The sequence below is a fragment of the Magnolia sinica genome, chromosome 9 (assembly GCF_029962835.1).
Source record: "Magnolia sinica isolate HGM2019 chromosome 9, MsV1, whole genome shotgun sequence".
Lineage (NCBI taxonomy): Eukaryota > Viridiplantae > Streptophyta > Magnoliopsida > Magnoliales > Magnoliaceae > Magnolia > Magnolia sinica.
The window spans coordinates 17570135-17714313 of record NC_080581.1 but is presented as its reverse complement, the minus strand read 5'-3'; the positions used below and the strand labels follow the sequence as shown (position 1 = coordinate 17714313).

Genomic DNA, 144179 nt, shown 5'->3' with positions numbered 1-144179 from the left:
AATATTATATGTATATTTATTTAAATAAAAATCTTAGAAATTATAATAATTGAACAAAAAAAATCCTTTTTTTTCCAAAAAAAAGAAAAAAGAAAATTCAGAAACACATGAAATTCTAGTGTACTGAGTCGACTCAGTTTGTGAGAGTTTAGCTCACCTCAATAAAAACGAGCAATGCCCGGAACTTGGGAGCGATGTCGAACAAGAAACCGGTGTTGTCGGCGAACCATTCAATGTTGCCTTCGTTGCCGGTGTAGATGAAGATGGGTCCTTTGTGGTGGGGCCCACTGTCCCAGTAATCCGAGTTGATGAGGTACTTTTGGTAGAAGATGTTGGAGCTCTGAGGGAGGAATGTGAAGTGGTCTAGGATCTGAGGGAAGAAGAGCGCCTTGTATGGGGTCTTGGATTTTGGACCCTTGGATTGGATGAGAGATTGATGAGCTGATGCTGGAAAGAAGATTGGATTCGATACTGTTGTTGTTGCAAAGACAGTGAAGAAGAAGAAGAGAAAGAGAAAAGAGACGGCCATTTCTTTCATTTTTCTTTTTTTTCTTTCTTTTGTTTCACTCACTCTCTCTCATTTTTAGAGATTGACAAATTGTGATTTGGGTGTGTTTCTGTTACAACGTTTGTTCTATCCAGTGGGCCAGTGCATGGTGATAGTCTGCTGTACAAGGAAAATACATGCACATGAATCTGGACGGTCCAAATCGTGGGTCACATGGTGGTTAGATCATAGCCTGAAAATCGCATTTATCTGATGATCTTAACAGTCTGATTTATTCCGTTGAGGAAACGTTGGAAATCGTGCAGTCGAGGAGTGATTTCTTTCAATTAGATGGTTGCGATTGTTCAATGGTTCTGAACTTTAGCTCATGATCCACTTCCACTCACATGTGATAATGGGTTGCGTCCACCCATGGTCAATTGGCCCGGCCTGACCCGCTTCTAAGACATGTTCGGGTCAGGTTGTGTTGGGCTGCGGTTCAGGTTCAGGTCAGCAAAAAATTAAAAATGCCCATTTAGATTAATGGGTGAGCTCCATACACAAGAAAACTTCAAGAATACAAAGAAATCTAAAAGGGAGATCAAAGTTAGTACATGGGTCTGGTTGGGCGGGTTCGTTGATCCGGATCTGTCCCAATTGCAATTAAATAGGTAAGGTTGGGTCAAGGTCAATGCTTTAGAAAGTTTAAGTACGTCAGGTTGATGTTGGGGACCGCGGAAGCACACAGAGATGAATCAAGTGAAATAATTTAATCACACTAAACTAGTACAATGCAAACACTCCAAATTTTAATGTGGAAAAACCCTTTCGGAAAAAAAAAACCACGGCACAAAGCGACAAATATCATTATGAAAGCAAAAAATTACAAGAGTAGAGAGATTACCTGATCTGAACAACCTCAAATCAACTCAAGCTACACCCTTAAAACCCTAAAATGAATTAGAAAGCTCTGAATTACTTTCCAATCTTGAATACATCCGAATACAGTCTTTAGGAGAATCACAATCGAAACAGGAAACAAATCCCATAAAATCGCAACTCCGCAAAAAATCTGCACGGATTGGATCAATGTCATCGAACACACTTCGATGTCATCGAAACTTATCCTTTAATGACATCGAAGCCATGTCGATGGCATCAAACTAATACCTAAACAGTCCATAGACAAGACACGAAAATTGGATCTTCTTCGATTGCGTCATCTTCAATGGCATCGAACTGATCTTCAATGTCATCGAACTATCTTCGATGTCATCGAAAAAGTACCCAATTAGTCCAACGATTAACTAGAGAAAATCTGAAAATTCTCGATGGCATTGAGCACCGTTTTATGGCGTTGAATGGTACTCGATGCCATTGAATGGTTTGTTGATGCAATCGACAGACCCTGATTATGAATGATTTAAGACTTCAAAAACAATAATCTCCACTAAGTCTTCAATCATTAAATGTAGCTTCTTGTCCTCTTCTTCTCTTCTCTCATCTCTGCCTTATATCATAACTCCATCATCACTTCTCGTGCACACTCCATTCTCATTTTACGTTTTCACCAAGCTTAGAGAAGTAGCACAGAACTTGAACTTCTCTACAGGAACCACTTTGATGAGCATGTCCACCGGATTTACGCTGGTGTGAATCTTCTCTAGAGTCACACCTCCTTCGTTAAGAACTCATTAGATAAAATGGTGATGAATATTAATGTATTTAGTACGTGAATGATAAACTGAATTTTTAGCTAAATTGATAGCACTCTCGTTATCACAATCAACCGACATGAGCTCCTGTTAAGCTCCAACTGATTTATCATGACTCTCAACCAAACACCTTCTTTGAATGCTTCCATCACTGTTACATATTCTACTTCGGTCATGTAAAGAGCCATTATGGACTGAAGCTTCAACATCCAACCGATCGCTCTACCCGCTAGCACAAACAAGTAACTTGAAGTTGACTTTCTAGAATCCACATCGCTTATGTAATCTGAATCCACATACCCAACTAACTTGGCCCCTGTCTTTTCAAAAGTTAAGACGTAGTCTTTTGTACCTTGAATATATCGAAGTAACCATTTCACCGCTTCCCAATGTTGCTTGCTAGGGTTTGACATGTATCTGCTCACAACATAATTTGACTGTGAAATATTTAGCCTCGTACAGACTATGACATATATTAAATTGGCAACGACATTTGAATAAGGCATACGAGGCATATCCTACTTTTCCTTATTTAATTTAGGACATTGTTCTGAGGAAAGCTTGAGGCGAGCTGCGTGAGGACTGTTGACTAGATTTGCCTTATTCATCCCATACTCGATCAACATATTTTTTAGGTATTCTGTCTGAGATAATCAAAGCTTGCTTATCTTTTCGTCTCTATGAATATCTGTTCCGAGAACTCTCTTTGTAGCCCTCAAATCTTTCATCTCGAATATCCCTGATAATTGAGTTTTCAGTACATCGATTTCAGATAGTTTATAACTGACGATCAACATGTCATCAACATACAATACTAGGATGATGAATGTGTCATCACTCAGTGTCTTATAATAGATACAAGGATCGTATTTACTTCTAGTAAATTTCTGACTCAACATGAAGAATGAAACTTTTTATACCACTGCCTAAGCGACTGTTTCAAGTCGTACAATGACCTCTTTAACCTACAAAACTTGTTGTTTGCCTCTTTAATTTCGTAGCCCTCTAGTTACTTCATGTATATCTACTCTTCTAATTTCCCGTGTAGGAATGCAATCTTCACGTCCATATTTTCTAGCTCGAGATCGTATTCAGTAACCAACGCTAACACGAATCTGATAGACACTTACTTTACAACTGGTGCGAATATGTCTGTGAAGTCAATGCCTTCTCTTTGAGTATAATCCTTCGATACCAACTTTGTTTTGTATCTATTCTGTTGTTTCTTAAAGATCCACTTGCACCCGATCGCTTCGGCACACTGGAAGCTACATCATCTCCCATGTGTTGTTCTTGTACAAAGAGTCTATCTCATCGTCCATTACCGCCTTCTACTTTTTTGTATCAGACTCATTAAGAGCCTCCTGAAGAGTAGATGGATCTCCCTCATCTGTAATAAGGGCATATGTGATATTAAAATCGTCCTTATATCTCGCCAATAATCTGCGATCTCGCTACGGATTCCTTACAAGTGGTTGCTCGACCTCTTCCTGTACCTCTGTCTGTGTATCTTTTTCAGCCTGAGTATCATCTATGTCAGTCTGAACATCCACGACCAACCTCTCCAGTTCTTGTTGCTCCTTATCATTCTTGTGGAATAGGAGTCTTCGTTGAATTTGACATCACGGCTAGTGATGATTTTACCTGTGACCTTATCATATAATTTTTAACCTTTCACAGTAACACTATAGCCAACAAAGATGTACACTTTTTAGCGTTTGGCTCTAACTTATATCTTTCAACTGATGGTATATGAGAGAAAGCTTCATAATCAAATATACGCAAATTTAAATAGTCCACTTTATGGTCACTCCATACTTCCTTTGAAATTTTACATTCAATAGTCGTAGAAGAAGACCGGTTCACTAAATAACATGTTGTGTTAACGGTATCAGTTCATAATACTTGCCTAACCTAGCATTACTAATTAAACATCGAGCTCTTTCCAAGAGAGTCTGATTCATTCGTTTAGTCACACCGTTTTGCTCGAGCGTGTAGCACATTATGTTGTGCCTAGTGATTCCTTCATCCTTATAAAATTGATTAAATTCACTAAAAGTAAATTCACCACCATTATCAATCCTTAAAACTTTCACATCTCGCCCTGCTTGTTTTTCCATCACGACCTTCCATTATTTAAAATTGGTGAAAACCTTGGATTTATGTTTCATGAAATAAACTCAAACTTTTTAGGAGTAATTGTCAATAAATGTAAAAAACTATGATGACCGTCCAACGAAAACCACAGGCTATGGCCCCCATACATTAGAATGCATATAATCAAGCACTCCTTTACATATATGTTTACTAGACTTAAAAGATAACCTTAAATATTTACCATATATGCAATGCTCGCATATATTAAAATCAACGTTTTTAAAGACTGAAATTAAATATCAATCAGAGAGTATGTTCATGCCTCGCTCGCTCGTGTGGCTCAGACGTGCATGCCACATACGTGTAGACGTGGAATCTGCTACAGCTACTGTAGCTCCACCTGTTGAAGTGCTCCCGATCAACCTGTAAAGGTTCCCGCTCCTCTTTTCTTTCATGATTATGGGTGCCCCTTTTGATACCTTAAAGACCCCATTAAAACTGGTGAAATTGCACCCAATCACCTTGAGTGTACCAAGAAATATCAAATTTTTCTTCATGTCAGTAACGTGCCTCACCACAGTCAAGGTATGCTCTATCCCATCAAACATCTTGATGCAGACAGTACCAATAGCCACAACCTTATAGACATTATCATTTTTCATAAATACCTGTCCACCATTGCACTCTCTATAACTGGCGAACCAACTCCGATAAGGAGTCATGTGATATGAAACCCCTGTGTCAAGAATCCACTCATCTCTACGATCATCGTATAAGTGTTCGATCATTGACACTGACAACACATCACCTCCGTTTGTCTCTTCTTCAAATGTGGCAGTATTGGCCTTCATAGAAGAAGACTCTATTTTCTCTTTTTTTGCTTTAGGATTTGTATAATCCTTCTTCATATGCCCTTACATCCCATAATTTCAGCACTTTAACTTTCCCTTACCCTTGCCCTTGGATTTGGATATTGATTTAGAGGATTATATGTCCCGCTCAGAATTTCTACCTCTCATAAACAAAGCATTAGTGGTGGCCCCCGTGCTACCATTCTTCTTTCTCATTGCCTTTCCCTGAAAGGATGAGATGACGGTATCGACACTAAGGGTCGTGTTACTGGTGCATAAGGCGTCTTTAAAAGACTTATATGAAGCACGAAGAGAATTCAACAAGATACATGCCTAATCTTCTTCATCGACCGTTACCTCCGCATCCAGGAATTTGCTGATCATCTTGTTAAAATTGCTAATATGGGCTTCAACATCTCCTCCCTCTGCCATCTTGAGGTTGAACAATTGTAGCTTCAAGTGTAGGCAAATTTTAAGGGAATTCTTCATATAGATTTCCTCTAACTTTGCCTATAAACTTGCTATCATATTTTCTCTCAAGACATTATAGAGAACCTCATCCGTTAAGTATAATTGGATCAAAGATTTTACCTTCTTATCCAGTTTCTTCCATTCATTATCATTCACAGATTCCGGTTGCTTCTCAAGGACCTCATTTAATCCTTACTGAATTAATAAATCGATCATCTTGATCTTTCATAATTCAAAATTATTTTTTTCAGAGTATTTCTCAACATCGAACTTAGGATTGATAGTCATTGTTACTTACTCTTAGATTCAAGCATGTGCCCCAACATCAACTCTGATACCACTTGTTGGGGGACCGCGGAAGCGCACAGAGATGAATCAAGTGAAATAATCTAATCACACCAAACTAGCGTAGCGCAAACACTCTGAATTTTAACCTGGAAATTGGATCTTCTTTAATAGCATCAAACTAATACCTAAACAGTTTAGAGACGTGACATGAAAATTGGATCTTCTTCAATAGCATCAAGCCATCTTCGATGACATCGAAAAAGTACCTAGTTAGTCTAGTGACCAACTGGAGAAAATTCAAAAATTCTCGATGGGATCGAGTACTGTTTGATGACATCGAATGGTTTGTCGATGCCATTGACATGCGCTGATTCTGAATGATTTAAGACTTCAAAAACAACAGTTGAGTCACTGATAAAGGGTAGCGAGCCAAGTTAGGGTAAGATATTTTTACTTGTTTATGCGTCAGGGTTGGGCTGACCTTGACTGAACCCAACCCATTGCCAAGCCTACTTGCACCAGGGCTTGTCATTTGGATGGTCAAGACCCATGATCATGTATGTCATGTGTGCGATAGAAGAGTCATTTTCAAAATGGTAAGAAATTGTGGTCACTATAGTTTTCTTTGTGAGTTGATGCAGGGAAGGATGTCAAGGGATAAAGAGGAGATCATCATCTTCCTTAAGTGAATAAGACCTTGAATCCATAAGGTATAATGGATCTCAAATTCACAAGAGTTAAGAAAATTTAAAAATACTTTATTAAAATCGCTCTCAAATAATATTACAAAACTTTAAATGATAAAATGAAACCCTAATTAAGAGTTCTAACGCAAATAAACTAAAAATTTCATAAAAAAGTAACATTTACAAAAAATAGAAAGTTCTAATCTAACTATGCATGATGATTCCTAGCATAATAAGAAGCAAGCCCTAAGAAGATACCAAATACTAAAACTCTAATAATAGAAAGTTATGTTCGACTTAAAACTTACTAAAAATAATAAGTTTTCTAAAAAATAGAAGACTTGAGTAGGAAAGAGTTGTTTTCTCACGAAATGGAGTGACGAGACATGCTTATGGGTGTTGGTTGGGCCCATAATGAAATTTCAGCCAAAATTCATAAGTATACGTCTTGTAACTCATTCTGAATAAAAAGTTAGGGTTAATTTACAGTTTGTATTTTGAATGACAATTTTTCTCAATCCGAAATGAATTTCTTTGATCGGGACATACTTGGGGCCCAATAACATCATGCCCCATGTAAGACTGGGCCCAGATCTGATGGATTACGTTCGTTTCCGTTTGTGCTTTTTTTTTTTTTGGTTCATCAAGTCTATGGCCCGCTCTAAATAATGATTACATAATTCACCTAAGCAGCTGGAACTATTCTCATGGTGGGCCCCACTGTAGATCAGCCATGATGCTAATATTCCACTGATCAAGTGATCTAAACCATCTAGCTAGTTAATGGATTGTAGGCCAACTCCAGCTCGATCAAGGCCAGTCTGTTGCCACCATTATTAATACACGTATGCAAGCCTAGCCCAAAGCAGGACAAGCCCAATGGTCCACAACAGATAGCGTACAGCTCTAGATGCAAGGGCTGCAACTGGGGTGGGACGGCCCATAACAGATCATAGACACCCCAAAAATCAAGTTGATTCAACCATCACCTGAGATCCACCATGTGAATTTGGAGGCTTTGAATGATTGTCCATTATTTTCTATGGTCCATTTTACCTAACAATTCAATTAGCTTTACTTTTTTTAGGTGTCCAATTTCTACGGAGTGTTCCACTAGATGTGATGGATGCCATTAATACCTAATGATGTAAAACGAACTTCTCAAACAAGGGTTGACTTGTTGCATCTCATGCACTAAGTTCCGAAGGAGAGGTTTGGGATGCAATTAGTTTTTTCCGTTGCCTAAAATACTCTTCACCATTTGAGGACATGGTGAGGTTTTTCAATCAAATAAAAGGGTATTTATATAATTTTCAATAACTCGGAATATTTTGTGGAGCCCACCATGTTGTTTGCTTGACATCCAATTCCTTATATGGTCCGAAGCTCAAGCTGGTCTAAAAGTCTGGTGGCCACAATAGGAAAAATAATGTTACAACTAATAACATGTATTGTGGGCCACTTGGGTTTTGGATGAATTTAACTTTTTTGGTGAATCTCTTCATCTGGGTTATTAGCATGAGATGAACGGGTTAGTAGACACAGCGGTACCCCACACACAAATTTATGGTTGGCCTCCCATTACAATTATGTTCTAGCCTACGTGGGTTGTGTATGGGATTCATAGCAAGGTGGCCCCACATAGCTTGGCTGGCTGTTGTACTTGTGTACAACAGGTACTTGAGAGATACATTTTAAGACTGTAGCTTGGAGTGTTTGGTTTTCCAAATTACAAAGGTAAATGGTGGAAATGGGTGATGATTATTTACTCCAGTAATTATGTGGTGACATCATGTATATTTAATTGCAATGATGAGTTTGTTACTTGTTTTTGTTTTACTCAAAAATTACTATAAAAATAGAAATTTTAAAATGTAAAATTATAATGCTTATGATTTCCTTGCCTGTTTTCAAGTGTATTCAAATCTTGAATTATATGCCAAAATTATTATTTAAATAAACAAACTCTTTAGAATGATAATGATGGGTTATTTATTTCGCATTACACAGTAAATTTAGAAACCAAACATGCCCATCCAATAATTGAGAAGTACTCGCAACTACCGGTAGAGAGCTGTTTTTGGCTTTCATAAGATAGAGGAGATGCATTTACAATTATTCCATTACTATCGCATTTTGAACAAACATTGATAAAATTACTTATATTTAATTTCTCGTTAGCATGATTAAACCAAGTGATTGACCTTTTTTAAGAATTTACACTATAATGTTAGATGCTCCCGTTTAAAAATCAAGAAAATGAAAGTAGAGGAAGTTAAACGATAGCTGGAAAGAAAATAACTCATTTGGGGGTTTGTAATATTTTCCTAGAAACTTTTTTCTTTTCCCTTTTACACTCTCTGAGAGTAATTTTCTAGTAGAATTTACATTGTAAAATAAATCTTGAATTAATTATATTGTTCTTGTGCTTTGGAAAGCTAAGATGATACCATTTTACCACACCCAATTGCCATATCGGCTCCAATTCAAGCATTCACCCAATGGGCCAATCGGTAACCATCGAATATTGATGATACAAGAAAAGGCTCTCAATCATTGATTTGTACAACCCACCATGTGCAGTCCACTTACGATGGCCGAACGCTATCAAAAATTACTTTGATGGGGGTGACCTTAGTTTCAATTTTGAAAGGTAAAAGTATAGAAGTTTAAAAAAATCATATTTAATCATGTAAGATCAATCATCATCTAAATATTAACGAATTTCTAAAATATAATATTGATGGCTCATATTATACCCTAATGTCACAAGATTGAGGTCTCTTCTAGATCTATCCCTAACAAAGAACAGAACTAAATTAGCTAATTCTCTATACTACAGGGCTGTAAAAATTAGATGGCTCTGACCAACAAAAGATGAAGCCAATGGATGAGAGATATATAGAGTCCTCTCTCTCTCTCTCTCTCTCTCTCTCACACACACACACACACAGTGTGGACGTCACAAGAGGAGAAGGGTTAGCATTTAGGCTATAGGATTTAAGTGTAGTATTTGTTTGGTGTTGTACCACCTTATAAACTTTGATATACTCTACAAATAAAAAGTTTGTGATTCTACTCAATCAATATCCAAAAAAACCTGTCGTTGCACTTTATCATTACAATTAATTTATGCCTCTAAAACCCAATGTAATGCTTAAAATTGGACATTAAAAGATCTAACCATCCAATTTCTATCAATATTAAACAATTTTGTAAAACTTTTTAAAAATATGCAACGATTCTAGCTAGCTATTTTGAGCTTGATAGAGCATTTAAAGTGTTAGATCTAACCTAAACTTTGCTTTGGATAATAAATAAATTCTTTCTTAAAGTACATTAGACTTCAACTAAATCTTAATATGAGAACCTAATAACACCTATGCGTAAGCCACTGATGTAACATCAAAAGGTGTATCAAGGCCCCTGCATAAAAAGAAATAAAGTCGAGGACGAGTACATAAGACCTCAACTAAATCTTAATACAAGAACCTAACAACAGTTGTCTGCTGGTAATATAGCATCAAAAGGTGTATCAAAGCTCCACATAAAAAGCCATAAAGTTCGTTTGTAATCTCAAGTCCAAGGACGAGTCTAAGCTTTCAAGTCTATCCAATCCAAGCATGATATGAAGTTTTTATTAAGAGACGATGAGATTCTTTTGATATAAATATTCATTAGGTCTTAGAACTAGGTATATTGATAAAAAACACTAAATATCCACACTCATGTGTGAACGACATCGACAAGTAAAGGCCTCATGATGGACACTAGTCGATCCCAACACGTTATCATGCAAATCACACATAATGACCATAAACAAATCACAAATTGCCTAGATTTGCTATAGAAAATTTCAAGTACTCAAGAATGTGAAATATCAACCCTCCAATAGCCAATCAAGGTTGATATCTGCATTGTGCTCTTTTTCCAAGTCACAAAAGTGATTCCATAGGAAATCATCCAAGTTTCAAATAATTGATAATGAAGCATATAGAAAAATGGATCACTTATAACCATATTCCGGTCACTAATAAAGGTCATCAATGACCAAGTTCCAATCAAAAAAATAATTAATTAAATCAAATTGACTTTGAAGGCACATATAAATCCAGAAAATCACTCCAATTTTAAATAATTGATAACAAAGCATATAGAAAAATGGATCACTTATGACCATATTCCCGTCACTAATAAAGGTCATCAATGACTAAGTTCTAATTAATAAAATAATCAATTAAATCAAATTGACTTTGAAGGAACATATAAATCTAGAAAATCACTCAAGTTTTAAATAATTGATAACGAAGCATATAGAAAAGTGGATCACTTATGCCCATATTCTAGTCAACAATAAAGGTCATCAATGACCATGCTCCAATCAACAAAATAATCAATTAAGTCAAATTGACTTTGAGGGCACATATAAATCCAATGTCCAAATTAGGTCAACGGTTAGTTAATATTAAAAAATGTTCGATTATTAATTTGAACCATCCATCATGTGTGGTCGACTTTTCATAGCCCATCTCTTACAAAAATCATTTTGATTAGATAATCCTAATCATATAAGTAAATGTTGCAAGAATTAATGATTCATATTAATTATACTAGAAAAGGTTCGTTATTGATCAGGCCCATCCTCATCATCATCATCATCAATTTATCATAGTGAGAAAGTTTGTGTTATGGATGAAATTCATGGAAAAACTTTAAGATGAAAAGAAAATTAATAGGAGAATTCATTGGAAATTTTTTGTAGGTGCTTTCAAATAAAATCAAAATTTCAAGAAAAATCTTTCCTAGCTAAAATGATATTTTCTAATTTATTTTTCCACAAATGGCTTTCTAATTCCTTAATAGGCTCTTAGTTGAAGGGTGCAGCTTTGCCTGGATCTACTGAACTATAGGGGCCACAGTGATGTATGTGACTTATATCTACGCCGTCCATTTGTATTAAAAACTCATTTTAGAACATAATCCAGAAAATGAAGCAGATCCAAATCTTAGGTGAACTATAGTATAGGAAACAATAGTAAGTGATCATTAAAAACTTCTCGTGGGCCATAAAAGTTTTTGGTCAAGATTACATTTGTGTGGTCCCTTCATCCAGGCCTTCCTGACCTTATCAACAGATCGGATGGCAAATACACATTCTGGTGGACCCTATGAAGTCTTTAACGGTGGATATTCAATCACTACTGTTCCTGTACTATGGTCCATTTAAGATTTGGAGCTCCTTATTTTTTGGATCATGTGTATCGATGGAAGATGTGGATGTAAAGCACATACAGTGGGCCACACAGTCAGGTTGACTCAACCGAATTTCAAGCTGTGCCACTGAGTTTTAGAGCTATGATGCTGTCTGCCAGTGAAACATACGACTATAAGCTAAAATTTTAATATTTTTTTAATTATAAATATATCAAATTTAATTCTTAAGTACTGAATCAACTCAATAAAACTCAATCGAGGCTTCCAATCAACTCAGACTCAGTAGATCTTATCTAGCTCGGGTTTTGGGTTTTCGAACCATGCAATCATAAAATAAAATTCTGGTAGAAATGCTCCAGTTCTTTGAGAGCACCATGAGTTATAGTGCTCCTAGTTGTATCTGTCACTTGACAGTTCCATCAATCGATCTGAACTGTCTATTAAGTCCAGAAAACATTTTTATAGTGACTTGGAAAAAATCACACTGATCGGATGATCCGAAACATTCCTGATTTGTTCTTATTTTTATAGCCATCCTTTTTCCGTGCCATGAATGGGGTGGTTAGGATTGCCTGACAAAAATAGCTCTTTGGAACCATAACAAATCTATGATCGGATCCAGTAAATGGATTGATAAAATTCTTGATTGGACCTATTTTTGTATGAAATGATCTGGACCGTTGAAATTAAAGGCTAATTATCAGATAGGTCAGATTGTCAGATGAGAGTGATATTTGTATGGTAGTCCATACAATCTATGTTGATCCAGGACGGGTGGCTAGGATCTTTGAAGATAGGAATTTTAAGGAACTGTCCATCTACACCGGTGTCCGACACTGGGGCCCACTTTTACAAATTGTAAAATCGATTGTAATGTTCCTTCTTTCTAATGTAAGTTCTATTCGGACAGGCGCGGAACGGGTACTACCCTCACCAGGACGGACGCGGATTGGGCACTACCCCCACCAGGACCTAGCAAGAGACGGGCAGACGGTTCTGTGGGCCCATCTTAAGGTTTTTATTTTATCCACGCCGTCCATCCAGTTTTAAAAGTCATTTTAGGTGATTATACAAAAATTGAGGCATATTGAATACTCAAGTAGACCATACTACAGGAAACAGAGGGTATTGAACATCTGAAAATCTCTTGAGGGTCTCAGAAGTTCTGTGTCAAGCTGATATTTATTTTTTCCCTTCATCCAGGTCTATGTAACTTTATGAACGGTTTGGATGGAAAATAAACATCACTGTGGGTCCTAGTAAGGTTTCAACGGTGGTAGTCATTGTCACAACTTCTTCCTGTGGTGTGGTACACTCAAGCCTTCGATGCACTTATTTCTTGATTCACAAACTAAAATGATTATTCAAAATGGATGGACGGCTTGGATAAAAATAATATATCACGGTGGGTCCCACAGCCCCTGACAGAACCGTCCGCTATAGTTACCCAGTTCCCGCCTGTTCTGGACATCCCGTGAATTTTATTTAATTCTTCGAGAGACCCGTGAATTTTACATTATTATTATAAAATATATATTTTTTGGTTTTATTTGAATTTATTTTATTTGAAGTCATGGATTCATGATGGAAATATGATGAAGGACGACTCCAATCTTCAAAATGCCTGACGGGGGTGGGTCACGTCCTTATCCTCAAAGGAGTAGGTGCAGTGTCTACACATGCGCAGGATAGTCGATTCGAGCTGCCGTCCAAACGCTGACCGGGAAGAATGGAAAAGCTGCCATATTCAGACAAGATGACAAAAACGAGTAACAGATGAGATTCCCATGAAGATAGGTCCAGTAAATATGCAATGATGTTCAATAATCCAAACCGTTGATAGACTAGGGCTGCCACTAGCCTTGCCGTCGGGCTTTCAGGCCGGGCTTATTTTGAATACTTGGGGGCGAGTGCATGACCTTGGTCTAAAATTTAAAGTCGTTTACTAACCCGATGGAGGCCTCCATGTAATGGCGTGTTTGGTTTTTCAATTTAAATGAGCCATCGTGATCATTTGAGTTTATTTATTTCACTCTTTTCAAATAAAAAACTGACATAATTATTATGCTTTTATCATAAAATCATGGGTATTTATATTGAAATAAATAGACTCTACCTTATTTTACTTTCGAGCCATAATTCATGTTTAAACAAACATCTAGATATTATAATGATGGCTCATTTACTTCTTATTTCTTAGAAGATTGGAAAACCAAACAAACTCTTAGAAATAAATTTTCATTTTTATATAGGGTACATTTTGAATTTTGTAAAGAAAATATGTAAAAAAAAATTTGTTCTACATTGATGCTTTTTTATAAAGCTTTGCTAAGCTCTAGCTGTATTTCACTTTTGATTTATGAGTCATAATTCCTATTTAAACAAGCACCTAGATATTATAATGATGGCTCATTAATTTACATCCTATTTCATAGAAAACTAGAAAACCAAACAAGCTCTTAGAGATAAATTTTCCTTTTTATCTAGGGTACATCTTGAATTGTAAAAGAATATATATATATATATATATATATATATATATATATATATATAATTGTTGTGCATGGGTGCCTTATTATAAAGTTTTGCTAAGCTCGTGTGAATGTGTAATAAAGTCAGCGTACGCCCCGTGTACATGTCTAATACATGTGCGTTCATATCATGATAGGTCTTAAAATCTTCTTTTTCTACACATACACCCACACCCACACTACCTGGGCACTAAATCCCAAGATTTCAGAGTTCACATAGAGTTTGTCTACCCCTGAGTCATGAAGCCAAACCCTAATAGGTCTTAAAACCTGAAAGCTACTAAAAACAACAAAACTGTAACCTGCTAAAAATAATAAAATTTGATTCAATACTCACATTTGACCCCTTAAATAATTGAATTTCATGGAGCTAATTGGAAAAGCTCATCAATAGCTTTTCAAAGACATTATATGCATGAAATGGATAAGCGGTCATAAAATTATGGCCATTAGATGTTATAATACAAGTTTAAACATTGACTGAACTTTTTTGCCTGAATTTTTTTTTTTTTTTTTCGGTTCTAGCGATCTATGTGTTTTTTTCTTGACTTTCTCCTACATCAAAACCTTTCACTTGAAAAATTAAACCCATCATCTAGTTTAGAAGATAGTAGTACATTGTGATGATCCACCTTTATAGTGCATCTTATTTGACTCCAGTATCAACTGATGGTTAAGCGTACTTGTCAAATCAGCATTTCATTTGTAATATAGAAGTTTAGGAAATGACTTCTCACCTTCTTTGTCCTTTTAATCCCCGGTGTCTAATGCATCGATTTCCACCTCTTTTAAAATAATGGATTTTCAAGCATGAATTACTTGAGCATTGATTGTAGCTTCCTTTGGCATCCATTAAGCACATTGTTGTCTTATTCACTATTGACATTTCTACGCCCCTTGTTTATTGTTGAAAAGGTATTATAAGAGTGTTAATCTTCATAAAGCTTGACATGATGTCATGAAAGTGTCCATCTCTTTAATCATTGAGTCATTTATATTCTTCATTTGTCAATTGATTTTCTGATCTAATTGGACCCTTTAATAGATTAACTATAAATCTGATGCGGGGAAGGGTGTGAAATAATGAGAAGAAGATTATTTGCCTTTCTCAAATAGGCAAAACCTTGAATCCACAAAGTAATTCTTGAATTCAACAGATAAAAAAGAAAATTTTAAAATTTTATTATTGAATAATCAATTTAGAATGCGCCATTACACCACTTATATGAAAGACTTAAACCCTAATAGAAGTCATAATTCAGCTAGAATAGAAATTAACTGAAATGGTAAATTTAGTCAAAAATAAAAACTTCCAAACTTACCTTATCAGAGGAATCCTAGAAAAAAAAGGAAATTCTAAAACTCTAAAAGTAAAGAAACACGACAAAATTAGAAATTGCTAAAAATAGTAAATTTTTCCCAAAGACACGACCCTCTATGGGGGTCGGTTGACCCTAGATGGCTTACTACATAAAGATGACAAGTTGTGCATTCCGTGACAATACCCAAATTAAAAGTTACATATGATTTATGGCCTAGACTTGGAATGACAATTTCTCCCTTCCTAGGGTGAATTTCTTAAATCCGAACATGCATAGGGCCCAGTTTTGCCATGCCCTATATAGGATTAGGCCCAAATCTAATAGACTACGTCTACTTCAGTTTGGGATTCTTTCGGTCCATTGATGCTGAGAATACGTCTGCGGCCAACTCTACATCAAAATCTACCAGTTGATCCAACCATGGAATCATTAAGCAATCTGACAGTAGATTCTTCAAGAGGTACTCTTTCATTTGCATAGGTCTACTGTTCTTGATGATTAGTGGATTTCTCAAGAGATTCTTGATCTGTATAACCCCACTCTTCTTTTTCAACATCTGATTAACCAAAAGTATCTCCTAAATAATATATTTTCTTGATAAAAAGCTTGGAAAATCATGTTAGTCACTATATAATTTTTTTTAGAGCATCATCCAAAGGATTGTTACCATCCTACCCATTACTAAAAGCCATTGACTCAATGAGGGATCTTGCTCTAATACCAAATAACATAGCATGTATGTGAAATAAAGAGAAAAAATCACCATCCTTTTCTTAAGAATAGTCATTAAATTCACACGGAGACAGAAGATAAATCTTTAAAACAAGAAATAAAAGTGAATTATTGATAAAAGTGTTGATTACAATGTATTTGATGGCCATGTATGAGTAAAAAAGACCTTAGATTCCGAATTTGACTGGGAATATGAAGTTTTTCTCAAAAAATAATTATTTTCTAAAATATTTAACTGCTATAAATAGTAAATGACTTCTAAAATTACTCAAATTCTTTCACATGACCTAAACAAGGACTTTAAGCTACTTTAGGACTCTTGAAACCATTAAAATTATAACTTACTAAAAATAATAAATTTTAATTTAAAATTCATATTTGACTCTTCAAATATTTGAATTCTCATAAACTATTTGTGGGTTGATTGCCATTGGCATAAGTAGAATGTAAAGCTCATTGATGGCTCTCCACGAACATATTATATGAACCAAATAGATAACCAATTATGAAGTTATAGTCATCAAAAGCTATAGTACATGTTGATTTTTCTTTTCAATGTTGGCCATCCATGAGCTTATCCTTAACCTACAGAGAAAGAAAGAAAAAATAAAAATAAAAATGCATAACTATGAAAAACTTGGCTAAAATTTTCTAATCCACTTATTTCTAATATTAGGGCCACATGCTAATCGGAACATAGTTTATTTTTGGAAAACATGTACAAGGCAAACCAACCTAACGGATGGACTGTGCCCATGCTAGCACATGTGTGGTGTGGTGTGTACACGAGCCTTAGCACAAACAAGTGTGTGATTAACAAAGCTCCTCATATATATATATATATATATGTTCTTTAATAATTAAAAAAAATCCTTAAATAAGGTTATATTTTGTTTGTGGATTGTGTAAATAATTTTTTTATTTTTTATTTTTTTTTTAGTAATTTTTCTTTGATACAAGATAAAGTATCCATTTATCATATTAGAGATGATAGAACGACTCTGCTGGTATTAAAACCATGAGCTGAAAACTCAAACAATTATCTACAAATTTTGGCCTTTTCATTGTATACTACCTCTTATACCCGGAGGGCCCATTGTTCACTGATCCTTCACCGTTGATTTCCCACAGCAAAAAAGAACCATATTGAAAGATTTTAATCATCAATATTTTGCATTTTCTCTGCTGAATGTAGACCATTACTGGATTTATCTTTCATAACCTTTTATTACAAGTTCACTAATTAAAGGTAAAATCTTCACATCCGAGAGATTTTGTGGCATGGATCATCATTAAATAAATTTTTTGCATGGTTCATCATTAAATATGGGTCATAACATCAGCACATAGATTTAATAGTGACCCCTCTAGTACGAGTGTCGGTGTTGCAAAAGCTTTGTGGGCCCTACCATGATGTATGTGTTTTATTCATGCCGTCCATCCATTTTGGCATATCATTTTAGGGCATGGGCCTAAAAATGAGACAAATCCAGAGCCCACGTCAACCACACAACATGAAGTAGTGGGGATAATAATGCCCACCATTGTAACCTTCCTAAGACCCATGTGATGTTTATTTTCCATCCAACCTATTTAATGTCACATAAACTATTGCAGGAAAGAGCATGAAACAAAAAGAGAAATATCACCACCTTTATCAAGTGATTAAAACTTTGAATCTACAAGGATAATTCTTGACTCCCCGAGAAAATAAGAGAGAATTCAAGTAGTTTATTGAATAATGTGTGTATGATTTCTCAATTACACCACTAATAAAGAACACATAAACCCTAATTCAAAATTACCAAAAGATAGCCAAAATTCTTAGTTACCTGAAAAAGCAAAACTCTTCTAGAGCTTAATTTTTCAGAAATAGAAAGTGAATAAACTCTACCAATGGATTCCTAACATGATTAGAAGAAATTTCTAAAAAAATGAAAATCTTAATACTCTAAAAATAAGGAGGTATGGTAAAAATAAAAATTACTAAAAATAATAAAAATTTCTAAAATCATAATTTTGAACCAAAAGTGTGTGTTTTCCAACAAAATGGAGATATGCGACCTATCATACAAATCAGTTGACCCCCAAAACTATTGAGGTTGTGCGTTTTGTGACAATGCTCGGATTAAATGTTAAAATTGATTTACTGTTGATACTTCGAATAACAATTTCTCCCTATCCACAATGAATCTCTTTGAACCAAGCATCCCTGGTCCAATATGCCATGCCCTACGTAGGACTAGGTTTAGTTCTTAAGGGTTACTTCCGCTTTCATTTGAACTGCCTTTGGTCCATCCAAGCTAATGCATCTATGGCATGTCCTACATCATAAACCTAAATCTAGATGAAGGGAAAATGCAAATATTAACTTGGTCCAAAACTTTTGTGGCTCTCAAAAAGGTTTTTAATGGTGAGTGTTCACTCCACTTGAGCCTTGGATTTGCTTTATTTTTGGGCTTATGCTCTAAAATGATATGGAAAAATGAATGGATGATATGGATAAAACACATAGATTATGGTGGGGCCAAGGAGCTTAATTTCCAGCACTGACAAATAGTGGAGGGGTCACTACCCAATGCAAGTCCATTGCCACATTCATTGGGGGGGACCTCATCCAAGTACACGTGGCATATTTGGATATCAGTCATAGTGGATTGAGCATATGCTAAAAGTAACAAAATCAGCTTTACTGAGTTCCCCTTCCATTTGGTGGGTATTAAAATGAAAGGTTTAAGTATACATTACACGTGGACAAAACGCGTAGTTTTCCACTGATATAGACAGTTGAGCTGGACTTTTCTCCTAAATTCCCTTTTATTTAGGAATGTGTAGAGATTATGATGGGAACCTTATCTTGGCCTTTCATTATTGCTAAAGGATTGTCTCAAACACTGGCAGATATGAAAGTTATCTCCACGCTGGGCCTGTTTGATTGGAAGTAATTACATGCAGGCAACTATAAATAAGTAATAATTATTCATGTCTTCCATTCATTTTGTTTGATCATTTTTGTGCATGAGCTCAAAAATAAGGCAGATTCAAAGCTCAAGTGGCCCACAATTGAGAAATTATGTCCAACATTGAACCCACTATTTTCTATGGTGTGGTCCACTTGATCTTTGGATCTACCTCATTTTTAGGCTCATGCCCTACAATGATTTGAAAAGATGAATAAACAGTCTGGATATAACACATACATCATGGCAAGACCCACAAAGCCATTCTTTGAAAAGAGGTTGAAATTAGCACAATTTTGGAGGTGAAATTTGTTGGACACGATGGTGGATGTGTGCAAATCCAAAACTGTGTAAGGATCTTTTAAGCTAGCTGTGAGTTTAGATTTTTTTCTAAGTTTAGAGTATTACTTGGGTGAAGATAAACTGTAGATATTTTCTGGATTTTTTCTTTCTTTAGCTGCCCCTAAGATGAATCTAGACAGGGATAAATTAGTCATTTCACATAATAAGAAAAGTCTATAAAAGACACATTGTATACGTTTCTATTCATTCAATAAATATACAGCAGCAGTTCTCTCTTCTTCTTCAAAAGTTTCAGTTTTTTTTTTTATGGTGGCTGCAGCCACCCGTCAGCAAGAAACTGGGTTTTAGACCCAACAAATTGGTATCAGAGCCATCAGGTGTGGTGGGCCCATAACTCATAGGTCCCAAGTTTTTTTTTATTTTCAAAAAAAGTTTCCAGCAAATTTTCAGCCAAAATAGATTTTATTTTTTTTTTTTGAGAAAAATTTGTCAAAAAAAATCAGATTGCAGAAAAAAAAACTGTTTTCAAAAAATCAGATTGCAGCAAAAAAAATAAAAATCTGTTTTCAAAAAAATCAGATTACAGCAAAAAAAATAATTAAAAATCAGATTGCAAAAGCCAAGAATCTGTGCAAGATTCCACCATTTCAACCAAAAAAAAAAAAAAAAAAACAAGAAGAAGATTTTAGCAGTTTAAATCAGATTTCAGTAGTTTGTTTTTCTAGCTAAAAAATCTGTTTTAAAAAATAATCAGATTTCTATCTCCATTCATTTTCAAAAAAATAAAATAAAATCAGTCATTTAAAAAAAATAGAAAAAGATGGTCGGCACTATCCAGCTGCAGGTTCCTAAGTTGTTAAAGGACAACTATGAAAAATAGTACATCCAAATGAAGGCGTTGTTCGGGTCACAAAAACTATGGGAGATCGGCACCGATGGGTATGAAGAACCTACTATGGAAGAAGAAGTCGCCTTCACCAACGAAGAAAAGACCGTTCTCAAAAATCAAAGGAAGAGAGACAACAAGGCTTTGTTTCTCCTTTATCAAGGGTTAGATGAATCCACCTTCGAAAAGATTGCCGAAGCAATATCAAGCAAGCAAGCATGAGATACCCTTGGCACCATCTTCAAGGGTGTAGATCGAGTGAAGCGGGTTCGCCTTCAAACATTAAGAGCCGAGTTCGAAGCGACTCACATGAAGGAACGTGAGAATATTACTGATTATTTTTCGCATTTGCTTGTAACTGTCAATAATTTAAAAATAAATGGTGAGAAGATTGAAGATGTCCGAGTTATTGAAAAGATACTTCGATCCCTCACAACCAAGTTTGAGCATGTGGTTGTGGGGATCGAAGAATTAAAAAATATTGAAAAACTCTCCATTGAGGAGCTGATGGGGTCATTGCAAGTTCATGAGCAACAAATGTAGAAGAATGTCAGTTCCATGTCAATGGAACAAGCTTTGGAGTTAAGATTGACTCTGAATGATAACAATGGTGGACGTGGAAGTTCACAATGTGGTGGACGTTTTGCTAATAATCGCGCAAGAGACATAGGGCGTGGATACCAACAAAGCCATGGCCAAATCCAGCAGAAAAATACTAATTTCTATGGAAGAGAAAATGGTAGAGGCAAATTGATGCGTGGATGAGGAAGTACAAAGAACATCCAGTGTTATAATTGTAACAAGCTTGGCCATTATGAATCTGATTGTTGGAGCAAGCCGGTGAATCAAGACGAGCTATCTAACTGTGCCGAAGCATCAGGCCATGAACAAGAAAGCCCCACAAAGGTAGTGATCAGCAGGATGTATGGTATCTCGACATGGGTGCAAGCAATCACATGTGCGGCGACAGAAACTCTTTGTGGAACTCACAGAAGGAGTTCATGGTGATGTAACGTTTGAAGACTCATCAAAAACGCTGGTGAAAGGTAAATGCAAAATTAAAATCTTTAAGAAGAATGGTGTTCTAAACTATATCTCCAATGTGTACTACATGCCCAACATGAAAAGCAATATACTGAGTCTCGGACAACTCGAAAAAGGGTATGTCATACACATGGAGAACTCTTCTCTTTCCATAAGAGATATGCATGGACGTTTAATTGTAAAAGTCCAGATGGTGAAGAATTGTATGTTTCCTCTTCATATAAACACAATGCTTGAGAAGTGTTTTTATGGAAAAGCAAAGAATGATTCTTGGATGTGGCATCTTCACTTTGGCCATCTAAATTTCGGTGGCCCGAAACTTCTGTTCTTATCAAGCATGGTGCATGACTTGCCTTTTATTGAAGCTCCAGAACATGTGTGTGAGGCGTGCACACTTGAGAAACAATAAAGGAACTCCTTTCCAAGTGGAGTATCCTGAAGAGCAAGAGAACCGTTACAGTTGGTTCACACTGACATCTGTGGACCATTAGAGTCAATATCTCTTGGAGGTAATAAATACTTTATTACCTCATTAACGATTTCAGTAGAAAATTATGGGTATATGTAATCAAAGAGAAGTCTGCTGCTTTTACTATTTTAAAAAATTTTAAGGCCCTTGTTGAAAAAGAAAGTGGTCTTAAAATAAAAACCCTTAGATCTGACAGAGGTGGGGAGTACACCTCAAATGTTTTTTGAGAATATTGCAGGGAACATGTCATTAAGCAATAACACACTGCAGCGTACATGCCTCAACAAAATGGAATTGCGGAACGGAAAAACTGCACCATCCTCGACATGACGAGGACCATGCTGAAGGAGAAAAGTCTGCCAAAAAATTTCTGGGCAGAGGCAGTTACATGTACTGCCTATCTGCTTAAAAGGTGTCCGACCAAAAGTGTCAGATTCAAGACACCGCAAGAAGCATAGAGTGGATACAAGCCGAGCATAGCGCACCTTAAGATCTTTAGGTGTGTCGCCTACGCTCAAGTTCTAGAAGTGAGAAGAAAAAAACTTGATGATTGTGACGAGAAGTACATTTTCATCGGCTACAGCGAAGAGTCAAAGGAATATAAGCTCTACAACCCACTAACTAATAAGCTGGTGGTGAGTGGAGATGTGATATTTTGTGAGGAAGAAGCGTGGAAATGTAACGAGGGAAACTCGACCAAAGAAAACAGGTTGAGGTCGATGAATACGAAGAAGAGAAACATGAGAAGTAAGAGAAGACACCCACATCAACCCCTTCGGATCGCAGAAGTTCAGGAGTACGTTCCATCTCTCCTAGAAGTACTTCATTAAATCAGAATTCATCTAGCACATCTTCATCCAATTCTCCTTTACCCTTGGCTCCTATTAAAATGAGAAGCCTCAATGACATCTATGCAGAAACTGAGGAAGTGAATTTGCTCTGCCTGTATGCAGACCATGAGCCTCTCACATTCGAAGAGGCTATAAATGAAGAATGTTGGAGAAAGACTATGGAAGAAGAGATTCAAGCCATCGAGAAGAATTAAACATGGGAGATGACCTCACTCCCTAAAGGCTAGAAGACCACTGGTCTCAAATGGGTGTACAAAATCAAGCGGAATGCTGATGGTAAGATCGAACGATATAAGGCAAGGCTCGAAGCAAAAGGTTACAAACAGAAATATGGGGTAGACTATGAAGAAGTTTTCGCCCCAGCTGCTCGCCTTGACACTGTAAGACTGATTATCTCCCTTGCAGCTCATCACATATGAATGATCTACCAACTGGATATGAAATCTGCATTCCTAAATGGAAGACTCGAAGAAGAAGTCTACATTGGCCAGCTTGAAGGTTTTGTCATATAAGAGGAGGAACACAAGGTGTATCGGCTGAAGAAAGCCTTGTATGGGTTGAAACAAGCTCCTCGTGCTTGGAATGCACGAATTGACGGCTATCTTCAAGAGAATGGTTTCGTCAAATGTCCGTATGAGCATGCCATCTATACAAAGAAGAATGTCTATAGTGATATGCTTATAGCTTGTTTATATGTTGATGATCTACTGTTCACTGGGAACAGCCAGGCGATATTTGAAGAATTCAAGCAAGTTATGTTCAAAGAGTTCGAGATGACTGATGGTGGATTGATGTCTTTCTTCTTGGGTATTGAGGTGAAGCAACAAGTCGGTGGCATTTACATATCTTAGAAGAAGTACACAAAGGAACTTCTTGAGAAGTTTCAGATGGTCGACTGTAAAGCCATAAATACAACTGTTACAACAGGCCTGAAGCTCACAAAAGATGGAGAAGGAAGAAACGTCGACTCAACTCTATTCAAGAGCTTAATTGGAAGCTTAAGGTACCTCACAATCACTAGGCTAGATATAGTCTACAGTTTTGGGCTTCTAAGCCGGTATATGGAAGCCCCAAAAGAGTCACACTGGCTAGCTGCAAAACGAGTACTGAGGTATATCAAATGGATTATTGAATTCGGTCTCTTTTATCCATACGATGATGAAGCAATGCTGTATGGATACTTAGATAGTGATTGGGGAGGTGACCAAGATGAAAGAAAGAGCACCACTGGCTATGTATTATATCTCGGAACGATTACTTTCACATGGAATTTGAAGAAGCAGAGTGTAGTCGCCTTGTCCACATGTGAAGCAGAGTACGTGGCAGCATCGTCCACCATCTATGAGGAAATTTGGTTGAGAAACCTGCTAAAGAAGCTGAAGCATCCGCAGGAAGAATCCACTCATATATGTAGACAACAAGTCAGCAATCGAGCTAGCTAAAAATCCGGTGCAGCATGAAAGAAACAAACACATTGATGCCCGATACCATTTTCTGAGAGATGATGTGAAGCAGAAAATGATGAAATTAGAGTATTGTCATACTACGGAACAGGTGACAGATATTTTCACAAAGGCATTGTCGACAGATGCATTCAAACGACTAGGAACGATGTTCGAAATGAAGCCAGTTTTGGTTTGAAGGGGAGTGTTGGACACGATGGTGGATGTGTGCAAGTCCAAAACCGTGTAAGGAACTTTTGAGCTAGCTGTGCACACTGTATGAGCTAGCTGTGAGTTTAGATTTTTTTTTTCTAAGTTTAGAGTATTAGCTGGGTAAAGATAAACGGTAGATATTTTTTGGATTTTTTTATTTCTTTAGCTGCCCCTAGGATGAATCTAGACAGGGATAAATTAGTCATTTCATATAATAAGAAAAGCCTATAAAAGGCACCTTGTATTCGTTCCTATTCATTCAATAAAAATACCGCAACAGTTCTCTCTTCCTCTTCAAAAGTTTCAGTTTATTATTATTATTTTTTATTTTTATTTTTATGGTGGCTGCAGCCACACGTCAGCATGAAGCTAGGTTTTAGACCCAACAAAATTTCATCTCTTCCAAATAGACGCTAAAAATTATTATTATGCTTTTACAGTACATTAACACTATTTACCTCCAATCAAACAAAGCCTATGTCCATTGTGAATTAGGGTCATAATGTATTCTAAAAGTATAATAATTACAAATTACAATATGTATCTCTTAGAGAACAAATAATTTAACTAACAATTTCTATGTTTGGATAGGCATGACAAAATTGTAATAATGATACTTTTATATTACTTAACAGGAAAAATACATTTATGTAAGTGCTTGGATAGGAGATTATAAATTTCTTTACTTGTTTCATATTATATTTACATTTGACCAACAAATTCTGCATTTAAGAAAACATTGTAAAATTGTAATCATTACATGTTTATAATACATTACTGTTCACTCCCCAAGTATAGGGTTGTGATGTAATAATAAACTCGATGAGACCGAGTTCGAATCCCAAGGGATTGATACCTGTATATAATCTGAAACTAACAAGAACTAAAACTAGAATGAGATGAAATCTAAATCGAGTGTAATTTGAGGAATAATGATGGAATAATTATCTAAAACTTTAACAATTCAGGGAAAGGAAACTAGGGATTCAGAGGATCCACTTGTAGAGATCAGGGAAATCTTATGTCCGCATCAAAAACTCAACTGGAGTTAGAGTGCATCTTCATCCAGTTGAAGGGTGTAACCATGAAGAACAAAACTAAACTTCATTTGATCTAATTTTCAAGGGATGAAAGATATATGAATTAGAATGGATTCCATCACCAAACCATGCCCAGGAGACAAAGTAAACAACAAAATTAAACTAATTACCAACCTATCAATAATGTATGAAGGTTAGGAAGGGTACCGTCATCCGCCCATGCCCAGGAGACGATGGTGAACAAAAGGGCTTCCTGACGTCATACACATAAAAGAAAAGGAACATGCTCAAAGTCATCGCAGACCCATTGTAATTTTAGTCACAACAGACCATTAAGAACTATTAAAAACTAAAAAAATATTTCTTTAATTAAAACCAAAATCAACATCAATTCGGTCTAAACAAAACGCATAGCAAAAAGTCTCCCATCATGCTACAAGCTTCACCTCTTAGCCCTAGCTAAGAGGTTTTAGCCAGACATGATGAGGCTATAATCTCTAAAAAAATTCATAAAAGAAAAGACTAAAGAAGAAGAAGGGAAATTAGAACCCGTCTCTGCCCTGTCTCTCTTCTTGCTTCACATCCTAGCCAAGCTCCTTCCCCCCGGCTCCCGTTCTTTCTCTCTCTTATAGTTGTGAAGGGCCCTGGAGAAGTCAGTTGTGTCCTATTTAGAAACTGCCTGTGAAGGCTTTTATGCAGTAAACATAGCTCCTTGTTTTGCGCCGTGATTTCTGGAAGTTTCTTGCGTCAAGATAGGAATCGATGCAGTTAATGGTACGATCCTCCATCTCGACTTCTTGGTTGGATTCGGAATCGCTTAGGAGGTAGTTTGGACAGACTTGATTGTGCCAATGAATGTTATGGTAATCACTAAACAACTTATATTGATGGTTTCCTCAAGAAACAGTCTTCCTTACACCCATTATCGCACGTGCCACATCTTGCATGGACTTCTCCAAAGCGTGTCTTCTTTGCTTGAACGATGCCCTGAGCAAGATAGACGGCCCGGATCAACCACCAGAGATCCGGACGGTGGTCCACCAGACTCGTCCGCAAGCCCTGTTGCGAATAGAGCTTTCCATTTTCTCGCTGTGATGGTCGCTGGGCCCCACATTGATGGTTATGAAGAAATCCATGCCATCCAATAGGTTCCCCACAGAAAACTGTTCAGGAAGACCAAGTCCAGTTTGATTTCGGTGTGACCCACAAAACTTCGCGTTACACCATTTATCCTGCGTTTTGGATGAGCACTCCACACATTTGCTTGCATGGTGGAGAAGGGATACCTAAGCGTGGGTTGTGGTTGCTCCACGGGACAAATGAACGGTCCAGATCATGGATTCGAATGAGTAGTGGGCCCCATAGAGAGAGATCGGCGGACGCTGGTGCGTCCGCTGTTGCTGGTGCGGAAAGAGTCGGGTAAGCCGACTTTGAGTAGGATTCCTGGTCTGGTGCGGCTCATGTGCGGACGTGCTGTGTACACGCACGTCGCACGTGGGGTCCACTGTAATGCGTGTGATCGATCCACTCCGCTTATTCCTTCCCTCTTGTAGATTAAGTGGTTGAGACCAAACTTGAAGAATATCCAGATATCAAGTGGGCCTGAAATTGGAGATTAATGGGCTAATCTATCCGTTGGCCCACTTATCGAGATATTCAATGGCTGAAATTTTATATGTACGGTTCATTTATAGTCTTCAGGCCATGTATGAAGTTTGGAGATGATCAGATGGTGGGAACCTTGTGATTTTGCATTATGGACGTCTTTCAGGCCTGTTTAAAGTGAGTGGCTGGAATTTCTCTGATCTCCAGCATGTAAATCCTCTATCTTGGTCCCATAGAGTCCCGTCCAATACCTTGGTGATGCTTGAGCATTAAATCCATGCCTTTAGCATCATTTTCAATCCATGCTCGTCAATTCTCCTTGCATCACAAACATGGTTAAAATAACCCGTTAAAACATTATCATGTTCCTAATTCAAGTAACAACTGGGGTCTAATATGCAATATTTGACCCTCAACAATTACACCCTAATTCACGACCCAAAAAGGCCTAAGCTATGAAGATTGATAGGTCCGTAGAATATCCTTAAGAGTTAGATTTGCAGATTGTCGTAGACAGCCTTAAGAGGATTAGATCAAATTCACGTGGAAAACTCTGGTATTTGTTGGGTGAATTATTAGAGCAAGAGCTAGCTTCAATTAATTGTTCTATCTCTCAGATATTCATGGAAACAATTTAGTAGTTGACAGTTTGGCGAAAATAGGTAACAGGAATGGGCGACAATAGGATATATAGAACGGAGGAACTCCTAAGAAGTGTGCGGAGAGCGTTAACTATGGACAAAGCGGGTGTTGCCTATGTGGTTTGATGTTTGTTTGGTTGAGTGTGGCTGGATGTTATTGGTCATTGGTCAGATGTGTTGTTGATGTCTTAAATATGTAAAACAACAGGTCTGTCGATTGCATTGATAGACAATTCGATGTCATCGAGCAGACGTCGATGCCATTAGAAAAATTCGTGTTTTATTACTGGACAGTTTTGAAACTTTCTCGATGCCATCGAAGGTATTTGATGCCATCGAAGGTGTCATTGAGCATACGCGCAGAACTGCATAAGTGCAGAATTTGTTTCTTATTTCGATTGTGATTCCCATAGATGCTATATATATGGGTTTAATTAGAAATATGGTATATCTCATGGCTTTTTAATTTGTTCTATGATTTTAAGGGCATAGCTTGGCTGATTTGAGACTTGTTTTAATCGGGTAACCTCTATCTTTTATAATTTCTACTTTCATAGTGTATTAGTGTTGCTTTGTGTCGTAGTTTTTTGTCCGCTAGAGTTTTTCCATGTTAAATTTGGTTTGTTTATGCTTGAACTTGGCTGTACGATTTGAATACTTTGCATGATTTAACTCCGTGTGCTTCCACAGTTCCCCAACAAGATATAGCCTTTTTAATGGTTTTGACTATGGTTGTGAATAGTGTGGGCGCCTAATTTTGGTTCTCCCCCTTCAGCACTCATTGTCAATTTGTAAAGCCCAGTGTCTTATGGGGTGATAATTTTTTGTTGCCTGCCCCTTTCCTTGAAGGTTTAGGTCCTTTTTGGAATCAATAAAATTACAGTGGTGTGCTCCAACCTCAAAAGTTAAAAAAGAAAAAAAAAAAAAAATCCTTCTATTTTGGCAGTCCATTTCCAAGAGTGGGGTCCAGGGTTCAGTGATCCTGGCCATTTAAAATGGCCTTACACTGGATGCCTGATGCACAAAATCTTATCCAATGGAGGACTTCACTGGACCTTACCTATATTTGCCGTCTTTCTAGCTGAATTTGCAGCATTGTTATATATATATATATATATATATATATATATATATATATATATATATATATATGTGGGAAAAGGTGCTATGCCCTCGACCTCACGATTAGCTCCCGTGAGGTCGAGCTGTGTGGGCCCCATCGTGATGCGTGTCGACCATCAACACCGTGCATTTGATGGGTACCCTCTAAATTATGGGATATCCCAAAAATCATCCGTATACGGAACTCAGGTGGGTCATACCATCTAAAATCATGTGAAACACCGTTAAAACTTATAAAAGCACTTGGTGGGGCCCACCTAAGCTTTGAATGCTGCTGAAACTTGGTCTGAACCCTCATACAAGTGGGACACACATAATGGATGGTCTGGATTTGCAAACCACATCTCGGTGAGCCCAAAAAACTGATTATGAATGTTTTAATGGTGCACGGCCCCTCCCCACTTCTGTATGTGGTGTGGCCCAGAAAAGTCACATATTGACTTGATTTTTGAGACCTAGGCCCACGATGGAATGATGCATCTGACTGATGGGTTAGATTTTCGAAACGCATCACGGTGGGGCCCACACATCTCGACCTCATAGGACGGACTCGTGAGGTCGAGCGCATAGTACTCTATATATATATATATATATATATATATATATATATATATATATATATTACGTGTACTATTTTACTAGTTTTCGGACAACTTTGTAATATTTTCTCTGAAAGAATGAAAATAACTTTGTTTTCCCTCCGCTTTTGTGTGGCACTCCTTGGTTGAGGAGCAGCATACTAGAAAAAGGAGGACTTTAAGTCGATGAGATCCACCTCAACCATTAAGTGCATCACCTTGCGATTGGATCAAAGGCCAAAAGTTCATGGCAATTCAAAACTCAGGTGGGCAACACCACAGGGAGTAGTTGAGATGAAAAGTCCCACCGTTAAAATAGTCCAAAATGTGTGTGGGGTCCACCTTGGTGTGTATATGCCATCCAATCCACTCATATGACACAACGCACAAGGACAAATATATTCTCCTAAAATCAGGACATTCCAATACTCATCAAAGCCACATCACGTGATTTTAGAGTTGTTAGGCTTCAGAAATAACTACAGAACGGTGCTAATGGGAACATTTTAACACGGCTAAAACTTCTAACTTCACACAGTGTGGCACACCTGATATTTGAACTAGGACGATTTTTATTTTTTCACTTCATCCTGGTGTGTTACCCATGATTAATGGGTTTGATGAAAGATACACGCCAGGTGGCCCAAGGCACAGCTTATGGTTAGCATCTCATCCCCATTGTCTTCGGTGGCTCATCTGAGTTGTAGGTCTCTTTATTTTCTGCCTCAGGTCCTAGAATTGAGAATAGAACCTGATAAATGGAGAGGATTTTACATATACAACATGATAGGACTACAATCTTTAGGTTTTTTTTTTTTTAATGCTTAGTTTAAAAGATTTAATCCGAATACATCATGAAGTATTACAATAAGATACATCAAGATTAGTAATTAAATTTGGGCCTTTTTCAATCACACAAACTCTTTATTTCATAGAGCTCACCTTGGATGGGGAATGAACACTATCTCTCACTCAGATAGAATACCTTATCCTACTAATTATGCAAAAGTCAGATGTGATTGTTGGTATTCAAAGCAAAGGAGATAAATTATAAAAGGGTTGAAATAATTCAATTGAAAGCTTTTATTTATTTCCTTCTACCATAAAATGTGATATACTTGTCATAAAACAGTTTGGACAATTGTAAGATAGCCAAAATTCAAAGGCTAAAGTCCCAACGTATAGAGCCACGTGGTTGATATTTTCACTAGATCCACACCGTCTACCAAGTATGCTACCTCATTTTAACAATTGAACCAAAAAATCATGATCATCTAAAACCTGGGAGGTCACAAAATATGAAGCAATTAAAAAATGAATGCCCACCATTAGTTTTGTGTAGGTCCCACCTTGATGTTTATATTCCATCCAATCCGGTCATCTAGTTTTCCTCATCAGGGTGAAGGAATCACCCAAAAAAAAATAAAAAAATACGGAATTCCAAAACTCAGGTGGGCCATGACTCGTGAATTTAAAGGTTTTAGGTATAATTGTCTTTGGGTGGCCCAAATGAGTGTTGAATCATCTTGATTTTGGGATGAAGGATAAACAAGGGATGTACCTGATGAACAGGGTGGATTTCATGCACGTTAAGTTGTTTAGACATGATATGCACTCCGCCTCACATAACCCACTACCCAACTCAATTCAAACTAACTCGTGCAACCCATTGTCACTAAGTCATGGTCCAAAAGTAGGTTGATGGTGTTTGTGTAATTCAATTAAACACTTTGCCACACGTGTTAATGAGGGTCTATATTTTATTTACATGTGTGATTAGGAAGTACGGGCGCACCAAACTTGTACTTGACTTAATGTTTGATTGAACGCTAGTGCTCGGCCCTGTGCTAAGATGGGCTAATTAAGACAAGGTTTTAAGATCCAGATGCCCTCTCACCCACCAGTTGTAACAACGATCATGCGATTTCACCAATAATTGCAGTCAATATATTTCTTTAAAGAACAAAGATGAACAAATAAAACAGAAGAAGGTTAAAACAATGTTGATTTTATTAATTTGTAAATGATGCTCATTATAATTGATATATTAAAAATAACTAGGGAAAAGAAAAGAGATAAATACCTAAATCTGTTGGAATGAATAGACGATCCAGGTAGGATGTGATGAAGGTTTGATCTCCTAAGCAAGAACTCGATTACTTAGAATCCAACAACGGAAGGTTGTGGATGATCATTCTAAGCTTGTGATTCCGTAGCAGTAGCGTTGAACAGTAGCAATTTATGCTAAGACTAAAGCTAGACTAAGCTATACTAAGATAAATGTAAATATAGATGTAAAGAAGATAATTAATTGTGTTTGGCGAGGGGCATCTAACTCTTCATTGCATTCTCCTTTTATAGTTTCTGTAGACAGCAAAACTCTCGCAGAGTTTCCTTATTGGTCAATGATTCTTCGCAGCTATGAGTTTTTTATATGGTCTTCCCATAGGAGATTTTTGTAAATCTGAAACCATTGATTTTCACTTTTGCTTAAATGCTCCATCTTAGCACGGGATCTTCTTCGTGGACTAGATTCAGTAGTTGCAACTAAATTTGGCTCAATTAAATCCATCTCCACCATTCCACCTATCATGCCTTTGAATATTTGTGAATTTGATGGGACTGGATCCACCATATTCTAATTGGGCCCCAATCCATTGGTTCTAATCCGCTCAGATATTAGTCTGATATTCGAATCTTCAAAATCTTTGTAATTGTCGTGAGAGCTTTGAACATTTTTGGAAAAATGTCCCATTTCAGAAGGACTTTAAGAGACAAGCCTTACTGAGCATATCCAAATCCATGATAGGATCCTTGCCTTGATGGGTTACTTATACACGTGTTGAGTACGCTACCTCAACCGCACGCCTTTGGGCTATGTACCATTCTACATTCGTTCCTCTGAAAGCATGCATATGGTTCTTTGACACCCCATTAATAACAAGAGACGTATCGAATGAAAGATAATAAAAAATACTTTCGGGCACAAGAACAATTCTGTCCGTATCAACCCGTGGTGTCAACACATAGTGACATCTTATTGATACGAGGATGTGCCAAAAATGGATGTAAACATATGGAACAATTCTAACCTCTAATTCAAGGGTATTTGTTTCTTGAAATCTGACCATTGGATTATTTTTTTAATGGTACACTATTGGGTCAAAAGTCAAATGGGAAGCCAATTTTTCCAGATCTGAACCGTTAATCAAGTGGCTTACCCTCCAAAATAGTAAAATCCTTCATCTCCATTCTCATGTCCATTGTTAAGGTGAGCCATAAGTTGTTGGGAAGAATTGAAAGATTACTATCATACAATGGATAATTTCATTATTTGCAAAATATAACCAATGAAAGTTAGTAAATTTTTATTTTTTATTTTTAAAGGGAAAATGGTAAATTAAAGCCAAACCCAAAATAACTAAATAGTAACTTCTAAAGTTTATTGCTTTAGGTGATCTTTTATGATTAAGCCAAAAGTGGGTAGCTTTTCATAACATTTTTTTCCCATCGGGGAGACTTTTGGTCACATGAGATCCACGATTGATCACTTAACCATGGCCCCACTTTTACAAACTGATAGCCCAAGCAACATTGCAAAAACATGCAGCCCAAGCACGAGTCATTCCACATGGTTAGGACTGTCAATGGGTTGGGTTTGGGCTGCAGCCAGCTCCACATGAACCTGGTCCAAAAGTAAAATCTAGCCGCAAGCCTGGCCTAGGCCCGTGATGAACCTAAACAAACAAGCCCGGGCGCAGCTTGTAGAGATTATGCATGGCCTTGAGCCTAGGTCGGACCCTGGCCACTCTCTTTGTGCAAGATCTTGGCTATTCATTAGATGTGCTGACGTAGGGATGAATGTGATGAGGTCGATCACCGTCTTCCTTAAGGATAACTACTATAAATCCACGGAGCTTCTCTAAACTCCTCACAGAGACTTTTCGAATCTATGAAAAAAGAAAGTAAGAAAAATATAAATATATTCTATAAAATTCGCAATTTGGTTGATTTATCGACAAATGTGTCTCCTTACACATTTAATAAAGAAAAAATAAATCAAAATTCATAATTACCAAAATTAGTAAAATTCTAACTCTAATAAAAATTATAATTCTAATAAAACTCTTATAAAGCCCAATTTTTAAAAATAAAAATTTCAAATAAACTTTTGCTAGAAGAGTCCTAGCATAATTATAAGTTATTTCTAAAAGGAAAGAAAATCTAAAACTTTAAAAATAGAAAAAAATATTAAAAAATATGGAATTACTAAAAATAGTAAATTTTTCTTAAAAATTCATTTTTGAGCTTAAAGCGCGTGTTTTTTTATGAAACAGACAGATGCGACCCACTATGTGGGTTGGTTCACCTCGGATGACCGGTTTCAGTAAAGACTGATAGGTTGTGCGCTCATAACGATATCCAAATCAAAAGTTACGATCAATTTATGATCCACCTTTTGGCCCAACCATGCTAGGACCGTATCCGTGACACATTCTATATCATGCGTGCTTAAAACAATCATGATATTGGCAAAATGCCCTTGAAGACTTAAAAAAGTTCAGGCCTTTTGGACTACCTATGTCGGCCTATTTATAAATGGGCTAAAATTAGGCTCAGGTCTAGACCTTGGGCTTAGTAATTCAGACCTAAGTCCAGATCGAAGTGGGCCACCCAACAGGCCAGCCATTTCCATTGGTCAAAAGGCACATCCACACGTGACATTGATACTTTCACCTCTACGTAGGTAATCTGGTAACTTACAGACAGCCAACCTGACCAACCTAAATTCCAACCAGAGGTGCTAAACCTCAAGTCTTTTTTATATTCAAGCCAAACTGACCCAACCCTTGTATTTGGGTTACTACCCAACCGACCTAACTCGACCTGAATTTGGTCAACCCAAACCCAACACATACTCAATTTAGGTGTGTTTTTCAACTCGAAGACCTTATCCAACCTAACCCAACCAAGTTGCAGCCCTACTAACAGGCACCGGCACTGCGATTGGTGCCGTACCACCTTTCGCAAATCATGCTAACGTGCAGGGCAGGAAGACCATGAAAGCGGTGGGACCCACAATAAAGATAATCCTTTTGAAAAAAATAAGACAGATCCACTCACTAGGTGGGCCACACATGTATGTGGACTCAACTGTTCTCCACTAATTTCAAAGGCCCGACCCATCTGATGAGTAACTAGCCTGGTTTTTGTGTCCCGGGATCTTCTTCATGACTTGGATTCGGTGGTGACCCCTACAGTACCAAGCTCTGTACTTGAAAAGCTATGTGGGCCCCACCATAATGTATGTGTTTTATCCACGCTATCTATTCATGTTGCGAGCTCATTTTAGGGTATGCACCCAAAAATGAGGCAGATCCAAAGCTCAAGTGTACCACGCCACGAGAAGCAGTGGGGATTGAACGCCCACCATTGAAACCTTCCTAGGACCTAATGCGATGTTTTTTTTTTTTTTTTTTCATCCAACCTGTTGATAAGGTTAAATGGACATAGATGAATGAAAATTATAAAAATGAGATTGATCCAAAACTTCTATGACCCATAAGAAGCTTTCAATGGTAGGTATTCAATCTCCACTTTTTCCTTAGTGTGGTGCACTTGAGATTTGGATCTGACTCATTTTTGGAAAGATACTCTAAAATGAATTGGCAAAATGGATGGACGGCATGGATAAAACATATACATTATAATAGGCCCACAAAGCTTTGACCAGTATTGAGCCCGGTAGTGGATGTGTCACTACCGAACACGTGTCTGATCTTCACTTATAAGGCCTGCCATTTTCATGGGACGGATGTTAAAGACAACTGACATTTTGAAATGGTACAGCACCACAAGTGGTGGTGTCGTTGTCTACAAGTGATAGGCACCTGGTTGCATTGGGACTTTTTGGCATCCACGTCACCCTTATGGACCGTTCATTTGATGGAATCCACATTTCATAAACTGCCTTCAAGAAAAACATACCGAAACTGTGAAGTCACAAATGGACGGACGTGATCTTTTGCAGAAGATAGGTCCGGTCACAGATGGTTTTTACCACCCATATATTGCTATAAATTTTCTCATCACATTAGGACTGTTGTTTCAATGATTACAATGGTATAGGAAATGTTCAGTGATTATAAATTACTTCACCAGCCTCTTGACTGCCGGGGAACGCGGAAGCACAGACAGATGAATCAAGGATAGCTATCCAACAACACTAAGCAAAAGGAAGAAGAATACAGAGATTTTAATATGGAAAAACCCTTTCAAAAAAAAATCATTGCAAAGTGACAAATGATTACTGTGAAGGCAAAAATTACAAAAAGAAAGAATTTGACTAATTCGAAAAACCGTGAATCTCATCCTTGTTATATCCTTTGAAACCCTAGGACGATTTAGAAACTCTTAGAATCCATCCCAATCATGTTTATACCCATATATATAACCTTAGAAAGAATCCTAAACGAAATCAGAAACAAATCCCACAAATTTGCAACTTTGCGAAAAATCTGCGCAGAATCTGTCGATACCATCGAACACTCATAGATGACGTCGAAATTAATCCTTCGATGACATCAAAACCCTGTCGATAGGATCAAACTAACACCTCAACTGTCCAGAGACAAAACATAATTTTTCGAAAATTCTCGATGGCATAGAACACCCATCGATGTCATCGAAAAAGTACCCAGTTAGTCCAGCGATCAACTGAAGAAAATTCGAAAAATATTGATGGGATCGAGCACTATTTAATTCAATTGAAGGTGACATCAAACAAATTGTTGATGACATCGATAAACCCTATATCTGACTCGATTTAAGACATCCAATACAACATTAACAACATCTGTATTTCATCTCTCATCTGTGTTTGGTTTATCCACTGTAAATTTGTCTTAATTGTACTTGAATAGTGCCAAATAGTCATTAATTATCACATGACAGCTGTATGTGATGGAAAAAATATTCTCGTGCCGTAAAATAAATCATAGACTTGAAAAACAAAAAGTATCACTTATAGTATGAAACCACTTATACTGTATAGATAAGTTAATTAATAGATTGGATCACTTATGTAAGATAACTCTAAGTTATATATTAAAAAATATTGTAATTAACCCATTAATAAAGAGATTGAGTATAGAATTATTTTTCAAATATATATTTGATAGAACTCGAAGATTCCTAAGTTGAGGAATTTCTTATACTCAAGGATATTTGAGTCCAGGACTTCCAAAACACTCAGTTGTTTGATCATCAATAGCATATCAGTAAAAGTGAGAAAAACCTCATAACAATAATATGTTCATAGACGGTAAATCCAAAGATCATGAGCAAACCTTATGATATTTCAAGTTGGAGATGTTGGTAAATGTATGCATGTGTAGCTAATATCGTCTATTTCTCCTTATGAATAAATATAAGACGAGTTTTGCAGGTGTGAGGATAAAATTCTTGAATAATAAGTAATTTTCTCCCAATGTGTAATGGGTAAATCCAACAATTAAATGAAAAGGCACAATATAAATAGAGACTCTTGCAAGTGCAAAAACACAAGTGGAAAAAAGAAAAAAGAAATATTGTACTATTTGTTAAGAAATTCCAACATAACCAGGCGATCACCTAACGGCATTTTCTCCTATTCCAACACAACAAACTTGCAATGTTCTAGTTTTTTTATTCATTGATTTTTTTTTTTTGTTTCATTGGTCTTATTATATCTTGATCAAATAATTTTAATTTGTAATCTTTTACCTTTTTTTTTTTCATCATTTTTTATCCAGAATTCAACTCATTAAGTCATGTTGTTCTTAGTTTTGGGTCTCATCTACTTATTCTAATACTCATTATTTATTGAGTTTAGAATCTAATTATTTATCTTAAGTCATCATTCTAGCATGAGATTAAATTTGTTGGATTTCAATTCATTAAATTGAAACCTGATTATTAATCACAAGTCATTATCCTAGCTTGAGATAAATTTTGGTGTACATGGGGGTACAATAAGAATACATATGCCAGAGTTCTGTGTATATTTTTAAGTATGAGATATAGTATGTGCAAAATAAGTTGAGAGAGGAAGGAAGAGAGAAATTATGGAGAAATTTTTTAAGGGAATGTGAGAAAAGGTTACAAAACAAAGGGAAATGTGTAGGATACATGCAAGTATATGCTTACATACGATATAAGAAGAGAAGAATTCAAGGATGGACAATCCATTGTCTCTTTTCTATTCCCTGGTATACACGAGTTCCTAATTTGCCTATTTTTTGCTAACAGTCTGACGTGAGCCAATGTACGTAACAAATGTATGGAATGGATGTCACACGGCAATCAAGGTGAGCTCCACAAAGACTCTATCTCAGGAATGTTATAATACATGCCTTTCGTGTAAAGTACATGAAAAAAAGAGTAAAGAAGAGAGAGAGAGAGAGAGAGAGAGAGAGAGAGAGAGGAGAGTGCAAACTAATTATAAGAATGAATTAAAATAATAAAAATGTTGTCTAAAGAAAGAAAGCTTATTTTCTTCATAAACTAATTGCAGGGCTAAAAATTGCCTAAATGTTTAGTAAAAAATTCTATCTACTAATCTTATTAATTATTGGCGATTATCAAATCCTTTAAAAACTTAGAGATAAGATTTTCATCTATTCAAAACCAATTAATGACTAATGAGGTAATTTCAACCATGCAATGCAAAGGGCAAATCAAGAATATCATACCTATATATATATATATATATATATATATAAAGACTTAAATGAAAATAGTAAAGGTTAACTAAAAACATCTTATAAATCCTTACATCCAACCTTTGATCATAAATATAGTAGTACTCTAGTATCACCATTAATAAATACTGTTGATTGAGTTTGTGATTGTTAGTAAATCTATTCAAACTTCACGCCCTCATTTTCACCCTTCTGTAGCCCCTAAAAGAGAATCCCCTCATTTCTAGGTTAACCATACATTGTCATAATGGCCCCATTAGATGGGTGGATATTGAATATTAGCCAAAGTATGTTGGGTCTTATACACTCAATGATATAATGAGTCCTTATCTCACATGATATTTTCATAAAATTAGAGGTAACAATGAGTAGGTTGAAAATGTTAGAGGTTATCAAAGTTGTGTTTGTCACCCTTGAAAATTTTAGATTCTCATTACAACCATATTTTAAATTTGAATTTTAACCCTTGAAAAAACTTTGAAAAAACCAAAGTTACAAAATCGAGAATATTTCTGTCATAATTACTCAATTCTCATCTCTTGAAAGTATTCATATTCATTCATTCACACCATTAAAAACTTTTGCATTTGTAACATGACGATGGAATGCTACAAAAATCAATGCAATATGCTATTGTCATTATACAAGTCACATTATAAAAATCAGAAACCACCTAAAAAAAAAATATATGAGATTTTATTTTACTTATGAAATTAATGGGCTTACTTTTGTGTCCAATAAATGCCTGAAATTGTCTTATTTTTTAACCAAGTCTATCTTGTAATGAGCTTAGCAAAATAATTTTCTTACATGTATGACATGTAAAAATATTTTAGGTAATTTATTATATTACGTTCATTATCCTGTGAATATACATATTAATTTCATTAATCTCCAAAGTTAAAATTGAAACTCCCAAACATATTTTTTAATTTTAAGATTTTGAACATCAAAGCTATTCGAGCACACATTGTCACGCCCCAAACCCGGAAATCAGGCTCACAGAATTTCCGATCGTTGAATCCGATGCCGACGGCCTCCGTAGTATCCCATACTTGGCTCCCGACACCCATATGCTAGATTCCGATCCCGGGATCCTAAAAGGAGGATTTTTAATATGATTTTTTTTTAACGGTTGATCTGTTTAGGCGATTATACATTTCATACATGGTATCAACGCATATCGAAGAGATGAACCTGTTTGATATATCACACATACTATAGTGCATCAACTCAATAGTAATGAGGGAAACAATAACAACTCCAACAGCTCTTGCATGCATCTTGAAAAAGTGTAATTCATCTATATGAGCAAACCACAGCTCATGAGTCTACTGCGTGCCGGGAGTAAAACACGGCTTATTAGGGCTCTCCCGTAAAGACATTCAAAACAACCATAGGCATGTTATCATATGTGAAAAGGTTTTCAATTAAGCATGTCGTATAACTGCATAGGTTATTGTGAACATGACATCAATAATAGGCATGTCACTCAACAAGCGACTATGAATCATTAAAATAGCCAATCATTATGAACAAGATAATCAAATTCCATTTTCTACTCTATAGCATATGATGGAAAGACAATGACAGAGATGGCATATGGAGTCATAGTAAGCCAAATGTCATATGCTGAGGATGCAATGTAATATACAATTCAAAATAACTAACAAGCTGGAGTGTGTAGTTGGGATGATAGTACGTGGTATCGCAAGCTGTGGGGTTTAACCAGTACAATACCTAAATTTGGATATCTAGTCTCAATGTGGCAAACTCCTGATCTCAGGTTGGTCGCACGCCCCAACTGAAATCCTGACCATTGCGAAGATACACATAATGATTTAGTTGCGCACAATCAGCCCGAGTAGATAGTGGATGGACGAATGAATGAGTTAAGTACTGAATATGCAACTGCTGCACAGTAGCCCGCCAGCACAGTAGCCCGCCAACCATTGGTAGCTCGCCTGAGCCCTTAGGCCCCGCTCACATAAGTGTCCGCCCACGTATGCCCGCCCACGTGAGCAACAGTGATGGGATGTCATCATGTCAATACCGTACATCTCTGGGATCATTACCGGGGTTTAGTATAATGTTGTCAGCTATACCAAGGTTATGCGATACAAGGCATGAATGCTATCTGCCATATCAAGGCTATGCGATACAAGATATGAATGCTATCTATCGTACCAAGGCTATGCGATGTAAGACATGAATGCTATCGGTCACACCAAGGTCATACAATGCGATGCAAGGCCTACATAGCCAATGTCATATGCAAAATGTAACTCAAGCATACCAATCCACATATCAATTCAGCTCATCTCTAGAGCATCATATATCAGTACAGTTCTTTCTGAATAATCACCGGGGTCTAATACACTATACACCACATTGCCGCCCTACACTGGACGCACAACCATACAAGCGGAATAGACCTCACTACCCGCCTGACTAGTAGTCTACCAATATCTACCTGGTACATCGGTAGCAGACCCATTTATGAGCTGATTAAACTCAGCCCAACAATTGCCCCTACCCTCGGGCAGATAAGGCCACACCCTCTTCCAACCGATCACGACAAGTGAGAGACGTGATCTCCTAGTATTAGGCTCTATGCGCTCATACATCTACTCTGTCTACGCATTGGAGCATCCTCTATGGTACCATAAGGGTTTGGAGACTTTCACCCTAGGACATCCTTCGCGCCCCCGTGCTTAATAAGAATTTTCGGTGTCCAGCCTGTCACCAAGCTATATCCGCAGAAGCTATAGCCCTGATATCGATAGGGCGTACAGTAATCATAATCACATAATGCAAGATGCATGAGTCACTCAGTCTAATCATGCATCAATCCTACGCATACCATGCGCTCATCTAGGACAACTCCGCCTATCAAGGAGTCCCATAAACAACCTGCCCAATAGGATATGTAATGGTCAACCACATCTCATATCAAACATGCAGATGATGGTATGGGCATGAATCATGGTGATGATGTACTCTCCTCATATCAAGGATGGGCCTACACGGCCTACTCATATCAAGAATGTGCCTAATAATTATGGGGGCCTAATGATTTGGGTTAGCCCACTAAGAGGGGATGAGAATGGGCCTAACAATGGGCCTTAGGGAGGGTTATAATGCGGACATTTAACCACCATTGCCGTTACAATATGGATATTTAACCATCATGGCTTTCAAGGCATGACCCATTTTAATACCAACTAAGAAGACGAATGGGCATCATAAACATCTTTACATACATCATGGTGGAATCACACATCACAATTGGGCCTCATATACATTACCTTGGGCCTCACACAAGGGCCTCACATACATCACATTGGGCCTCACTCATGGGCCTCATATACATCACTTTGGGCCTCATATAAGGGCCTCATATACACCACTTTAGATATCAAGCATGGTGGTCAACTAACATGTTTTGTCATCATGCATATATCTATAAAATATCATCATCATTACCCTGAGGATCATTTTCACTTCATGATTAACATAAACAATGTCATAAGTGTTATAAATAATTACTCATCCATCATCAATGTATACGTTATAATTCACCATCCATTAAATCATATCTATCATTTCAACCAATAACTCACAATCATCATTATCATGTTACCATACACGTATCATCATCTCACCCATCACTAGGTGCGTCATACCTAGTGTGACTTCTACACCAGACTTGAACTACATGCAAGACATGGGGTCGTATAGGTCAAGTGTGAGTCCTACTTGGTGAACTAATAGGCCAACCTAAGGGCATAAATGCCCAACTACAATACTTTCAATGGTGTGGATATAATTCCACAACTAAGTGGGCTCCACCATTCCACCAACTAGAAACAATGCACAATCTCAAATACAAAAGATAACATGCTAACATCTTTCATGTCATATATCATATTGGGCCTACTAGCCACATATACAACAAACCAAGAAAAAGCCCAATTATCTAGTTTATGCATTATAAAATAGGTATCTCTAAGCGTGGTCTACTTGACTAGAGATAGTATACAAGACATGCTGCCCAGTAGGCAATGGGCCTGCCCAACGGGCTCAAGGAAGGTTACCTTTGTGGGTTTCTCATTCCCCAATGATTTCTCTTAGTGTTGGGCCTCCTTGGGCCTTAGGGTTGCATCATTTAGATGGGCCTAAGGCCACTTATTTCTTAATAGAATATTTAGACAGTAAGATCTGTCCACTAAATATTTTACAAGTTATACAACACCCATTTACAAAACATGCCAGGTGGACCTCATTACATGAAAGGTAAGGCCTATACAAGACAGCCCATACTAGATGGCCCACATAAAGTTTTTAAGCCCAACAATATCTGAAAGTTATTTTTAAGAGTTTAGATGCTGCATTAAATGCTTTGGGATGGTGGTGGACCCCACAAACGTGGCCCCACATAAATTTTACATCAAACAGATTTTTGGTGCAATGTTGGTTCTGGGTCATTTTAGAGTCAGATTCATGATCATGTGCAACCTACATATGGTGAAAGAAAATAACCACCTGGTAGCTATATGTATGGGTTTTACAAATTATAAGGCAGGCCTCATTGGTTGGGTGAGTACAATTTACAGTGATGGCCCAAACATGGGTACTTGGAGAAACTATGCAGGAAATATAGTGCAGAATTAGTTTTGGCCCAATTTTAAGTATATCCCATGATTACAAGGGACCACATTTCAGTGTGCCGTCAGGTGTCCTTGGTTGTACTATATATGCACTTCAAAAATTATAAGTTGGGACCAACTGGTTGTGCACACGTAATATTTGGTATAGGGCTAAACATAAGCACTTTGATTTTCTGCACAACAATGTCTGACCACATTTTGGGATCCACTCCCTGATCATGTGGGGTCTAATTTGGCCCAATTAAAATATTATTTATCTATTCATTAGTGTAGGTTAGAGGTTCCAAGTGGTGACCTATTCAAACCTCTAACGTGTGGTCCACTACGGAGGCCCAAAGTTGGTACAAAACACAAATAATCAGGCAGTTTTCAGAAATAAAGTCTGTCACAACTTAGGGCCCAATTTCCAAACACTTAGGGATCATTCCTAACAAAAATGTGGGACATCCCAGCTCACTTATATAAGGATTAAACATCCTCCAAAGTGAGACCCTTAACTACAAAGTGTGGGGCCCACTACAAGGTATCAAAGAGGCCTACATGCAATACAATTGGGTACTTAGAAAATTTTAGCAAACAGAAAGTGCAAAGGAAATGAAATTGATCCAATGGCAAGTGGGGCCCACATGCTAGCAAACCATAGATAAGGGACACACAAAAATATACATGAGTTTTCAGATTGGATGAACTAATAAAATTCATAAATTACTAGCGATCCCACACCCATATGGGTCAATAAGAGGATGAATGTTATATACAACATATATCCAATATACACATCTAGTAGCACATGAAACATATTGATCAAATCTCTATGATCAGATTCTCTGTTTGAAAATCCGATCCAATGGATGGTTTAGTAATACATCATTTAGGTTGTATATAAGTTTCCAACCATATAGATCCTTGGATTCATCTGGACCATACAAAACAATTTAATATTTATCCTTACGGAAGTATCTGTTGCTTCAGAATTTTTTAAATTTTATCATGAAAGAATCTGATCATAGGGACTATACATATGATTATTTACTATTACAAGTAAGTTAAGAACAAATATCAATTACATCTGACCGTTGAAATCATGGATATGTCCCACACAAGAATGGTCATAACAAGCTCTCAAATACATCTTTCATATAATGTCAAGATCTCAGCCTTCCGAACTCCGATTGAGACTTATTATATACCATTAGAAAGCTAGTTAGATTTTCTATGAATCCAATAGAACATATATTTTTAATTAAATTAAAAATGGGTTCATTTAGGCAAATTCGAATCATGCATGTGCTACTGGACAGCAGCCAAGTAAACTTGATATTATGGATGATTGGACCGTTGGATGGCTATGAAATTTGATCCAGAGTTATATTATGATTCATAATATCATCAAGTTTCAACTCCGATCTTAGTATGTTTGATTTTATATGATTTTTAGAACTTACTATCCAGAAACAAAAACAGGATTACAAATGAAGGGTGTGGACATGATGTCCATCATGGTGGACCATACTGACATAGGCCACCTTACGAACCACTATAGCCATAAATACATTCACACAAGAACTCCACACCAGTGGGGCCCACACATATCAAGAAAATAAAAAGAGGAAGAAAGAGGAGGATGGGATGGGAGGAGGGGTGTAGACTTACTTCAATGGATGGATGGTTGGATGATGATGTGTGGTTCACTCCCTCTTGATCAATGGTGGGCCACACCTTGACCCCACTCTCTCTCAATCTCTCTTAAAATCTCAGAATTTTTCTAGGTATAGGAAAAGAATAAGTGTAAGAGAGCTCCTACTCTTATATAGGAAATTGGGGGTTGAGGTGGCAAGATGATGTGATAAGTTTATGGGATCTTATTGGTGCTAAAAGTGAGGTGTAATGTGGTGTATGATATGGGTAGTGGATGGATGAGATGGATTGTGCTAAGCATGCATTGGCCAAGGTGGAAAAAATCTAAACATGCATTGGCTAATGGATGGATAAGGGTTATGAGTTATAAGTGATGCATGGTGGATGATGAAGTGGAGTGTTGCAATTAGTTGTTTGAAGTGATGTGGCACAAATTAAGACATGCATTGGATGCATGTATAGGATGAGGTGGACATGGGTCATGATTAGTTTCTAAGGCATGGAGAGAGAGCTAATGATGGGTTTTGGGAGAGAATCCAATTGTTTTATAGTGTTTGTCTTATATTTGCTAACTTCTTATTTTGTCATGTAGCAATTGTCATATTTGTGGGTAATTTTCATATTCTAAAAGTGGGCTTTAGGCCCACATGGGCTCAAGTCCAATGGGCCTAGCATAATAAAGGTTACTTATGTTACTGGATACATAATTTGGGCCGTACATTTGATGGGGTCATATCTCACTAACGGAGAGTCGGATTGACACATGGTTTTCACCATTACGACCGCAACGACGACGTGGTCCACATGATAGAGGTCTCAAGGTCATCCAGAACAAATCACTTTGGTGAGTTTTCTTGGTGCACTAGGGTGCAGTGTATGGTCTATCAACGGTACGAGTTGGGACACGTGTGTACATGAGCGATGTCGCAAAAGACCGGGATCCCACACACATAAAATTAAAATAATCCAAGATTTGAAATATAGAGTTTGAAATCTATGGCTAGGAATCTAAGGTTTCAAATCCATGGTCCAATATAGCCCCTTAGGGCTAGGCCTAAGCCATTTACTAGTTGGGATTGAAATTCGTTTATATCAATCAATGGGCTTAAAAATCCTGGCTCGATACATGACAAACCATTTACTACTCGTACCAAAGCATTGATTAAGGCTCAACAGAGTTGTCATATCTGTTCTTAAATCTAGGCGATTTATTTAGTGGACCTGACCAACAACCTAAAGAATGAAATTTGTGGGCTAGATTGCAAGACCATCTAGGCCCATTTTTAGACCAGCCATGAAAGATATAGTTAAAGGTGGGCATCGAGTCGAGTCGGATCAAATTGGGTCCAACTCGACTCGATCTGATTTTTTTAAGTACTTAACCCAAACTCGATCCGATCCGGGACCGAGTCCAGCAAGGTTGACTCGATCCGATCTGATTCCTTGTTGGCCTGACCCGAACCGAGTTTGACTCGATCATGGAAACCGAGTCGGATCAGGTTGGGTACAATTCGGATCGAGTCTTCTATTTTAATTTTTTTAATTTTTTGAAAAATTTAAAAAAATTAAAAATTTTCAAAAAATTGTAAAAAAAATAAAAAAATTTAAGGGTAAATTTCCTAAGTTATTAAATAATTAATTTTGCATATATTTAAAATATATTTGAGAGAAATAAAATCAATTAAAAGCAATTAAAATATATTTACATACATTCAATTAAATAACAAGTGCTTGAATCTTTATTTTTCAACTTCCAAGAGACGGAATGTAGGAGAGAGAGTGAGAGAGAGAGAGAGAGAGACCACTTGTAAATTGGAATTATCAAGAAATATAAGAGAGAGAGAGAGACCACTTGCAAATTGAAATTATCAAGTAATAAATATGAGAGAGAGAGAGAGATTAAGACCACTTGGAGTGGAAATACAAGATAGAGAGAGAGAGGGAGAGAGAGAGAGATTAAGAGTCCATACATCGTATATGCGACCGCATATTTTCGCATATGCAACATATGCGATCGCATTTGTGCCAGATCGCATATGCCATGATTGCATATTCGCATATGTGCATAAGTGCATGATATCAATACGTTAGACCATTTAGCTAAGTCATTCAACTGTTAAAACCTTAAAATATCACAGATCTAACTTCCAAAGTAAATAAACTATGTCCATAAAATGAATAAAGTATATAAACTCTGTCTAAAATTGAAAGTTAAATAAACCTAACATGCACATACATCTTAGATAAAACTTTCATATATTTAATAACCTTTTGTATGATGAATGCCTTTGTAGTGTGTAAGCAGATGAACCTTGTCCGTAATAGTAACCCCCTCCTCCACCTCCACCTCCACCTTCATCGTCAAAATCATCCTTTGGTTATCTTTTTATAGCTTCAACTGCAGGAGAACTCTGCGTCGACTCTGAGCTGGAGATGTCCAAAAGATGGTCCTCTGTTGAATCAGATGGTGAAGATGTCTTCCCATCGTCCTCATTTATAGATTGAACAAGTTTTTTCAGCCGCTTTTTATTATTCGATTTGTACGGGATTCTCAACTGCCTATAAAATGCCGTGAGACTTTTAAGAAACTTTGATGATTTACTCGTGCTCGTGCCTGCTTCAGCTTCATGTTGTCTCAAAAGGGTTGGATGTTGTTGTTTGGTACTCCTTGATTTGCATGTCATTTTCAAACTTTCTTTTACTGCCTCTTTATAATCATGTTTTTCTTGTTCTCTTAAAATTCTCTCTTGTTCCTCTTCTCTAATAACTATGAAAGGCCTGAAGCTGGAGACAGTTCCTCTGCTTAACCCTTCTTCATTTATAATAGGCCTACTTCTATATATTCTATAGCTAGTAGTATTGGTTATAATTGTAGGGGGAGCGGTGTAGAAAGTCTTTATATTTGAGCCGAGAATGGCTCAAAATAAATCTCGGACTTTTTGAAAAGTTTTACTATATGATGTAACGTCTCCTCCTTGACAAACCAAATATAATTTCAGCTGATTTGTTTTGTTTACAAATTACTTTCATACAAGTTATATTGTAACTTTATCTTTCCATCTTGAGAGTAGACTTGAACAACATAATCTCAAATATTTTTCGATGCAACATCTTCCAATGACATATCTACATGTGTATGTTTTTAAAGAAAATATCTGGTTAGGTTAAGGCAATATAAAAAAAAAAAAGCTATACCGATGAATGAACGCAATTAGCTAATTATATAATATGAGATTTAAGCAATATTAACTAATTAAATAATACAAATGAAAAAAGAGAAATATTCATCCACCCATAAAATATTACAATTTAAGTCATCAAAAAATAATTACAAATATCCTGTTGTAACTTGTAAGCAAATGAAAGAGAAATAAAAGGTAGTGTTTTATCCTGCAAGTATTGTCTCATCTTGCTTGTCACTCTTCTCTTCCTTGAACTCCTCATCAACAGATTTTCCTTTCCCCCATATCGAATGCAGTCAATCCTGTGTACAAATGAGCACTTCAACCGATTCTGATGTGAGCGAGCTTTGATATTTGTTCATAATCGTACTCCCCGTACTAAAAGCATATTCTTAAGCCATGGTTGAAATTAAAATTGATAATATGTCTCGGGCCATTAAAGAGAGCACAGGATATTGTGAATCACAAGATTTGATCTTCCACCAATCCCAAACATCAAATTCATCGCCTTTGAATTTTGTAAGTGACTCCTTAAGATAATTTTCAAGTTTTGATTGGGGTGTCTACATTTGAGTCTCATGTTGTGCCACGAAAGACATGAAATCATCTACCATTTCTTCTGACGGTTCATCAACAGTAGAACTAGAACCCACTTGACAAGTTTTGTCTTTTGCGGTGCATACATAGAAATTGTACAAATCATTAACTGCATCATGAATCTTATCGACCTCAAGGGCACTCATTGCATCGTATAACTTGTTACATATGAATACAACTATGATCATCTTGTATCGAGGATCAAGAACGACTGTAAAAGCCATTACCAGACTACACTTAGACCAATAGTTATCAAACTTTAACTGCATACCCATGGACATTAATTATAAAAAGTCTGGTCCACTACAGCTTTTGTGCAAGGCATCTTTTAACTTCCAAAATTCTCGCAGAAATATATTTGTTGTTAGATACTTGCTTTCCGAAAATTTCTTCAATGTGTTGCAAAAACTGAAAAGAACTTGCAAAGTGATTCAGCTCTTGACTAATCATCTTCATAAGGCAACCAAAAAAATACATTATCACGCTCCGCATAGTGAGAGAATGCATCTATGAAAGCTATCGCTGAATCCAACATTTCAAAAGTTGAATTCCAACATGTCATGACATCCAGCTTCATCGTTCTCTGAAATGACAAATTCAACCGCTTCACGATCTCATTCCATGTATATATTCGTGACGGTGGCCCCATTATGTACTACACACTTTCTCTTATGTTCTCGATCGTTTGCTCAATTGTTTTAAGGTCATCTTGTACAATCAAGTTTAGGATGTAGGCACAACACCTAACATGAAAAATCTTTTCACCAAAATATAAGTCACCAGTGGTCCTAAACTGGTTTTGCAAATTCGTTATTACGCTATTATTTGCAGAAGTATTGTCTAAAGTTATTGAGGAGATTTTCTTCTCAATTCTCCACTCTACAAGACATTTGTATATGCAGTCTGAAATCATCAATCCAATGTGAGGAGGAGTAAGATAACAAAGGTTTATGATTCTCTTGCAGAGTCTCCATTCGGCATCAACTTAGTGAGTAGTTAATGACATATACTCATTCCGTTGATTGGATGCTGTCCACAAATCTAATGTCAAGCTAATTTGAGAAATTGATTCCAACTGTCTTTTAAACTTGAGCTTCTCGCTTTCATATATTTTCATGCACACTCTTTTTATTGTTGTATGGGAGACCTTCTCGTATTTGGGGTTAAGGCATCGGGCTAATTCGACAAAAGCAGAACTCTCTACTATTTGAAATTGTCTTTTATCGATAATAATAAATTAACCCGTCAACTCATTCACCTGCTCTTTGTTATACTTGTAGATAAACAATGTACCTTACAACAAACCCACTAAAGATAAGTAAATAAAAGTGTTTGTTGCCTTGAGGTCTGACTTATCACTTTTTTATGACACTTCAAACTAAGTTTCTTCAAAGTTGTGGTCGACTCATCTGCTTGCTTAGCATATTGAGTCTTGTAGTACTTGCATTGTATCTTCATGGTGTCATTCTTTAGGGTTACTTCTTCAAAATCGTCCCACACTACTGATTTTTTTTGCTGATTATGAGATACTAGTATCAGTAGGCACCTCTTCATCTTCTAGACCTAATCATTCATCTTCCAAAATCACCGACGATGTAACTGACAAAACACTCGGGCTATTGGAAAGACCCTCACTAGTCATCCAATAGTTGAAAAATACTAAATCATATTAACACTAGCAATTTAATGTTAAAAGAGTTATACTAAATCCCAAATTAATTACCCATCGAAGGTTGGATAGATTGTAATACTTTAATATTCTCGTTTAAACGCCAACATCGAAAATCCGGTAACATCTCCCCATGCCTCTCCAGATACGTTGATCTTCCGTTACATTCTGATGTCAAATATCTAAGCAATGTAAAGATATTTGTCATTGGAAATGAAAATGAAGAAACATATCCAGATAGAAATGAGGAGATGGACCGCAGATCAGGTATGAACATTTAAATAACTTATATGAAAGCATACTATTCATCTAACCTTGAACTGTCCAAAATGGGACAATTTGAGCAATTTTTATGCCACCAAAAATACACTATATATATGTATAGCCATATAGAAATCTTCAAATAGACAACTAATTATCTAACTCACAAGGCACAAGTCCCAATAATAAGCTAAGCAAAAAAAAAGGAAGCAATGTAATACATATTAAGCTAACTATAGAATGCACAAAAATAAGATAAGCAAAAAAGTAATATAATACAATTATACAAACATATTAAGTAGTAAGCAGTAAGCAATAAGCAATAAACAATGTAAATGATAATACTAAAAAATAATGTAAATATAAATACCAACAAATTAACTACTAATTGTTTAATTTAAAATTTTAAATAAATTAAACACTTTTGCAATGTAGGAATTAGGGTTTAGGGTTTAGGTTTAAGGTTTACAGTTTAGGGTTAAGGTTAGGGTTAGGGTTAGGGTTAGGGTTAGAGTTTAGGGTCTAGGGGTTAGGGTTAGGTTTAAGGTTTAGGGTTAGGTTTGGGTTTGGGTTAAGATTTAAATTTAGGGTTAGGGTAGGGTTTAGGGTTAGGGTTAAGGTTTAGGGTTTAGGTTAGGGTTTGGGTTAGGATAAAGGTTTAGGGTTAGGGAAGGGTTTAGGATTAGGGGGTAGGGTTTAGGATCAGGGTATCTCGGCCGAAACACCAGCGACCCAAGGCCAGACGCTGCAGCCGAGCTAGTGAGGTCCCGACCTCGGTCGGACCACTAGCGAGCTAGAGAGGGACCCACCATGAAGTGCAGTCCACCAGCGAGCCAGGGCGGGCCACCAGTGGCCTACATGGCTACACCTGAGCCAGTGTAGTCTACTAGCGAGCCAGGGCGGGCCGCCGCTTGAAAATACATAGAAAAATTAAAAATAAAATAAAATAAATGAAACCTACCTGATGAATGGATGAGGATGAACGGTGAATATGGGTTGTTGGGCTGTTGAGTGGCCTGAATTCAGATCGAGATGGGTGCAGCGCTGCTCAGGTAGGGACAGGTTAGGGTAGAAAAGAGGGGTAAAAGTTTTTTTTTTTTTTTTAAAGTAAAAATATACTTTATAATACCCGAGCAGATCGGATCGGATAGAATTGGCTACTAATTCGAAATCGACTCATTGTGCGGTCAAATCTGTGTGGGTCTACTCGATCCGACTCAATCCTAAATTTCGGTTCGGGTCAGATCGGATCCAACCAGTTCGATCGAGTTAGGTCGGACCTTGCCCACCTCTAGATATAGTAACTAGGAAATCATACCAGTGGAAACTGGTGGGCCAGGCTAGGAGTGGGCTGGATATTTAGCTATGGATCAGCTTGGACAAGTTACCGAACAGTGCAGAGCCAAACATTTCACATCTACACCATATGATGGAAAATGGGCTAGGTCAGGGTCAGTCTAGCCCAAATCATGTCCAACTCCAGCTCAAAAGCTACAGACCTAGTTGCGAGCCCAACCCATTGTGATTGGGCTCCGTTGGCCCATCAATAAAATCAGTTGCTTGGACCTGCACCCACCTTTCTGAATCTCTTGGCCCAATTAGCTATATGGTCTAAAATTCGGGGCCCCATTCAAGTGGTCCTAGTTTAGCCCACCCAAAGCAGACTCTACTCAGGGTTCAACCCCAGCCCAGTTGCCATGCATACATTGACAAGGTGGCTCACCTACATGGCCTATAATAGCTTGTAGACATGCGCCCAACTCTCATATAAGGTAGAAATAGGCCAGGTAGCCCACCTGACCTGACAAGCCCGACCTGGCTTTGGGCAGGGCTTGGACCTACTATCTTGGCCCATGGGCCGGGCTTGGTTTGGTCTTGGGCTTGCCTAAAGCCATTTTATCCCAACCTGGCCCGGCCCAACTTTTGTTATATCCTACAAATTTGCAATTCAAATCCTAGGTTGGATTGCCCATCCATTTTGAATGTGGTCTTTCTTTGAATGTGTGGCCCACTTGATCAACCGATAGATTAGGAATGTTCAGCTGGGAAATAGAGACGCCATCAATTTCCAGAGAGGGCCCGGGTCTCCCTTTCTGGAGTGGGCCTTGGGCCTGATGTGGTAGACCTATAATGGAATTGGGCTGGGCTCTCGTTTTGGGTCTTAAGTGTTGGGCTAGATCTGGACTGGGCTTAAGTGTTGGGCCAGGCTAGCCCAAAAAAGCCCATTGCCACCCCTACTCGCACGTGAGAGGAGACGGATCTAGAACATTCTACTAGATCCTGATAAGGCTGAAAACCTCCACGTGTCCCCACCATGTCCATGGCGGCAAATCACCTTGCTTCTCACTCGCCGCCTTATCTCCCTTACGTTATATGCCGACAACAGTAGAATGATAGTCTACCACCGTTTTTTAAGTTATGGTGTTTCCACACCTTACATGTTGCGTACACATAACACCATCCAGACCGTCCAAATTATTTTCCACTGCATGAAACATCCGGCCCATCAAATGATCTGATCTCCATGAATTCGATACAACTTTGTTTTTCAACGAATAAGCACCGTTCAGAAGGCGACCATCACTAGATCAAGTGTGATTTTCGAATTCGTCCCATCCAAAGTGGGCCCCAGAGTTGGTACAGACTGGATTGGATATCCATGCATGCCACGTGATGCACCACCATTTACAAATGCTGATGGATCACCACCAATATCTTACGTTCTTATCCATAACCAAAATATCCCCAACAAGAGCTGGCTCTCTCTCTCTATCTCTATATCTCTGACGGCTTGCAATTGGAATATTTGCAGTGGCAAAGATGGCAGCAAAGAAAGAGATGGAAGTAGTGAAGGGATTGGATTTGAAGAGATACATGGGCCGTTGGTATGAGATAGCATCATTCCCATCAAGAAATCAACCGAAGAACGGGGAGAACACGAGAGCAACATACACACTGAGAGAAGATGGGATAGTGAATGTGTTGAATGAGACATGGAACGATGGGAGGAGAGGGTCTATAGAAGGGACAGCGTACAAAGCCAATACAAAAAGTGAAGAAGCTAAGTTCAAAGTGAAATTCTACGTGCCACCTTTCTTTCCTATAATACCTGTTACAGGAGATTATTGGGTTTTGTTCATTGATGAGGATTATCAGTATGCTTTGATTGGACAGCCTAGTAGGAAGTCTCTCTGGGTATGTCATTCCTCTCTCTCTCTCTCTCTCTCTCTCTCTCTCTCTCTCTCTCTCTATATATATATATATGGTTTTTTGTAATGTCTATATGATATACTATTGTTTATTGTGTTTCTGATATTTTCTAAGGGGCCGTTTGGATGCCTGTATATGGTGTAAGTGGTAAATGAATCGCAAGTAATTGAATTACAGGTGAAAATTGTTTACAGCTGATCATGTTTGTTTAAATTGTTAGAGCTGGAATATGTTTAAAGCCAAAATTCAAAATTCTAGCCATTAGGCTGACCTTTTTATTATTATTATTATTATTATTATTATTATTATTATTTACACACTCACACCCAGACACCCCATAATGAGCACTCAAACCCATGACCTTGGTGTTGAAACTCACATAGTCTATCACTGAGCCTGAGCCATGAGTAGAGACCCATTAGGCTTTATTTCATTTGCAAGTAGATGAGGTTTTCATTTACAGCTGCTTTACAGCCTGTAAATCATTTAGGGACATTTTTCAGCATACAAACACTCACAGTAAATCATTTACCTGACTACTAGCACAATTTATAAGCATCCAAACAACCCTCAAATATTTTTTTAAGATTTTATTGTGAGTTTTGCAATGCCATGTAGGAATTGGGTTAGGATGTGTTCCATCTTGGTCGGTTTCTTTAGGGGCCATTTGGACGGGAGTAAATGAAGGTAAATGTGAGGAATTGGGAGTAAATGGAGATAAATGGTATTTGAGGTGTGTTTGGATGGAAGTAAATGCATAGAAATGAAATGAAATGGGAGTAAACGGTGTTGTAAATGAAATCCTCTCTCACATAGAAGATTTGGAAGTAAATGGGGGTGAAAATGCCTTTTTATCTTCCTTGGAGAGTCGTGTGAGTGAACAAGGGTGCCGCTACCCACATGTCCACCATACACGTGGCACGTTGATGATACTCCGAAACAATCTAATTTTTTCCTACATCACTAAAATCACACCAATAAAATGATCCAAACCGTCCAAAGGTTGGCCATCTAAACGGTCAATTAAAAAACGTTGCCAAATTGCTTGTTTGTGATCCTTACGTTGGTGGCCCACCCGAGGCTCAAAAGATAGTCTCTTGCATATATTGAGATTATTATCAATTGAATAGAACACGAGCTTTCGACAACTTGGTTCTAGGAGTTGTCTTGATATAGAGTTAATCTCTGATGCTGATTGGTGGTCCCTCTTTTGTCTTTGATCATCCCATCCATTCATCATTCAACAACTGTTCTCTTTGATCCGTCTGGATCTACCATACACCCGACTGCCTCTGAAACTCCTCAGACTATCATCATCCATCATCTACATGACAAGATCTGCCCGAACCCCAACTGGCTGCAACTCACAACACATCAGCTCAAACCGTTTCTGACCTGCAACCACTAGTATCTGCCATCTCCGGCCATCAATGGATTGGATTTTGTATTGCATAGCCCCATCACCAACATTCATTCAATCTATCTCTGATGCACCAACAGCTCACTAGAATCCCAGGTCTTTCATCCGAGTTGACTGAGTTGTTGTTTGATCATATGAATGGTGCTTGCATCATTTCTGTAAACAATCGTAACATCAGCATATTGTAGCACAGCACAACTTTTAAAAGTGACTAGATACAAACATGACAAGATCATGATAACTCTACCGAAACTGTCGACACAACCACAAAACTAAACTTTTAAGGAGCATATTTAAATCCATACAAAGTCCATCAAAGTCAACACACATGATTTTCAGGATTAGTAACCCAAGAAGGCAGCTTCATATATGCTTCCCCTCAAGATCCACTGGGAAAAACATTTTTAATCTAGATGATACATGGCCTAACGATGAATGGCTGCTTCAGAAATCAGTGTTCCAACCGTAGCCAGGTGAGAAACCAAAAGCGAAATCTTATAAAAGATTTATAAATGTGGGGGTTTTTTGTTTTTTTGTTTTTCCTTTTTCTTTCTTTTCTTTTGGTTGTTGTCCACGTGGGTAAGTCAAGGGAGATAAATCTGTGTGTCAATAACTTGCTCTGATACCATGTGGATTACTCAAGGGAGATGAATTTATGTGTTGTTTGATAACCAAAAGGATACATATTACAATGATGTACGCACATAATTTCAGCATATCCACATCTAGGGTACAGCTACACAGTCATGTATGTAGACTTTTTTTTGTCTAATCTAGATATTTTAAATGCTTATTAAATACCATAAATATTTTAAATTTACGGAGTCAAGTAAAGATTCATTCAAGTCATCCCTTCCTTACTCAGCATCTCATCAACTCAAGTTTTTAGTTTTCTGAACTATGGTTGAAGAAAGCTCATATGCACTAGTAGATACAGCACATAAAATGCACATGGACAAGTAGTCTGCAAGATGTGAGAGGGAGGAGTGGAGACAATTTGAAAGGGGAGTTTATTTGTTACCCTGCCACATTGGGATATTTGATAGTGAGGCATTCTAAAATTGCACACATGGCATACATTAATTCAATTAAACTGTCCAAGTCGTGGGAACAACTTTAGATAGGTCATCCAAAATCAGATTTATTTAAAGATCCTAACCTCTGGTTATGATAATCCTGGTGGTGCAATTGGTGTTTTTCATGAAATGGGGATCGTTTTTTCCTTTTCCTAATCATCCATTTTCAACCACTTAGTAGACAACTAGAACTGTCAAATGGAAAATTTTATTGGGACACAGTCCATGAGGGCAATATGACTGTTGAGATCACACAAGGATTCGATCTTGCCTAAATGGTTCAGGTGTCATCTTATGGCAGGCTTATCCAATTTCTGGCTTTTGTTTTCAAAGTAATCAGAATAGTTTGATTTTATTGAATTAGCAGTTGGTCCACCAGTTCAACACAAAAATCCATCAATGCTCACTGATTCACTGGATGACCAGTTCTTCTAATAAAACTAAAAAAGTCATGGCCATTTGAGAACTGTCCCCTACTATAGTCCAACGCTGTCTGACGGTTATGGTTAAGGGTCATTTGTATCATAATCAATGTGATACAGACGCTTTAAACTGAGTTTTAGTGTATAGTTTCCAAGCTTTGATAGTTTGGTACGTGACACAAAATCCCTCACCATTTTAATCATTTTTTTCCCTTGCTGTGTAAAGATCTTGTGCAGGCAAAACCATCTTGATGAAGAGATTTACAACCAGCTGCTTGAGAAGGCCACAGAACAAGGCTATGATGTCAAGAAGCTCCACAAAACAACACATACAGACCCTCCCCCGGAGAGTGAAGAAGGTCCCAAGGACACTAAAGGCATTTGGTGGATCAAATCCATCCTGGGAAAATAGAGTCCAATATGGTACAACCCTTTTCCACCACCTTTTGTACAAAGAGTGTTCTTTTCCTACAAACCCAAAACCTCTTAGTGTGGGCTTTTGTTTATAAACCAGTTGTACTTAGTGTTTGTGGTTATGTGTGCATATTAATATGTATGTTTCATTGCATATTAAGCTATGATAGCTATGACTTTATATTGATGTTTCGATGGATTTGTAGCTTTTTTCTATGCTGGGTTTCTGTAAACCATTTAAATTTGTAGCTTTTTTTGGTTGCGAATAAATCTGAGCTTGGATTGTACTTTCTTTTATGTATGCCTTTTGTGGGTGGGTTTTCTTTTGTGGATCACTTGAACCTAAGTGTTATGTGATTTTATGTGATTCAATAGATCTCACTTTGCATTGTTTATGATTCCACAGTAGCACTTTTGGTTTGATGATTCTAACCATGTGATCTATGGCTTATAAACAATGGATGGTTGTAACAAATTGTCCCCATTTATGGTCATCCAATCAGCATGATTCTTGCACTAAAGCTTGCTCCTAATTGTACTATTGAATGAACTATCCTGATTGATGATTGGGCATCCCACGTTGCATTTAAAAGCTCTGGGGATTTATGGGACATTAGAAAATTCCTATTAATATTGTCAACAATAATAAAATCAAACGGTCATTTTGAAAGATCATAAACTCATATGAATGCATTCAAAAGTGAAGTCGGATACTACTATTTGCATTAAGTGAGAGTGAAACAATGAAGGAATGGTACAAGGAATGAAAATAAAGGGTGTAGTGGAAAGAATGAGTGATGTTTGATTGCCTGAATTCACATGATCTCTTTACCCCTTTGATAAATTGTAGATTTGAACATCACTTTGCCTGCTGAGTTAATGAAGTAGGAAACCTGCCATTGAGAGAAGATTCAACCAGTCAGCAATGAGACAATTGCATCTCTAAGGGCTCATTTGACCTGGCCTGCAAAGCCAGATTGATTCTTTCTCTTCTTCTTCTTCTTTTGTCGACTCCAAATTTGGGCTGAGTCAACTTGAGTCCACAAGATCTTATTCGTTAACTCGACTCAACCACTCAGTTGAATTGACACTACTCACATTCACGGTGACTCCAACTAAGTCACAATCGAACCCGTCATCGACTGAGTCACAGTTTAAACATTACTAAAATTAGAACTGTAAACGAACTTGACTCAGTTTGAATTGATTCGACTCTGATGGGGTTCACTTAATGTAAATATTTTGTATATATTTATATATTTAAATAAATTATATATTATATTATATATATGATAATATATATTATATATATTGAAATACCCTAAAACTTAAACTCGAACTCAGCTCGTAGGCTCGAACTCAGCTCGAGTTGGGCCAAGCTGCTGACCGAGCCGAGCTGGCCAATCAGGCTCGAGGACCGAGCCAAGTTCGAGCTGGAGTAGCCTGTTGGCCGAGCCGAGCCAAGCTGGGCCAAGATCGACTTGGTTCAGCTCATGTACAGCTCTAACTAAAATGAGAAAAGGGGAGCGAGAGAATCGAACCCGAACTCAACAATTGGGAGACAACTTAACCAATTTGTCATCCTGTCATTTGATGATGGTTGTATTTTATATGAGTTCTGTAATTCTGTGTTAAATACATATACTGTTACTAATATTTTTAAACAGGGTCTCAAGTCTAACCGGTCGGACCACAATTTATAGTCCACCTAGCAAATAACTTCTATTCTATTATGTGTGTGCGCGACATTTGAATGTTGTGCACACACATGAAAGGAGTAATTTGCTGAATGGATGGTTACTTATGGTCCAACTGGTAGAACATGAGATCTTTTCTTAAAATTATAAATATTCAGTGGAGTTGGGTCGAGTCTTCCAGTACACCTGACCCAGCTGGACATCGAGTCCAGTAAAATTTTCAGGTTTTTGAAAGAACTGATCCTGGTCCGAGTCAAACGGCACCACAAGCCAGAATTGGAAATAAGTGGTGACTCAGCCCAACTCATCTGAGATGCGACTTAACTCAGGACCAAACAAGTCAGTCTGAGTCACCGCTTGCTAAATCTTTTGTTCCGAGTTGATTTTTGGGTGGCACAGGGAAACGGAAACTGCTTTGGACAGGTTCCCATTTCCTGGCTTTGGCATGAGCACATTCCATTGCTGCTGAATGCCGAAACGTCCGAAAGAGTTAGTCAAGAACTGATACTCACAAACTCTAGGGAGCTGACTCTATGCAGAAGGAAGCCATCATGCATTTCTCTGAAGAAGGCAGCAGCATTTCTGTTAAATTTCTTGCATGGAAGGAATACATTATACAATCTCTTTGGAAACAATGTTAGAAGAACTCACTTAAGGGAATTGGAAGTTTCATTTACTGAGGGAGGTCTGTGGTTTTCATTGACATGGCCTGGGTTTTCAATGTAAACAATACCTCTATCGCTGTTATAATAGCCAGTGCAACCATGCTTGCTCAGATATGCCTTCTGAAATAAAAATGTGTTGAGGTAAAAATCACTTCTTTAACACCATTGAGGCATCAACGGATCCTTGAAATGCTTCAACTATTTCATATCATCTTACCACTTGATAGTTCAAGAAAATTTGGTGTAGAGACTCATAAACCCTTGTTGTTACCGTCGCATGCTCGTCACAAACTATCAGTGGATGAAATCCAACAACTATGCGCCTGGATTGAGCAAAGCCAAAACAAAGTTGGTTTACCGACTCCATCACAAGAATTAGCAAGTTTTTACAACTGAACTCAGGAATTCATAAATTGATCAAACACAATTGAAAATAAACAATCAAGTGCTAATAAAAAATGGTACACTGATTAGGAGAACTGCAGATGGGTATGAGCTTTCAATGAAACTTGAGGAAATGTAGTGGTCTGATTTAGGCTGCCTTTGGGTGCACTACTGTACTGAATTGCAATAATTCCTCCAATAGAGAGGAAATGACCAACAACAACAAATCATCAAAATTATGATGATGATGATGATCCATTAGAACATTAGATAGGAATGATGGTGATGGTGATGGTGATGGTGATGGTGATGATATATGTTGCATGAAGCATGAAGCATGAAGCAAGGCAGCAACAAATTCATGTGTGGAAGCAGGGAAGTGACTATTTCAAAATGTAAACAAGTATAAACGTGTAGGAAGCAGCAGGAGTGAGAGTCTGAAGTGCAGTTTGAAGTAGGAGTGAGAGTCTGAAGCACGGTTTGAAGCAGGAGTGACACCTAGTTAGAAGGATCCTGATGATAATGATGGGAGGATATGACCAAATTGTAACTGCCTTCGGCAGTATACATAAGTAAGAAGTTGTCCTCAAACAGCAGTTGAGTCCAACTTCAAAGTAACATGATTTCCATCTTCAAACCCAGTCACAGGTACACATACTAGGGCAGGGAACTGCAAGTTGGTGACCTCCACTTGATTGAGATAACTACTGCAGTTCAATTCTACAATGCATTCAGATATAGCCTTAACAACTGATTTACAAGTTAAACAAACAATGAAATGCTTAATTCAATGACAGACCATTCGCTATCACTCGCTGCCAATGTCCTCATCAGCCAATGCAATTGATCGTTTTCGATGTCGCTTAATCGTTCATTGCGGAAGAGATCCTGGAAATAAGATGAGCATAAATTCATAAGAATGAATTGGTGTGCCCCTACTTTTACAAATGTGTTGTCTAATCATCAAGTGAAAATAATTTCATCCTTCCTGCACTTGCCAAAAGCCACATCCCAATTGATAGGATTCAAACTAGTAGCAGTGAAAGATTTTGGAAATAATGGAAGTTTGGTATTAACTTTTAAATAATATTGGTTGGCTTGGGTATGGCACACGTGATGCACGTGGCGCAAGAGGATAAAGAAAGAAAAGGAAGAGAAATTTGGAGGGGAGAGAAAAAAGGAGAGAGACGGAGGGAAACGTTGGAGATACATGCCGTGACCCAATTGTTGGGGTGAGCACCACAGAGCCTTAGTCATAGGGTCTCACTAACTAGAAGCATCATGCAGGCTACACACATAGGAGAGGACAGGTCGGTGCAGGTTATGCACATTAACAGAAGGGAAAGGAAGAGGGTTCCATCTACTCCATCCGTGACACTTGTACAATAAAATCCAAAACAATCCCTTCCCAAGCAACTACATTTTTAATTAGAATTTTACCTTCTAATAACTGAAGTTCCTAAGACTAATTGCAAGCCTATTGCCATTATATATGATATTAGATTTTAGGAAATATTTTTACCACCAGCTAGAGAGAACTTGGTTTTATGTCTCCCAGAAGATTCTAAATACATGGAATGAAGATGGAGAAAATGAAGATAACCAGGTACAAGGAATTGTGGAGAAATGACAATGAAAAAAATGAACCAGCAAGCAGCAATAATGACATCAATGAAACAAACACAAGCATAATACCATCACTAATGGAGAAAAATAAGAGAGATCTTGGAATCCATATGAAAGAAGCGGAACGATTATGCATTACATTTGTCCTAAACTCTCCTCAAGGGGCTAACCTGGATTCAAGGAAATGTCCTTTCCAAGGGAAAGGAAAGGAAACTTGTGGAAAGGAAAAGAAACTGTTGTTTGTTTGGAGAAGCAAAACTTTCCAATGAAATTTTACATGGTAGTTATTTCCATGTGCCACAATGGGACATGTGACACATGAGGTTGTTGAAGGTGGACGGTGACACATGTGGAGTGCTTGAAGCTGGATTGTAGCACATATGGGGCACTTGAAGCTGGACAGCGGCACATGTACCACATGTTAACACTGGCAAATATGGGGCACTTGAAGATGGACATGGCACATGCGAGGCTTAACGATGAATGGTGGCACATGGGCTAGGGCACTTGAAGATGAACAATTGCACGTGGGGCACTTGAAAATGGGAGGCAGCACATCGGCAAATGCAGCACACCTGAGGCACTAGAAGATGGATGATGGCAACTTGAGACGTGGGGCACTCGAAGATGGATGGAGGCACATTGACACATGAAGATGGAAAGTAGCATATATAGTAGAGGCACAATGGCACCTGAATGATGAATTTTCTGGGAAATGGGAAATGGTCTGTCTTCCAAGAATAATAAATAGACAATTTTTGCAAACCGAGGAAAGGAAGTTTTATCGGAAACGACTTTTCCTTTCCAAGAATCCAAACAGGCCTAAGAAATGAACAAGGAGGAGAGCTAAACTTCTTATTGAGCATCTAAGTAGGACAACAATGACACACCCAACATGACCACTTATAACAATACACAAGGTCAAGCAGCTGTAGATAAGCATTCTTGCCTCCAGATGGGGCCAAAGGGTCCCAATTCAAATAGGAATTCTTATTTATTTTGTTTGACCAACAGGATTACTGACGTTCTCACTAGAAAGGCCTATCAACAAAAAGTCACGACTCTAACAACTTTTGATGCAAAGGTTATTCACTGTATCTTGAGGAAGGTGTTAGAGACTTTGCTCTTCTTATTCATTTTGTTTGACCAACAGGATTACTGACACTCACTAGAAGGCCTATCAAGAGAAAGTCACAACTCTTTCTAGCAACTTTCAATGCAAAGGCTATTCATTGTATCTTGAGGGAGGTGTTAGAGACTTTGCTCGAATTAGTAGTTCATGGTATTATTATGTACATAATTAGGATACTGAAAGGTATATCGATCATTTCTAGTTTAAATGCAAAGATGCTTACCAAAACTCCAAGGATAGATGCCACAAAATGTGAAGGTTAAGGGCCATCCAACTAATCAGCTTGAGAAGAAAACTAAAGGACATCTTCTGTGACAAAGACATGTTAGACATTTTAATTCATCTTCATGAAGCGTGTGTATTTCATCTTCAACAACAAACCACACGACCAACATCGTATCATCTCTATAATGTAGATGCTAGCAGTTTCATGCCTAACTTGGCATATTGCAGCCAAAACCATCATTTATTTGCTCACGTACCATATTCTCGAGCACCCACGTGAACTGGGTATCTATATATGATCCTATTGCACTATGGTATGAGAAGCTATAAGTCTGGAAATCCTATATCCACGTGGAGGAGATCACATTGACCCATCATCATCATCATCATTACATCTTGATCCCAGCTATTTGGGGTTAGCCATATTGACGCCATATTGACCCCACTTGCCAGGGAAAACGGACGATTTAACACTTTCAGGTTATTGTTGTATTATCTCAGAGTAATCAATGAAAAGCATGTAAATAACAACAAGAATTTCAAACGTGGCCTTAAAGCCGATTAAAAGAAATTCTATAAACAAGGGACGATATAACCTAAACCAATTTTTAGAAAGAGCTTACTATATTAAATTTTAAGAAATACTAGGACGCAAAAGATGTCCAACTGAGGGACAGAAGTACGATAAACAAAAATCATACTTGTAATGAACCCGTCTCCAAACCAATGATGTCTAAGGTTCGCTGGGGTGGCACTGTAACCTGACTCAGGAAGTATCCCCTACCTTGTTCCTGCGATGCTCTACTAATAGTAGTATACCTACAGGAAGTATCACTATTCAGATTAATTACATCTTAAGAAGAAATCAGGCAGTGCACTGTGTTGGAGGAACTCATAATCAAAACCTTTCTTGAAACAAAATAAACCAAAAAAAAAAAAAAAACACAATGGATTTTATTTTTTTTAGGAAAGGATGATATACCAGGGAATCTTCAGTGATGGGAAATGCAGTGTGCCCTGCAAAATGGCATGTCTTTCACAATTTAGTGTCATAATCTGATTCATGTAACTGACCCAAGATAGCAGCGAAATGTAATTGTTTCTCAGAAATAAGTAGTTTGAAGCAACAAATATCGAAGGGGCTTTTCATATCCAGTTTTTCTATTGCTTGAGATGAAGATCTTACATTTCTGAGAAGTGGATCGTCCTCCCCAAGTTCACTGATGTTTATTACAAACTTCACTTTGTAGGTCTTTGCTACCTTCTCCATCTTTATCGATGACAGTAATTTCCACAGCCAGAAACACAAAACCGAAAAAAAAAAAAAAAGAGAGAGAGAGAGAGAGAGAGAGAGAGAGAGAGAGAGAGAAGAGCATGATTACATCAGATATTAAATACATTTAGAAATCCAGATAAAGAAACCCAAATCATGTAGCCGACTTTAGAGCTTCATGCATGTGCAACTAATCAGTCTTGATTAAATGATACTGCAAGTCTCCAACCTATGTGTGGCTGTACAGTGGGTGAATCCAAACCAGTGTTTTTGGTAGCGCTCGTATCATAGTGCGTGGCATAGCTAAAACACTACATAGTGCATGCAGGTAGCGTAACTCCCTAGTAGAGTAAGCTACAGAGCATGTAGCATGTAGTGCATGTAGCATATGCTACTTAGAATCTCCTCCTCTTTTTTTTTTAGTTTTTCTTCTAATGCTAGTTCCACGCCTATTTTAAAATGGTGGTGACTCATCCCCATCACATGCGGCACTACATTAGATCAATTTGGACCATCCAAATTGTGTTCTATATTGTGGATAGAGCACTTAAATCAATCTAGACCATCCAAATTGTGGTCCATATTGTGAATTTGTGATGTTTCAATAAATAAATAAATAAGATGTCACACTTAGAGATGTCTAAAGGCAAAGAAAGGGAGATTTTGCATGGAAATATGTGGTCGATGATCCAGATTCACAATCAAGAACTCAATAGGAATTATATATTTTGTAAAATTTATCATATTTTTTATTATTTTAATTAAAAAAATATTAAGTATCATGTAATAGAGGACCAAACGCTACGCCATACGCTATGCACTATTTAAAACATTGATCCAAACGTTCCATCTAGTCAGTTCTACCTCAGATGGCCCACATCTTCGAATCACGCCTAATGTGCAATCCCTGCCTTCAAATTTGTGGCCTTAAATGGTGAATATAGGAAGGGATCAACCATCTACATTGAAGGAGGAAAGGCTAAGATTCTCCAATCCATGTACTTTTTGTACAAAGGTTGTCCATGGTAGGGAACACAATTTTCCTGATTCGCCAACCATACAAACACATCGATTAGATTGGCAACAAATCAAAATTCGTTCATATCAAACCTTAAAGATTCTCCCAAAATCATTGTGGATAGTAATTTCGTAAGACTTGCAAAATAAGAACATAACAAACAAAAACAAGAACCTGACCAACAAATGAAAAATAAAAATAAAAAATCCTTACCATAGTTTTAAAACTCTAAGAACATAACAAACAAAAACAAGAACCTGACCAACAAATGAAAAATAAAAATAAAAAATCCTTACCATAGTTTTAAAACTCACTGACTCAACTCGAAACTTGGCCGAGTCAAGTGAACTCAGCGAGATCTCAAGCTGAGTCATCTGGAGACTCGGTTCTGAGAGACTCATCCCTGACTCAGGAAGCCTCATCAAGAAATCGACTCGCTAAATCAGTATACTCGACACAACTCCTGCCAAGTCACTGGCCTTGTCAAATCCAGTTTTTAATAAAATTAAAGAGGGGCGGATTGGGATCAAACTCGCAATTTCTGCAAGATGAGCAGACACTCTCAGCCAGCAAACAATGCTGTACTTGGCCATGTGTTTTCTTATTTTACCATACTTACAGCAGACAACTATTTTAATTTTTCTCTACAATTGCTAATTTTTTTAATTTATAAATTACTACATATAGAGACAAGTTAGGTTGGAGCTTTGAGTCAACACAACCCAGATGAACATGGAGCCAAGTTGACTTTTCAGGTTCTTAAACTATGATGTACAAAACCCACTACAGAAGGATTGAATGAACAAACATAGAAACAGATGATAAAATCTTTTTGGAAGTGAAAGGCGTAAGGTGTGCGACACCCAGTGTTTTAAGTAGCTACGCTTACGCTACGTAGTGTAGCATGGTACGTATCTCATGAAAATAGCTTAAGTCGCATGTCGCCTATACTACATGATAATTTGTATGCGCTGTATGCTATGTAGCTCACATGATGTTTTCAATGATTTGTTACATTTTTCCATTTTCAATAAAAATTAGTTAACCTTTTTAATGCTTTTAGTAAAATAATAAATAAATAAATATTAAATCAGTTTCATTGCTCTTTCTTGACCTTTATACTTAATCATTTCCCTTTCCTATGACCTTAGGTTCCATTTTGTTGCACAAAAAATCATAAAATTTTGTTAAATTTCATTATTAATCAGTCTAATTTGGTACAGAATATCATGACATTGGTGCAACCAAGCACCTTAATTAAAAATCTAGTAGTTGCTTGTTGCTTTCGCTACACGCTATGTAGCTTACACCTCGCACTTCAAAGGTGTGAACATTATGCTACACGCTATTCGCTATTTAAAACACTGGATACATCAAACCATCAAAAGAAGCATGGATCATAGAAGCATATGACCAAAACAACATTGATGTATTTGGATGAGCTATTGATTTGTATTGTAATCATTAGTCTAAAACAGTGGAATGACCCACATTGTAGTTTAGCAACAAAAATCGACAATCTGGGCTTCAAATTGCAATAATGTAAATTTCAATTTGGACTTGAAATGGACATGAATTGGATTTGAGGGCTACTTCCCGGTTACAAATACTACAAGACCACTGATTAGTCATCATTTCCTCAAACATTCTCAATTCAATTCACTTGTGCATCCAAAGGCAGCCTACATAACCAAAAAGCAAAAATGGAAAACAGCCTCCTGTCAACAGATTAATTTACAAAACAGAAATAGGAAGCACCAAACACAAACAAAATCAAAACTCCTTCGCTGAAAGGCCACATAAATAGATAAAAGGAATCAAACCCAACTGAAAACAGAGGAAATTTGGAACTAATAAGCCTACTACAACACTGCTAGAACACAATTGAAGACGAAAAGGCAGGCAGTCCACCTAACCACACAAAATCTAGCCCGCCGAAGTTCCGTCCAATACGTCTAGCAAAATGGCCCATCCAGGATGGAACCTAGCAGATGATCGGTTCAGATGATCGAGTGTGGGCTCCCCAATAAGGCAGAGGCCTGATGACTACAAATTCAGGTGATCCTATGGACTATATTATGCTGGAATCTGAAAATCCAATCTATGAAGTTGAGAGAGAGAGAGAGAGAGACCTGTTTGAGGAGATGGGCCTGTTGTTTTGGGGGTCTTTGGCCTCCAGAGACAGTGAGAAAGTGTAAATCAAGAGCTCTGCCGTCTCCTGCACTTCTCTTGTTCGATTTCATAGGGGTACCAATGTAAAATGCCATGTACATACCCACGCATAGAGCAGCCTGGGTTAGCATGGTGCAACCCCATGATGAACGGTTCTGATCATGCCCATGATGGCCCATCAACTCTCTCTCTCTCTCTCTCTCTCTCTCTCTCTCTCTCTCTCTCTCTCTCCCAATCACAATACAACCTGCATCATTCGTCGCTCTCCCTCCCAATCACAATACAACCTGCATCATTCATCGTTACATGTACTGAAGAAAGGGGTATTATGGGGAGTTCAAGTAACAGAGAGCTCCGTGGGGCCCACTCCGTTCATTAGTTTCGTCAGTTCAAATCTCACCTTCTCTCTTAACTACAAACCAAATCTCTCTCTTTCGCACTCACAGAAACCACCAGGAAATTAAAAAGAAAAAACTGATTAATATGGAGTCTCATTGCCTTTTTTAAAAGGATTTTGAAAAGCTACCTCATCAATCCATATAATTATCATTTCACTCCCCTTTGGTGGCGAGTGACAACAAATGGGTCAGTGGCTCGAGTGGGGTCTACTGTGATGTTCGTGTAAATTCCACCCAACCATCAGGTCTGTCACCTATGTTAGATATGAGCCCAAAAATTAGCTCAGATTTAGGTGGACCATATGATTAGAAGCAATGTATGTGGCTATGTAAATTACAAATAAGTATAGTTTTTGGACTACTAGCTAAATGTTTGTGTAGAATCTAATGATTGAAGTGGATTTTATATAATTATCATGGTTGGTTTTGTAGATGTCAAGAGCGAACATCTCTCTCTACTAATTATTGCTTTTGATGTGGGCAGCCAAAATCACAAGTCATCCTAATTTTTTTTCTCTAATATGACACTAGCTTATTGACACAGGGATGAACGTGATGAGGTCGATCATCGTATTCCATGAGGATAACTACTCCAAATCCACGGAGCTGCTCTGGACTCCTCACAGGGACTCCTCAAATCCATAAGGAAAAAAGCAAGAAAAATAGAAAATAAATTCTATAAAATTCGTAATTGAGTTCACAACCCTTTAAATAGGGATACTAAACCATGGGAGAAGTTTCAGAATCAAACTACAATTAAAACTCCTAGAATTCGCAACTTACTATAAATGGTAAACTTTCTATTTATAGACGATCATGATGTCTACTAGTGTGCAAGGTTTTCGGCCAAAAATAGTAAGTGTCCTATTTGGCTCCACCATGTTGTTCTCCTAATTATTCTAAGCACTTTTCATATTGGGCGTGACTCCTAAAGCCCAACGGATGAAGAGATATAATCAAACTAAAACTTACTATAAATAGTAAAAACGAAAATAAAACGGGAATTCGACCATCGATCTGATGGTATTTTGCAAAATCGGGGTGGGCGACTTGGCATAGCTTGGGTGGCTAAAGTAGCTCATCCTACCCTAAAATCATATACGGTACGTCGAATAAATCATTCCGGATTGCGAGATACACCCTATTTAAGGTTTGACGGTCTGGATCACTTCTGTCGTTGACTAGGCCTTTTCTAATCCATATTGGCCATAAAACTATTCGCAACCCGCTTTACATCAGTCCCCTCCACTTCAAAATAACTCGTGCTCGAGTTCTCATCCTACTTTGGTTCATGATACTCGGTCAGGTCCGCGACGTTGAAAGTCTGTGAGATCACCATGTCATCTGGAAGATCAACAACGTAAGCGTTATCATTGATCTTTCGGATGATTGGTACCGGTCCAATCTTCTTATTCTTCAATTTGTTGTATGTCCTGGTCGAAAATCTCTCTTTGCGTAAATGAACCATAACGTGGTCGCCTACCTTGAACACTTTTTTGTCGCCGATGCTTCTTCGTTTGTTTCTTATACTTTTCATTCAAGACGTGTACCTTGGTCTGTACCTCCGCATGAATGTCTATGATCTTGTCTCTCATATGTTCTACTGCAATGCTCATGCCTGGAAGCTTGGGCAGAGGGACCAAGTCAAGTGTGTGGCGAGGTACTCGACCGTAAATAATCTAGAACGGGGACTTCCCTGTTGAACGCTTCACCATGTTGTTGAATACAAACTCCGTTTGAGACAAGGTCAAATCTTATTGCTTCATTTTTCACATGAAATACATCGAATGAGGTTTCCCAACGTGCGATTCACAACTTCAGTCTACCCATCAGTCTGTGGCTTGTAGGTGCTGTTGAATTGAAGTCTTGTATCGAATCGAGTCCACAAAGTCTGCCAAAAATGGCTAATGAACTTCATGTCATGGTTAAAAGCAATGGTCTTGGGAACCCCATATACCCGCACGACCTCTCTGAAGAATAGATTCGTCACATGTGTTGTATCAAGGGTCTTCATGCATAGGATAAAGTGCAACATTTTGGAGAAATGATCTACTACCACGAATACCGAATCCATGTCGCATTGTGTTCGTAGGAGACCAAGCACGAAGTCCATAGATAAATCCTCTCAAAGGCCATCAAGCACAGGTAATGAGGTGTAGAGGCTCGTATTCTATGATTGCCCTTGGAGGTCTGACAAACATAACAATGTTGCACTGTTTTTCTCACATCACGTACCAATTGCGGCCAGAAATACCACTCCTCTACAAGAGCTCGTGTCTTATCTCGCTCAAGGTGTCCACCAAGACCACCTCCATATAGCTCTTAAATAATCTGATCCCTAAGAGAACTTTAGGGAATGCACAATCGATTTCTTTTAAAGAGGAAACCGTCATATATATGTAGGTAACTGGGTTGACCTTCTTGACACTTCATCCAAGAATCTTTAAAGTCCTCATCCTCGACATATAACTCCCTGAGACAGTCAAAGCCAACCACCTCATTGCTCATTGTAACAAGTAGTGATGCACAACCTTGTTTTATTATCCTGACTTGTGTTTTAGAACGAACGTGAATTCCTACAAAAACACAACTCATCTAGCATGCACATAATTCAAGTTAGTCTGACTATTAATAAACTTTAATACTTGATGGTCAGTGTACAGAACAAATTCTCTTTTAATCAAATAATGTCGTCAATGTCGCAGCACCTAAACAACTGCTTATAACTCAAGTTCATACGTCGATCACTTCTTTCGGGATTCGATGAGTTTCTCGTTGTAGAAGGCTACTAGCTTGCCTTCCTATGATACTACTCCTCCAATTCCGACATATGAAGTGTCACGCTCAACCTCAAACAGTTTATCAAAATTAAGAAGAACCAAGACCGGTGTTGTGAACAACCAATGCTTGATCTCATAAAAGCTCTTGTCAGCCTCATCGGTCCATTGAAACAATCCTTTTTTCATACAATTTGTAATAGGTGCGACTGTCATGCTAAAATTTCGTACGAATCGACAATAGAATATCACCAACCCTTGAAAACTCCTCACTTCATGAATGTTTTGTCAGGATCGACCATTCCCTAATGGCTTGCACAATTTCATCGTCCACAAGGATGCTCATGGACGTTACAATAAATCGTAGGAATAACAGGTTGTCTGTTAAAAAGCTACATTTCTTCAAGTTGAGGTATAACTTGTTAACTTGTAGGACCTGTAGCACCTGCATGAGATGTTCCATGTGCTCTGACTCATCTTGGCTATATATCAAGATGTCATCAAAATACACTACCACAAATCGGCCAGTGAACAATTTTAGTACTTCATTCATCAAACGCATAAAAGTTCTTAGTGTGTTTGATAGACCGAAGGGCATGACCAGTTACTCATACAACCCTTCCTTGGTCGTGAATGCCATTTTCTACTCATCACCGAGTCATATACAAATCTGATGGTAACCGTTCCTCAGGTCTAACTTAGAGAACACCTTTGCCCCTTCTACAATACCGAGCATGTCGTCCAACCGCGGTATTGGGAACCGATATTTAATGGTAATTTTGTTGATCGCGTGGCTATCGACACACATGTGCTAGCTCCCATCTTTTTTTGGTGTTTGCTAGCTCCCATGTTTTTTGGCATTAACAATACTGGCATGACACATGGGCTCATGCTTTCTCAAAAGACCCTAACAGATCAATTCCTCTACTTGGTTCCAAAGTATCACATACTCCTTCGGACTCAACCGATAATGAGGACGGTTAGGCAGGCTAGCTCCAGAGATGAGGTCTATGTGATGTTGGACGTCCCTCCTGGGGGGCAATCCATTGGGTAAATTTTTAGGCTAGAATTTTTTGAATTTAGCAATAGCCTTAAACTTGGAGGAATGTTTGAGGGCTCCGATTCTTCGCCCTTCACCACTACGACATATACCTCGTTGGTTTCCTTGGATTTCTCCGTGAAATCCCAAATGGTCAGGAAGGAACTCCCCTCCACTTTAGAGCTTAAAGGTGGTTCTCTGGTGCCATAAGGGCAAGGATTATTTTTTGACTATCCTTGACAAAAACGTAAATATTGTCTTGTCCTCGGTGGGTTGCATCACGGTCCGACTACCATGGTGTTCACACCCCAAGTATAGGGTTGCGATGTAGTAATAATCTCAGTAAGACCGAGGTTGAATCCACAGGGACTGTGCCTTGTACGTAATCTGAAAGTAATTAGAACTAGAACTAGGCAAAGATGTATCTAAACCAGGGAAAGTTAAGGGAATAATGGTGAACTTAATTAACTAAAATTTGTAAACTTCAAAGGTGGGAAACTAGGGTTTCCAAGGATCCACTTGTAGAGATCAGGGAGATCTACCCTTGATTCAAGAACACAACTGGATGAGAGGTATAAGAATTAGACTTGATCCCATCACAAAACCATGCCCAGGAGACAAAGTAAACAACAGAATTTAACGAATCCACATCCAATCTGAGAGATTTATGAACGTAGGGGAGGATTCCATCACCCAACCATGCCCGTGAGGCGATGGTGAACAACAGGGTTCCTACGACCATATCCTTCATACATACATGGAAAATATCCAAAGATATCGCAGATTCATTGCAATTTAAGTCACAACAAACCATTAAAAACTAAAGGCATTCCTTATAATCAAACTAGAATCAAAATCAGTTTAGTTTAAACATGAATCAAAAGGCATAAAGAAAAATCTCTCATCTCACTATAAGTTTCACCTCTTAGCCCTAGCTAAGAGGTTTAGCCTGACATAGTCATGATCAAGCTTAAATCTCAAAAAAAATAAAAAAATCATAAACAGAAATTAAAAAAAGGGAAGAAGAAAAACTCCTTTAACTGGTGGCACTCCACGTGATCTCTCTCTCTCTATTCTTCTCCACGTCTCAAAATGCCCTCTCTCTCTCTCTCTCTCTCTCTCTCTCTCTCTCTCTCTCTCTCTCTCTCTCTCTCTCTCTTATAGGCCCCAGGGGCAGTTTAAAGGGCTGGAAGTCGGTGCTCTCTTACGCAGCACCGTGCGTAAGAAATAAACACAAGAACCTACGTTTGGATTGAGTTTCGAGACGGTACATGGCCAAAAAACATGTTTTGGATCCATAGTTCGGGTAAAGACCCCCCTTTGGAGGTTCTGAACGGTTTGGATCACCCATCCGATCACAAACAATGACCCACAACTCCCCACAAACCGAACGTGCATAACTTACGAATTTTATTGCGCTGACGTGTTCGATGGGCCCCACAGTGATGTTTTTGGTGAAATCCACCCCGTTCATTGGATTTTTGGCAAAATTTCAGTCAGAAAGGAATAGTTTTGGTCGAGTTTTGGTTTGATCCACTGTATCAAATCAACTCGCCATTCATCATGCGTTTTCTAGCGATCCACATGTGTACGTGTGCATGGGGCTAAAGGACCACCATTTCCAGGGTCGTACCCCCTCTCTGGAGAATATAGACGGTCCGGATCATCCATTTGGATTATGGGTGGGCCCCACTACTCAAAATCGGCGGTGGCAGCATTTGACGCTAGCATTTTTTGAAAATCTGAGGAAATTAGTCGGTCAGTGTGTGCTGACCGACTTTCGGGTATACTGGTGCATAGTCGGTGCACTTGTGCACCTTGCACGTGGATCCCCACGTGGGCCCCATCGTGATGTGTATGTAAAATTTGCTCCGTCCATTTATTGTACCACCCCATTTAAGGGGTTGAGACCAAAATTGAAGCATATCCAGATATCCGGTGGACCCCAGATTGATGATTTATGGGCTAATATGTCCGTTGGTTCACTTCCATAAGGATCCAATGGTTGAAATTTGACATGTACGGTTAATTTATGGTCCTCGGGCCAAATATGAAGCTTCAAGACGAACGGATGGTGGGAACCCTGTGATCTTACATTCTGGATGACTTTCAGGCCCGTTTAAACTCAATCACTTGATTTTCTCGGATCTTCGGCGTGTAAATTCTTCGATCTCGATCCCCTATGGTCCATCTCTTGCCTTGGTGATTTCTGAGCGTTAAATTCATGCTTTTAGTACCCTTTTTTAGTCCACACTCTTAAATTCACATTGCAACACAAACACGATTAAAATAGGCCGTTAAATAGTATCATGTTCGTAAAATCAGATAATAATTGGGGTCTAATATGCAATATTTGACCCTCAACACAATCTTCAACCAGCATTTTGTTAGTCCCGAGCAAAGTATGCGAAAAGAATAAGTTGAGAACCATAGGATAATTTTATGAACTTAAGTGGCTTTTGAAAAGCAATAGAATTAGATACATCAATGTTGGACATTACCTTCTCCTAGACTCAAGCGCACGGTAAACTTTATAGTCTACTTTAAAGTATTAATCCATCAATTAGAAAAATTCTAAATATTGAGTTCCATGGGTTCATAGTGAAATTTAAACTTATCACAATCAAAGGCTCAATTCTTTATTTTTATGATAACATTGATAATCAAAAGAGCATTTAGGATAACCATAACTTAAACCAAAACTTATCTTACAGTTCAGCCTTTTTACTCTTCCAGCTTTTAATTTTTCCATTGATGACTTCACGCTGTGTCAACCTTTTTAAAGATCTTTAACAGGTAGCCATTTTCGAACACAACTGTTTTTTAGCTAGGTATTCTCTTCTTTTTTTTTTCTTTTTTTCAATGAACATGATGGACAAATTCCCCAGACTAGTTCTTTCCATGCTTAGTGATTACCAGGTTAATAATTCAATATCGAACTGAAACCTTAATGTGTAAGCTAGATGTGACATGTGAAATCATGACTCAATCAATGTTTAAAACTTCTAATTATGGATTAGCAATTCGAACTTAACTGTGAAATCTAAAGATAGCTGAATCCAAGAGTCATAAATTACCAAAATTATGTATCATATACTTCTAAAATCAAGATGGCCCTTAAAATCACTTCGAATTCACAAGAATTTTCAGAAAAAATTTCAAACAATTTCACAATTTTTTGCTCAAGACTGAGAAAACACTGATTAGGTAACCGAATCTCTCATCCCTAACCTAAAATCTACACTGTCCTCAATGTAAAAGATATAAACATGCAATGCACATGAGACAACAAAAGTGAAAGAGAAGTGATAGAAAGATAGTACCTGATGACGAAATTAAGTGGCTTTTTCCCAAAGAGATTTCAACATGAAGGCAGCTTGGTACAAGAGTTAATCCAACAAAAGCAAACTATCCTAAAACAACTGGAAAACAAACTAACCTAACGGCATAAAGCCGACTAACCTAGAACGACAAGAAGCAAACAACCCTAGTCTTATGAAAGCAATAAACCTACCTATACCTCCATCAGACTAGGAGATCAATCCTAGTAAACAGGATCATTTAAATGCATGGACATGTCCTCTGAATCAAATTTCTCAACTAATGGCTTTAATCAATGTCCATTTACTTTAAACTCACTATCATTGTTTAGATTCCGAATCTCGACAGCCCCATGAGGATAAACATTGATAACAGTGAAAGGGTTGGTCCAATGAGATCGAAGCTTATCTGGAAAGAGATGTAACCTAAAATCATACAAAAGGACTTTCTAACCTGGCGTGAATGATTTTCGATGAATATATTGGTCATGAAATGCCTTCATCCTGTCCTTGTAAATTCTCGAGTTCTTGTACGCATTGTTCCGGATTTTTTCAAGTTCATTCAAATAAAGTTTGTGCAGCGAGTCAGCGTTATCCAGATTGAAATTTAGATTTTTAATCGCCTAGTAGGCTCTATGTTCCAACTCCACAAGCAAGTGACAAGCCTTCCCATAGATAAGTCTAAAGAGAGACATTCTAATAGGAGTCTTAAATGCAATACGGTAAGCCCATAAGGCATCAGTCAATCAGATTGACCAATCCTTATGGTCAGAGTTAACCGTTTTCTCCAAGATGTGTTTGATCTCCCTATTGAAAATCTCAACTTTCTCACTTGTCTGTGGGTGGTATAAGGTACTCACCTTATGAGGATACCATATTTCTTCATTAAACTCTCGAATGGTCTATTACAAAAGTGTGAGCCCTTATCACTAATGATGGCTCGAGGCATTCCGAACCGAGAAATGATGTTTTCTTTTAAGAATTTAATGACCGTGCGATGGTCATTGTTCCGGCACGGAATCGCTTTGACCCATTTAGTGATATATTCTACGGCGAGCAAAATGTATAAATTTTCAAAGGATTGGGGGAATGGTCCCATGAAATCAATACCTCAGCAATTAAATGCCTCTATGATGAGAATGGGGTTCAAGGGTATCATATTTCAACAGGACAATGCTCCCAATTTCTGACAACCCTCACAAGCCTTACAAAACTCATAAGTGTCACTGAACATAGTGGGCCAGTAAAAGCAATACTGCAGAATCTTGGTCGTGGTCTTTTTAGCAGAAAAGTGACCACCACAGGCCTGTGAGTGACATAAGAAGATGACGCTCTGATGCTCATCGTCTGGCGCACATCTCCTTAAGGTTTGGTCTGGGCAATATTTAAACAAAAATAGATCGTCCGAGAAAAATTTGCGCACCTCAGTGAAAAATTTCTTCTTATCTTACGCAGTCCAATGTGTCGGTATAAAACCTGTGGCAAGATAATTAACAATATCAGTGAACCAAGGTAAATGGGAGACTCTGAACAATTGTTCGTCAGGGAACATGTCATTGATATATGTCGTCTTAAGGAAATCAGAGAGATTAAGGCGGGAAAGATGGTCAGCTAATACGTTCTCTACTCCCTTTTTATCTTTAATTTCTAAATCAAATTCTTGGAGTAAAAGAATCCATCTTATCAGGCGGGGCTTAGCATCATTCTTGGCAAGAAGATACTTGAGTGCTGCATGATTTGTGTAAATGATGATCTTGAATTTGATCAAGTAGGACCTAAATTTGTCCAAAGCGAACACTACGGCTAAGAGTTCCTTTTTCGTAGTCTAGTAGTTCACTCGAGCAGGATTTATAATCTTACTTGCGTAATGAATAACGTAGGGCTTCTTTTCTTTTCTTTGGCATAAAACCGCAGCATTGCACATCGTCTCAACCAATTGGCGCATGGAAGATGTCAGTCCATCATAGAAAAAGTGTGTAATGTGCCACGTTTCAAAACCATATTGTGGGCATGAACTAAAAAGATCCTTGAACCTTTCCCAACATTGGAAGAATGTTTCATCCTCTTGTTAGGCGAAGTTCATGATTGATTTTCTAAGAGTGTTCGTTTTATGATGTGGAAAAAATTTCTTTATAAACTCCCTTTGCATATCATTCCATGTACCAATAGATTTAAGACGTAGTGAATGCAACCACGTCTTAGCTTTCTCTTTCAAAGAAAAGAGAAAGAGTTTCAGCCTGACTGTGTCTTCAGATACGTTTGGAAAATATAAAGTGGTTATAATCTCATCAAACTCTTTCAGGTGTAAATATGGATTTTCTTACTAAAGCCCATGAAATTTAAGAAGGAGTTGGATCACCCCTGGCTTGATATCCATGTGTCCCATATTTTTAGGAAAAACTATGCATGAGGGTGTACTCACCCCCACCGGTTGTAAATAATCTCATAAAGTACGAGGCGGGGGTGCTTGATGCACCTCATTCTCATCCTGGATGTTTCCACCCTAGGTTGAGGTAGAAGAGGTTGGTTTGCAGCCATCACTTCAATTAACTCTGGGGATCTCGAGCGGTGTCTAGTCCTACGATGGATAGTCAACCCCTCAACCAATCCTCCTTTAGTCAAGAGACGTCGAGTGTTATCACGGACCCACTTAGGCATGAAACACTCGCAGCCCTCAATTCAGATTCTAAACCTAAACCTAAAAGAAAGAAAGGAAATAGAAATCTAGAAAGAAAGAGAAAAGAGTTGGAAAGAAGTTACCAAATTAGAAGTTCCTAAGTTAAAAACCTGCAAAACAAAACAAAACAAGTCAAGTTCTAAAAATAAAAAGTTCCTAAAAGGGAAATAGAAAGTTTCTAAAAACAAATTAAGAAAGTTCTAAACCTAAATTAGAAAGTGGGTTAGTTTAAAAGAAATCCTAAAATTAGAAAGTTTCTAAAAATAGAAAATAAAACCTAATCTAAAAATAGAAGACAGAAAAGCTAGAAAATTAGAAAGAGATTACCAATTTAGAATGTCTATGTCAAGATCCTACAAAACAGAAACGTTAGGTTAGTTTCTAGAAATCAAATAGAAAAACCTAAATCTAAAAAAACCTTAATCTTAACCTAATTCTAAAACTAGCTAATCTCAGAAAAACCTAACCGTCAATCCCCGGCAACGGTGCCAAAAACTTGTTCACACCCCAAGTACAGGTTGCGATGTAGTAATAATCTCGGTAAGATCAAGGTCGAATCCATAGGGACTGTACCTTGTACGTAATCTGAAAGTAACTGGAACTAGAACTAGGCGAAGATGTATCTAAACCAGGGAAAGTTAAGGGAATAATGGTGAACTTAATTAACTAAAATTTGTAAACTTCAAAGGTGGGAAACTAGGGTTTCCAAGGATCCACTTGTAGAGATCAAGGAGATCTACACTTGATCAAGAACACAACTGAATTTAGAGTCCCATCTTGATCTAGTTGGAAGATATAACCATAAAAATCAAATCTGAACTTCCTTTGATTCAGTTTTTAAGAGATGAGAGGTATGAGAATTAGACTTGATTCCATCACAAAACCATGCCCAGGAGACAAAGTAAACAACAGAATTTAACGAATCCACATCCAATCTGAGAGAGTTATGAACGTAGGGGAGGATTCCATCATCCAACCATGCCCGTGAGGTGATGGTGAGCAACAGGGTTCCGACGACCATATCCTTCATACATGCATGGAAAATACCCAAAGATATCACAAATTCATTGTAATTTAAGTCACAACAAACCATTAAAAACTAAAGGCATTCCTTATAATCAAACTAGAACCAAAATCAGTTCAGTTTAAACATGAATAAAAAAGCATAAAGAAAAATCTCTCATCTCACTACAAGCTTCACCTCTTAGCCCTAGCTAAGAGGTTTAGCCTGACATAGTCATGATCAAGTTTAAATCTCTTTTAAAAAAAATTATAAACAGAAATTAAGAAAAGGGAAGAAGAAAAACTCCTTTAACCGGCTGCACTCCACGTGATCTCTCTCTCTTCCTTCTTCTCCGCGTCCCAGAATGCCTTCCCATGTCCTTCTCTCTCTCTCTTTTATATGCCCCAGGGGCGGTTTAGAGGGCTGGAAGTCGGTGCTCTCTTACGCAGCACCATGCGCAAGAAAGAAACGCAAAACCTACGTTTGGATTGAGTTTCGAGATGGTATATGGCCAAGAAACCTGTTTTGGCTCCATGGTTGGGGTAAAGACCCCCCCTCTGGAAGTTATGAACGGTTTAAATTACCCATCCGACCACAAACAGTGGCCCACAACTCCCTGCAACGTCCGAAAAAATCGGACGTGTGTAACCTACGAATTTTATTGCGCTGACATGTTCGGTGGGCCCCTTAGTGATGTTTTCGGTGAAATCCACCCCGTTCATTGGGTTCCTGGTGAAATTTCAGTCAAAAAGGAGTGGTTTTGGTCGAGTTTTGGTGCAATCCACTGTATCAAATCAACTCATCGTTCATCCTACATTTTCTAGCGATCCACATGTATACGTGTGCATGGGGCTAAAAGGCCACCATGGCCAGGGTCGTGCCCCCCCTCTGGAGCATATGGACGGTTCGGATCATCCATTTGAATGATGGATGGGCCCCACTACTCAAAACCTACGGTGGCAGCATTTGACGCTGGTGTTTTTTGAAAATCTGAGGAAATTAGTCGGTCAGCGTGCGCTGACTGACTTTCGGGTATACTGGTGCACGGCCGGTGCACTTGTGCACCATGCACGTGGATCCCCACGTGGGGTCCATTGTGATGTGTATGTAAAATCCGCTCCATCCATTTATTGTGCGACCCCATCTAAGGGGTTGAGACCAAAATTAAAGCATATCTAGATATCCAACGGGCCCCAGATTGATGATTTATGGGCTCATCTATCCATTGGGCCACTATCACAAGGATATAATGGTTAAAATTTGACGTATACGGTTAATTTATGGTCCTCAGGCCAGATATAAAGTTTCGAGCCGAACGGATGGTGGGAACCCTGTGATCTTGCATCCTGGACGACTTTCAGGCCCATTTAAACCCAATCACTTGATTTTCTCGAATCTTTGGAGTGTAAATTCTTCGATCTCAGTCCCCTGGGGTCCGTCCCTTGCTTTGAGAATTTCTGAGCATTAAATCTATGCTTTTAGTACCCTTTTTAGTCCGGGCTCCTAAATTCACCTTACAACGCAAACACGATTAAAATAAGCCGTTAAACAGTATCATGTTCGTAAAATCAGGTAATAACTGGGGCCTAATATGCAATATTTGACCCTCAACATATGGTCGACCGAGTAACATATGAAATGCTTCCATGTTGACAACGTTACAAAGTATTTGATCCTTATAATTTTTTGTCAATTGAAAACGAGACGGTGCATTCTTCAATTACCTTGGTCTCGTTCACCTTTTTTATCCAGCCAATTGAGTACGGGAGGGATGTTTTGTCATTAGTAGTTGCAGCTTGTCCAACGTCACTCTTGAGACGATGTTCTCGCTACTGTCACTGTTTATAATTACATCACGGACTTTGTCGTTGACGGTGCACCCCGTACGGAATATATTGTGTCGTTATGGATGTAATTCCTTCCGTGGGGTGTACAGTAATCACCTCACAACTAAAGATTCGCCACGATCCTCGCCCGTCCATTCATCGCCATCTAGTGTCTTGTTCATGTTCATCAAAGTCAGGGTCTTCTTCTGCAACCTCACCTTCAGTGCCTCCTTCGTTTATGGTCAAGTGTGTTGTGGGACTTTAAGGATAGGTGTTGGATAAGTGGCCTAGTTGGTCACATTGGTAACAATTGTTCAACCTTGGCCGAACGTAAGGATTTGAAATCCTACTTGAGCCCGCTGTTATGGGTGATACACGTTGAGGCCTAGATGAGCCACTCCACGTATCACAGTTTGTGGTTACAGAAGGTTGACGTTCTCTTACTAGTTCTTTTCCTCGTGTTGGCACTGGATCTCGCATGGGACCCGTCATGGGGGGTCAAGTTGAAGGATAAGACCGAGCAGGAACTCTTGCAAGTTACATTTCTGCCCTACCTGCCAATTGAACCGCTTCATCCACGATCCCGACTAGGTGCCTCTAAACTCTGTCCTGAATCGTCGATCGTAACCTACGTATAAATCGTACTACCTTCTGTGATTCAATTTTTGATAGATTGTTTCACGTTGCCAACCGCTGGAATTCTTCGGTGTAATCAGTGACGGTTCGATTCCCCTATCAGCAGTTTTGGTATTGCTGGAACAATACCTGCTCATAATCATTGGGAAGGAATCGTGATCGAAGAAGGCGTTTCATCTGTGGCTATAATGAGATGGGCGCCTTATTCTGTTGGGCTCGTGAGAATTGTAATTGCTCCCACCATGCAGAAGCACTAAATTTTGAATTTAAACGCTATTAATTTTACCTTTTTATACTCTGGCACGTTTATGTAATCAAAGTATTGTTTTACTTCGGCTAACCAATCGATGAAATTTTCTATACGTAATAAACCGTTAAAACTAGGAAGTTTGGCCTTACCTTGATAGTCTCTCTCAACACGATCTAGATGATCACCTTTATAGTTTGGTCGTCAGGGAAAGCCTTCATTAAGGTCATCGTCACTAGAACTCGAATCATCTGGTGTAGCCGTACGATTTACCACTGGTAGTGCTCTACGAAAATTGGAGTTATGCCGTATAACAACCACAGGCGGTGGAGCAACCATAGGTAGTGGAGCATCGCCTAGAGCTCGGGGCGGAAGCAACGCATCTATAAGACAATTGAAGGTTGCCTACAACCCTTACATGGTCAACTGACTCTCTCGGTAGAAGGCTTCTATTCTTTCCAAATCTCCAATCACTTATCCTCAATTGTTAATCTAATCACACTCAATCAAGCATCTTTGCTTCCACAAGTTCATCCGTGCTTTTCTCAATGCTTCGATTGCAATGCACATTCAGATACTTTTGAGATCTAATGGATTTTATCTTTTTAAACATAATCAATCAAAACACATTGAAAATACAAATATATTTTTTTGAATTGATTGCAACAAAATTCAACCATCTATTTGATCATGTGCTTTAGATAAGTCTCATGTACATCATTACTAAGGTACAATCGCTTAAGATTTTTCACTATCACATCTCTATGACCTAATCATGATTCGGCCACTTTCGAATATCCATAGGTGCAAAATCCCACTATGGCATGATTGTGTGGGGGTGTGTGTAAAAAAATTAAATAAATAAATAAAAATCCTTTTTCTCATCACCCGTCTAGAATAAAGAAAAATTCAAATAGAGGGTATGTTACAGGCCCTTATATGATGCCCCTTGTCCAACTTATAGAGATCCACATGGAAATCAACTTATAGTTTGAACATGATGGTGGCCCCCACACAATTTAAAATGAACTCCCTCCACTTGTAAAAATCCAAAGAAGATGGGAGGGTATTTACAATTGTCATAAAGTAAGGGGGAGGTTTTTACAATTATCTATAATTAAAGGTAATGGATAAGAGAGACTGAGCATCTAAGCTAATCACTCTCTATATTGGAGATGCTATTCACAGGTGCCAAATCCACAAACTTATGCGTGATCCCAGCCACTTTAAGATTGGGACCACTGATGACCGGCTCTAATCTCACACACGTTTCCCATCGGCACATGTACTACCCATTCGGTGCATTGTACCATAACTATGGTGCCAGAGAGGCTCATCTACCGTCCATGTGCCATGTGCCTCAAATCCAGACCACCCAAATAATGGGACGCATTGTAGATGAATTATAACCCAAAATCTTCAATAAACTCTGCGAAACTAACCGTCCAATTTGGGGACATCTAATGGACGATGTAAACTAAAAGCATTAAATGTTCCAAATTCAAAGACAAATGTATGATGATTAGTGAGTGGGCTATGGTTGATTTGGTTAATTAGTCAATCTTTAAATCATAGATTACAAATAATAGAATATACCAAATGAGTCAGGTAGCCAGCATGTCATTTTCATTTCTTGTCGTGGGTTAATGAGATACGCCAATACATAAACCTGAGGGAAACGTGTACGGCTCAGATTTCACATACACATCATGATGGGTCCTAAACAGGTCCAACTTATGATAATTATCATTAAATCATCAAACCTAGTGAGAAATCCAATGCATCACTGATATTCCTCCTTTGAGCCGAGATCGCAACATTCATTAGTTCTTGCTCTTTATCACAAGATATGTGGGTCCCACCTCATACTCAAAATGGATCTAAGGTGTGGGCCCAAAGCACTCTGTATAAGAACTATGGTCCACCTTATATTTAAAAAAAAATCCAACAAATAATTACTAAACTTTTAAATTCATGAATTGACTAATTTCATAAATTGAAACACCAAGCTCTCATTTTTAGCAGAAAAATAAAGGACATGAATTCCTCTGGGCAGAAGCTATGTGGGGCCCACAGATATGCCAGTGAGGAATTCACTCCGTTCATCAGATTCTCAATCTCATAATAGAAAAGGAGTCCAAAAAGGCCCATCGGGTATTCAGATTTGCCAGACGACAGGAAGCCGTGAGAATGGAAATTGTCCACCGTTGAAACTTTCCAGGAGCTGACCCTGATGTTTATATGCCATCCAGATCCCTCACAAGGTTATTACTACTGGGATAAACTATAGGCACAAATATCATCATGATCCAAAACTTCTACACCCTCACAAAGTTTCCAATGGTGGGCATTCAATCCCTATTGTTTCCTGTGGCGTGGTCCACCTGAATTTTGAATCTACCTGATTTTTTTAACTCCAGTCCTACTGTAAGCTTGAGAAACTGATGGATGGAGTGGATTTCTCATAAACATCTCTATGGACCGCACATAGCTTCCAACCACATAAACTTTATGTGTGCGGGGGCACAGGCATCCCGTGTATCCCTTTCCCACTAAGAATGATTTTTCTAAATTTCATCTTTATATCTTTTTGTCGTTTCCTATTCTAATCTCATCATCAACCTCCATAACCTATGTGGCCCACTTTCTAATTTTGCTTTTGGAATTCTATAGGAAATCTATGTTTCCCATGCTTATGTGGATATTTTACATTAGTTTGAGATTATTTTATTTATCTTGGGGGCGGTTTTGGTGACCAATCCAATTACTAGGTTGGGATTCTATCAAACTATCATATCTATCGAATATCCGAAGAGTAAAAAAAAAAAAAAAACAATAATAGGGTGCAGGGGATTGTACCATAGCTATGGTGCTACAGCGGCTCCTTTACTGTCCACGTGGCATGTACCTCTGATCCAGACCGTCCAGATAATGCATTATAACCCAAAATTTGCAATAACTCTACCGGATGGTAACTGCGGATTGGTGGACATGTAATGAACGGTATATAACAGAGGTGTTGAATGTTCAAAATTCAAGGACAAATGGATATTTCTAATAAATCTGATTTTTGGGTTATTATCAATATAGTGGTTCCCACTATTTTAACGGTTTGGATTTGAGGTTCTTGCCACGTGTACAGCAGGGGAGGCTACAGAACCCTATTATTCCAGTGAATACTGAATAGAGAGATTTCCTGCTGTACGACCCATTTATGGCCCATTCCCAAAAATAAGCTCACTTATTTTGAACTCCCAAGAATAAGCCCCAGTTGTACGGCCCTATTTATCGGGTGGAAAATGCCCCTGCTTTTTTCAGCTTTTGGATAGGTGTAGGTAAGGGGATCCCTATGGCTACGGATTATAACCGTAGCCATAACCGCAACCATAACCCACCAAACAAGAGGGTGGGGGTAGGCCGGATACAAACCCAGTCAACCTCGACTCAGTGTCCAACCTGTGTACTTACTTTCTTTTTTTTTACAAGAGAACTTTTTCTCTAATACATATTTATATAAATATGTATATATAAGCATATAAATTTTTTTTTCTATCTTTTTATTCATTTCTGTCTTTATTCATTTAATAAACATATCTCTTAAACCAGAATGAGTTACTTGACGTACCATATAGGATTTTGGGGTAGGAGATGTTACTTTAGCTAACCAACCTACTTATTTTCCAAGATCCCATCGGGTCGATGGTTGAAAATCTATTTCATTCACTTCACGGTCAATTTCAATAAGTTCGCGGTGAATTTCATTCATTTCATTTCACGGTCAATTCCATGCATTTCACGGTCAATTCCCTTCACTTTCACGGCCAATTCACTTCACCTCACGGTCAATTCCATGCATTTCACAGTTAATTTGCTTCACTTCACGGTCAATTCCGACGATTCTCCTTCACTTCATGCATTTCACAGTCAATTTCCTTTACTTCATGGTCAATTCTCTACACTTCACGGTCAATTCCATGCATTCCACGGTCAATTCCCTTCACTTCACGGTCAATTCGATGCACTTCACGGTCAATTCCGATGATTCCATTTCACTTCATGGTCAATTCCATGCATTTCACGGTCAATTCCGACGATTCAGTTTCACTTCACGGTCATTTCCACGCATTTCACGGTCAATTCCCTTCACTTAACCGTGAAATGCATGGAAATGACCGTGAAATAAAGGGAATTAACCATGAAATGCATGGAATTGACTGTGAAGTTAATGGAATTGACCGTGAAATGCCTGGAAATGACCGTGAAGTGAACGGAATTGACTGTGAAGTGCATGGAAATGACCGTGAATCAAAACGGAATCGCCAGAAATGACCGTGAAATGCATGGAAATGACCTTGAAGTGAAGCGAAATGACTGTAAAAAGTGTGGAAATGACCGTGAAGTGCATCGAAATGACAGTGAATCTAAACGAAATCGTCGAAAATGACCGTGAAAAGCATGGAAATGACCGTGAAGTGAAGCGAAATAACCGTGAATGCATGGAAATAACCGTAAAGTGAAGGGAATTGACCGTGAAGTGCATCGAAATGACCGTGAATCAAAACAGAATCACCGAAAATGATCGTGAAATGCATGGAAATGACCGTGAAGTGAAGCGAAATGACCGTAAAATGCATGGAAATGACCGTGAATCTAAACGAAATCGCTGGAAATGACCGTGAAGTGAAGCGAATTGACCGTGAAATGCATGGAAATAGCGTGAAGTGAAAGGAATTGACCATGAAGTGCATGGAAATGACCATGAATCTAAATGGAATCGCCAGAAATGAACGTGAAATGCATTGAAATGACTGTGCAGTGAACCGAATTGACCATGAAATGCATGGAAATGATTGACTTCACGGTCAAATCCCTTCACTTCACGGTCATTTCCATGAATTTCACGGTCAATTCGCTTCACTTCACAATCATTTCCATGCATTTCACGGTCATTTCCATGCATTTCACGGTCATTTCCAGTGATTCCGTTTAGATTCACGGTCATTTCAATGCACTTCATAGTCAATTGCCTTCACTTCACGGTCATTTTCATGCATTTTACGGTCATTTCGCTTCACTTCACGGTCATTCCATGCATTTCACGGTCATTTCCAGCGATTCCGTTTTGATTCACGGTCATTTCGCTTCACTTCATGGTCATTTCCATGCATTTCACCGTCATTTTCGACGATTCCGTTTAGATTCACGGTCATTTCCATGCACTTCACGGTCAATTCCCTTCACTTCACGGTCATTTCCACGCATTTCACGATCATTTCGCTTCACTCACGGTCATTTCCATGCATTTCACGGTCATTTCCATGCACTTCATGGTCAATTCTGTTCACTTCATGGTCAATTCCCTTCACTTCACGGTCATTTCCATGCATTTCACGGTCAATTCGCTTCACTTCACGGTCATTTCCATGCATTTCACGATCATTTCCAGCGATTTCGTTTAGATTCACGGTCATTTCCATGCACTTCATGGTTAATTCCCTTCACTTCATACTCATTTCCATGCATTTCACGGTCATTTCGCTTGACTTCACGGTGATTTTCAGCGATTCTGTTTTGATTCATGGTCATTTCGATGCACTTCACGGTCAATTCCCTTCACTTCACGGTCATTTCGCTTCACTTCACGGTCATTTCCATGCATTTCACAGTCATTTTCGGCGATTCCGTTTAAATTTACAGTCATTTCGATGCACTTCACGATCATTTCCACGCATTTTATGGTCATTTCGCTTCACTTCACGATCATTTTCATGCATTTCACGGTCATTTTCAGCAATTCCGTTTAGATTCACGGTCATTTCGATGCCCTTCACGGTCAATTCCCTTCACTTCACGGTCATTTCCACGCATTTCACGGTCATTTCACTTCGCTTCACGGTCATTTCCAACGATTCTGTTTAGATTCACGGTCATTTCGATGCACTTCACGATCAAAACCCTTCACTTCACGGTCATTTCCCTGCATTTCACAATCAATTCACTTCACTTCACCGTCATTTCCATGCATTTCACGGTCATTTCTGGCAATTCCGTTTTGATTTACCGCGAAGTGAATGAAATGGACTTTCGACCATTGACCTGATGGAATCTTGGAAAATAAGTAGGTTGGTTAGCTAAACTAGCATCTCCTACCCCAAAATCCTATATGGTACGTCAAGTAACTCATTCTAGTTTAAGAGAGATGTCTATTAATTGAATAAAAAAAGAAATAAATAAATAAAAAAGAAAAAAAATTTATATGCTTATATATACATATTTATATAAATATGTATTAGAAAAAAAAATGTAGGAAAGAAAAAGTTCTCCTTGCAAAAAATTACTTTCTAAAAAAACAGGAAAAAAAAAAATACACAGGTGGAACAGCGAGTCAGGGTCAACCCCGCTTCGTTCCCGGTCGACTGGATCATGCTTTGTTTTTTTTTGTTTTTCTTTTTTTTTTTTTCCTGTTGTAATCCCCATCGTTTTTTGTGGGTCCCATTATGATGTATATGTTATATGTTCATCTATTTGGCGAACTCGTATTAACGCTTGAGATGAAAAATTAGAAAGATCTAGCAATCAAGTGGACCACACTGTAAAAGGCTGTGGAGGATTGAACGTCTACCGTTGAAACCCTTTTATGGGTGACCCATAAGTTTTAGATCAATATGAAATTTGTTTTTCCTCATCATCCAGGTCTTTGTGACCTTATGAATAGATTGGATGGAAAATATATGTTATGGTAGGCCCTACGAAATTTTTAACAGTGAAAATCAAGTTTCCAGCAAGTTTCCCGCTGCTATTTGTGGTGTGGTCCAGTTGATTTTTAGATATGATTCTTTTTTTCCGATAATGCTCTGAAATATCTCGAAATATGGATGAACGGTGTGGATATAATAAATACATCATTGTGGGGCCATGTCGAGGAGCGTGAGCGGTCGTCTTCGCACACCAGCCAATCGGCTTCCCGAAGGAATGACGGGGGTATTTTGGTCCGTCGAAAAGTCGTCCGTACACAGGGGAGTATTCTTGGAAGCTTAAAAAGAAGTGGGCTTAAAATGGCTGGTGGGCCATAAATGGGCCGTACAGTAGGAAATTTCTCCAGTGAATATAGGAATCAAGCCACCAGGCTTCAACACGGCCTAAAACTGCGTCGTTGACTATAATGGATTACAGAGAGTACCCGAGCCAGTCGCTCCAGATATTCGATATGCTATTCGCGGCACACGTGCCGACTTGACATACTTATGCGGGATCCAAGCCGCTCATAAGGTTGGGCCCACGATGAGAATTCCTTGGCCCAAAAATCAAGGTATAATCAACTGGACATTTTTTCTGACTACGCACGTACCCCACTTGATGAGTGGACAGTTGTGACATTTTCGATAGGGCATGTTCATGGAGCTGATGATTGGCCCTGATCTTGCACACGTGTGGCACGTAAGTCCGTGTACTCTAATTGAGTAATCGCCCTGGGATTGCTATCCACTATAATCCAACTTGCTTAGGATGTTATCCACAAGATGGGATGGCCGCACCCCAACCAATTGATCAAGGGTTGACAATGAATAGTTAGTGGGCCATTGATGATTTGGTGAATTAATCAAACTTCAAATCATAGTAGATTGGTCACTAGATCGATGGTTCAAATCATCCTAATTCCAAGCCAAATGCTACAAATGGACCACCCGGGGATGGCCCTAGTCCAATGGGCCTCTGGGCCTTAACCTAGTAAGGCACCCAGTCCTCTACAGAACCAGCCCCATAAGATTCAACTAACCTGAAAACAAGGCCAATCTACTCAGTAGGTGGGCCACAAACGTACAACTACTCAAACCACCAATTGTCCATTGATTTCAACGGGTAGCTTGCCTAATTAGCCGACCATTCTGATTTTCACACTATTTGATTTTTATATCATGGCCCACATCATCCATGGCTAGGATGTTCTACACAACATAGGCATAATAAACTACAGTATGCCTGGCAACTGGCCCTGAAAGCGCAGGCCTGGCTCTTAGGTGAAGTCCAGCGCTTCAGGCCCAGGCCAACCCAGATATTGCCACCCCTACATATGCCCTGAGATGTCAGACATGGGCGAGCGAGGCTACCAGCTGAGCCTGCATTGCACTGGCAACAAACAATGCTAAGGATGGATACATATCACTTACCCATTTGTAACATCCCCACGATGCACATATAATGCAGGGGCATCTTCACACTGGCTCAAGTGGGGTGACCTGTGGGATGCATGGGCACACTCGGGGTGATGGCCCGCGGAACCCATGGATTTGAGGCTCATATGAGGCAGGTGACTCATGTGAGGCGGAACACATGGATTTGAGGCTCACAAGGAGGGTTCGGCCGAGTACCTAACTCGTGGATTTGGGGACGGCTATGAGATAAATGGATTAATTTGCCATGCTCTATTAGTTCTAGCTTTTAGAGCAAGTGGTTAATTGTCATGCATCAAATTGAAATCAGAGCGGCGGGTCTCAAAGAGTGGCCGAGTCGTCTTTACTTTACTCGACTCGAAATAGCTGAAATAGATTGAGCCAAGGTGCATAGGAAGCTGGTCAATGACACAATGATGTTGTATCAAGCTTGCAGACCTGGCTGAGTTGGGTCCGAGTCACTCTCTCTGAACCATGGTCTCGCCTCTTAAGTTTTAACATGTGGTAAAACAATGCCTTTTTGAATAAAGGGTGACCAGAAGAGTGACTTCGCTCGAATCATTGTAAGGCTTGTTGAGTCAGCCAAGTCGGAGCCAACTCAACAAGTATTGTATTGTTGAGTCAGTGCTGAGTCACTCTCATGAGCACGTTTCCAGTGACTTGGTTTAGAACCAAGGTTTCACTTTTTTAGACTTAACAAACACTTGATAAAATGAATAGCTTGTTTAATACACTTGGCCTGTTTGAAATGTGGGATTGGGTGGCATGGAATTGCATTTGGTCCCATGCAAATTCAAGTTAGCATTTGGAAATGATGGGAAGGATTGGATTAATCCAGGTATCGTATCATCTGGTCCCGATAATAGATATTGCGGGATTTTGAAATCTATTACATTTGTGGTCCCCATGTTGATGCATGTGTTTTATGCACGATGTCCATCCATATGCACAACACATGACATTCGAGTTGCATTTGCGTACAGGTGACCGGCACTAGTTGTGAAATCTGATCGGTTGATTACAATTCCGTGGTCCACCAAACACAGGCTTCACTTAATACCATGTTTTTCCCAAAGGAAGAATTTGATCCCAAACATGGGATTGGACGGTCAAAATCCCATGGTATTTCCAGTCTTGCAATCATTGTGCAATAATGGTGTTAATTCCAAACACATTCCAAACAGGCGCTTAAAGAGAACGGTGCCAACAGCCCACAATCCACTTGCCATTTTGATGCCGTGTGATGGAAAAGGCAAGTGAGAAGTGAGTACACCTAAACACAACCTTCTTTACGTGCCAGTTGCTGGCCATTGAATAGCCGAAAAATGCTATTCTCCCTTTGCCTCTTGAGTATGGAATGGACCAAACGTTTCGAGTAAAATATCAAAAGTTTTATTAATAGCATATCAGAATCAAATACCTGTATTCCATGGTTCTGTAGATTAAACAGAGGCTATCATATCTCTATTCTCACACCTGTATCCGTTTGCAGTAGTGAGGTTACCTGAAACAAGCAAAAATAGATGCGTGAGGAGCACATCTGAATACAGTTTCCTTTAGCTAGGCTACCAATGATAGTGGAAATATAGATCAACCAACAAACAAATGGTGCCTGCTCCACCCAGAAATATTGACAGCCAAATTCACATGCAGCATCCATTCAGAAAAGCAACACTCCATGTACAAATGACTCACATGGGGATGTCAGATGATTCCCAAAGGCTTGACAATTTGACATTTCAAAATCTATTCGAGAAACTGCCTTCTGATTCCTAAACCAACCAATATAACTAAATGAAATCAGATTGAAAAAAAAAAACTTCCGACTACAAAGCTATTCTAACGTATAGATACTTGGGCCCTGTTTGGCAGACGCCTAAAACCAAGTTCATCTCATTTTAGTTAACAGTAATTATGTATTAGAGATGTTGATCTCTAATAGATAATTACCTAACATGAGCTTATTAATAACTTTCAAACATTATATATTTTTCCAAGTATTTTAAAAAATTATATCATCATTGTCATCGTCATCTAGGCCTCATACCGACTAATTGGGGTTGGCTACATGAATCATTTTCTGCCTTACCTCCACCCACATCCTCTAGGGCTTCCCCTTACCCTTTTAGAGCCTTCAACTTATACCAAGTCACTCCTACCTAACCTGCGCAGTTCTCGGTCTCCATTGCACATGAACAATATAAGTCTAATTTCTCTCATCTTATAACCTATTGGTGCTACTTTTAAATTCCCTTGAATGCATTCATTTCTAATTATATCCTTTCTTGTCGCAGCACTCATCCATCTCAACTTCCTTATTTCAACTATACTCATCCTATGAACATGAATATGTTGTTGCTTAACCGTGCAACATTTTTTCCCATAAAGCATGGCTGGTCTGATAGCCATTCTATAAAATTTCCCTTTTAGTTTGAGTGGTGCACAACTGTCACATAAAATTCCAGAGGTACATTTGGTAAACTTATTGGTCAGCAATCTTAACTAATTCCTCTTTAGTCGTTCCTACTCCTATTGTTACTAAAATTGCACCCCATATACTTTGTTTTAGTCCAATTAATTTTAAATTCTTTAGATTCTAAAAACCCCTCTATAAATCTAGCTGTGCTTATGCCCTCCTTTGTCTTGTCAATCAAAATTATGTCATCTACAAGCAACATACACCATGGGATATCTTCCTGCAAATGCCTCATTTAACTTGTCCATAACCAATGTGAAAAGGTGCGGATTCAATGTCGATCCCTAGTGAAAGCCTACACTAATTCGGAACTCACTTGTCTCTCCACTAGTGGTCCTCACATTTGTTGTTGTTCCATCATATATATCCTTAGCCATGTCAATATATCCTCTTGAAACTCCTTTGTTTCCCAACACCCACCAGATTAACTCTCTAGAGACCCTATCATAAGCTTTCTCTAAGACAATAAAGATCATGTGGAGATCCTCCTCTTCTTATATTTCTTCATCAATTGTCCAAGTAGGAAAATAGCTTCAATTGTCAACCTCTTTGGCATGAAACCAAACTGATTTTCTGATACATTCGTCTCATTCCTTTTCTTTGTAGTATGGCTCATTAGTTTAATCCCATGATAGTTAGTGCAGGTCTGTATTTAATCCTTTTTTGATTTTAAATAGGCATCATGTCTTTCCCTCCATTTGTTTGACATTTTCTTTGATCTTATTATCTTATTGAACAACTTTGTCAACCAAAATCACCCAATCTCTCCCATATACTTCCAAAAATCTATTGGTATACCATCTGGTTCAAGAGCTTTTCCTATTTTCATCTTCCTCAAAGCTTCTTTCACTTCAAATATCCTAATCCTAGAAAGTATCTCTGTACTCCAACGTCACTTGTGTTTATGGTTCCTTCTATCCCTATGGTCTAGATCCCTAATCTTCCTCTCTATTTGAAGACGTCTTTCTCACATTTTCCTATCCTCAATCTACCATAAAGATCATCATAAGCCTTAAATTTAGCCTCACTTACTAATTTCTTAGAGATCTTTTTGGCATTTATAAATCGGTCAACAATTTTTATTATTTATAGTCCCTAACCAAGCTTTGAAACATGAACGTTTCTTATTAACATCTTTTTCTACATTATTATTCCACTACCAACCTTCCTTGTATGATTGGCTTTTCCTTCTAGATACTTCGAAAACATAACATTTACTTCTTGCTCAACATTTTCACTTCATTCCATCCATTTATTTCTAAATAACATTGTTTTTCTCTTCTAAATTCCACCAGCTAGTTTTTAGACACCTATTGATTTCATTCCTTTTCTTCCATCTCTTAACATAAACATTCATAGCCAGTAACCTATGTTGTGCGGTCAAGCTCTCTAGGTATCACCCTATAGTCCTCATGTATTGATCATTATGCCTTGATAAGTAGAAATAAATGTATTTGGCTTGTACATGGTCCACTTTTGAAAGTTATTAAATGTTCATCTCTCTTTTAAATTATGTGTTTGCTAGAGGTAGATTATATACCATAGCGAAATTAAGGATAGTTTCCCCTATTTCACTTCTTCTCCCAAACCATATCCTCTATGTATCCTCTCATATCGTCTAGTGCTTTTCCCATATGATCATATAAGTCACCTACAAATATCTTCCCTCCATTTGGAATTCTTGCATCAGTCCACCCATATCCTCCTAGAGTTTTCTCTTGATTCAATCCTCTAACCCTACCTGTGGTGCATAAATACTAATAACATTGATTATCTCATCTCCCAACATAAGTTTTATTAATAAAATCCTATCATTTACTCTCTTAACATCTACAACTTTGTCCTTTAAATTTTATGTAGCACAATCCCTACCACATTTCTATTATTATTCTTTCCTATATACAAAAGCATATATCCATCACTTTCTCTAGTTTTGGCTCCTTTCCACTTGATCTCCTGCACGCAAGCTATGTTAACTCTTCTTCATTTCATCGTATCTACTAATTCCATACTCTTCCTTGTCAATATTCCTATATTCCATGTTGCAAGACGAATCCTATTCTCCAAAAGTTTGGAAGTTCTATGATTCCAAATGTTTCGGAATTTTGAAATTACCATTTTCTATATTTTTGTTAATTTATGTAATTTAAAAATTATATAAGCTAACAAAAATACTAAAATTGGTAGTTTCAAGATTCCAAAATGTTTGGAATCATATAACTTTTTTCGTTGATAATTCAAAAAGAAGCAGAAGTAGATTTTTCTAAAGACAAGAAGTTTACTTTTAAAAAAACAAGTTTCTCTAAGAAACTTCTTTTCATGCAAACTTGTCCTAGAAGCATGGTTTTAGACTTGATGACTTGGATTGATTTGATCAGTCTTGAGTCAAGTCACGACTTGCGCGAATCAGGGGATGAATTGGCTCGACCTGCCCAAGTCAAGGGTGACTCAAGGGGGCGACTCCTATCATCGAACTGGATCAAATAGTACCAAATCCGAATCAACTTAGACAAGTTATATTGGACTCATCCGAGTCTTAAAACCATGCCTGGAAGTAGAATGTGAGTACCATAGCTCTCCACATGATCATGTAAACTAATCAGTCTTTTTCAATATGCCACAACAAAGCAACTGAAGCATGCTTTATTATAGTATAAATTAAGAAATTAAATAAATAAATAAAACTTACCATGGTAGAAGAGGGTGTATTAAATAAAGAGTAAGTGACTATGATGATTTATTCACAACAAGAAAACAGAGGTGCTCATGCAACGTATTGAATGATCCAACATGCATGAATGCTGCCTGTATGCAAGTAACAAAGGAAAGGGTAACCATTTAAAACGAACCTCGATTTTTTGAAGCTGTATCTTTCAACTTCTCACGTCATCTCCTCCTAGCATTTTCATCTCCATCTCCGATTTCTCAACAGCTACCTTGTCAATCCCAGGAACAAGCTCAATTTACAGAGGAAATATCATATCTAAACATATGAATAAACATGATCCTCACTTATTAAGCTATGTTACCATTTGACCATAGAAGTATGGAACTCAAGAACACTGCCAGATGTAATACATACCTTCTCGTGCACCCAGAGGATATATATTCTTGAATTGTGTTCCTGTTCTCTAATTCATTTCTTTCTTCTTCTTTTTTTTTTTTTCTTTTTTCTTTTTCTCTTTATAGGTGAATTTTGAACCACATAACATAGTTTTAAAACTCGATGGGTCAACTTGAAACTCAGCTGAATCAACTGGCCTCGACTAGATTTCCAGCCAAGTCTTATGGAAACTTGCTGACTGGTATAACTCAGTCGGGATTCGACATGACTCATTGAGTCGGACAACAACTTGGCTGAACTCAACCAAGTCACATGCCCAATCAGCTGCATTTTGTTTTGAAATTAAAATCGCAGCAGGCAAGAATAGAAAAGACAAGCTCACCAGCTTTGCCAATCAAACAGGGAAGATGCTACCAACGTACCACACCATGCAGTTGTGTACTACTTCTGATATTTTAATTGCTGTATGAATTTCCAACCATTTTAATGCTACTACATACTAAAAATTTAATTATTAAAACATTAAGTCAAGTTGATGAAAGACTCGGTCGATTTTCGAGTTGACCCAACCTGGTTAGACATTGAATCAAGTCAAGTTTCTTCTTCTTTTTTTTTTTTTTAAACTGTGCCTCACAACATCATATATCTGCAACCAGCTCCTCATCAACATCTTATCATGATCAATCTAGAGTAAGAGTGATATTGAAGGCTAAATGACACTGATGAACACAGAATGGACCCAGATGATGCAAGGGATATCAGAACATGTCTTTTAAGTATCTGTAAAGATTGTGATTCAGCATGGACATTATCTGTAAATTCATCATCTTAACTACATATAGGGTCATAACCTTATATGCATGGTATCTATTGTATATAGAAATGAGCTATTACTTTCTCACACCAGGCCAGTATTAATTCCTTCATACAGGAAAGGGTTTTCATTCCTAACCACAACACATCTAAACATTCACCAAGAGTTTATCATGTAAATCCCACTTCACTAGGGATAATGAATGTACCTTCTAATGTCTTGATGGTACTATTATTATTATCTTCTTGAATCATAATGAGACTTTTATTGAAACCCAGAAGCAAGCTACAAATTAAGCATAGTTCAGAAGGTTTAAAATCAACATATCAAGTATCGCATCTTTCACCACCAATCCCGTATTGCCTATTTTGGGCAGTTTCAGGCCAATACGGGGTTCAAACAGCTGTGTCGTAATGGGTGAAACCAGTTCATATCACGAGGTTTTGGATAACACTTTAAACCTTGATAGCTGATGATAGGCCATCACCAACATAGTAATAAAATAAATAAATAAGAAGAAGAAAAAGAGAGCCTGAAGGGACAGCCTCCCCCAAAGCCAAATGGAAAAATAAAAAATAAAAAAAACCCTACTAAAGCAAACAGAAAGAAATGAGGAAGCAACCAACAACCCTGATCCATAGTCGAGACAGTAGACAACCAATTGTGAATAAGATCGGGGAGGGAAATCCCTCTAAGCTCAGGATTAGGGATAACATGGATTGCAAGAATTGAATTGTCCACTTGGACAACACCATCAAAGCTTCTGAGGTTTCTCTCCTTTCAAATCCCCCAAATGATAGCCAAAGGAATCATCTTCCAAATAATATTACCCCAGGTGTGGAACGGAGCTTTCTCCAATCCTCAATGAGATCCAAGAGGGAAACATTGATGGTCCAGGATATCTCCACCACCGAAGACTCTGTCCTCAAAGATTCTGAGGTTTCTCTCGTTCAAAATCTCCAAATGATAACCAAAGGAATCATCTTCCAAATAATATACCCCAAGGTGTGAAATGGACCTTTCTCCAACCCTCGGAGAGATTAGAGAGAGAAGCATTGACAATCTAGGAGACTAGGACCCCCGGAAAGGCTTAAAGAAGTGACTTCGACTTCTCCCCAAAACTACATGGAGGAAACAGTGGTTCCCTAGTTCCTCACACCTTGCACATGATGCACCTATTAGGAAAAAGTTCCTCTTTTTTAAGATTCTCGAAGCGAGGATTTTATTGGCCATGGCAACCAAAACAAATGCTTGAACCCTATGCAGAGCTGGAATCCACCACACCTTTGCTAACAGCAACGCAACACAATCTAAAGCATAGAAGACTCAGTGAAACAACTTGGAAGAGAAGGTACCATTGTATGCCGATTTCCAAAACCTTCCAATGAACAATCAAGGGATCACATAAGATCTCCTGCAATTTCACCATAAGCTTATTGAAATCATTTATCCAGTCCTCATGCAGATTCCTATGAAGCATGACATTCCAAACCATAGTCCCTGACTATAGTTGCATGAAGAGTGAAGCAAAGCGGCAACAAATTCGGGTGTGAAAGAAGGGAAGCGTCTCTTTCAAAATGGAAACAAGTATAAATGGCTAGCAGGATCGAGAGTCCGAAGTGGGTGCAGCACCTAGTTAGAAGGATCCTGCAACTAAGTCTGACATTTTCATAGCAATCAGACACTTTGGTCTCTTTATTTGCCAAGAGGCAAAAAAGGAAACAGAAAGATTCTTCTAGCAGTGTGTCACCCAACCATGCACCACGCCACTCACGGTCCCCCTGACCAATATTGAATTGAATACCTGACCTGAAGCACTTGCATATGCTGTTTGAAAGGCTCCTGCTCTCATGACTCTTAAGTCTTTGCCAATCAAGCTAATGGCTCTCTACACATCCAAACCTACATTCATGGCTGGGGTCCCAGGGAATCATTGCCCTTTTGAAACACCATGTTCTATGCGGATGACATCAGTCTGCAATGCCTCCGACTCTTCACTAGACCTCCACCACCACTTCACTAGCAAAGCCCAATTGATCCTTCAGCAGTCCTAATACACAGTCTGTCTTCGGTTTTTGCACTTCCATTGTAGGAGATGAAACTTGTCACCTTCCTCTTTCCCTTCTCCCCAAAAGAACTATCTTTGAAATTTCTCTATTCTTTTTACAACCCTGACTGGCATTTTGAAGAGGGAGAGGAAATGGACAAGGAGATTGGATAGTGCCGATTTTGTGAGAGCGATTTTACCATGCATGGAGAGATAGGAATGCTTCTGAGAAGCTAACCTTCTTTTAACTGTTTCAATAATAGGATCCCAAAACATAGCAGCCTTCTTTCCAATGCTCCGATTGTGAGGAGTTGATAAGTGGGAAGCAAACAGGTAGTGGAAGATGAAGACTATTCAACATCTACTTCAAGACAGCATTCACCAACTACTTCGAAAAATCGGCTCAGATGTGTTAATCTCAGGACTTTGAATAAGCTTGGTGCTGAAACTATTTATCTCCTTTAATCAATGAATCATACCAGCATGTTATGTCTAGGGACCAAGCTAGAATCATGAACATCCATTTATGAAATCCCCTGCCGTCAGGTGATGTCCGATAGCAACCCAGGAGTTGAAAATGGATGAACCTAGAAGCAAAGAACAGTAATGGACATGAAGAATTGCCCCTATGGAAGAGACATCAGCTCTTATATGCCTAGCCCACGCCGGCTCTAGCTGCATCACAAATCTCCAAGCCCATTTGACAGCAAGGCGTTGGTGAACGTAGTGGAGCCGTGCATCCCAACCCAAGAATTCCTACTGCCTCCTTCAGCAATAAGTTCCCTTCCCAATAGGTCTGCTCAGCAAATGTACAAAGTGGAGCCGCCCACTGCTTGGGGGTCGCATACCTGCTAGACTTGGCAACCAGTTGGCTGATCCTCTTCTTCCCTATCAGGTTGGGTTGACCTAGAGTCAGAAGGAATGGAACCACTGGAGAGTTGTATGGATTTCATCAATAATATGTTCTGATGAAAAAGGTGTCCGAAAATCTTCTTCTTCTTTTGTTGATGATTGGAAATCAGCATTCTTTGTCAGCAATGAAGCTAGGAGAACATCATGAATTTCCATTTACAAGTAAATTCATAGGCAATACATTCACAGCGATTTCTGTAGTGATTGAGATTTTAGGTTGTTGCATGTATTATCAGTTTTTCTGCTTGTAATGCTTCTCGAGTCAAAGTGGAGTGATGATAAGGTCATCTCCACTGCGATTTATGTAGTCTACTCATAATATTTTAATGAAATTGTCACTCTATAAAAAAAATAAAAATAAAAATAAAAACATCCACAACGAATTTGACCTTTACAAAAATGTCTCTGATCTCAGAAAAGATGAAACCAAGAAGCCACGGCTCATCATTTTCGAACTTAGCCCAATGGATAACACTTTTAGAGTTCCCTTCGACTAAAACAAGGTTTAGGGACATGGTCGGGATCAATTTGAGGCAAAAGAGGAGCTTTATCTTCAATTTCCCCAAGACAAGTTGCATCAAAGAAACTGGAGGAGAGATTAATGCGGAGGCATTTTCACATGGCTCGAGTGGGGTGGCCTGTGGGATGTAGGGGCACACTCGGGGTCGGCGGTCCGCAAAACCCATGGATTTGGGGGCCACCGAGGGGGGGGGGGGGGATTTGGGACCCACGAGGAGGGTTCAGCCAAGGACCTAACACATGGATTTGGGGGCGGGGCTATGAGATCAATGGATTAATTTGCCATACTCTATTAGTTCACGGTTTTAGAGCAAGTGGTTAATTGTCTTGCATCAAATTGGTATCAAAGCGGGAGGTCTCATGTTCGAGATTCCTCACCGAGGAGAGGGGGGGGGTCATACCGGGCTTGAGTAAGGTGGCCTGTGGAATGCAAGGGAGCCTGGGCTACGAGATAAAGAGATTAATTTGCCATGCTGTATCAATTTGAGCTTTTAGAGTAAGTGGTTAATTGTTCTATACTTCATCAAACCAGAGATTTTATTATTATTTTTTGAAGACAAAGACTACTCCCTGCAGATACACACAATTACCCACAACCACGTGTATTGGGTAATGTCGAGGGGAGTCGAACCCACACCTGTAGGAAGCAAACCCACAGTGATGGCCGCTCGCCCAAACCTCGTTGGGTTGAGGAAGGAAAGAATTGTTGCACCATTCAAATCACAAAAGGAACCTCCAATGCCGGCAGCAGTTGAGTTCATACCAAAGAAGCCACCCAAATAAAGTTTCCAAAATCCAGGATCTAGTGCTTCTAGAGCTATTTGAAAACTTATGGAACTTCTCCACCAATCACCAATGGCACCAATTTGGATGCAGTAGAAAGCAGAAAAAAATGTTATTTTGTTTAGAACATTTGCCTTTCTAGGCCATGTGCAGACTCCAGCATGTGCCTTCTCACGTATCTTCAACTGAATCTCAGTGTTGCCATATTTTATGAATACAATAACAGTATATCATATATTTACATGCCTTTCAAGGGCAGTCCATGATAGGATCCACCAAAGACTTATGTCATGTTGGCCAAAGGGTGATTAGGACATACATTAGCTTAGTGGCTCAGCAATTTAGTCTTATGTTGTTTCGGGTGTGGTTGGTTGCACCAAATATCATGAAAATCTCAACCAAATTAAACTGATTAGTCATAAAATATCTTGATATTTCATGATACTTGGTGCAAACAAATGCATCATTAGACTTTCAAGTATGGGGATAACGAATAGGGGACCTCGATGAGTCAATTGCCAACATCTACCACTTTCATTTTTGAATACTTAAGTAAAAGGTTGATAATAACTAACTGTTTATCATATGCTTCCTCCTCGAGGGCCACATTACACTTGTCAAATGTGAAATATCTTCTTTTCCAATTGTACATGCACATCGAAATAACTCTACTTTCAAGTCATGAAAAGAGAATTCCTGTAGGCTCACATTATCGATCTTCCTTTTGCCTTTGAAAGCCACTTCAGCTTCTTCCAATTTTTATTGACGACTCTGTTGCTTCTTTCCATCCAAATGGACCACAAAACTGACAGGAAAGCAATATTTTCCCCAAACCTCCCATGACCATGGTTGAGAGACCTTTGATAGATCCAGGCATTACCCAAATACTTTGAAAAAATGTAGCATCTCATTCCAAACTAATGACTAGGGGTGTACACGAACCGAGCTAGCTCAGTCAACTCACTCGACTCGGCTCGAAAAAGCTCGAATCGGCTCGGTTTGAAGTTGAGTTCAATTTGAGTCGAGCTAGTTTTTAGAGCTCAAAAATGAGTTCGAGCTGAGTTCGAGCTGGCCCCAGCTTGACTTGACTTGGTTCGATATATAGCTTGAACCCAGCTCGACTCAGATTGACTCAGGTATTCTCTGATGTTGCTCACCAAGTGTTTGATGAAATGACTCAACGAAGTGTCGGCTGGTGACAAGGAAGGTATGTTTTATCAAACAGATCCCCCTTTTTCTTGATTTTGATGTTGCTTACAAGGAGTTTGATGAAATACCTATAAAACTGTTGCTGGTGTTTTACATTCAGTGAGAATTTGAAGGTGCAGTCCATGTGTTTGTGAAAATGCTGTATAGGCGAACTCGGCTCGATCTTGGCTCGAACTCGACTAGAACTGGCCCGAGCTGCTGACCGAACCAAGCCAAGATGGTCAGTCAGGCACGAGGACCGAGCCGAGCCGAGTTCAAGCTGAGGTGAGCTAGTGGCCGAGCCGAGTCGAGCTGAAGCCAACTCAACTTGGTTCGACTCGATGTACATCCCTACTGATGACGCCATTTGACAACGAATAAAGGGATGATTAATAGATTCTGCATCCTTGGGGCATAATGGGCAGCATCATAACAATCATCTTCTTGTTCCTCAAATGGTCCACAATTAGGACTTTGTTATCAACAACAAGCCAACCAAAGACTATGAACCTCATGGGACCATGGAATCACCATAAACAGGCTAGCAGATCAGTATGAGGTAATCTCTCGCTTATCTTAATGAATCGATATAAATATTAAATAGTGAAAGATCTTGATTTCTCCCCTTTCCATCTCCATCTATCTTCAACCATAGGATCCAAAGAAAAATTATGCAATCAGGCATGCAGCCTAACAAACTCATCACCGCTGACGTTTCATCGAAAAGTAGGAGACCCAGAAAGTACACCATCCAGGAAGCTAAAACATTGGGAGATCATCTCCCCCTTGTTGATGGCTAGGCTATAGAGACCACCAATTGAGGAAAAGCAGTCTATCATCAAGCCAAGAATCTTTCCAGAATCTTGTCTTCGCCCATTGCAACTATAATTCCTTTCCTGAATATTGTGCCTCCCATTACCACCTTCCATTATTCTTAACACCCTATACAACGACAAGCTGGCCATGAACCTTCATTCCTTGTGTACCATCTTTGTGCACAATAAGTAGTTTCCATAAACTGTCCACTTCTGAGCCAAACTTTCACAACCAGTTGCCAAGCAGGGCAGGGTTCATTATTTTGAGATCTTTAACTCCCTCCAAATTCTTGTGGTTTTCACACATGTTCTATCCAATCGAGTCAACTTCTTTTCTTCCATTTCTCTCTGAAGGAAATCCCTTCACAGTCTTTCTAAGTGGTATATAACTGACACTGGGCATTGGAAAAGAGACATGAAATTAATTAGCATGTTTGATAGTTGTTTTGATAAGAGTTAAATGACCCCTAGCAAAAGATGCTTTTCCAAGACGATAATTTCCTTTCAACTCTTTTTAATAGAATCACGAAGCCATTTAGGAGGTTTCCCAATGCATAGTGTTAGACCAAGTGAAGGGAGAGCTATCTACCTTGCATCCGAAAACTGAAGCCAGAGCAGACACCTCTAACTCTTGAATGTAGATGCCTAACATCTCACTTCTCAACATGTTGACGTTTTACCCATATACAATTTCAAACCATCTTAACCCTAAGCTGGCTACATGCTCTTCATTAGCAATATGGAGAAGTATTGTATCATCTACATATTGGAGATGGGATACCTAAAGGTTGTTTCTATTGACCAAGAAACTGCTAACCAGACATTCCTGCATTGCTCTTCCAATCATCTTATTAAGCTCTTATGCGATAACAATGAATAGTAGGGGGAGAGGGGATCCACTCGTCGGATCCCTCTCAAAGCCCTAGAGAAGCCTTTTGAAGACCCAGTTACCAACTTATAATCAATGTTTTTCGTATCGTTATTGTGTAATGTATCGCACCCTTGGGATACGAATACATATCGGTTATGGCACTAGAGATATAGGTTGTATCACGTAATTTATCACTGTTGTTGGGAAACATAGGGAAACATTGAGAAATTAGTCAAATTTTTCGATGAAACTTCAAGGATTGTAAAAAAAGACACCAATACACACTTTAAAAAAATCACTAAAAACAAGTGCACATAATAGGTTTCCTTTATACAGAGTCGTAATCTATGCGTTGTCTAACTAAACTGATGCAACTACATTCAAAGTCAATTCATAAAATTTATAAATGAAAGAAGATGTGTATGCAAATATAAGCATTACATTCATAAGAAAAAGAAGTAAAAAGCTAGAAATATACTTGTGGATTTCAAATTTTATATATATATATATATATATATATATATATATATATTACTTTTTACTTTAAAATTATTTTTTTCCGAAAAATCCTCAAATTGCCAAGAATGTGTAGATCAAGTTATATACATGTTTGATTTCGTGTTTGGATACTAAGATCGCAACCGATTTGGGAACAATTAGGGAAATTTTGATTTTTCCCCAATTTTCTGCAACTCTGCCCATCTCTCCCAAATCTCAAATTTGAAGTTTCAAATCCATAATTTTTCATGCAAAACATGAAGAATCATGAATTTCTTACCATTTGACACTATTTACAACATATAAAAACAAAAAAAAAAAAACAAAAAAAAAGAAAAAAAAGAATCAAAACTAAAAAATACACAACTTTTAGAATTCGGCCCCAAGAAGCTTTCGATCGTGATTTCGGAGAAATTTTGAAGATTTTCTTCCAACAAACTAGAGTGTATTGGTCAAAATTACCTTATAATGTACTAGGAAGAAGTTTTCTTTTGCAAAAATTTATATATATATATATATATATATATATATATATATATATATATATATATATATATATATATATAAAAATCAATTTTTGTGAATTTTTGCAAATTTTCCAAACAAACTAGCGTCAGTTTCCTTTTATCCCTTTTGATATCACACTCAGTATTGATGTATCACACGATACATTAAGAACTTGTAAAAGGAGAGGGTGGATATATCACACAGTATCACATTATCCACAATATATTGCAATATCGTGCGATATATTGCACAATACCATGAAAAATGGATCTTAAGCCAGGTTTCGTATCGCCGAGCTGAGTTAACAGATATATATACTCGAAACACAGGTTACAATTACTTAGTAATGAGCTGAAGAAACACATGTTGTTATCCAGCTTCACCATTTTAGACCAAAATCATACGCTGCAAAAGAAACTACAAGAAAACTTAATCAAGGTCTGCTTTACACACCAATTTTATGCTTGCCCTCTCTATGCCTCAACTCGACACATTCTTGAGCAGTTGGCCCCCCATCAACAATTTTCCTGCCAAAAAGAAATGCCCCTTGTACCTTGGAAATAATGCCCAACAAGAACCTTCTCAATGCTAGATGTTAATAACTTCTACCAATATTTTATATAGACTTCTAATGAGACTGATCATCCGAAAGTCTTTTAGACATATGACTCCTTTTCTAGGGATAAGAACAATAAAAGAAGCCACCATGTCTTTTCTAAGCACACCTCCATTATAAAATTCTGAAATAAGGTCGACCAGATCACTTTTCAGTGTTTCCCAGATCACTTGGAAAATAGCCATGGGTAAACCACCAGGCCCTAGCGCTTTGTCCTTCACAAAATGAGTACCGCTTCAAATATCCCCATCTCTTTGAATGGGCATACAGCACAAGTTGTACCTTCCTTGCCAATTCAGCCAAATTCTAAATAATCAAGCTTGGTCTATCCCTATTATCTGTTGACAGGAGATTCTTGTAATATTCAACCATTGCATTACAAATCCCTTGCTTATATTCCACCCTTTCCTCATCCACTTTGAGACAATGAATTCTATTGATTCTTTGTAAGTACTTGGTGTTTCTACCACGTTGTTCTAGCCAAATCGCTCACTATCTTCGCCTTCACTTAATTTCCTCTTCATGTGTCTTCCTTGGGTATTCGAATTTCAAGGATTGCCACTAGTTACATTCTTCCATGTGTCTCTGGCTCATTCGATGAGCTGGTAGAAACAGTGTAGTGTATGTGATTGATCCAGGGTTCAATCCCTGGTAACATTATCTTTCCAAAAAAAAAAAAACTTCCTTGATATTCAAAACATGGATCTCTTGTAGAATGGCATTTTTAGCATCTTCCACCGGTTTGAAATGATCCCAAGTTTTGATGAATTCTTTCAGCTTTTTCAGATTCAATGAAAACCTGAAACCTACTTGATTTTGTTGGAAGACCACCAATTCCGAATCATCTCAGCAAAACCTTCCTCTTCAAGCCGTATTAGCTCAAAACGGAAAGGAACAGGGCCTCAAATACCCATACGAGTCCCAAGCAGTACCAGGTAGTGATCAAAGACTCACTTTGGGACGCATATCACATGGCCCCAGGGTAATTTTTCTCCCAATCCCCAGAGATCGGGAACCTATCAAGCCTCCATGTTGTCAAATCCTCTGGTTTGACCAAGTAAAACGACAACCACCTAGAGGCAAATCAATCAGTGGATGACTGTCAATCCAATCTGAGAATCCTCTCTCTCCTGCACCCTCCTCTTCTTTCGTGTGGAAACCAGATGACATTAAAGTCCACACACACACACATCAATGCCAGTTCTATCTGGATCTTACTCTATTCAGCCCTTCAAAGAATTCAGCACTCAAGTAATGACAGCATGGCCCATACACCACAGTTAATGCCCAAGAGGATCTCCCCAAACTTTCTTTGAATAGAACAGAGAGAGAACCTACCAATGATCGTATCAATTTTAGTTAGTGCTGATGTATTCTGCCCAACTGCAATACCACCTAAGGCCTCAGACAACATCAAAAGCACCCAACCTGACACACAATTTACCCAGATAGATCACGGCAACAACAAATTAGGCAATTGCATCTTTTTGTCTTGAAACACCATGATTTATGCCCTGTTAGCCTGACATGTTTACTTTACAAGTGCCCTTCTGACGGGCATCCCAACCCACTAACATTCCGGGATATGATCTTCATTGATCACCTCCTGCTATATCCCATACCCAATTTTGCAAGGAAAGCAACTCATTTCTAGAAACTGAGTGCCCACCTACTCATTACTTTTCTTATCATAATTGACCAACGATTCAGGTTCTCTAGTTCGTGGTTGCCTTTAAGCTTCCTTCTATAGACTATTCCTTTCCCCACCCTCTGCTTTTTATATCCCTTTCCTCCCTGAATTGGACAATTAAATAATAATCCCCAACGCTGCTCCCAAAGGAAGTTCTGATTCACTTCCCAACATCAACAAGAGCTTGAAATGCTTCCCATCTTTTTGACCCTACTCTGGTGAGTGGTGATCAACAGTGATAAGTGATTGCTCTGTCATGTCCATTTGGCTACATGCTTCTAATTGATTCAAAGCTATTGTCCCCTCCACAGCCTGAGAACTTGAACGATCCACTAAGCTTGCTTGGATATCGTTTGAGGCTGCTAACTGCACTAGCTCACCCTTCAGATCTCTAGGATCGCATTGGCTTTTGTTCTTCAGAGCAAAGCTAATGCAGGACCGATGCATGAATTAAGTAACATGTGAGATCAAAAAAACCGAACTAAGATATTTCAGAAAAAAACACAAACGTCACCATATTCATCACAAATATCATGAAAATCAAAAGAAAATCATGCGTAATCCTGGCCTAAGCTACGAACATCGTAACATAAGATCATTAAATAAAACGAAACTAGGATCTAATGGATGTGGGGACATCCAATTAGCATAGGATATAGTCTATTTCAAAAGAAGAAACCTAATACAACCCGGGGTGAAAATTAGGGTTTGGGTAATTTGAGGAAAGTTAGGGATTTTAGGTTAGGGTTAGGGTTTCGGGGATGGAAGAATGGGATTTGATATAATGAGGGTGGGAAGCCAAAAGGAGCAAGTGGGATTCACATGTGTGGCAGTACGGTCACACGTGTGGTGTGAGAGGATAGTTTTAGGGCAGTTAGGGTTTGGTTTGTGGATGGGCATGGGAAAGTTGGGTTTTGGAGAAAACGAAGATTTGGGATGAGAGAATTAAGAACCTGAAGAGAATACCTGAATGGGGAAGAAAAAGGAAGACGGTGTGGGAATAGATGGAGACCCCGCACCTCCGTTGATGAAGATTAGCCTCGCACCAATCTTCCTTCCAAATCGCATGGAAGTATCTTCAAATCGCATGAAGATGGGAGAAGAAAGCAAGAGGTTTTCTCTTTTCTTTTCTTTTTCTATCACGAAATTCGATGAGGGAGAGGTCACACACCCTCCTCATTTTATAGATCCAAGAAGTTTCAAAAACTACAAAAATCTCCATGTCAGCTTTAACGAAAATAGCCCTAGTCTAAATAAAATCAACTAAAACACCCATAATGTGTCCAAATATAAAATAATCAAAAACTAAATCCTAAAATATAATAAAGTCTAAAACTGATGTAAATGATCAACGATCAATGGCCTAATCATGTGATCCATCCAATCCGATGGTCAATCGTCGCGTCATTCCGATCCAACGATCTGGATCACTCCATAAGCAGCTCATGCGCATCTTCCCAGTGTGGGGTCTTCTAGATGCTCGCACATGCACATGGGGTCTTCAGCACGATCACAAGTACTCGCCTAGCCACAGGAAAAGTGGCGCGGCCCGCCTCCTCCTCTGATACGTACATAAGTGACGTGATGTCCTCATCAACTCTCCTCGGCTAAGAAGCGTTCGCCTCGAGCGGACTAAAACTCCTGTAACGCTCCAAAATGTCTGGATATAAATGTTGTAGCTCGTCCTCTATAATCCACGTACTGTCGGAGATCCGCCTGTACTTCCACTTGACAAGGAATTTCTGAAATCCTCCATGTCGAGTGGAAACTGCATGTGTATCCAGTATGTCTTCTATCTGTTCGCTTCGAGTAGGCAAGGAAGGTAAAGGTGGTAATGGCTCTGATGAGTGGTCAGGTAAGGGCCATGGATTTGAGACTAGGTCATGGTCTGTGAGAGGGTTTGTGGATGGATCAACAGGTGAAGTGGCAGAACCCTTGTATTGTACTAGATCTTCCACATTAAAAGTAGAACTAATTCCCATGGTAGGTGGAAGGTCTACTACATACGCATTAGGACCCAATTTCTGCATTATTTTGTATGGTCCTGCGCTACGCGCTTGTAACTTTTTAATGGCCCCATGTGGGAACCGCTTAGGCCTCATGCGAACCATGACAAAATCTCCAACTTAAAATTCATGAAACCTACGATAAGAATCAGCAAACGCTTTGTATTTTTCATTATTTACATTAATTCGCTTCCTGACCTCACTATGTAACTCATGTATATGACGTGCAAACTCATGTGCAGACTCAGATGGCCTATGAGACACAAAATAGATATGAGATCTACAGGTTTCCTAGGTTTGTAGCCATGCACAAACTCAAATGGGCTCATGCTTATAGACCTATTGATGGAACTATTGTATGCTAACTCGGCTATAGGCAAAACGGTATCCCAAGTTCGGACATGATCACCGACAAGACATCCAAGCAAATTTCCAAGACTCTTATTGACAACTTCAGTTTGACCGTATGTCTGAGGGTGATAAGCAGATGAAAATTGAAGCCTTGTCCCCATCATGTGCCATACTGTCTTCCAAAAAAGCTCATAAAGCGCACATCACGATCAGACACTATGGTCTTAGGTAGACCATGTAAACGCACTACCTCCCCAAAGAAAAGCTTAGCCACATTGGAGGCATCCAACGTTTTCGAGCATGGAATGAAATGGGCCATTTTCGAAAAACAGTCAACAACCACGAATACTGAATCATGTTTTTTGATAGTTTTCAGTAAGCCCAACACGAAATCCATACTAATATCCTACCACGAAGCATGGGGTACTGGCAAAGGCATCTACAATCCTGTATTTTGCTTCCTCTGCTTTGCCAGTTGACAAGTCCTGCACTACCCAACAATCTTAGCTACATCTCGCTTAAAACTTGACCAATAAAATATATCCTCCACAAGGGCAATGGTCTTGTCCCTCCCCAAATGACCAGCTACCCCTCCTGCATAAAGTTCCCAAACTAAGAAATCACGAAGGGAGGTAGGAGGAATGCAGAGTCTGTCAGCTTTAAATAGGAACTCATCGATGATGACAACCCGCGACTGTCAGTAGACTGACCATCTCGTAGTGACGCATACAAATCTCCAAAATCTGAGCATGTAGGATACTCCTCTCTCAGCCGATCAAACCCAGTCACTTCCATTCTCATACTTTGGATAAGAGTCACCCAACGACTAAGGGCATCGGCAGGTTTGTTCTCAACCCCAGCCTTATGTTTAAAAACGAAAGAGTATTCCTAAAGAAATTGGACCCATTTAGCATGTCTAGGGTTTAGTTTCTTCTGGGAACCAAGGTAAAGTAAGGCCTCGTGATCAAAGAATAAGACAGATTCTTGTGGTAATAAATAATGCCGCCAATGGCACAAGGATTGGACGACCGCATAATACTCTGTCATAGGTGGAATATCGTTGCTTTGCCTCATTCAAGTTCTCACTAAAATAAGCAACAGGGTGCCCTTCCTGACTAAGCACACCACTTATACCTACCTCAGATGCGTCACATGCGACCTCAAAGACTTTAGAAAAGTCTGGAAGGCGCATGACGGGAGCTTCGCTCATCTTGCCTTTAATCTCCTTAAAAGCTTTAGAGGTAACTTTAGTTCATACAAACTCCCCTTTCTTGATGCAATCCGTGATGGGAGCCATAATGGAGCTAAATCCTTTAATGAATCACTTATTGAAGGTTGTCAAGACATGAAAGCTTCGCACCTCATGAATATTGCACGGTTCAAGCCATTCAACTATGGCACAAACTTTCTCAGAGTCCGCTCTCATGCCCTCAAATGATACGATGAACCCTAAGAAGATAACGCTCTTTGACATAAATGTACACTTCTTAAGGTTAGCGTACAGCTTTTCAGTTTTGAGGACCCCGCAAACTTGCCTCAGATGGTGGAGGTGTTGTTCCTTTGATGTGTTATACATAAGAATGTTATCAAAATATACCATAAGGAACTTACCCATAAAGGGTCTCAACACCTAGGTCATCACTCTCATAAATGTGCTCAAGGCGTTAGTCAAGCCAAAGGGCATGACTAGCCATTCGTATAGCCCATCATTCGTCATGAAGGTTGACTTCCACTCATCTCCTAGGCGTATACGTATTTGGTGATACCTGCTCTTGAGGTCAATCATCGAAAAGATTGTGGCACCCGCCATCATGTCTAACATATCATCAAGACGTGGTATGGGAAATCGGTACTTGACCGTGATTTCATTGATGGCTCGACTGTCCACACACATGTGCCACGTGCCATCTTTCTTGGGCGTGAAAAGCGCTGACACGGCGCATGGACTCATACTCTCCGTAATGAAACCCTTTCTGAGGAGTTCATCTACTTGCCTCTTCAACTCCTCATACCCCAAAGGGTTCATTCGATAATGAGGAAGGTTTGGTAGAGTCGACCCAGGGACAAGATCAATAGCATGTTGGATGTCCCTCATGGGTGGAAGCTCATCTGGTAAGTCCTCTGGAAATACATCGTGAAACTCATCCATAACTGGCTTCACCTCAGGGGGTCCCTCTACACTAACCTCGGGTGTAATTTCTCTCGCCACTAAGGCGTACGCCATCAAATCCACCGTAGTCTCTCTCTCAAACTCCTTGGCGTTGATCACATGGAAAGCCTTAGGTTGGGATTTCCTCATATCCCTTGGGTTCCCCGACTTTCCCTCAGTTTTCTTCTTCGCATTGCTTTTTGGTGGGATAGGAACTAAAGATATCTTTTTACCTTGATTTATGAATGAACATACATTTGAGCGGCCCTATATCATCACATCGTGGTCAAATAGCCAAGGCCATCCCAAAATGTTGTGTCTAACGTCCATAGGTAGAACATCACACCATAGCGAATCTGAATAGGATCCAAAATTAACGGGCACGAGACATCGCTGGGTAACAGGTATGGACGATGCATCCACCCATGATACTTTATAGGGCTGAGGGTGCGGTTCAGGTTTCAACCCCAAACGGGACAAAGTGCTAGTGGAGACCACATTGGTACAACTGCCACTATCGACAATCACCTTGCAATTCTTCTCTCCACATTTTGCATAGGTGTAAAATATCATAGTTCGACGCCAATCATCATTCTCCTTAGCATTGGTCAAGGCGCACCTGACTACTACAAGTGGTGTAGTCTCTTCTCCTTCTACTTCTTCATCATTAGCACCATTGATGTTGGGCTGATAAAATTCTTCTTCAAGATCGCCCTGTTCATCTCCTTCTTTCTCATCATCATCAATTACCAGGGTTTTGTTCCTCTTTTGATGGACATTGATGCGCATAGTGACCAATCCCATGGCAATTGAAGCATTGCATTTGCTCACCTCCCCTAGAGCTAGCATTTGTTATCCCCTTTCCTGTGACATCTCTAGGGTTGGGTTGGGACCCAATTTGGGGCCTAGACTAATTCCCCATGTTAGGCTTAGCCCATTGAGAGTAAGTCTTGACACTTGGACCCTGAGAGTCATAACGCTTACCAACTGATGCCTTGAGGTAGTGTTCAATGTCTTGTACCACTTGGTACATATGCTCCAATGTACCAACATCACGAGAATAAAGTTCTAGTTAGATCTCAAATCGGAGGCACATCCTAAATCTGGACAATGTAACCATCAGGTCCTCCTCAAACTTAGCGATGTAATCTGGAACGGTCATGGATCCTTTGCGCAAAGCCTGCCACTGGATTAGGAGCCTTTGACGATAAGAAAGAGGGAGATACTTTTCTTTAAGGACTTCTTTCATCTCGGCCCAATGCACAACTGTGGGCTTTACTTTCCTTTCAATTTTATGCTCCATGTTGGTCCAAAAAAGTTTGGTTTGGCCCATCAACTTCATCTTGGCAAATCTTACTTGACGGGTATCAGACATATCATACCACTCAAAATAGTGGTCCATGTTTGTCAACCAATCAAGGAATGCTTTGAGGTCCAAGCGACAATCAAAACTGGGGGCATGAACTTTCACACCTTTCATGACTTGTGCATCTGGATCATAATGCTCATAACGCTCCTCACGTGGTGGTGGCACGTGTGCTCGACCACGGCCAACGCCTTGACCACGATCATGCTCCCGCCTATCAACTTGATTTCCAGCCTGAGATTAAATGTCATCACCCAGTACTGGGGTTTGCCTGTAAGGAGGCCTCAAGTTAATTAACACGTACATTGGTCACAATTAATTGAGTGGCAGTGGTTCTATTGTGTGCTTCAATGGTCGTCAGACGGTTATTAATAGCATTAAGGGCCTTGGCAATCTGCTCCAGATTCATATTGGGATGTAAATCAAAACCACGTCCTGAACAAGTGGGCATACATAAGGAAACTCTAAAAGGAAACCCTAGATGCGACACAAAAATCCTATATGGCCTAGATATATATGGGGACTCAACAAAACCTAAAAAATAGGTCTGACTAACTCAACGAAATATTGTCCCCTTCGCAAAGCCGATCACGCGGGACTCAACAAAACCTAGAAAAAGGGTTTTTGTAGAAAATTTCCACCACAAAGACGGATTGACAATAGACTAACCTACGCTAAAACTGTTCTCTGATACCAAATTTGATGCAGGACCAATACATGAATTAAGTAACATGTGAGATCAGATAACCGAATTAAGATATTTAACAAAAAAACACGAACGTCACTATATTCATCACAAATATCATGAAAATAAAAAGAAAATCATGTGTAATTCTGGCCTGGGCTACAAGATAAATGGATTGATTCGCCATGCTCTAACAGTTCGAGCTTTTAGGGCAAGTAGGTAATTGTCCTGCGTCAGAAGCCGATGACACTCGGGAATAGCCCATTGAGATATATTCATCAAAAGATGTGGCGTTGTAAGAAAGAAGGGGGTAAAGGCCTCCAGACATGTTGCCTGCTTCAACCCTTCCCATGAGCAACGGTTCGGATCTCGACTTGATGAGTCTAAGGGGCCCTTGCACAGAACCTTCACTTGCTACGACGGTATCCTTGTAAGAGAGAGGGTCTTGAAGACTTCCACCATCATACCTACAAATAATGTTCTCTCTCTCGTGTTTCTCCATGTACAAGGCATGTGGCGCAAACTGCCTCTCCATCTAATGGACACGTGTCCCATCAACCTCCACAAACACTAATGGTCTACAGGAGTAATGAATCAGCTGCACCATCTTCCTCGTCCTGAGACATTGAGGCCCTATAGGTGTGTGCCTCCTCCTGCAGCGTGCTTTCATTGCTACAAGCTTCTGGAATACGCCTAATTGTAGAGACGGATCTTTCATCCTGTGCTCCACCATCTCTGGCATTAGATTCAGCCTTCTGCTGTGGATTTTGAGCCTCGCATATGCCACCATTTCTCTGCTGAGGGATTTCGGGTCAATTTCTTCGACAGACCCTAGGCACGAACCCAATTCCCTTATTACTTCTTCCAACCAAAGCTCCAATGGGATTCCATACAGTAAGACCCAATTCACTTCAAAAACCAAGAGACCTACATTCCAATTTCCTCTGATTCTAACAGACTGGCCCCGTTAGCATGAAGGATCTTCCTTCTAGTAGCCTGTCTGGCAATATTCCTAGTTCAACTACTAACCACCAATACCAGCTGTTTAAATATACAATTGAAAAGTTTTCCATCTTTAAGCCCCATCTGAGACAAATCCATTTGGTCATCTTCCCATCAGAGTGATGTTCCACTATTAACCAAGAGCACATGTCTGCTCGTGAACTTTGAGCATGCCAGCAATTAAGGACAGATTGACGGTGACTACCTATCGTCTGACAGTTCTGTTTTCACTATCTTGCTCTGGTCACTTTGTTTCAGGGGTTCAAAGTCTCCTCCACCCCATGTTACAGTATTTGAAGACCTTGCTAAAATGTCCCTGAAGGATCAGATTCCCATGCCCAGAGCCTCCTCCGGATTCCTGACACATATCACTGGTCCCCCAGATCCGCTGAGCTGTTTCCAATCTCCTGGTGTCTCGCAATTAAAGCTATAAGACTTCCCTTGTTTCCCAGATTTGCGAATCTCATGCCCATATTTTGCAATATTACCTTTATCTTCCTTCCTTGCACAACTCTCCCATCAATAGCTTCAATCGCATCCTCCACTCCCTGCTACTGTGCCCGATGAAGGCAAACCCTCTGACAGTTCCTGACTTGTGATCAACTGGGATTACTGCATTAAATACCTTTCCGTACTTACCAAAGTGGTATTTAAGCCCGTTATGCCCCAATTCAATAGGATAACAATCCACAAACAATGTTGTTCTTACCTTAGCAAGATCCTGGTTTTCCTTTCTTTTTCCCAACATCCTCCCATTCCTCCAGCTCTTCTTTCTCCATCTTCATATTCCATCCCTTTGGAAGGAAATGGATTTCATGACCAGAATACCTAGATATTAATTCTTCCACCTGTCCACGAAACAGGTGGCAGCGGCTGATCCACAATGAACAAGTGCATGTTGCATGCTCTGTTCCTATCAGTGATAAGAGACATGCACTATAAGCTATGAAAGAAGGAAAATCTTCTTCTTCTTCTTTTTTGTTTGCGCATCTGTTCCTATCAGTGATAACAGAACACAAATAAATGCTCATTGCACCTTGAGTGCACTTAGCGCCTTTAATACACAGCCTTTTTTAAGCATTTGGGCATCATAGACTAATAGTTTTTCAGACCCTCAAAGATAGGATAACGAAAAAAAAAAAAAAAAACAGAAACAAAAACAATTCTAAGGCCTCAATCTCTCGATCTCAATTGCAAATGGGAAAATTTAAACCTAAAATTACAGTCATAGAATGCTTATTTCATAACAAACTTTTGAGGAGGTGAACCAATTCCCACCCTGGACCACTGATGTAATGACAAAAACCATCTTTTCTCTGATTAGGGCATATAGTGAATCAAATAAAATTCTCTTCATCCCAATAAAGGTTCTCTTCTTCTCAAATTCTACAAAGATGCCACCATAGAAAAAGCGAAGTTCAAAAGTTATCTCCATGCTAGTGCGAAATGATAGTGAATGGAAAACAGTTCAGTAGCATATTTCCGAAGTGAGTTGAATTTTCTAGATATAGACAACATAATCTATCACAAATTAGTGGATTAATTCTGTTCTCACACTTCACTAAAATTTTATAACACAACTGGTATTGAATGTTGAAACCTCGAGGCTGCATCTGGATGCACAAGTACATTGAATTGTGAACAGTTGGTTTAAACAAGTGGGGACGACTAAATTATAATGGCCTTTCCTAGTATTCATAAAAAGGAAGAGCCCTAAAATTGAAGTTCGGTATATGTGTGATGGGTTGGGTTAAAAGAGTTAGTGGTTCGTCATGAACTCCAGTCATCCAGAAAACAAGCAGCATCTAAACTGGAGACGTGAACTTGGTATTTCAACATAAAAAACAAATTGGTGGAAGTAAGAGAACAAGAAGCACTGTATCTATTCAATTTGAAATATCATCTACGAAGAATGGGATGAAGAAATCAGTATGGAAAGACACTAATACATTCACAGGATTGGTCTGAAACAGCTCAAATGGAAAAGGGAAAAAAAAAAAAGCAGCTGCATTGTTTAAGAAGTTTTGAAAAGTCTATAATAAGTGCATGTTTGGAAATGGTTGCAAGTATAAAGAGAAGAGTGGAAGTGTCTGCTTCAAACTGTTAGCAAGTCTAAATGGCTAGGAAGTAGGAGTGGGGTGGGAGCAAGTCCAGAGTGAGATATGAAGTGAGCAACACCTAGTTAGAAGGTTGCGACAAACCAAATACGAGTTAGAAAAATCAATAGAAGAATATAAACTATTTACCGAGAAATAAATACATGCTAAATTTATTTAAATTCAACCAAAATAACTTTATTTTTAACACAAAATGTCAACACTTCCTAAAGCAACAGAACTATGATTTGCATTTCTCAAACACAATGTACAGGGAAATTCTCTACCGTCCAACAAGAACCAATCCAAGTCACAAGATAGACCAGTATTATCTTAAAATGCATACTGAAGAAATATAACCTTCCTTTCTATACCAAAATATTGTATTGTGTATCCAAATTACATGACACAGGAGAATAACTCATTACAATGAAACTGTTAGGAGGTAAACAAAGTCCCACCATGCACCATAGCTACCACGATAGAAGCCATACGCCGCATTGCAAGGGTACTCTCAAGCAGGACCCGCATGGGTCCAAACTCCTCTATAAGTAAACAATTTCTACGTGGGAAGTCTGTAACAGAAACTAATGAAACGAAATTGCCTATCTGTTTATGGGTTCAAGCTGAACTTCCATTCTGTCGGAAGGATGTGATTCCCGCTGGGTATATGTTCGGTTGGAAGGGAGAAGATCAACAGAGTCATCATCTTCACTATTCCCCAAAACCCAATTACCATTTCCCAAACTCTCTCTTCCTCTTCGCTGTGTTTCCCGATACTCCAAATACACGACCATTAAAGCACCGACAAAAAACCATGCTATCAAAGCCCAGTTAAGTCCATGGACATTTTCACCCACATATCTCTCTCCCAAATGTTTCATCCCACTAATAAGTGCCCCCATCCCTGCCACGACCGCACTCCTCCCAACAATAACATGCGAATATTCCCAAAGCACCCTCCTCGAAGAGATTTCGTCACCATTAACCAGCTTTTTGGGCCGTAGAAATGCATTCACTGGCTGCATATATGCCAAAATTATGGCAATCACACCAAACTTCACATGTACAGAGCTAATGAAAAAACCCCGAAGTTCAGCTGCAGCGAAAAGAATGCCAAGTAGGATGATTGCGAGTCCCGAATACTGCAAGTAAACATGAATTTGGTACCATCCATCACCCTTCAAATGCTTTAAGTACCTGGCTGCCAATATTCCACCAGGAAGCAAAATACCCCAAGCCACAAACATCATGAACCCATGAACAGCTAGAACCGGGCGCAAATCCTCTTCAGCCTCTGCTGACCCACGCATAAGCAGGACGCGGACAGGTCTGCTGCTCGTGGCTGAATGCATGTTCCGCTCACTCAAATGGTCCTCCGACCACTGAGCACCCATGGCCCACACAACTCTAAGTGGCGCCATTGGATCAATAATATTTTTACACTCCAACCTTCCACTGCAGGAAGGTGCCAATGGACGTACAAACTCGAACGTGATGATACCATTTTCCAATTTGCATCTTACGTCTGTCAGATTTTCGGGCGTTGGATGCAGGCTCAGTGCATCCCGGCCATCTATCCAGTATGTGCTCACACGACCTTTACCACTGTTGTCAACCCAACCTACATATGCAAAGCTATTCACCATTCCACTGCCAAATGCAATCGCAAGGTACCTGCTTTTTTTCTCGCCTCGGACTGCAATTGAGATTGAATTCGAACCGTCCAATAATGTCCAAAACAATGTGACTTGCTGATCATCCAGAATGATGCTGTTATTATACATATCTGAAAGACCCCCATCGACCACCTGAACTTTCCAACCCATTTTCTGCTCATAAAGTGACTGATAATAAACTTGGTCAGGAGTATTCCGATCAGGCAACCAAACCAACTCTTTTGGACTGGAGGGGACCCCCTCCGCTTCTGGCCCACCTGCATAGACAGTCTCCGATCCATTTCTTGAAGTAGCATTCCCGCCAATTGGATCAGAAGTAATGTAGAGAGCAACATCATGCCCAGCCTGAATCAAGAACTTCACTGGAACCCCACGTTCAACTCTCAACACCGGAGCCTCTTTCTTGTTAATATAAAAAACTTTTGACGGATTTGGGGGGTTCGGATAATGCGACGCGGGCCCCACTGTGACGGCAAGTGGAGTCTTCACATCTGCAAAAGTAAGATCTTGGTCTTCCATGTCTTTCGCCTCCAGTGGCCCAAAACAATCATTTACCTCCTCCGAAACATTAAGACTCAAATGCCCATAAGTCACAAGCCGAGGACCCCCGTGGTTTTGTGGCAGGTAATATGGGTGTAGTGTATCAGGCGGCCTGATCAATCCTAAGGCCCAAATCACAGTCATGTTGCTGGTTCTATTCACAGGTACATCATATTTCTGATCAGCGGACATGAGCGACCGTGTGTAACGGACGAATGAAATTCCATCCCGCCTGTGGCCGTAAACCAATCGGGTATTGTTAACCAATTCCGCATTATCTGACCCCTCATACATGGTGTCAGGGCACACCCCCTGCACAATACCGTCCTTGTTCAGCAAGCACTCACTGTACTTAGTAATGAAGTAGTCATCGGCAAAAGGCATGCCATCCTCTGTGAATCCAGTAACTGCCACATCAGCATGGAGCATAAGTGACGATGACAACCCAGGTACGGCCCAGCCAAATGCCATATAGTACCGGGAATCGATGGCTGCTTCAAGGCCGATATCGATCGAATCATTCTCCGAATTCAACGTCCAACGGACGCGGAATTCAGGGGATAGGCTCCTACAGTTATCAAACATCGTGGGCTGTTTGTAGGTCCGTTTTCTCCGACTACCATCACTGTTTCCCGGCGATGGGACCGGCAAGATCGAATCCGATCCGTTAATTGGGTTCCTGATCACAATGAGGCCGAAATCGGACGCAGTGGGGGGATCCCACACCGAGACAACCCCAATCTGATCCCACGTGTGATTTTTCAGACTCACTACGAAGCTACTGTTCTTATAAGTCTGATTCAGGCGTTGATCAGAGAGCTGGAATCCTAGGGTGAGGTTACTCAGATCGGGGCCGCGCGAACCCCACCAAACCACATCGGAGCCGTCGATCATGTCGAATTCGGAGACCTTGAAAGAGCAGCCGTCGATTATGGTGAAGACGCCGCGGAGCTGGTGCTGGAGCATGGAAAAGTCCGATTGGAATCCACTGTAGGGACTTTCGGTCGAGCAGTTTTGAAGGGAAATTGCGTTGCAGGAGGAAAATAGGAGGAGAAGGAAGAAGGAGGAATACAGATTTAGGTAGTCCGCCATGGGAATTAGATGTAGTTGCAGATCTATGACTTCTGAGGGAGAGAATAGGGAAATAGTACCTGGACCTAGGGTTTGTTGTTGCAGTTGCTTTGGTTGTAGTAGTTGTTGTTGTTGCTACTGCTATCGTTGTGGGCAAAACAGATAGTAGTTGGGGAGTTTCGTTCTGACAAAAAAATAGCTTGCTGTCGGAGAGTTTCGTTGTGGGCGTGAGATTTTTGGAATCTGGAGGTGTGGAAGCCGTAGTGAATACGTTCACATACGACGGAGAAAAGGGTTCACAACATGCAACGTCTTACACGCTTCATTTTCCCGCCAACGCGTTACTTGTGCTGAATATCTGAGCCGTTTATATGGTGGGACACACCCCATCAGAAATTCCCATTATAGGCTATAATATAAGGGGTAGTCTAATTTTTTTCGTTGTACCTCTAATTGAAGTAAATCGATCATATTTATTTAATTTTTTTTTATGACTGGTTTTCCAAAGTGATGGTGACAGCCACCTTTTTTTTATAGCAAGGGGCCGTATAACCCGAGGAGAAAAACATTAAAATCGTTAGGCACACCGTGATGTTTGTGTCTTATTCACGTGGTTAATTCCATCGGCTCTTGATTATTTTATATAATTTTATATGAGGAGCTTTTTTTTTAAAGAAAAAAAGGCAAATCGAAAGCTCTAATGGACCACACCATCCGAAATGGTGGGAATTGAACACATACAATTGAAAGCTTTTTGAGGACCCATAAGTTTAGGAACAAGTTGATAAGTTTGTTTCCCTTTTATTCATGAATTTGTGACCTTACGAACAAGTTGGATGACAAATAAAATCACCGTGAGCCCTAAAGAGAAAATAGTTTTTAATGATCAATGTTTCTTGGACCACTATTTTCTAAGTTGTGGTCTACTTGAGCTTTGGATTGGCCTCGTTTTTGGGCTCATGCAATGAAATATGTGGTTAAAAAAGATGGATGGTATGGATAAGTCACATACATCATGATGGGGTCCATAATTTTAAATCAATATTACAAAAAAAAAAGAAAAAAAAAAGACCAATTTTGGAGACAAAATTCCTAACGGATTTCATCCCCTTGCAAACAGATGAAGAAATTCACTGCTACTTATTTACATATATTTACTAAATTAAATTAAAATCAAACAACCCCTAAGTATCACTAATATTTTCAGCTGTGTAAATTTTAGGTGTTACTTGTATTGCCACTCTATGTGTGATGTTTCAACAATATCGTTGGTGAATTGATATCACCCAAATCTTGTTTGTTAAAAAAATTTCTATTTCAAAATTTTTAAAGGGTAGATGGTTCAATTTTTCGAGAATAATATTGATAAAATTGCATAATATTATTATTATTACAACATAGGCAATATTAGGACCACACTCTTTTGTTTCCTTTCCAATAGTCAACAATTCTTCGATAAAATATCATGTATTATCAATATTTTGAAATAATAATGGATGGTAGGATGGAAGATTGGATGGTTGGATGGACAGATGAGTTGGTTGGGTGGATAAATGGCATGGATGAGATGATTAGTGTTATCGCCAATTCAATCAAGCATTATTACTAGTGTGATCGAGGGTCTAAATTAAGTTTTTATGTGTGGGTAAACTGCATAGTCGTGCCAGAGTACACTCAACTCAAAGTCTGATTGAACCGCTAGTGTCCCCCGCATTGAGTTAAACAGATTAGAGACTGGGATCAAAGATTTAAGGTTCTCTCAACCACTAATGTTTGAATTTTGTTCAAGCAATTTGTGAAATGGTAGGGGTTAGCATATTCGAATAAGTTCTTTTTAACTTCATTACAATAGAAGTGAATCTATGGACTTAAGGACTTGTTCTTTCACCAATATTTTAAGTTCAATATACTTCTCAAATGAATAAGGATACACATACAAATTAAAGAAGATAAAATGTTGTCGATTTCATTAATATTTAGAATTGATACTCATTGTAATCGACAAGTTACAAGACAAATCAAATGAATAAACAAAAGTAAAATGATAAATACTTGATGCATCTATTAGAATAAACGATCAAAGTGGGTGTGATCAGCTAAATCGAAACTTAGATGATCATAGTCCTACAACTTAAGGTTATAGAAATTTACTTATACTCTTAAGGTACTATAGCGGGAGCTACTAGACAGTAGCTATGTAAAACTAGGTTAAGTTGAGTTATGCCAAGAAAGATAAATGAATATGATTTAAAAGATAGGTTACTATGTTTGGTGGAGTGCCTCGAGTTCTTCTTCAATTATTCCTTTTATAAATTATTGAGGTGGTAAAACACTTGTTGGGGTTTCCGGATCCTTCGTATTTACATTGCGGGATTTTCAAATAAAGGGATCCCCTTGATTACTCTAGAATTAGCGACGTTGATTGAAAAATAGGACTTTTGTTACATTTGGACTACCTAGCTTCTCAGATCTTCTTCTCATAATTGATCTGTTGTGGAGTGTTTGTAGTCCACTAAGGACCAAGTCTAAATATGTCAAGATTCCTATGATCAAGACAACCAGGTCAAGGGCTAAACTCGGATTAATCTCGGTCATTCAATGTCTTTATTGATGAACCACTACAAAGATCAGGCTAGGGACGACCAAAGTTTCTTTAGATTTGGATCAGCAAATCAAATTCCTGAAACCCTTATAGGCCAATCGAGGTGTCAAATCGACTATGGCCTCTCTCCTGGTAGGCCCCTTCACTTTAAGGTGTTGGGCGGTTTAGATCAAATCTCATCCTGCACTTAACCATCCTATAGGTGATGGTTTTGAGCGATAGAAGGATTTGACACCTGATACCACGGTGGCATTGGTCCAAATCTGATCTAGTTCTCATATTCTCTTAATTTCGATAGATATACGAAATAGAGAACCTAACGGGGCCGATATGTTTGTCTTTGTAAATTTGAGTCTGAGCCATGGTTGGTTTCGCTTGGACATCGGTCTGATCTTCGGATCTTCAGAATCTTCTCAAATGTTATAGCCTCTCCAAACGTCTTTGGGGAAATCTCCTATTTTGGAAGAATTGTGAGAGACAGCCTCACCGAGAATATCATAGTCAAATTTGTGATATATGATCTATTTTCTCAGCAGGTCTCTTATAGACATATTGCGCGTGCTGCCATATTAATGAACCTGATAAATATAATCATGTGTCATGCGCTGATTTGCTTTTCTAAAGGCAGGCATAAGGGTTCGTATATTTACATTTATAACTACGTATTACTGAGAGAAGCACAAACGAGGAAACTCTTGGATGCAATATTTTAAATATCAATAATATCAACTGATATATCCCACTATATATCTTGTATCCCACTCGTGCGATACGAAATGCATAGGTAGTGCCGATATATCCCACATGTTCGATCGATGAGCATTTTCAATTTTCAATTATTTTTTAATTATGTTAAAATAATGTTAAATGGTTATAAATTTATTTATTCTTCATGTTTTGCATGAAAAATCATATAGTTGGAGTTTTGATTTCGAATCTATTGATTCTTTATGTTCTCCATTTTTTTTTTCATTTTTGATTTTTTTTAAACCAGTTGTTAATTGAGGCTAATTTTGAAGTATTTAGGAGTGTTTGATGAAATGATCATCATATACACACTAATTTTGAAATTTGAGTGTAGGTGGTCCGATTTGGGAAAAATTCAAAATTTTCTCAAATTCTCTCAAATTGCTCGCAATGTTGAACTCTAAATATGAAATCAAGCATATATGAGGGCTGATCTACTGAGTTGTTAAGTCCTTGTCAATTTTTTAAAAATGAAAATTATATTTAATTAAAAAATTAATAAAAAAATATTTTTTTTTTTCACAATTTCCATTCAACTAACTGTTAATTAATACTAATTTCGAAGTATTTATAAGTATTTAATGAAATAATCATCACATACACTCTAAATGTTATGCATTCAATTTGAATATAATTGCATTAGTTCAGTCAAACAGCGCATAGCTTAGGACCATATACAAAGGAAACTTATTATGTGTATTTTCTTTTTGAAATAGATAAAATAATCATCACATACACTCTAAATGTTATCCATTCAATTTAAATATAATTGTATTAGTTCAGTCAAACAGCGCATATCGTAGGACCATATACGAAGGAAACATATTATGTGTACTTCCCTTTTGAAATATTATGATTTAAAAGTGTATATTAATATCTTTTTTAACAATCCATGAAGTTTGATTGAAAAATTCAACAAATTTCCCAATGTTTCTTAAAAAGTGCGATAAATTATTGAGTACAAACGATATATCCTACGCGATAACTGATATGTATATATTCCCCAAAGATGCGATACATAATACGATATTGATATTTCGAACACTGATTGGATGGGAGTATGTTTCATGCCATTTGCAGTTATATGGTGTCGACAGGTGGCAACATTTGATTGGTCCACATCAGGACGCAAAAAATGGGTATAAATAGTTGGATATATATCTTACAACAACACATGCTTTTAACCTCCCATTAAATTAAAAATTATTATGCACATATTTTTTTTCTTAATATTTTAACTCCTGAATAGATATGCATGTATTTTAAAATCTCCTATAGTTATACCAAAAAATGTCACCTCATATTTCTCCAATATCTCAATATCTTACTGCATTTTCTATTATCTGCAATGTTTTCATATTCCCAGTGTAATGATACCGAAACTTCAAACAGCAGATGTACCGTAAAAGAAATGGGGAGAAAATTCTATCATTAGACTGATTAAGTACCTAGAGCCATTCCCAAACAAATTCCATTGATCAGAGGTGGGTCCCACCATTTGAATGGTCTAATTTGAGTAGACCAGGACCATTGATATTGGACTGACCAGCAATCCTTACCTTTCATTTGTAGAAATGGGGTTGATTAGGTGATTCTAACAGTTGATTTGATGGGCAACACCATGGTTGTTGGATGGCCCGGTAAATCCCTATATTGAACAATTCTGACTGTTTGATTGCTAACCTGAAGGGTAAACAGTTAAGATGAAACAAATCGTTGTCTCCAAACTAGAAACAATTGAAGAGGTTAAGAAGTAAAGAATCCTTGATTATTAGAGATAATTAGATGATGTCCAATCCATGATGGGTTCGTATGTTATGGACGATTTAGATCACTTGATCATAGGACTAACTCAGATAAACTAAACGCTTGAGGAGGGCCGAGGATCATATAAATCCTCTTTTGTAGAGGGCAGCATTTGAGATTGGTAGAAACTTCTATGTTGCTAACAGCTGAAGATCGTAGATCCACACGTGCACCTGACAGAAGTAGTAAGATTCTGGGCTTGGGTGGATCCATGTGGGGCCATTATGATGTTTTTGTCTTATATCCACGCTGTCCATCTGTTTCACTAGTTCATCTTAGGGCAGAGCCCAAAAATGCAGAAGATCCAGATCTCAGGTGGACCATTCCATAGGAAATAGTGGTGAATGACTATTAAAAACTTCTGTAGGCCAAAAGCGGTCTGGATCAAGCTGATATTTGTGTGGTCCCTTTATCCATTACTTTGTGACCTTATCAACAGATTAGATTGAAAATAAACATTCCAGTGGTTAAAAGAAGCTTTAAACAGTAAGCGTTCAATCACCACTATTTCGTGTGGTGTGGTCCACCTTAGATTTCCACTTATTTCATTTTCATTTTCAGGTTCTTACTCTAAAATCAATTGAAGAAGCGGATTAACAGAACAGATAGAAGACAAATACATCACAGTATTTATCTCAAATTCAGAGATCCAACGAGGTCGGTGGATCTCAAGATCCACAGAAGCTATGTGCAACTCGGACTAGGTAGTGACCCCTCCACTACCCAAGTCCAAAGTTGGTAGTGGAAAAGCTCTATACAGCCTCGCAGATTTATTTACATAAGTTTTGGAGAAAGCTGATAATGGTTGTTTTTCCTTCATTTAGGTTTTTGTGATTTGAAGAAGAGAAATTCATCTCTATAAATTTTAATTTTAACTGAGCAACCTAGTTAAACTTCCAAAATTTTACTTTTTATTTTTAAATCTGAAGTATTTTTTACACAAAAATATCTTTACTATACAAAAATGCCATATTTGTCTTTCTATTTCTTTATGAAATTGTCTCGTCTTTTTATATTTTTTCTTCAAATCGTCTTTTTTGTTTTCTTTCTAAAATCTATATTTCAATTTTTTCATTGCCTCAAAATGATTACGTTGAAAAGTGTTGAGGTGTGGAGCCAGCACACCAAATTGCATCCGTTGAAAAATGGAGGCCTTTCACCGCGCTACTCGACTAGTCGATTAGACTGCTCGACTAATCGAGTGGGCCGCTCGACCGGTCCTAAGGGTTTTTGTTCATAATAGATTTGCACCCGTGGTTTTTTTACCCTTGTTGGGGTTTTTCCACGTATATTCTGTCTTGTAGTTTGTTAGTACGCTTTGATTCTACTTTTACATTATATTTCTTCTTGTTTATCATTTTGTGAGTGGGACCGGAAATTGGATCTCGGTTCACTAGCGTTGTTGGCGTGCTGCGCAACAAAGAGGGATTTGATTTGGAATTTGAAGAGACAGAAGAGGAAGAAGATGGTGGCTCCGTTCAAAAAGCCATGTATTGTAGGTGTAATCGCTTCAGAGAAATTCCACTTTGGTGAATTTTCATATGTACTCAGTTAATATTCACCCCGTACTCAGTGAATTTTTACTTGTACTCAATGAATTTTCACATGTAATCGGTCAATATTCAGTAAATTAACAAATGTACTCAATAAAATTTCACTTGTACTGAGTAAATTTTCACATGTATTCGGTGAATTTTCACCTGTACCATGTCAAATTTCACATATGAAAATCAACAATTGAAAACCATCTCAAATCTCAATTACCAATGATTTTTAACCGTTGCACTTGTACCTGGTTAATTTCTTATGTGAATTTTCACTTGTACTCAGTCAATTTTCACATGCACTTGGTGAATCTTCACTTGTAAAAAAACAACGGTTGAAACCGTTTTAAATATTAATCACCGATGGTTTTTAATCGTCGCACCTGTACTAGGTGAATTTTCACATGTACTTAGTCAATTTTATTCAATGAATTTTCACTTGTACTAGGTCAATTTTCCCCTGTACTCAGTCAAATCATCTATACTTGATCAATATCACCGTGATAGTGATATTAAAAAAGAACTTGGTTAATTTCAATATATATATATATATATATATATATATATATATATATATAACATTCATTCTTTATTCTTAGCTCCCATGGGCTTCATTCCAGTTAAACACGAGTTCAAAAATAAAAAAAATTAGTGCGGTGAAGTGAAACACGATTTCAAAATAAAAATTTTTGTGGACAAAACTTGAAAGATTCTAAATTTATCAATATGACCAATTTAAAGTAATGAACAGAACCTTAAGAAAGATTGCAGATGTAAAATGGAAATAAATAAAGATTTCATGAAGAAAAACAAAGAGAAGAAAATAGATTTTTCGGTATAGAGGAATGAAAGGAATATGACAAAAAAAACAAGGATATTTTCATCTAAAAAAAGTTAATTCATATATCATAATTTTAGAAATGAAAAGTAAAATTTTGAAGGTCTAATTAAGTTACTTGATTAGAAGTAAAGTTTACATAAGAAAATTTCTCTTTTGTAAACAAGTTGTATGGAAAATAAATATTGTCATGGGCTTCGAGAAAGCTTTCAATGGTCCATGTTTAATCTCCACTCTTTCCTGCGATATGGTGCAATTGAAATTTCGATAAGCCTCATTTATAGCCTCGTGCCTTAAAATGGACTGAAAAATAAATAGACAGCGTGTATAAAATACATGTAACTTGGTGGAGCCCACAACCGTATTTCACTGCGGGGTTGGGCAGTGGAAAGTGTCACCGCCGGCTTCCAAGCAGAATTTTTCAGATGGGGAGTTATTTGATACTCTGGCAGTGTATGATACTTGATACACGGGCACTTTGAAATTGTGGGGTCCTCCATTTATATGCTGCATCTTCCAAAAATAGGTCGCTTGAACAATCCTGACCCCTGTTTAAGAGATACATGTGTTGAGACAGGACATTGGATATTGTTTCTTTCTAACCGCCCAATAAATGTCCGCCAATCAATACCAGAAAATCAAATAGCCATTGTTTTCTGTTCAGGTTGGACAGCTTATTTAAATAATTGTACGGCACTTACGCAGTTTCTATGCGCACGCGTATCATCCATCTACCATAGTATCAAAGCTTCCATATGAGAGATCATATGATAAAGATGGTAGTACCGGTGTGGTAGAACTCTCCCTCCATGCCATACATGTCATACTTGGAAATATAAATCATCATATGGGGCCGACCATCTAGTGGGCCTGCTGTTGATGAAAATGACTCAAAGTACACATCAATTGGATCATCTATACATCTGATCAGTGGATTTTAAACGAACGGTGTAAAACAAATCGAGTATCATTCAAACGCTTAGCACGGAAAAGTTAATGCAAGTGATGGATATTTGAAGATCAGAGCCAATGAACCACGTGGGGTTCTATTTGAAGACCACCTGCTTCACTCAGCAGGTGGACCACACTCGTCTGTTCAATATAATCCAACGGTGGTTTTCTCTCCAACTGTCCATTTTCCTCTTACAGGTGTGGCCCACCTTAGGATTGGATAGACCGGATTTAGGGGCAGTGGTTATTTATTGTCGGTGGCCAACTAATCTTTGGTTTGGATCTCTCACATGTGTGGCCACACCTGATATGTGTGCGACCTAGTGTTATTACATGTTATTACAGGTAAGAGTAACTCTTGATGATGTAAGCCATTGGTTGTTGCGATTGAGGAGGGGCCATGCCTCGTATCTTGACTATTGGATGATCCTATCCATCCAATAAAAAATAGGGTGCGGATTCGGTGGATCCCTGACTCTGGGGCCCACCATGATTTATGAAGTCCATCCTTTGAAAGCTAATTTTAGGGCATGATCGAAAAAATGAAGCGGATCCAAATCCCAGGTGGGCCACACGACAAGAGCAGTGGTTTGACCGTTAACAACTTCCACAAAAGTTTTGGATCAGGCTTATATTTGCGGGGTCCCTTCATCTATGCCTTTGTGGCCCTATCAACAGGTTAGTGCTGAGTGATTAAGTGAACTTGAGGGTGTTCATGGTCCATTTTCATCTCAGTGCAAAAGATCTGAGCATTACTTCTAACCAGAAATATAGATAGGATATCAGATAAGTGTCCATACTGACACGTTTATATGCGTGTAGATGGTCACGGCTCTACATACGTGTGGAATGTGCAATCCTTAGCTAAAGAAAGAATACTTCCTAGTGCCATACCACAATGATCATGTATGCTCACAGACATGCTTTTGTACGTGTCAGTGGAGCAACGGTGAGAAATCCACCACTCCATTCCTCTAACTCCATGGCCCACCTAGCATAGAGAAATGCTAGGATAACTCAAACTGAGAGTACTCCGTTTCTTACTTGTCACAAAGTGGGGCCCTTGATCTTAATCCACTCCACTGGTCTGTTGCATACCACCTTGAGTAGACTATACCCGGAAGATTATATATCCTCGATGGAACAATCTTAACCCTTCCATCTTTGACTTAAAGTAGACGGTGTAGATGATATATGTACATTTAAGTTAAAAGAGGCCCATATGATGGTGTCTATGATCTTTCAATCTGGGAGTTTTTCAGGGCATGATTCATCAATGGCCGTTCGCAACGGGCCAATGGGCCGGATTCCAGTATCAACGGTCCAATTGGCGCATGGACACGTCGACCCAAATGACTCAAATCATGACCCCACTGAAATAGGGGATGTACCCAAGATCAAATGGACAGGAATCCTCTACAACACCTGTTTTAGGCAGCTGCATGGGCCCACCATGTTGGATATGTAGATCCACTCCGTCCATCATGTGTGAACGTTCTTTGAAGTGTATCTTCGCTTCATCTTGCTGAGTTACACCTGATTATTAATGGGTTTGATGAAAGATACACACCATACTGGCCCCACACGCAAACCTATGATTGGCCCCTGTGGTTTGGCACACCTGAGCCGTAGATCTGGCTAATTTTGGCCCTAGGGCCTATCCTAACGGGTGGATCCTGATGAACGGATTGGATTTTACATAAACGACTGGTGAGTCACACAGATAGTGTGTTTTACGCACTACACCTGTGGGCCCCACGATTTGGATGGTTTGCATGTAAGATGCTGCGCATCGATAATCATACTCCACCAGCGCATAAAAAAACACCTCAAACGATATTAGTGCGCCACGTCAGACATCTGCTCTACCAGGAGATCGTCACATACAAGAAGAGTACTAATGCGTCTAGTGATGGACATGCCATCCACCAATGGATGATCAACACGTGTATATCAGAGCCATCCATCATATCATTGGTGCGCACTAGAGCCAACTTGTATTATCATCCCGCGTGACTCTTTATATGCCGTTCCCACTATCAGAAGAGAGAAATCATCCACCTCTGCCGACTGTTGATCTGGTGGGCCCATCCTGGCCGGTAGATTCCCCAAGTATCTCCCAAATTAGATGGTCCCAGCCATTTAATCATTGGACGGATGAACGTGGGATGTTGATTTTTTTATTTTATTTTATTTTATGTTTTTTAATTCTAGTTGCTTATATAGGGGTTTACCACGTCGGACTGGGCAGTCCGGCCAGTCAAGGGTCAGGATGAGCGTAAAATTTTGGCCCCACAAGTAATCATGAAGGGCTTGGGCCCATCTTGTTAACTCTCTGGATCCTTAATCTTGCTCCGTTGGTAGACTCTCATAACACCCGGTGATGGGTTTAAGTTCCCATAGCCATAGGTGGTAAAATTCCGAAAATTTTCATATTGTACGACCCATATATGGCCCACCAACCTTTTGAAGGCCACTTGCTTTTTAGCTTACAAAAAAAAGCCCCAGCTGTTAGGACCTATTTCTCCGGTCGAAAATGCCCTTACTTTTTTCAGCTTCATGATTCATGAAAGCTGGGTTCCATATGTCTACGAATTATAACCGCGGTGATAACCGTAGTGTCGCGATAGCTTGTGCACATTTTTTTTTTTAATCTTTTTTAAACGTGGAGAACTTTATTTTACCTACATTTTTTATCCCATACATATTTATATAAATACATATATATAAGCATATAAATTTTATTATTATTATTATTATTTTTTCATTTCTTTCTTTATTCATTTAACAAGAATATCTTCTAAACTAAAATTAGTTACTTGATGTACCATATATGATTTTGGGTAGGAGAAGTTACTTTAGCCAACTAATTCATTTCATTCACTTCACGGTCAATTTTAATCAGTTCGCAGTGAATTTTATTAACTTCGCGGTGAATTTCATTCATTTCGCATTCAATTTCAATCACTTTACGGTCAATTCCCTTTATTTCACGGTCAATTCCATGCATTTCACGGTCAATTTCCTTCACTTCACGGTCAATTCCATGCATTTCACGATCAATTCTGGTGATTCCCCTTCACTTCACGGTTAATTCAATTCATTTCATGGTCAATTCGCTTCACCTCACAATCAATTCTATGCATTTCACGGTCAATTCCGGCGATTCCCCTTCACGGTCAATTCCATGCATTTCACAGTCAATTCCCTTTACTTCATGGTCAATTAAATGCATTTCACCGTCATTTCCCTTCACTTCACGGTCAATTCCATGCATTTCACAGTCAATTCCCTTCACTTCACGGTTAATTCCATGCATTTCACGGTCAATTCCGGCAATTCCCCTTCATTTCATGGTCAATTCAATTCATTTCACGGTCAATTCCCTTCACTTCATGGTCAATTTCATGCATTTCACGGTCAATTTCGGCAATTTTCCTTCACTTCACGGCCAACTCAATTCATTTCACAGTTAATTCCCTTCACTTCATGGTAAATTCAATGCATTTCGCGGTCAATTCCCTTCACTTCACGGTCAATTCCATGCATTTTGTGGTCAATTTCCATCACTTCACGGTCATTTCCATTCATTTGACGGTCAATTCCGATGATTCCCCTTCACTTCACGGTCAATTCCATGCATTTCACGGTAAATTCTCTTCACTTCACGGTTATTTCCATTCATTTCATGGTCAATTCTGGCGATTCCCCTTCACTTCACGGTCAATTCCATGCATTTCACGGTCAATTCCCTTCACTTCATGGTCATTTCCATTCATTTCACGATCAATTCTGGTGATTCCCCTTCACTTCACAGTCAATTCCATGCATTTCACGGTCAATTCCCTTTACTTCACGGTCATTTTCATTCATTTCACGGTCAATTCCCTTCACTTCATGGTCAATTTCATGCATTTCACGGTCAATCCCGATGATTCCCCATCACTTCACGGTCATTTCCATGCATTCACAGTCAATCCCCTTCATTTCACGGTCACCATAACATTTATTTTCCATCCAATCTATTCATAAGGTCACAAAGACTTGGATGAAGAGGAAAAATAAATTTCATAATTATCCAAAACTTCTATGACCCCTAAAAGGGTTTCAATGGTAGATGTTCAATCCTCCACTACCTTTTACAGTGTGATCCACTTGATAAATAGATCTATCTTATTTTTCGTATCAAGCCTTAATACGAGTTTGCCAAATAGATGGATAGTTTGGATATAACACATACCTCATAATGGGACCCACAAAAAGCGGTGGAGATTACAACAGGAAAAAAAAAAGCCAGCGAGTCAAGGTCGACCAAGTTGGGAACCGGTCGATTGAGTCAGTGGCTACGGATTATAACCGTAGCCATAACCGCAGCGGTGGGGATTACTATGGTTATGACTATGGTTATAATTCGTAGCCATTGACCCAGTCGACCTCGACTCGCTGGCTTTTTTTTTCCTGTTGTAATCCCCACAGCTTTTTATGGGTCCCATTATGAGGTATGTGTTATATCCAAACCGTCCATCTATTTGCAAACTCCTATTAAGGCTTGAGACGAAAAATAAGATAGATCTAGCAATCAAGTGGACCACACTGTAAAAGGCAGTGGACGATTGAACGTCTACAATTGAAACCCTTTTAGGGGTCACAAAAGTTTTGGATCATTATGAAATTTGTTTTTTCCTCTTCATCCAGGTCTTTGTGACCTTATGAATAGATTGGATGGAAAATAAATATTATGGTGACCGTAAAATGAAGGGGATTGATCGTGAAATGCATGGGAATGACCGTGACGTAAAAGGGAATCGTCGGGTTGACCGTGAAATGCATGGAATTGACCGTGAACTAAAGGGAATTGACTGTGAAATGAATGGAATAACCGTGAAGTGAAGGGAATTGACTGTGAAATGCATGGAATTGACCGTGAAGGGGAATCGTCGGAATTGATCGTGAAATGAATGGAAATGATTGTGAAGTGAAGGGAATTGACCGTGAAATGCATGGAATTAACCGTGAAGTGAAGGGGAATCGCCGGAATTGACTATGAAATGAATGGAAATGACCGGGAAGTGAAGCGAATTGATCGTTAAATGCATGGAATTGATCGTGAAGTGAAGGGAATTGATCGCGAAATGCATGGAATTCACCATGAAGTGAAGGGCATTGACCGTGAAATGAATTGAGTTGACCGTGAAGTGAAGGAAAATTGTCGGAATTGACCGTGAAATGCATGGAATTGTCCATGAAGTGAAGGGAATTGATCGTGAAATGAATTGAATTAACCACGAATTAAAGAGGAATTGCCGGAATTGACCGTAAAATGCAAGGAATTGATCGTGAAGTGAAGGGAATTGACGGTGAAATGAATTGAATTGACCGTGAAGTAAAGGGAATTGACCGTGAAATGTATGGAATTGACCGTGAAGTGAAGGGGAATCGCCTGAATTGACCGTGAAATGCATGGAATTGACTATGAAATAAGGGAATTGACTGTGAAGCGAAGGGAATTAACGGTGAAATGCATTGAATTGACCGTGAAGTAAAGGGAATTGACCGTGAAGTACAGGGGAATCGCCGGAATTGACCATGAAGTGCAGGGGAATCGCCGGAATTGACCATGAAGTGCATGGAATTGACCGTGAAGTGAAGCAAAGCGAATTGACCGTGAAATGAATGAAAATGACCTTGAAGTGAAGGGAATTGACCATGAAATGAATTAAATTGACTGTGAAGTGAAGGGGAATCACTGGAATTGACCATGAAATGCATGAAATTGACCGTGAAGTGAAGCGAATTGACCATGAAATGCACGGAAATGACAGTGAAGTGAGGGGAAATGATCGTGAAATGATTTGAATTGACCATGAAGTGAAGGGGAATCGCCGAAATTGACCGTGAAGTGAAGCGAATTGACCGTGAAATGCACGGAAATGACTGTGAAGTGAAGGGAATTGACCGTGAAGTGAAGGGAAATTGCCGGAATTAACCGTGAAATGCATGAAATTAACCGTGAAGTGAAGCGAATTGACCGTGAAATGCACGGAAATGACCGTGCAGTGAAGGGAATTGACCGTGAAATGAATTGAATTGACCGTGAAGGGGAATCGCCAGCATTAACCTTGAAATGCATGGAATTGACCGTGAAGTGAAGGGAATTGACTGCGAAATGGATGAAATTCACCGTGAAGTGAAGGGTATTGACCGTGAAATGAATTGAGTTGACCGTGAAGTGAAGGAAAATTGCCGGAATTGACCGTGAAATCCATGGAATTGACCATGATGTGAAGGGAATTGACCGTGAAATAAATTGAATTGACCGTGAAGTGAAGGGAAATGCCGGAATTGACCGTGAAATGCATGGAATTGACTGTGAAGTGAAGGGAATTGACCGTGAAATGCATTGAATTGACCGTGAAGTAAAGGGAATTGACCGTAAAATGAAGGGAATTAACCGTGAAATGAATTGAATTGACCGTGAAGTGAAGGGAATTGACCGTGAAATGAATTGAACGTGAAGTGAAGGGGAATTGCCGGAATTGATCGTGAAATGCATGGAATTGACCGTGAAGTGAAGGGAATTGACCGCGAAATGCATGGAATTGACCGTGAAGTGAAGCGAATTGACCCCGAAATGCATTGAATTGACCGTGAAGTGAATCGAATTGACCGCGAAATGCATTGAATTGACCGTGAAGTAAAGGGAATTGACCGCGAAATGCATGGAATTAATCGTGAAGTGAAGGGGAATCGCCGGAATTGACCATGAAATGAAGGGAATTAACCGTGAAATGAATTGAATTGACCGTGAAGTGAAGGGAATTGACCGTGAAATGAATTGAATTGATTGTGAAGTGAAGGGGAATCACCGAAATTGACTGTGAAATGCATGGAATTAACCATGAAGTGAAAGGAATTGGCCGCGAAATGCATAGAATTCACCGTGAAGTGAAGGGAATTGACCGTGAAATGAATTGAATTGACCGTGAAGTGAAGGGGAATTGCCGGAATTGACCGTGAAATGAAGGGAATTGACCGTGAAGTGATTGAAATTGGTTGCAAAGTGAATGAAATTGACAACGAAGTTAATGAAATTCACCACGAATTGATTGAAATTGACCGCGAAGTGAATGAAATTGGCCTTAAAGTGAATGAAATTGACCGCGAAGTGAGTGAAATGGATTTTCCACCATCAACCTGATGAAATCTTGGAAAATAACCAGGTTGGTTGGCTAAAGTAGCTTCTCCTACCCAAAAACATATATGGTACATCAAGTAACTAATTTTGGTTTAGAAGATATTCTTGTTAAATGAATAAAGAAAGAAATGAAAAAAAGAGAGAATTTTTTTTATATGCTAATATATACATATTTATATAAATATGTATTAGAGAAAAATGCAGGTAGAATAAAGTTCTCCATGTAAAAAAAAAAAAAAAAGAAAAAGAAAGAAAGAAAGAAAGTGCTTAAACTGCGGTGTTACGGCTAAGGTTATAATTCGTAGCCACTGGATCCGGTCGACCCCGATTCGCTGGCTTTTTTTCTTTTTCTTTTTTCTTGTTGTAATCCCTACCATTTTTTGTGGGTCCCATTATGAGGTATGTGTTATATCCAAACCGTTCATCTATTTTGCGAACTCGTATTAAGGCTTAAGACGAAAAATAAGATAGATCTAGCTATCAAGTGGACCACACTGTAAAAGCAGTAGAGGATTGAACATCTACCATTGAAACCCTTTTATGGGTCACAGAAGTTTTTGGATCATTATGAAATTTGTTTTTCATCTTCATCTAGGTCTTTGCGACCTTATGATTAGGTTGGATGGAAAATAATTGTTATGGTAGGCCTTACAAAACTTTCAAGGGTGAAAATCAAATTTCCTCCGGCTCATTGTGGTGTGGTCTAGTTGATCTTTGGATATGATTTTTTTTTTTTTTTTTTTATAATGCTCCGAAATGATCTCGAAATATGGATGAATGTTGTGGATATAATAAATACATAACTATAGGGCTCATGTGACTTTGATATCTTTTGAATCGTTCGTACAACTCGGAGTTCGAGGAGTGTCAGCGCTCGGCTTCGAGCACTAGGTGATCCGCTTCTGGAAGGAAAAGCAGGGGCTGTACAGCTCGGGCTTATTCTGGGAGGTAAAAGCAAGTGGGTTTCAAAAGGTTGGTGGGCCATATATGGGTTGTATAATAGGAAATTTCTCTAAAATTCTACTATGGCGTGGGTGTGTGGTAATGTGTGGTAAAATTCCCGGTTAGTGCATCTCCGTTGATTTCAAAATCGCCCTATCCGGTGCCCGGCAATCTGGCATCGTTCAACCTTATGAAATGCTACAGTAAAATCAAGCATAAAGTACCTATATATATTGGTTCTCTGTGGTCGAGCTCATAGGAACTTCCATGAGGTAAAGCTGTGTGGGCCCCACTGTGATGCATGTCACACAGCCCCACTGTGATGCATGTTAAACATCAACACCGTACATTTGATGAGTCCCCTTTAAATTATGGGATATCCAAAAAATATCCCTATATGGAACTTAGGTGGGCCATACAATCTAAAATCACGTGAAGACACGCCTAAAAACATATAAAAGTACTTGGTGGGGCTCACCTAAAATTTGTATGCATCTGGAACATGGTATAACCCCTCATGGGAGGGTAACCCCTCTCAACTTTTGTACGAGGTGTGGCCCACACAGCTGGACCTCACGGGAAGTTCCCATAGTGTGGTTGTGGGATTTCACCACCTATGGATGCTCAAACCCTTGACGGGTGTTGAATCTCCTGAGAGTCTACCACCGGGAGCAAGAGTAAGGATCCCTCAGGAGAGCCATATTTTTTGTTTTTCAGTTACTGTCAGTTCACACTACACTGTTAGCTAGCCCAACCGGGGAATCGATACCAACACCTCAGCGTTGAAACGAGCGGAACGGATTGGCCACTCCCCCTTACACCAGCCAATGGCTGGTGGTTGGTGCCATGTGGGCCCCACCATGATGTATGTGTTTCATCCATGCCGTCTATCTATTTTTACAAATCATTTTACAATATGAATTCAAAAATGATTTATATCCAAATCTCAAGTGGACCACATTACACGAAACAGTGTTGAATGAGGGTCGACCATTAAAAACATTTTGAGGGCCATAAAAGTTTTGGATCTAGCTGATCTTTGTTTTTTTCTCTTCATTTGGGCCTGTATGACCTAATCAATAGATTGGATGTCAAATAAATAGTATAGTGGGCCTTAGGAGGATTTTAATGGTGGATACCCAATCATTATTGTTTTCATGTGGTGTGGTTGACCTGAGATTTATATCCCTCTCATTTTTGGTTTTAAGCCATAAAATGATATGTAAAAATGGATGAATGGAATGGATGAAACACATACATCATGGTGGGGCCCACAGAGCACCGACCACTAGCCAAGGAGCTGGTGGCAGGGGGAGTAGTCAATCCGTTTTCCTGAAACGAGGTATCTTTCACTCAGTCTACTGAGCTATGGATCAGGGTTGGAGAGCCATACATGCGGTCCATCCAACGTGGCATATTCACCGTAGGCCACTACTTATCTTCTCTTGTGCATCACATGTGTGAAGCATCCCACATGTGCTATCATTGGTTTTTTTCTTGTGCCCCACATATACTAAGGCGTCACATAAGCCACCATTTACTTTAATTATGCCCTACATGTACAAAGTACTTAAGATGTGCTAATTTCCCAAGTATACCACCATTCATTTTCAATCCCTCCAAATATTTCCTTATGTTAATGGTGCTAGCGTGCATAAGTGCTGCCAAGTACTTTACATGTGTCACATGTACCACAATTTAGCTTAAATACTTACCTATCTTGCAAATTTATTTTTACTAACATCTATATTCAAGCGTCTCACATGTGCTAGGTGCACTGGTGACTACTTGGAACTTTTTTTCTAAGAAAGTTTTTGTTATGCCAAATAACAAATTTGAAAACATATCCTAAAATTTTAAGAAAATATTATTAAAAAATAAAGAAGGAAAACAATGTTTTATTACTTATAGTTTCTAGAAAATAAGGTTTTTTTTTAAAAATACTTTCCTTATGCTTTTCATAAATCCAAACAGGTTGGGAATAAATATAAGCACATGGAAACTCTATATGTTGGATTTCTCTCCCATATCATGGTTTTAAAGGATGTGAATTAGGCCTTGCTAGTATGGTGATAGCTTGTGGTTGGCGTTATGTGAGAACCACTGTGATGTTTGTGTTTTATCCATGCTATCTATGAGCTTGATCATTTTTCGAGCATGATTCGAAGAATGAAGCAAATCCAAATCTTAGGGGGATCACACCAAAGGAGAAGAGTGGTGATTGATCGCCAACCACTACAAACTCCCTAGGGCCGACGGTAATGTTTAATTGCCATCGAACATATTGATAGGTCACACATGCATGAATGAATGAGAAACATAAATATCAGCTTCATTCAAAACTTTGGTGACCCTAAAGAAGTTTTGGGTTGTTCAATCACCATTGTTTCTTGTAGCAGGGCCTACTTTAGATTTGGATCTACCATATTTTTAGGTTCATGCTCTAAAATGAGCTCACAAAATGGATGGACTATGTGGATAAAACACATACATCATGGTGGAGCCCACAGAGTACTGATTAGCAGTGACATTGGTACTAGCACAGTCAGTGTGCAATCTGCGTCTGTTATCTGAGATTTAGCTCTCTCTCTCTACACTAGCAACAACACTGTTAGCAACATGTCGATGTTGTGTGTCTTGCGCCAGCCCAGCCTGCTGCCACGACAGCCCTAACTTGCAGTATTGTGTTAGCCAACAACATCACTCGCTTGTACGACATCATCATTGTTGGAGTTGTGCTTTGGAAAACTAATAATTTTATATATATATATATATATATATATATGTGTGTGTGTGTGTGTGTGTGTGTGTGTGTGTGTGTGTGTGTGTGTATTTTTAAATGCGTTACCCTCATTAATTTGTGTAGAACATGGAAATCATATTATGTGAGTGGGTTAAAGAGGTAGATCATGTAGCTGTCCTTAGAATGTAAATGAAAAGAAATTCTGATCGTGGGAGGATGCTGACTGTTTGAATGAAATATAATTAACTGGAATGAGATTGGCTTCTATTAAGGGAATGATGCTAGAATTGACTAAAAGTAGAGGAATGGAATGTAAAGGTTGGAACTGAGACTGACCCTAGGGGTGAGGATGTTGAACTTAATTAGAATGTAAATGCAAGAAATAAGACTGGCTCCCATTATGGAGAGGATACTGGATTTTGACTAGAATGTAAATACTAGAAATGAGACTATTTCCCGTTACGCGGAGGATGTTGGATTTGACTGGTCATATACAAAGATGGGTTTCGAATTGGAAGACTGATTGGAGTGATTGGTGGCTTTATCGGCTCGCTTTGGATTGATAGCGTGGCCTTGCTTGGATAAAGCAGGCCATGAGTTCCTCTATCCTTTTCAGGCTAAGGGCTACTGTGAAGCTTGTGTTCCCCTGGGACCTTCCGTACCGATTCCAACATACTCGGGATGGATCGGATCGGTCGATCACCAATTGCACCTCGTTAATTGTGTCAGTTTGACCCGAGACCTCTGTTGTTGAAATCATGTCGGCACTATGATCGTAACGCAGCGTGGCACACCTTGCGATGCTCGGATTGAAAGATATGGTCCTGCACGTGAATCAAGATGCCTTCTTTCAATTTCAAAATACATAATTACTTAATATTTGCCAAAAGACCCAAATGGACCCTACCATTACTACTAAAGCACCCCTAAACTACCTAAAATACCCCTGCATTTTTCCTCTCCCACATGCAAGTACTACCCTGAAGTCAACCACCCATTCCCTATGCTAATTCTCCCCCCAAAATGCTCCTCCTTTCTCTGCCCCTCGTGCACACAACTCCCAATATGCAATATAAAATGAGCCTTCCTACCCTCTTAATCTCTACACCTCTCTCTCTCTCTCTCATTTCCCACATTCCAAGCTCATATGTATGAGTTCTATGAGAAAACAAGAAAGAGAAGAACGAAAAGCAAAGAGAAAACAAGGAAAGGAATGAGAGAGAGTTGCTAGCTCGGAACCTCCATTAAAGGAGATCCCAACCCACCTTTGAAAGCCCATGTGAAGGCCTTGAATAGTGAGCACATTGGTTTAAAATGTCACCAAATGTAACATGTTTTCCCTTTTGTTCCTCTTTCTTTTGTGTGTTTCTTTTTGGAATGCAAGAAGGTGGACCCCACCTTTCTTTGATGAGGTTAGGGGGGCCACCATTCGACCCATTGTTTGGGCTGTCCATGTGGGCCCCATGACCCAAGCAAGTGGACCGTGCAGATAGCCCTAAGATTCCCCCCCTCTGTATGGTGGATTTTTGGGCCACGTAGCCTTCATGATGTGTGTGCGCTGACCTAGTTAGTGTTGGGATTTTGGCCTGCGGAATTACACAGATCTAGATCTAGGATAGCACTACAAGGACACCAAGCAAACAGAAGATAACACACAAATTTAACATGGAAAACCCTTTCGGGAAAAAACCATGGCACAAAGCGACAGAATTCTATTATGAAAGCATCAATTACAAAGAGATAGGACTTACTCGATTCGAACAACCTCGAATCTCACCTTTGCTACACCCTTTGATAACCTTAGAACCCTTTAGAATACCTTTAGGAAGCCTTAAAATACCTTACAATAGCCATAGAGACCCCTATTTATAGTTTAGGAAACTTCACTTTCGCACCCTTGTGAAACTGCTTCAGATTTTCGCAGTCCACACAAGATCCGGACTCGAATCTGCGTAACCTCGACTCGTCGAGGGACCCCATCGACTAGTCGAGTCTTCCCCTTGACCAGTTGAGCGGCCCGGACACCAAAAATCTGTGCTTGCTGGACTTCGAGTTGAGATGCCCGCGACTAGTCTAGCGACCCGCTTGACTGGTCGAGCAGTCCACTCGACCGGTCGAGCAACTCAGAAGATTTAAGACATCTTCTCTAACAACAATCTCCACCATGTCTTCAATTTTCAAACGTGTAGCTCTTTGACCTCTTCTCTTATCTCTGCATCACATCATAGCTTCTCGTGCACACTCCGTCCTTCTTTTCTGCCATGCCAAGTTCAGAGAAGTTACACAGAATTTGAACTTCTCTGCAGGAACGATCTAGGTGAACATGCCTGCCAGATCTGAGTCAACGTGCCCAACCACCTTTGTTCTTGTCTTCTCAAAAGGAAAGACATAATCTTCTTACCATCTCACCGCTACCCAATATTGCTTGCCGGGGTACTTGCTCCCAACACTGATAGCCTGTGAAATAACCGATCTAATCCAGACCCTGACATACACTGCCAACCGTATTTGAATAAGGCTCATGAGATATTCTACTTTTCCTCATCTGTTTGAGGACATGTCCTGAGAAAAACTTGAGAAGAGACGCGTAGGGAACGCTCTCTGGCTTTACCTGGCCCATCACATCCTTGATCAATACTTACACACAGGGTATTCCTCCTGTGATTACCAAAGCCTATTCTTCCTTCAGTCTCAATGCCGAGAATCATCTTTGCAGCTCCCCGATCCTTCATCCTGAATGTTCCACTTAATCGAGTCTTTAGTACATTGATTTCAGACATGTCATAGTTGGCGATCTACATGTCATTAATTCTTGACCATGAAGGTATCAAACACTGCCTAGGCGACAGGTTGAACCACGACCTTCTGTAAAGTCTTTTCTCAGCCCCTTTAACTTCGAACCGATCTGGTTGCTTCATATAGATCTGATCTTCACTTTCCCTTGCAGAAGTGCAGATTCCACATCCATCCTTCAAGCTCAAGATCACATTGGCTAACTAGCGCCAATCACGGATCTAATAGACACCTGCTATACCGTTGGCACGAATATCTCTGAGAAGCCGATCCCTTCTCTCTGAGCATAACCCTTCGCTACTAACCTTGCCCTGTATCTATGTTGTATCCTCCTGAAGATCCACTTACATCTAACCGCTCATCGGCCCACTGGAAGCTCCACCCTCTCCCATGTGTCGGTCTGGTATAACGAATCTATTATATCGCCCATAGTCACCTTCCACTTTCAGCACCAGGCTCACCTAGAGTTATCAGAATAGCAGACGGATCCTCCTGCGATATTGGAGTCATTCATGTACCTCGCCGATGTCCAGAGATCATGCCGTGTGATTCTTCTCACAGGTGGCTACTCCACCTGCTCTCTATCCTTGTCCGCATGTCTCAGCCTTCCTGCCCTGCCCGCTCATGTAGCCATACCCAACATGCCACACATGTGCAGAGGTGGAATCCGCTATATCCACTGCAGCTCCACCTTTTGAAGTGCTCCCGATCAACCTGTATAAGTTACCAAGTCGTTGCCTTTTCATGATTACTCGTACCCCCTTAGATACCTTAAGAGCACCATCAATACCTGTGAAGTTGAAGCTCATTGCCTCAAGTATACCAAGATAAATCAGATTCTTCTTTAAATCAGGAACGTGCCTGACATCAGTCAAGATACGCTCCACCCCATCAAACATCTTGATACACATCAACAGCCACAACATTATAGGCAATGTCATTGCCCATAAATACCTGTCCACCATCGCACTCCTTTTAGCTGGTGAACCAACTCCGATGAGGAGTCATGTAAAAAGATGCCCCTGTGTCTAGAATCCACTCGCCCTTACGATCATCGTATGACCGTCTGATCATAGATACAGACAAAACATTACCATCACATCCACTCGATCTATCTGACGTAACAGCATTGGCCTCCCCGTACGAAGCCTCAGAATCTTCTCTCTTCAATTTAGGATTTTCACAATCCTTCTTCACATGTCCTTCCTTCTCACAATTCTAGCACTTTACCTTTCCTTTGGCCTTGGCCTTGAATTTGAATTTAGAACCTGAAGAACCTGTACCTTGTTCAGAATTTCTACCCCTTATAAGCAGTGCCTCAGAAGATATCCCCATGTCGACGTTAAGCTTTCTCATAGCCTTTGTAAGCCCCGTATCCTAGACCGTACCGTTTTGTATACTTCCGCGGTCTTTCTTGTCGAATTTCGGCAACCTTTGAACCTTAATCATCATTTGCGCGCGACCCTGATTTACACGCCGTCAACCTGAATTGATTCAACCTGAGACTTGTACCCTTGCACTTGCACCGTCGCCGCGGTTCCGATGCCGCGTCTCGCGTACCGATCCGATGCTCTGGCCATGAGATGTGGGCCAGCGTTCGGTGCGAGGAAAACGCCGCACGTGCGAATTCTGAGAGAATCTCTATGACTTATCACATCAATTAATCAATCCCATCATGTCAAGTACATGTCAAGTACACATCACCTTTCACCCTTTCCCAAGCAACCCCAAAGTCAAAAAGTTCTTACACAAGCCCATACTTTTCTTACACCAAGTAACCCTAAAGTCAAAAAAGGCTCTTACACCCATCACTCACCACATCAACACATCCATCACTCCATCACCCATCTCTCTCTCTCTCTCCCTTTATAACTCTCTCTCTCATTTCTCAACTCACTTCTTAAGCAAGCAAGAAAATTCACACGTCCAAGCCATTTCTACATTCCAAGGGATTTGAGTGTGGTCCACTTCCTACCCACTCATCTCCCATCTCAACCATTAAAACTCCATCTCCTCCGTTAAGATCAAAGCTAAGGAGCAAAGGAAGCCAATGGAGCAAGAAGATCGAACGGTGGGTGCTTCATAGGCTTAGATTTGCATGTTTTTAAGATGGGCCAAGTGAGGCCTACCGATTGATGGTATGGATCTCACTTTGGACCCTAGGTGTGGCCGATGACCCACCTTAATCCTCATGATCATTCTATGATGGGGCCATTCTCCATGGACCCCATCATGATGTTTACCTTCTAGTTTGATAAGGGTCATCTAGACCTTCCATTTTGGTGGAGAAGGAATCTCCACCGTTGATCTTTGATTTGGTGGGCCCATATGTATTGGGACCCACTTGATGTATGATTGAATGCAAGGGAGGGCTCATAGTGGCGGAGCCCTCCATCACACGTGTCCCACTCTCTTTCTCTCTCTCTCTCCCTTTCTTTTTCATTTCTTTTCATGTGATGATGTGGCCATGTGCCCCACCCGGATGGACCCCACCATAAGGCATGTGTTTGATCCAAGTGATCCATAGGTGGGGGCCCACTTATATGTGTTGTATCCACACCATCTGTGCATTTGATGGCCCACTTGAGCAAGGCCCACCTTGAATGCGTGTGTTATGGCCAAGTCGTCCAACATCTCTGGACCCTGGACGTGAAGTGAAACCAAATATAAGCTTGATTCAACAAGCTTTGGAGTGGACCATATGTGTAGGCCTCACCTTGATGTATAAATTCAATCCACGCCATCCATTCCATTCTTTAGATCATTTTAGGCGTTGAGCCAAAAAATGATGCTGATCCAAATTTCTGGTGGGCCATAGCATAGCAAACTGTGATTTTTACCGTTGAAAAATCACCTGATGATTCTATACGCCAAAACCCCTTGAATATTGGGCTTGTTTAGCTTGTCTTGAGCAATAACGACCAATGGTTGGGTCAGATCCACTTGATGCGGGCCCCACCTGTGAAAAATCGTGAGAAAACTCGGTTTTCAAAAAAAAATAATATTTTTAAACAGGCAGCGCCTGCTACTGCTGACGCAGAAGCAAAACGCTACTGCGTTTGACAGATTGGCTGGGACATGGGTCCCAGTCGTGGGCCCCACCGTGATGTGTGCCGGACAATCCACACCGTGCATTTGA

General features: G+C 39.0%; 4 protein-coding genes across 9 annotated transcripts in view; 1 reads left to right on the top strand and 3 right to left on the bottom strand.

Annotated features, from left to right (window-relative positions):
- LOC131256996 (uncharacterized) overlaps nucleotides 1-609 on the bottom strand; it is a 21579-nt gene extending 20970 nt beyond the window's left edge. Inside the window, exon 1 of the mRNA XM_058258137.1 lies at nucleotides 158-609. Coding sequence (XP_058114120.1) covers nucleotides 158-538 — 381 coding nt within the window. The 5' untranslated portion in view covers nucleotides 539-609. The remainder of the gene's footprint in view (nucleotides 1-157) is intronic.
- A 52509-nt stretch (nucleotides 610-53118) lies between these two features.
- Nucleotides 53119-57145, top strand: LOC131256995 (temperature-induced lipocalin-1). The gene is made up of 2 exons (XM_058258135.1): nucleotides 53119-53501; nucleotides 56661-57145. The coding sequence occupies exons 1-2, from the start codon at nucleotides 53127-53129 to the stop codon at nucleotides 56844-56846; spliced, it is 561 nt and encodes a 186-aa protein (XP_058114118.1). The 5' UTR covers nucleotides 53119-53126; the 3' UTR covers nucleotides 56847-57145.
- Nucleotides 54709-67496, bottom strand: LOC131256994 (uncharacterized). Of its 2 annotated transcripts, XM_058258134.1 has the most exons (10): nucleotides 67001-67488; nucleotides 63764-63847; nucleotides 63560-63594; nucleotides 63279-63396; nucleotides 60394-60482; nucleotides 59428-59533; nucleotides 59197-59330; nucleotides 59058-59106; nucleotides 57658-57741; nucleotides 54709-55092 (listed from the first exon to the last, which is right to left on the bottom strand). In XM_058258134.1, exons 1-9 carry the CDS (start codon nucleotides 67217-67219, stop codon nucleotides 57664-57666), a joined length of 912 nt encoding a protein of 303 aa, XP_058114117.1. In that variant the 5' UTR covers nucleotides 67220-67488; the 3' UTR covers nucleotides 54709-55092; nucleotides 57658-57663. The 2 variants fall into 2 exon arrangements, 1 of the variants encoding a protein (XP_058114117.1); XR_009177042.1 differs by lacking the exons at nucleotides 54709-55092; nucleotides 57658-57741 and adding an exon at nucleotides 57837-58518 and having other exon boundaries at nucleotides 58650-59106; nucleotides 67001-67496.
- Nucleotides 67497-90402: 22906 nt separating this feature from the next.
- LOC131256992 (cytochrome b561, DM13 and DOMON domain-containing protein At5g54830-like) lies at nucleotides 90403-119234 on the bottom strand. 5 transcript variants are annotated; one of them, XR_009177039.1, is made up of 3 exons: nucleotides 118960-119234; nucleotides 94460-94546; nucleotides 90403-90638 (listed from the first exon to the last, which is right to left on the bottom strand). XR_009177039.1 is itself a non-coding variant. In XM_058258133.1 (2 exons), exon 2 carries the CDS (start codon nucleotides 118772-118774, stop codon nucleotides 116195-116197), a length of 2580 nt encoding a protein of 859 aa, XP_058114116.1. In that variant the 5' UTR covers nucleotides 118775-118805; nucleotides 118960-119162; the 3' UTR covers nucleotides 115818-116194. The 5 variants fall into 5 exon arrangements, 2 of the variants coding, with proteins under 2 accessions (XP_058114116.1, XP_058114115.1); XR_009177041.1 differs by having other exon boundaries at nucleotides 94460-94542; XR_009177040.1 differs by lacking the exons at nucleotides 90403-90638; nucleotides 118960-119234 and adding an exon at nucleotides 90648-90906 and having other exon boundaries at nucleotides 94460-99036.
- Between the last annotated feature and the right edge of the window lie 24945 nt (nucleotides 119235-144179).

What these genes read in the sequence shown, in the direction of transcription:
- LOC131256995 (XM_058258135.1), top strand. Translation starts at nt 53,127, where the DNA reads ATGGCAGCAAAGAAAGAGATGGAAGTAGTGAAGGGATTGGATTTGAAG. An exon ending in CTAGTAGGAAGTCTCTCTGG is followed by an intron (nt 53,502 to 56,660) that starts GTATGTCATTCC and finishes TGCTGTGTAAAG; the next exon opens with ATCTTGTGCAGGCAAAACCA.
- LOC131256994 (XM_058258134.1), bottom strand. Translation starts at nt 67,219, where the DNA reads ATGGGCCATCATGGGCATGATCAGAACCGTTCATCATGGGGTTGCACC. An exon ending in GCAGCGAGTGATAGCGAATG is followed by an intron (nt 59,534 to 60,393) that starts GTCTGTCATTGA and finishes TGCTCAATCCAG; the next exon opens with GCGCATAGTTGTTGGATTTC. An exon ending in GAAACTTCCAATTCCCTTAA is followed by an intron (nt 59,107 to 59,196) that starts GTGAGTTCTTCT and finishes TGCCTTCTTCAG; the next exon opens with AGAAATGCATGATGGCTTCC.
- LOC131256992 (XM_058258132.1), bottom strand. Translation starts at nt 118,900, where the DNA reads ATGGCGGACTACCTAAATCTGTATTCCTCCTTCTTCCTTCTCCTCCTA.